A 143,229-nucleotide genomic window follows, 5' to 3' on the forward strand; every position below is an offset into this window, starting at 1 on the left:
TCGAGGGGAGCGAGGGACACCTTCTGGCTCAGGTTGATGCTGTCTGCTGCCTCATTTGGAGCCTGCAGCAGCAGGACTTGTATTAATATGGTGTTTTGCAACAGTGGTTTTATGACACCTGCTGGTGCATAAGTACAGCATTGGCAGAAGAACAAAGTTTGATTAACTCTGCTTCGTTGTCACGGTCCTCTCCGTTTTCTGTAACTTACCGCTGTTACAGGACTGGTTAGCCTAGCTGGAGCCTAGCAGACCCTGCCTCATAGTAACCTCCTGGTAACCTCAAGTGCCTAACTCTCCTAGTAACCCCCTAATAGTAGCCTCCTGCTACCCTAGGTTGCCTCCTCTCCCTCTATCCCCATCCTGATCACAACGTCTCATTCTCCTCTAAACAAAGACATAGTCACCAGACACATTTCAGATGTCTCCTTGCTTGAGGAAAACAGACAGAGGGGTAATGTTCTAACACCATCATTGCTATTCTCAACAAGACACAACCTCCTAAATGTACATATATTAAATGTGCTCATGAAAAACCTACTTGCTTATTGGATTCCATTCCAGAAGCAGCTGTCCATGTGACAGGTAGTTTATCAACAACATGCCCTCAGTCAGAGCCTGGCTGAATACTGTTGCTCTGACTCCATTACTGTAATGACTACGGAGGCTGTGTTGTGTTCTAGCCAGATAAGAGCATTAGCACACATTAATGCACTTCATCTGCCTGTTGTTCTAAATTTCCTAACTGCTGAGGTGTATTCAGGGAGCAAGCAGTGCAGTAGAGCCTTTAGTGTTGTATGCCAAATGGCACCCTATGTCCTACATAAGAGGTCGACTGATTAATCGGAATGGCCGATTTCAAGTTCACAACAATCGGAAATCTGTATTTTTGGGTGACGTGTGTGTGTGTGTTTTTTTTAAACACCTTTATTTAACTTGGCAAGTCAGTTAAGATCACATTATTATTTTCAATGACGGCCTAGAAACGTTCTGTCTCGTTCAGGGGCAGAACGACAGATTTTTACCTTGTCAGCTCGGGGGAACCAATCTTGCAACCTTACAGTTAACTAGTCCAATGCTCTAACCACCTGATTTCATTGCACTCCACGAGGAGACTGCCTGTTACGCGAATGCAGTAAGCCAAGGTAAGTTGCTAGCTAGCATTAAACTTATCTTATAAAAAACAAACAATCAACGACTGTCGTTGCACCAATGTGTACAACCATAAACATCAATGCCTTTCTTAAAATCAATACACAAGTATATATTTGTAAACCTGCATATTTAGCTAAAATAAATCCAGGTTAGCAGGTTAATAGTCAAAGGTATATGGTTTAGAGAGAAATAGTCGACGCGTTATAATTCCTGTAATAACTTGCGGTTGAACTTGAAAGGGGTTCCATCATTATTTTACCGTTCATGTCTTCCATAGAGAATGTCTTGATCTACTTCAAATAAGGTCTGTGTTTCGTTCAGGCTTAAACCGCCTCTGTTCACGTCTTCCATAGGGAATGTCTTGATCTACTTCAAATAAGGTCTGTGTTTCGTTCAGGCTTAAACCGCCTCTGTTCACGTCTTCCATAGAGAATGTCTTGATCTACTTCAAATAAGGTCTGTGTTTCGTTCAGGCTTAAACCGCCTCTGTTCACGTCTTCCATAGGGAATGTCTTGATCTACTTCAAATAAGGTCTGTGTTTCGTTCAGGCTTAAACCGCCTCTGTTCACGTCTTCCATAGGGAATGTCTTGATCTACTTCAAATAAGGTCTGTGTTTCGTGCAGGCTTAAACCGCCTCTGTTCACGTCTTCCATAGAGAATGTCTTGATCTACTTCAAATAAGGTCTGTGCTTCGTGCTTAAACCACCTCTGCGTTTTGATATCCGTGTAAACCTCACTAGGTTAAGGTAACGTTTGTCAACATATTTTCATAAATCCACTCTACATTTTTTTTTAAATCTTTGCTTATATTTAGCCAATATTGATCAGAGTTAACTTGTCCTATGGATATCTACAGTTATAAAATTAACACAGACCTTATTTTAAGTTAATCTAAAAAATATCCTACGGAATAAATGAATGAAGGAACCACTTTTCAGATTTTGCTAGGAGGTGTCATGGGAATTATGACTCGCACTCTGGTAGTCAATTCTGACCATGTCCATTATTAAAACAGGATCTCCTGCATATAGAAATTACAGTTTTTGTTTTCAACATTCATCACAGGTAAATGAAACTCTATTTATATTCAAACAGTTGAGAGTATTTGTCTCCTAAGCAGACTCTTCAGTTTCATTGTCACTTCAGAGCTGTGTGTGTGTTTTACAGATGGCAGAGAAAAGCAGAGCACCAGTGTGGGACTATTACATGGAATTGGCACCAGGGAAAGCAAGGTGTCTGATTTGTGATAAAGATGTAAGCATGGGGTCAGCAACGGCTAAATCAAAAAAATACCACCAACCTGTGGAATCACCTTAAGAACACCCATCCAAAAGCCCATAATATGTATTATATTAAGTTAAAATAAAAGTGTTCATTCAGTATTGTTGCAATTGTCATTACAAAAATGTATATATATATATATATATATATATATATATATATATATATATAGGTCAGAACAAATTCTTATTTTCAATGACGGCCTGGGAACAGTGGGTTAACTGCCTGTTCAGGGGCAGAACGACAGATTTGTACCTGCCGCCCCAGGGTAGCCTATATATAAAATACATATTATGGGCTTTTGGATGGGTGTTCTTATATTTTATAAATAAAAAAATATATTTTAAAAAATCGTCCAATAATCGGTATCGGCGTTGAAAAATCATAGTCGGTCGACCTCTATCCTACATAGAGCACTACTTGGGACCAGGTTCCATAGAGTTCTGGCCCAAGACCAGCAGGTGAAGTAGAGCGCCTTACAGCAGCAAGCAGACATTTTCACATCAGAATAGAGCAGCATTTACATCATCAGTAGTTCTGGAATAACACCAGAAATCTTGACCAATCAGAGTCATTATTGAGGCTAGAGAGCAGAATAGCTTATGTTAATCTACTACCATACTAAATGGTACACTATTCTGTATGTTGTGCACTATTTTGACCAGCATCTGGTCAACGGTAGGACACTATGAAGGAAATAGTGTTCTATTTTGGGCCAAATCCCTCATTTTAACCTTATATCCCTGCCAATGATCCCAGTGAAATGTAAGAAAACAAAGAACAACACTTGGAAATTGTCACTCTTCCTGAATCTGAACTGCTGATTAAGAATGGATGTAGGCAACCCTGTCATTCTTTTCATCCAGGGTCCATAACCTCCTGCACAAGGACATGTGTCATGGTGTGGTGGTTTGGCATTGCTTTGGTACCTTTAACATCTTTCAATGACTCAAATACACCTGGAATTGACAAAAACATCTGCCAGAGAGATGCGTTTATTACTCGATTACCATTCCTCGGGACATTCAGCCAACCCCTAGACACCTTCATATGGGCCAGTCAGAGAGCAGGACCCTATGGGCCCTGGTCAAATGTAGTGCACTATATAGGGAATAGAGTGACACTTGAGACACAGCCTCAGCAGCTCACCTGCACCCTGAGGTCTGTCATCTGGGACAGCATGTCTTGGAACAGTTGTCTGTCTTCAACAGGCAGTTCAGAGGACAGCACAACGCCCACGTAGGATCCCGCGGCAGACTCCATCATGTCCGGGAACATGAACACCCCTGTGTTACACAGCAGGACAGGGGAGTCAGTGGCCATCAGTGGGTACAGCCAATCACACACCTGGAATACATGAACAGTATAAACCATCAACAGTACAGCCAATCACACAGGACAGTATAGGGAGTTTATATGGAATGACTGTGTCTCTCTGCTGTAACACAGATCTCTGAACCTGACCCGATGGCCACTGGGGTTTTCCCACCATGACATCATAGCGAACTCCTGCCTGGGATTAGGGCCACTGAGTCACTAATCACATGATGCAGGACACAGATCATTATCTGGCTACAGTGCTTCTGATAGCCTATCCCACACACACAGGAGACCAACCCTATTCTAAACAACACACACACACACACACACACACACACACACACACACCTGTATGACAAGATGGAGTTTATGTGCTGAGGCAAAGCAAACCATTAATGATGAAATTGTGTTAGAGTGCACAACAGATAGAGAGGTCAAGGAAACAGATTCCAAGAACCCTGTGATTTCATCACGCACTGAAATGCTGAATACAATAAGTGCTGACACTATTTTAAGGTAATTGTAAAAGGCAACACGTAGACAGTGACTAGAATTCATCACCCCCCCATCCCTCTTACCTGCAGGAAGGCTGGTGGGCGGTTGGGCACTCTCTCTGACTGCTGGCTGGTGAACTTGACCATCCGCAGGTACCCTGGGTAGGAGGGAGCGCTGACCTGGCCGTCAGGTGTGACAAAGAACATCTGTACCCCGTGAGACAGGAAGAAGAGTTCCTCTCCATCCTCCCCCAGGCTCTGAGGAGAGGGGGACATGTGGCTGTAAAACTCCTCTCCTACCAGCGACATCTCTCCAGATTCTGTCCCGTAGGAGATAGTCAGGTGGCCATCAGCCGCCTGGGAGGAGTAGGCTGGGGGCAGATCGCCAAGCACCACAGGCTGTCTAGTGGGAGAAAGAGGCAGGGAGGGAGACACAATGCCTCCCACAGCTCCAGCCTGGCAATTAGTCATTAGTAGCTTGGGTGGAGATGGCTGCTCTGGTTTCTCCTTCTCCAGTTTGGGGTAAAGGTAAGAGTTAGATGCTGTCCCGGGGACTCCATTAGAGGCATCTAGAGGTGGTGGGAGCTCAGGGTCTGGGCTGGTCTCTAGGACCGCCAATCGAGTGGTGATGTTGTTCAGAGTCTCCTGCATCTTGTGCTGCATCTGGCGAGCTGACTCCCAGGAGCACCCCACACACTCGTGCCCCTGTGAGGGCACACTGATGGCCCTGAGGAGGTGCTGGCGTCCCTTTGTGTACTGGGCCAGGGCCTGGGCCTTGTGGCCAGCTTCATCCTCGGTCAGGCCTCTATTGATGCACTCAAATGCCTTCTCATAGCCATCTTTGATCACCTGCAGCCTGGCTCTGTCAAAGGCATCTTGATTGGCTTCCTCCATGTCTGTCAAGAAAACAAGAAAATACATACATTTTGACCTAGCTGGCAAAGGTTCAATGATACTAATTAATTATCAATAGCTAAATTCAAGGAAGCAATAGTTGAGAATCTTAACAACAGTTAACTATTTAGCTAACTAGCATAACTCGTTACGATACTTTTGCATAAGGAGGCTGGCAGGCAAAGGCAAACATTACCATTACTGTAACTACCTAGCGAGGTTTGTAACGAAAAAACAGTACTGTGTCTCATGAGATATCAGGCAATAACATCTAGCTCCTCTGCTTGGATAACAAGCAAGCAAATTAGTTCGTAAATTGTGTGTACTTTACTCTTGGTGTTTCGCTAGCTATCATGAAAACAAACATAAACTAGAGACATTTTGTCAATCAAAAGCCATCTAAATCTGATACATTACCCACTAACGTTAGACGACAAAACTCTTGTCTAGTGAATGAGGCGATCAACGCCTGACGTCTGTCTTTTTAGCTGTTGGAGCTGGATTTCAAGCTTTGCTGACAAGAGGCTGTCAGTGTCATGCGCCTCCTTCTTCTTCTGTGGGTTTTATGGCGGACAACAACCCAAAAAGGTGTATTGTCGCCACCAACTGGACAGTTTGAAACCATGATTTGAAACCATCATTTCTATATATATATATATATATATATATATACACAAATATACATATATATGTATATTTGTATCCATACGTAATAGTGAAACATAATTTAATCCATCCTATTAAAAAGAGTACATTGCCAAAACAAACAAAACTCCCACTTCTTCCTCCTTTTAGATCTCCATATCTCCCTTATCCGGCTCTAGGACTTGAGAGGGTGGTACGGCTTGTACCAATATTGCATAACTCCTTTACTGAGAAATCTTTCAGCCCCATGAACCGCCGCAATCACTATGATTTCTATCTTCATGGACCTTCTCTCCACCTTGGCAGTGCCATTATATACCATAACTATAAAAGTCCACCTTCCTAACCTTTAAAAAATGTTGGGCTCCTGTGTAATATGATCATTTCCACAACTTGGACAACTTGGACATCTCGGCTTATCCTTTCGGGAAACACTTGCTACATGACTAAAACCTTTACAATGATCCGAACTCAATTGGTCTTGGGATAAATGCTCTGACTATGTAGTTAATATACCCTAACTGCACTTGAGTAGGGAGAAACACCATATTAACAAACAACATAACAGATAAACTCAGTTTTCTTCATTCACCTACGATTCTTCATTCACCTACGATTCATCGGACGTGCATCAATTACTCCTGGAATATTGTTTTTTTTATCTCGTGACCATATACTTACAATATGCCAGATATAACCCCCTTGAGATGTGCCCTGTTCCTAAGAGACACACACGACACTTCAAACTTATCAAATCGGGTGAGATGCAACACACATTTTTTCTATTCCTCAGAAGCACAAAAAAATCTAAACAAACCCGCCTCTAGTGATCATCACAACCTTCCTTCACTCTTCCCAGCACTCTCTACACCAGTTTGGATATTTCAAATGGATTCCTCAAGATTGGTAATTCGTTCAGCTGTTCCTCATTTACAAACCGTACTCCTACAAGATACGAAGTGACATTCTCTTCTCTGTACTCTACTTTGCTCCCTTTTCCTTTCTTTTGGACAATATTCCAATTCTCCTTGATTCTACCCCTATTAGATTCAGAATGTGCCTCCAACAACCATGTTTGACTAATCAACAAAATAAAATATGGCGACAGCGAGATCCCCGACCCCAAAGAGTTGAACTGGTGGAACAGTTTTGTAATCTTCTCTGTTAACATATTTTCTACGAGGGACAAACAGTTCAAAGTCATCAAGTAAGTCACGATGAGCCAGAAGAGGGCTTGCCTGACAAGGGCTACAGTTCTCCCCCTTTGCCCCAGCCTGAAAAAGTGAAAGCAAAACATAATCTGATAGGGGCATAGCTGCGGGAAGTATGTGTGCCCCCTCCACTCCCCAAAATATTATATTTTAGGGGTGTATTTTGCTCCCCTCTCTGCTAAGGAGTATTTTTATCTGCTCATACATAAGTATTAAAAGCCTAGTGCACTAATTTGGTATCCTACATTTTATTTAACTAGGCAAGTCAGTTAAGAACAAATTCTTATTTTCAATGACGGCCTAGAAACAGTGGGTTAACTGCCTGTTCAGGGGCAGAACAAGAGATTTGTACCTTGTCAGCTCGGGGATTTGAACTTTAATTTTGATTTATCAATCTTTCCAGTGGCTATGCATTAATTATCGAGTCATTGTTAGTTTTATACTTAAGACATGAGTGTTGTTAGCTGTACACATAAGACATGACTATGTAGTTGTGCTGTAACATGTTTGATTTTTTTCTCTTGTATAATCAATTCTATACATTAGTTTATACTGGATTATGCATACATTTTCGGTAACTCATTTCATTAGTTAGGTTCCAACACTCCCTCCATCTTATGCCAATATCAGTTATTTTTAAGTCTTGGTTCCAATAGTTTATATACTTTTTTAAGAGACTGTCAATTGGGGAGGCTCTCTGCAATGGTTTGTATGGCTTACCTATCATATGAGTATCCTTTTCTGATTCAAATAGGATTCCCTTAACATTGCTCTAATTTCCAATAGATTTCAGGTCGAAGTTGCATGAATTTGAAAATGTCTCCATTGGTCAGTCCAAAATTGCTTTTTAATTCTGTCATGGAAGTAATATTATTTCTTATTACCAAGTAATTTACAGTTACTATGCCTTTCGTTTTCCATGTGGACCAATGTATCATTGACTTCTGTCTGACAGCTACTTTACATTAGCGGCAGGGCTCCAAACAATTTTTTCCCAGTGCCAAGCAAGACAACTGAGATGGTAGTCAAAAAGTAAGCTATTTCATCGAACATATCCAGAGAATGCATGATTGATATTTTAACGTGCAAGAATTATCAGAATGATCATCTTTGTGCATATTGGCCTAGGATATAAACTATTATTGACCATGGACCCGATTCCCACCCTGAGCTCTGTGGATAGGCCTGAGTAATCGATTATTCCATTCTTCCAGAAATCTTCCTGTAAGATCCCCCTCAAATGCCAGTTGGATGAGTTTAGTTTTCCGCGGGTGTAGCTTGCCTCTTCTGTGCTGACTGAACACGTTTGTCAACGTGTGTGTTCTTGAATGTAGCTGTGGACTCCCCAAAAGTCAGCCCATGTTCCAGCCCATGTTCCAGTGCAGTAAGCACAGTCAGGATAGCAGAGAGAGGCCCAGAGAATCATTGCAGGATATCAAGAGGGGTTCATTTGTCCTCATTGGAGCCACAGTGGGTGATTTCAGTCTGCAAAAACTGTAGTGAGACTAAACACAGCCTCCGCCAAATCTGTTAAGCTTAGATCCAGCAGGGCTTTCACCTTTTTCACATCTAAAAAGTTATGGCTCTCTGGGTCAAGTGCAAACAGGGCCTGCACCATTTAGCCCCCTTTGTGGAACCTGGCCAATATAGCCTACTATCGTACACTCTTCTCCCTATTATAATTATATGTACAGTAATCTTCCAACATTACCATGGGTTGAAGAACTGAATATGGCACTTTTCAGAATTTATCAAACCACCATTTTCTTTTGTACATAAAGACTCTCAACCCCTGTTTTTTATGAATCATAAATCATTTTCTAACCCTAAAAATCAGATTATTGTTTTATTTACCAATTGGTGCTGAAACGGAGACGAATATGCATATATTTAGATGTCTTTCTTTCATTGATCTAATATTCTGAACCCGTTCTCCCGATATATTCTATTGAGTCTGTCGACAAAATTCTAATTAAAAGGTACACAGTATTTAATGGAATGATTTAAGATAAATGTACTGAAACCCCTATTGAATGAAAACTTGAAGAGAAAATATGTTTCAGCGTACGTTTATTCACCGCGCACAAGGGAACCACGCCTGCAATGCTCATTATGCACCTTCATAAAGTAAGTCTAAATACCAACTACTGAGAAGTGCATAGGAAAGGCGTGCTTCAAAAATGTGTAATTTTCTAAGTTGTAATGGGGCCCTATCTGAGGAAGTGGGAACTCTAAACACTCAGCTATATTGCTAACTCTAAATATGATCGTGTTACTAGATGTAGCATTAGGCATACTAGTAAAGTGGTGCTATTAACTCAATATTGACATATTATAAATAAATAATATATTGATAGCCTGTGACTCTCCTCGCTGTAACTAACTAGTGCAACAGTAGTTGCTTTGAAAATTGTATTTTTCCGGCAGTTGCATTTTGACAACTGTCTGCTTGTGTTTATCAGAATGCATCTCTCTCTCCTCCCTGAGCCAGTTGGGAGAGGGAGCGAGGCTCGCTCACAGAGCAGCCTTTCATAGCAGTAATCAACATAATGCATAAGCTATTACTTTGGACCAAATAATGGTTTTAGAACAATCTACAGGAACATTAGTCAAATCACTTCGGTATAAGAGCAAAGCAATGTCGTTGTCGGTCTTTTGCGCTTTATCATTCCAGCTCTATTTGGGATACAACAAATGTAACCATAAAGGTGAAATAAAATAACAAATAAATAAAAATGCATATTGAAAAATTATTAGTTATGAGAGGAGCCTGAGAGATGAGGGGAGGGCCTTCTATTGCTCAGTTTGTAGGTTGAGCATGGTTGCCTGGCTACCCAGACTCCTTGCTCCGCCAAACGCTACATCACTCCCTTTGGATGTTAGTCTTCTTCGCAATAAGACTGGATCTGAGCATCTCCCCTACTCTTCACCGAAAGCGAACACATTTGGCGCCGTCTGATTGGTCCAGAAACCTATTGGTTGGGCCAGAGCCAGAACACATGTGGGTAAAACCAGAGAGGAAAAGGCGAAGCGAGTGGGTTTATACTCTGCCCAAAATCTCTCCAGGTTAAGAAGATCAATCAATAATTATTATGCAAGCGAAGAGTTTTTGTATGCGGGGCAATGTGAGAGAGTGTCAAATTTAGTTTAAAGTTTCTTGTTTTTGTTGTTGTTGGTATACATCGTCCAACCAAATGCTTACTTGGAGGTCATTTTCTCGACAATGTAACAACAATAAGAAATAATAAAAGCTAAGAATACGAAAATAAAGTAAATTGCTCAGTAGAATAGATTACATATTTTAGCATACGTGTAATACTGGAAGGCACAATTTACAGTTCAATATTTACACGTGGGGAAGGGGGGAAATGTATAAACTGAGGTTTAGGGTCTGGTAAAAGCAGCTGTGATATGTGTGTAGCCTGAATGTATATGTGTGTATGTATCTGTGTATGAGTGAGTGCATGTGTGCTGAGGTGTGGACAATCAGAGCAGCTGGTCAGTCCTGTTCAAAAAATGTTTTATTTAGATAGAAACTGTCTCTGAGCCTGTTGGTATCAGACCTCATGCTCTGATACCGTCTGCCCGATGGTTAGGGAGAGAAGAGGTACCATAGATGTAGAAGTAGATGTCCTGGATGGGTGGGAGCATGGTCCCTGTGATGTACTGGAGTGTCTTCACTGCCTGCTGGAGGGCCTTGCGGTCATAAACGGAGCAATTCCCATACCAGGCCGTGATGCAACCAGTCAGGACACTCTTGATTTGGAGAGGACCCGGGGCGGCATTCCGATTTTTTTCAGCCACTGGGAAGTAGAGACGCTGTTGCGCCCTCTTGAGAAGAGTGGTGATGTTGTTGGTCCTTGACAAGTCCTCTGTGATGTGGAGGCTGAAGTCCTCTGTTGATGTGGAGGCTGAGGAACTCAAAACTCGTGACTCGATCTACTGCAGTCCCATTGATGTTGATCGGGCATGCTCCTTTGTTTTGCAGACTTTTAGTCAAGATAAAAATGAATAGCTATTTTTATACGCGAGGCTTATTTTATCTAATATACGTTTTGTAATGCTTAGGTCGTTACGAGTGTACTGATATAAGTGTGATGCACGTGACATCCCGGCAACTTTGAGAAAAAACATTTTATATCAGAGTTGTCTCTGTTGATATTCGAGACGTCTATGCATATTCATGAGGCTAGCATAGCATCTCACTTCTCATTTAATACAGGCGTTTGACGTCAATACCCCTCATCGAATATTTTTTTTAAAGTATTCAAATAGAGAGATGTATCCATCAATCCAAATAGAGGAATTAGGCGGGAGCTTGACAGCCCGCCGGTCCGCTCTGTGGACAACGAATCCTATTGTTAGGGCAGAGACACAAGCGTCTTGTCACTTTATCTAGTATCTCTGGTAACACGCAGGTTTGAAAATGTGTACTTGGCTTTGATCCTCTGATTGGTTAGAGACGATTCAATCGCTGATGACTGTTTTGTACAACGCCCCTAATCACCACGCACAACTTCAATAATGGCAGTCTCAAAAGACTGTATGTAGCGAACGACAGAGCAGCAGAAGAATTTAGTGTGAATCGTCAGGCTAAGCGGATGGTGCTTGCCACGCCAGGATAGATGGTTCGATTCGTAGGAACACCCTTATGTAAAATGTATACGTTGCTTTGGATAAAAGCGTCTGCCAAGTGGCATATGTAATATACACTGAGTACACCAAACATTTAGAGCACAAAATGGCTACCCAGACTATTTGCATTGCCCCCTATCCCCTTTACACCGCTGCTACTCTCTGTTGTTATCATCTATGCATAGTCACTTTAATAACTCTACCTACATGTACATATTACCTCAACTAACCAGTCCCTGTGTATAGTCTCACTATTGCTATTTTACTGCTGCTATTTAATTACTTGTTACTTTTATTTCTTATTCTTATTCATATCTAACTGCATTGTTGGTTAGGGGCTTGTAGTAAGTAAGCATTTCACCTGTTGTATGTGTGACTAATACCATTTGATTTGACCTTCCTAATATTGAGTTGCACCACCCCCTTTTTCCCACAGAACAGCCTCAATTATTATAGTTGTTTACATCCCTGTCTACATCTCCTTTGCCAAGGTAATCCACCCACCTGACAGGTGCAGCATATCAAGAAGCTGATTAAACAGCATGATCATTACACAGGTGCACCTTGTGCTGGGGACAATAAAAGGCCACTATAAAATGTTTAGTTTTGTCACACAATGCCACAGATGTCTCAAGTTTTGAGTGAGCGTGCAATTGGCATGCTGACTGCAGGAATGTCCCCCAGAGCTGTTACCAGATAATTGAATGTTAATTTCTCTACCATAAGCCGCCTCAAATGTCATTTTAGAGAATTTGGCCAGATTATCTGAGACCAGTCACCGGGACAGTTGATGAAGTTGAGGAGTATTGCTGTCTGTAATAAAACCCTTTTGTGTGGATAAACTCATTCCGCTTGGCTGGGCATGCCCCCCCCCCCCTAGTGGATCAGCCTATGCCCTCCTAGGCGCTGTCATGGGTCCAGAGATTAGGGTCTAATGAATTTATTTAAATTGACTGATTTCCTTATATGAACTGTAACTCAGTAAAATCGTTGAAATTATTGCATGTTGCGTTTATATTTTTGTTCAGTATAGATGTTGGCAAAATACCTCCTTGCACGTTTTTACTGCAGATTAGGAGCAGTTTAGGAGGTGTGTGTCTGTGTTATTTATTTATTTAGACCACGTAGAACATCTACATGACTGACTAAAATACAGTACATTATGGTTTAGAAACTCTGTGACAGACTGACATGAGATAGATGCTTACTTGCACCCGAAAATAATGTTTTTTTTCTTATCACGGATAATTACAAAAAATACTCAGATCATAATCGTATCCAGTAAATTGCCCGTATCCGTTACAATACTCATTTTGTCCACACCCCTACCTACTACCATACCTGTTCAAAGGCACTTACAATTGCGTCGGAAGTTTACATACACTTAGGTTGGTGTCATTAAAACTTGTTTTTCAACCACTCCACAAATTTCTTGTTAACGAACTACAGTTTTGGCAAGTCGGTTAGGATATCTATATTGTGCATGACACATGTAATTTTTCCAACAATTGTTTACAGACAGATTATTTCACTTATAATTCACTGTATCACAATTCCAGTGGGTCAGAAGTTTACATACAAGTTGACTGTGCCTTTAAACAGCTTGGAAAATTGTGTCATGGCTTTATAATCTTCTCATAGACTAATTGACATAATTTTAGTCAATTGGAGGTGTACCTGTGGATGTATTTCAAGGCCTACCTTCAAACGCAGTGCCTCTTTGCTTGACATCATGGGAAAATCAAAAGAAATCAGCCAAGACCTCAGAAAAACAATTGTAGACCTCCACAAGTCTGGTTCAACCTTGGGAGCAAGTTCCAAACACCTGAAGGTACCATGTTCATCTGTACAAACAATAGTACATAAGTATGAACACCATGGAACCATGCAGCCATCATACCGCTCAGGAAGGAAATGTGTTCTGTCTCATAGAGATTAACGTACTTTGGTGTGAAAAGTGCAAATCAATCCCAGAACAACAGCAAAGGACCTTGTGAAGATGCTGGAGGAAACAGCTACGTAACCTGAACGGCTACTCAGCAAGGAAGAAGTCAGTGCTCCAAAACCGACATAAAAAAGCCAGACTACGTTTTGCAACTGCACACGGGGACAAAGATCATACTTTTTGGAGAAATGTTCTCTGGTCTGATGAAACAAAAATAGAACTGTTTGGCCATCGTTATGTTTAGAGGAAAACGGGGGAGGCTTGTAAGCCAAAGAACACAATCCCAACCGTGAAGCACGGGGTGGCAGCATGATGTTGTGGGGGTGCTTTGCTGCAGGAGGGACTGTGGTACTTCGCAAAATAGATGGCATCATAAGGGAGGAAAATTATGTGGATATATTGAAGCAACATCTCAAGACATCAGTCAGGAAGTTTAAGCTTGGTTGCAAATGGGTCTTCCAAATGGACAATGACCCAAGCATACTCCCAAAGTTGTGGCAAAATGGCGTAAGGACAAAAAAGTCACGCTTTTGGAGTGGCCATCATAAAGCCCTGACCTCAATCCTATAGAAAATGTGTGGGCAGAACTGAAAAAGCGTGTGCGAGCAAGGAGGCCTACAAACCCAACTCCGTTACACCAGCTCAGGAGGAATGGGCCAAAATTCACCCAACTTATTGTGGGAAGCTTTGTGGAAGGCTACTCGAAACAAGATTTGACTCAAGTTAAACAATTTAAAGGCAATACTACCAAATACTAATTGATTGTATGTAAACCTGACCCACTGGGAATGTGATGAAAGAAATACCATCTGAAATAAACAATTCTCTCTACTATTATTCTGACATTTCACATTCTTAAAATACACTTAAAGTACACTATAAACTCCAAGGCATTTTTTACAAAAACACCTGTAGTAACTTCAACTCAAAGTTAATGAAAAGTCATTATTACTTAAAATGTTTGTGGTATGGACTCAAAACTAAATGAGAAGTCCCACCAACTGCATTTAAAAAATATATGATATATTAACTTTTTTTCCCAACACGCTCTACTGCAGGTTGATAAAAAAAAAGTACAAAAAATAAGACCACAATAAATAAAGTATCTCCCAATCACTAACAAATACAGTCATGGGTGGTAAACTTTACAATTCAATTCAAAAGGCAAGGCACACTGGGAAGTTATTGGGGGCGGGGCTAAGCGTTACATTTAAGTATACCTTATTTCCGGAATCCTTGGGACGTCTTACATACACAGTCTACGCGACGGCCCTACCCCCTCCCAGACAGGATATACAACTCTCGCATTTAAATTGGTTCACAGCAATTGCTTTGTTGTGCACCACCAAAGATTTTACAGCACAGGTAGCTAATTTCAACCAGAAAGTGTATTTTGCTAGGTCAATTCACAGCATGTCTTGATTTGTTGTTGGGCCAAGCGTACAGTACACGTGCCACACTCATTACATTAATTTTACCCGTGGCTTAGCTGTTGTCAACATTTCAATTGTGAGTCTTTCAGTTTCAACTGCAGTGTTGTCATTTCGAGCTCGCGAGGGACGAGGGTAAACTAGTTTAGAAAAGTAAGTGGGTCGATCTCTGCAAAGTAGACAACAGAGCCAGAGATGGCTATCGCCCACGTCGCTACAGAGTATGTGTTTAGCGATTTCCTCCTGAAGGAGCCGGGTCAGTCAAGGTACCGCGCCGTGCGCACTGAGCTAGCCATGGACAAGATGGTGACGTGCGTGGCGGTGGGACTCCCTCTCCTCCTTATCTCTCTAGCCTTCGCCCAGGAGGTCTCTGTGGGTGAGTAAGGTCACGGGTGTGGGGGAAGCTACTTGTGTGTATTAATTAATCACTAAATTATAAGTTATGATGGTATCACTTGGTGATTATTCAGTGTGTGTGTTTTCTTTCTGTCTCCCAGGTGTTCAGATCAGCTGTTTCCCTCCAGCTAACTTTTCCTGGCGTCAGGCCATGTATGTAGACTCCTACTGCTGGGCAGCCCTACACACTCACACACTACCCTTATGGCTACACAAGGTACACACACACACACACACACACACAGCCATACACTTATGGCTACACAAGGACACACATAGGGAACTAACACTTAACCGTTCTCTTCTCCTTCCTCTCGCCCTTTGTCCACTCTCCTTTCTCTCTCCCTTCCCCCGCTCTCTCAGTTCTTCCCCTATATCCTGCTGCTGGTAGCAGTAATTATGTATAGTCCAGCGGTGTTCTGGCGTTTCTCTGCCTCTCCTCTGCTTCAGTCAGACCTCAGCTTCATCATAGAAGAGCTCGACCGCTGCTACAACCGTGCTGTCACTCTGGCTAAACGCATGGCCACTGCTGGGGAACACACAGACAGGTAGGCTAACTAGGTTGTATTCATTAGGCACCGAACAGAAGAAACCGACTGAATGGCTGGAATGAAATTAATGGAACGTAGTCAAACACATGGAGAACGTTTGAAGTGTTTGATACTGTTCCATTCATCCATTCCAATGGGTCTGTCCTCCACCACTGCTAACTCTCTCTGTCTCTCTCTCCAGTGGTGCGTCCGACCCTACTGAGGGCTGTTTCATGTACCCGGTGGTGGAGCAGTATCTGCTGACCAAGAGGAGGAGTGTCGTGGTGTTGTGGCGCTACCTGCTGTGTCGAGGCCTCAACCTGCTCACCTTGCTTCTGGCCTGTGTCTACCTGGGCTACTACCTCCGCCTTGCCTCCCTCACTGACCAGGTAACTAACCCTGACCCTAACTTATTGATCTTGTGCTGTGAGTTATCTGGCTAACTTATTGGTTCTACATTGTGATCCTGCCCACAGTTCGGCTGTTCCCTGCGCACCGGACTCCTGGCCAATGACACCTCAATCCCCGACCAATTACAGTGCAAGCTGGTCGCCGTGGGAGTATTCACTTTGCTAAGGTTTTTACACCATCTTTTTATCTTTTAGTCAGTCATTTTTGTTGTTCCCTTTTTAAATAAGGTTTACTGGATTGTGATTTCAGCTTTGTTAACCTGCTGGTGTACGCCATGCTGGTTCCCGTGGTGATATACTCTGCTCTGCGCCCCTTCTTTCAATCACACACCCATTTCCTGAAGTCCTACCAATCACTGCCCACCATCAGTGTTCTGCCCCTCCCGCAGGGCCAATGGGATGACCTGACGCTTTACTTCCTCTTCCTGGAAGAAAACCTCAGCGAGCTCAAGTCCTACAAGTACATGAAGGTGTGTGTATAGTGCTGTGTTGTAGGTGGTGGAGTTTCAAGTTTTTATTGTTACATGCACAAGTACAGTGAAATGCCTATCTTGCTTGATCTTTCCCAACAATGCAATAATGAATATCAGTAGTACTATAGCAAAAACTATAACAAAAACACACTAGAAATAAGAAGAACATAAGTAAGTTAGCTATATAGAAGATCAGTTCCATGGTCAGTGCCAACACCATATTTACAATGTTTAGGGATACTAGTGTGGCAGGGGTAGGAGCAGTGCATATGATTATTAATGTGAGTGCGTGTAGAGTCAGTTAAAATGTGTGTGAGAGAGCAAATTATGTCTTGGGAGTGTGTAGGGTGCATAGAGTTAGTGTGAAAATAGAATGGTCAATGTAGATAGTCTGTGTAGCCATTTTGTTAGTTACTTAACAGTGTTATGGCCTGGGGATAAGGAGGAGCCTGTTGGTGTCAGACTGGTTGCTCCAGTACTGCTGCGTGGAAGCAGAGAGAACAGTCTATGACATTGCGTGGCTGGAGACTTTGACAATTTTCCAGGCCTTCCTTTCACACCGCCTGATAGAGGTCCTGGATGGCAGGGAGCTTGGCCCCAGTGCAGTTGCCATACCAAGCAGTGTTGCAGCCAGTCAATATGCTCTCAATGGTAACTCTGTGTAACTTTAGGGGGATTTTAAGGCCCTGCCAAATCTGTTTCTCTATGTGTAACTGTGTTGTAGGTGTTGGAGTTGTTGAGGAGGAGGGGGGTGTGTGAGGGGGAGGACTTTGACGCCATGGGACTGCTTCAGATGCTATGTCTGGTGAAGACTGATGTCACGGACGGAAAGAGGAGCACCGCAGCTACCTTCAATGCTAGTGACAAAACGACCAATGCAAATGCTAGCCTTGATGCTAAAGCTAATGATAACCATATTGCTAAAGTCAGCCATATTTCTAATGCTAACCCTGCTGCTGGGGAGGCTAGTAGCAAGGCCCCAACCCCCAGCCCAGCGTCCCCAGACTCATGCCAAAGCCAGACCAGTGCCACTGAAATGACAGGTGAGTCTGAAAGGATGAGGATGGGGAGAGGAAGCAGAATTGGGATGATGGGAAATTAAATTGCAAACTGAAATTCATAATGTTCTGTTTCCCGCCAGAATTCTCTGCTTTGTTGCCAGGCAACAGTGCAATGACAGGCGGAAAGCGGAGTGACGAGGGGGCGGTCCGACAGCGAATTATCTGATCGTTGCCATGAAGCAACAGCCCCAGTGGGTTGTGGGACACTAGAAACCAGAGGTTATAATACCCAGAGATCCAACAAGCCTTTATCTAACCGACTAAGGTGAACCAGAGATGTCTTTATGTCAATGGGACAGAGTTGTATTCAAATCAATCTTTATTTTCCACATGTGCCGAATACAACAAGTGTAGACTTTATCATGAAATGCTTACTTACAGTTGAAGTCGGAAGTTTACATACACCTTAGTCAAATACATTTAAACTCAGTTTTTCACAATTCCTGACATTTAATCCTAGTAAACATTCCCTGTCATGTGTCAGTTTGCATCACCACTTTATTTTAAGAATGTGTAATGTCAGAATAATAGTAGAGAATGATTTCAGCTTTTATTTCTTTCATCACATTCCCAGTGGGTCAGAAGTTTACATCCACTCAATTGGTATTTGATGGCATTGCCTTTTAAATTGTGTATTTGGGTCAAACGTTTCGGGTAGCCTTCCACGAGCTTCGCACAATAAGTTGGGTGAATTTTGGCCCAGTCGTCCTGACGGAGCTGGTGTAACGGAGTCCGGTTTGTAGGCCTCCTTGCTCGCACACACCTTTTCAGTTCTGCCCACTCATTTTCTATAGGATTGAGGTCAGGGCTTTTTGATGGCCACTCCAATACCTTGACTTGGGTGTCCTTAAGCTAGGATGGTGTTCTTCAGCTTGCAAGCGTCCCCCTTTTCCTCCAAACAAAGTATGTTCATTATGGCAAAACAGTTATATTTTTGTTTCATCAGACCAGAGAACATTTCTCCAGAAAGTAATCTGGCTTTACGGTGGTTTTGGAGCAGTGGCTTCTTCCTTGCTGAGCGGCCTTTCAGGTTGTCGATTTATAGGACTCGTTATACTGTGGATAAAGATACTTTTGTACCCGTTTCCTCCAGCATCTTCACAAGGTCCTTTGCTGTTGTTCTGGAATTGATTTGCACTCTTCACAAGTACGTTCATCTCTAGGAGACAGAACGCATCTCCTTCCTGAGCGGTATGACGGCTGCGTGGTTCCATGGTGTTTATACTCGCATACTATTGTTTGCACAGATGAATGTGATACCTTCATGCGATAGTTAATTGCTCCCAAGGATGAGCCAGACTTGTGGAGCAAAACATTTTTTTTCTGAGGTCTTGGCTGATTTCTTGATTTATCCCATGATGTCAAGCAAAGAGGCACTGAGTTTGATGGTAGGCCTTGAAATACATCCACAGGTACACCTCTAATTGACTCAAATTATGTCAATTAGCCTAGCCAAGATGTTTAAAGGCAGTCAACTTAGTGTATGTAAACTTCTGACCCACTGGAATTGTGATTTATTTCGCTGTGTCTATAAGCAATTGTTGGAAAACGTCCTGTGTCATGGAATTGTGATAGAGTGAATTATAAGTGAATTGTGTCATGCACAAAGTAGATGTCCTGACTGATTTGCCAAAACTATAGTTTGTTAACAAGAAATTTGTGGAGTGGTTAAAAAATTAGTTATAATGACTCAACCTATGTGTATGTAAACTTCTGACTTCAACTGTATTCACATTTATTACTCTAAATACACGTGGAACTGCGTGAAAATCATGTTTGTCACACATTGGCCCCATTTATTAATTGAAAGACCCAGAACTGTTATTTTTTACACGTGGTGCATGCAGAATCGACAAGTCCTTTTTAGTCCAGAAATATGCTTTCTGAGCCCGGAAGCCAGCTTGTGATACATATGTTTTTGTGGATAAACAGAAAATATATTTGTATTATCAAATACGTTTGCAGCATCATTGTTTCCCCTTTCGACAGTGTACACATTGGCTGACATTAGTGACGTAAAGGGAGGAATCGGAACCTAAAAGCAGTATAATAGCCTTTTGGGGGAACGGGAGTGACTCACACACACACACACAACTTTAAAAGTCAACGTAGAAATGCATTTTATAAATAAAGTACATGGTTATTGGATGAACTCGGTGGGACAAACAGCCATTGCTTCAAACGTTCAGTTACAATTAACCTTAACCAGTCCACATTTTGTCATCGCCACGTTCAGCAGGAGACAACGTTGTCTTACGTTCATATAGAAATGTATGATGTAGAACAAATATACTTCTCTGGTATGTAGAATAAGTAATCACATCAGCTCATTGAATATCTATCTGCAACGTTCCACAACCGTGAGGTATCAGCTACTTACGGTCCGGAACACACCCCTTTACGAAAGTAGCACAGGCTGCCTACGAGGCAACGAACTGGTAAGGAAAAGAAGCATTCACGAATGACGGACATAAAATTAATACTTTTAAAACCATGACAAGTCGTTAGTAAATGATAGCAAAGTGACATTTCAGCGACAATTCAGTTTCGGTTCATAAATGATCGGTTTCAAACACTTGTTTGCGTGAACATGCTACAAGTTCGCCAGGGTTTGTTTACATGGTCACGTTGACAGAAATACGATCTAATAATAGTTCATAGGGATTCAACTTTAGGTACGTTTATCACTAGATATGCTTGTTTTACAATAATACTTTATTTATCCATATTCCTTGGAGCATTGATCTCAAGTTGACAACCCATCTGAGAGACACCAAGGCCCAGAATCTAGAATATGCATATAATTAATTGTCAGATTAGGATAGAACACACTCTAGTTTCCAAAACTGTCAAAATATTGTCTGCGAGTATAACAACTGATATTGCAAGTTGTTTTTCCTGAAAGAGCAACCCCTTAATGGCTAATCGGGCGCTATGTCACAAAGGCAGGATAGTATCTAGGATACTGATGCCAGCAACTCTCCGGTTCCTGGCCCACCTTTACTTTGATCACACCGACTGCTTCATTGCATTTTGGTACACCATAATTACATTAATTTCCAATGAAAAGCTGCGTTTGCCTTGTGTTTAGTTGAAAACGCTGCGTTTGTTTCCAAACGTGCCTGCAGCAGCCGAGACACATCTGACCTATGTCGTCACCAGAGATCGCTTCCCTGTCCTGGGGACACATGAAGGTGAAGGGCTGCTCCTCTTCCTATAAGGACTGTAAGGTGTGGCCCGGGGGTAGCCGCGCATGGGACTGGAGAGAGACTGGGACTGATGTAAGTTAAGATAAGACATGGACTGTGTCTCAAATTGCACCTTGTATGATGATGATGACGACGATGTGACTGACTGTGTGTAGCATCACCCTGGAGTGCAGCCTGCAGATCTGGAGGAGGTGCTTCAGAAGGGTGTGGCGACTCTGGTCATCGGGCGGGGCATGAGTGAGGCGCTGCAGGTATCCATCCCCCAGCCCCATACACACACTCTTCCCCTACTCGTTTACATGACACTTTCCCAAGACCTAACAATGGGAAAATGTTCTTAAAGATGGAAGGCAGGCAGGAGGTGAGATCAGGTGGGAATATTCTAGCCAATGAGAGGGCAGATAAGCTTGTGAACAATAGGCCATCGCGATATATAGAGGACTCCTCTTTGTATCTCCCTTTATAGCGTCTGACTCCATTTTATTTTCCTTCATTAGCTGATTTTTCCTACTCAGAGGAATCCCCACCCAGTTGACTACTTTAAAATGTTGGAAGCCTTCAATGTCCATGCTAAAATAGATTATATCCACGAGTCCTCTCTTTATGACAACAGGCACAACTCCGATATAGTCGTTTTTGGGTTGCCGAAATGCCAAGGGCGTCCACTTATTACACTGCATTCGTAACAACCTATTATGAAACTTATTTTCAATCAAATAAGAACAATTACATTTTTCAAATTCGACACTCAAACCTCCATACAACAATTCCTCACTTCGCGTTCTTATTTTGGGTGGGGTAAAACCTCTCGCTTCCTCTGTTTACCCTATCCTTCACTTTCCCTTGCCCCGACAAACATACTTTCACCGTGTACATTACCCTTCCTCAGCCCTACACTTTCCCTAGCCACTACACAATTCCCCTGATTTCTCTCTGGCCTTGTTCGAGATGCATCAAAACTGATGTACCATGGGTAAATTGTGAATGACCGATCTACAAATAATATTGAGTATTTATGATGCAAGGTGATTTGTAGATCAGTCAGTCTTGACTCTCCTTTTAAACTCCACCCAAAAACGTGTGAATTTGTTTTACCCCCTTTCTCCTCAATTTCGTGGTATCCAATTGTTAGTAATTACTATCTTGTCTCATCGCTACAACTCCCGTACTGGCTCGGGAGAGACGAAGGTCAAAAGCCATGCGTCCTCTGAAACACAACCAAGCCGCACAGCTTAACACAGCGCACATCCAACCCGGAAGCCAGCCGCACCAATGTGTCGGAGGAAACAATGTGCACCTGGGGTCTTGGTTAGCGCGACGAGACAAGGATATCCCTACCAGCCAAGCCCCCCCTAACCCGGACGACGCTAGGCCAATTGTGCGTCGCCCCACGGACCTTTCAAAACCCCGACTCATATGATGCAAATTGCATCAAATTCTGTATTTTGAAAGTTACATCTTGAAAACTTGATTGCTGACATGCAAAACATGTTGGAACTATGCTAACAATGGACTAATGAAACAAATACAAAAATATCATTTTTGGGCAGAGTTTTCCTTTAAAGATGGCTGCAATGTTTAACTCTGCGCTCTCTCTGTAAGGTCCCGTCCTCAACTGTGGACTTTGTGAGACAGAGAGGAGTGGAGCTGATAGTTCTGCAGACAGAGAAGGCCATCGCAGAATACAACAACCTGGTTGGCCAGGGAGCCAAGGTGGGTGGCATCTTCCACTCTACCTGCTGATGACATACCACAGGTGGCCAGTAGGAGAACTCTGAAAGCCTGGTGCGATTCAACATGTCATTCATTACAGCACACCATAGCAAAATGTTTTGCAATGGACACGTCCATGTAGTCCCTCCCTGTTTGGTGCCTGATGAACACAACCCTGGGGTGTATTAGCGAAGTGAAACATTCAGAACACCGTAATGAATAGCTAAAATGACTTGCTGTGAATAAAGGCTTGTTTTTGTCATCTGGTTTCATTTATTGTCATTCAAAGAAAAATGGCCCTTAACTATAGCAGGAATAGCAACACACAGATCAGACAGGTGACCTCAATGATTCTCTTGCCCAGTCTCAGGATGAAATCCCAAATAGCACCCTTTTTCCTTTAGTGGTCAAAAGTAGTGCACTATATAGGATGCATCCTCAATCTAGTTGAGCAGTCAGCCAGGAGTGGCACACAGTTACACACTAACAATATAAACATATTGTTAAGTAAATATGTATGCAGTAAGGAACAGCCAATGGCTGAGGACTAGAGGGTCAGGGGTGGGAGAGGGAGAAAACAACAGACAAGATAGAGGAGAGAGAGAAAGCGAGATGGATGCTTAGGTGTTTGGGGTCAGCGGCGGGCAGGTTTAGGCATGATGAAGACCTTGACAGGTTTGCCGAAGGGAATGGTTCCCTCAGTGGCACCCTCTGCTGGCTGGAGGCCTTCAGTGCTGCTGTCGCTCCACACCGCCTTACAGAGACGAGATGAGCTGTAGGCCAGCAGCAGCCTCACCTCGATCTGACACGCCTCTGAGAGAGAGAAAAGGGCCGGGGGTGAGTTTGTGTCCTCACCAGTCCATGCAGAATAAGACAGCTATAATGTGGGTGTGCCCCCCACTAGTCCATGTGCTGTGAGACCGGAAGTGTGTGTCCTCACCAGTCCATGCAGAGTGAGACAAGTAGACCTGTGTGATGAGGCGGTGGCGGTGTGGTCCAGGACTTCTGAAGTCTCCAGGTTTAGGCTGAATCACATGAGACTGGCCGTCTGGATACAGCACCTGGAGAGAGAGAAAGTGTGTGTGTGTAAAAGACTAAGCAAACTATTACAACTTGGACCAACACTTCATCCATCAGCAGGAGAAAGGGCACAGCTTATATACATACCGCTAGGGTCCTGGACAAAGGGTTCATTCTGATTCTCTACCCTTCACCCGGAAATGTGCAGGTGTATCCAACTTATGCATTTACATTGGATTGGTGCAATGTGTGTATAAGGTAGTAGTTTTGGAATTGTTAGGTTAGATTACTCGTTGGTTATTACTGCATTGTCGGAACTAGAAGCACAAGCATTTCGCTACACTCGCATTAACATCTGCATGTGACATTGTTTTGATTTGCATGGCTTGAGGGAGTTTCCACTATATTCTAGGTAAGGGTGAGTGTACGCTTTGGGAGAAGTTTGGAAAATCATAACCCAGCCAAGGGGTGTGTGTACCAGAGACTTTATATAACAGGGTGTGTACCTGTACTTTGACAGTGTTGTGGGGGTCTTGCACGTGCTCCAGCGTAGCATCGATGTCTAGTGCCACCACCAGGCCAGATGTGAAACGCAGCGGGTTGTCAGACTCTCCTGTCGGCTCGATGATGGTCGCCGACGCACGCTGGACCTGCCAGCCAATACAAACCACACCTGGGTCAAATACCTGTGTGTGCATGTGTGTGTCTGTGTGTCTGTGTGTCTGTGTACCTGTTTAGGTAATTGAAGGTTTAAGAAGCCACTCTGTCTCAATGTGGTCTGAAGGATCTTGACTAGTTCTCCAGGCTTGCAGGCCGACAGCTTGGGACTCAAGTCCAACAGCTTCCCCACAAAACTTTCCTGGAGGTGGGGCAGCTCCACCACAAACAGCCTGGAGGCATAGAGGTCAGGATTCATCAGAATACCAAAAGAAAAGGGTGTGCTTTCTGCAAGGTCAAAGTTGCCACCTTGTGGCGATGAATTAAAACAACAATTCAGTTCAACAATTCATTTAGGATGCACCAGTTTCTGTTTGTCTTATATAGGACAAATAGTCTGTCTTATGTTTTCAAAGATGTCAAAAGTTGATTAAATAAAACAGATTAAATAGGTAGATTAAATGATGGTTAAAAAAAGAGATAATATACCTCTGAAAGGATTCCACCTCCTGAAGGAACTTCTCACAGACACTGATGAGAGGTTCAACTCTGCAGAGAGATGAGAGGGGTTGAGCTGCTTTACAGTTATAGACATGGACGGTGGGGGTGTTTATGAGTGTACTAACCCTCGTCTGGTACGGGCAGTCAGGACTAGCTGTAAGGCCTTAGCCTGTAGTCTGACGTGGAGTATGGTGGCCACCTGTCTGTTCTCCAGACCACTATATAGGAACTCCAGTTTATATGTCTCCTCCAACATCTACAAAAACACACACATCACATTAATGTCTAGGGGTAACGCCAATGGCTGAAGACATACACTGAGTGTACAAAACATTGCTCTTTATATGACAGACTGACCAGGTGACGCTTATTGATGTCACTTGTTTTATCCACTTCAATCAGTGTAGATGAAGGGGAGGAGACGGGTTAAAGAAGGATTTTTAAGCCTTCAGACAATTGAGAAATGGATTGTGATTGTGTGCCATTTAGAAGGTGAATGGGCAAAAAGTGCCTTTGAACGGGGTATGGTAGTAGGTGCCAGCTTCACAGGTTTGTGTCAGCATCCCTATGGAATGCTTTCCATACCTTGTAGAGTCCAGGCCCCAATGAATTGAGGTGGCTCTGAAAGGTCTGCAACTCAATATTAGGAAGGTGTTCCTAATGTTTTGTACGCTCAGTGTATATGCTCAGCCACACTCAAGGTACTAAATGATATCATAACCGCCATCGATAAAAGACAGTACTGTGCAGCCGTCTTCATCGACCTCGCCAAGGCTTTCGACTCTGTCAATCACCAAATTCTTATCGGCAGACTCAACAGCCTCGGTTTTTCGGATGACTGCCTTGCCTGGTTCACCAATTACTTTGCAGACAGAGTTCAGTGTGTCAAATCAGAGGGCATGCTGTCCGGTCCTCTGGCAGTCTCTATGGGGGTGCCACAGGGTTCAATTCTCGGGCCGACTCTTTTCTCTGTATATATCAATGATGTTGCTCTTGCTGCGGGCGATTCCCTGATCCACCTCTACGCAGACGACACCATTCTATATACTTTCGGCCCGTCATTGGACACTGTGCTATCCAACCTCCAAACGAGCTTCAATGCCATACAGCACTCCTTCCGTGGCCTCCAACTGCTCTTAAACGCGAGTAAAACCAAATGCATGCTTTTCAACCGATCGCTGCCTGCACCCGCATGCCCGACTAGCATCACCACCCTGGATGGTTCCAACCTTGAATATGTGGACATCTATAAGTACCTAGGTGTCTGGCTAGACTGCAAACTCTCCTTCCAGACTCACATCAAACATCTCCAATCAAAAATCAAATCCAGAGTCGGCTTTCTATTCCGCAACAAAGCCTCCTTCACTCACGCTGCCAAGCTTACCCTAGTAAAACTGACTATCCTACCGATCCTCGACTTCGGCGATGTCATCTACAAAATGGCTTCCAACACTCTACTCAGCAAACTGGATGCAGTCTATCACAGTGCCATCCGTTTTGTCACTAAAGCACCTTATACCACCCACCACTGCGACTTGTATGCTCTAGTCGGCTGGCCCTCACTACATATTCGTCGCCAGACCCACTGGCTCCAGGTCATCTACAAGTCCATGCTAGGTAAAGCTCCGCCTTATCTCAGTTCACTGGTCACGATGGCAACACCCATCCGTAGCACGCGCTCCAGCAGGTGTATCTCACTGATCATCCCTAAAGCCAACACCTCATTTGGCCGCCTTTCGTTCCAGTACTCTGCTGCCTGTGACTGGAACGAATTGCAAAAATCGCTGAAGTTGGAGACTTTTATCTCCCTCTCCAACTTCAAACATCAGCTATCCGAGCAGCTAACCGATCGCTGCAGCTGTACATAGTCTATAGGTAAATAGCTCACCCTTTTTCACCTACCTCATTCCCATACTGTTTTTATACTGTTTTTATTTATTTACTTTTCTGCTCTTTTGCACACCAATATCTCTACCTGTACATGCCCATCTGATCATTTATCACTCCAGTGTTAATCTGCAAAATTGTATTATTCGCCTACCTCCTCATGCCTTTTGCACACATTGTATATAGACTGCCCATTTTTTTCTACTGTGTTATTGACTTGCTAATTGTTTACTCCATGTGTAACTCTGTGTTGTCTGTTCACACTGCTATGCTTTATCTTGGCCAGGTCGCAGTTGCAAATGAGAACTTGTTCTCAACTAGCCTACCTGGTTAAATAAAGGTGAAATAAAAAAATAAAAAAAATAAAAATGCTCCTCTTCCCACCGGAGATCGGGGTTCAATCCCCCCTTCAACCTGTATCTCCCATTTCAAGTGTCTAAATAAAGTGAAAAATACTATTAAAAAAGCACAATAGTTTGTGTGTGTGTACCTGTTTGGCAGCAGCAGTTGCCATGGCGTTGTGTTTAAGGCAGAGGGGGACGGCCATAGTCCACAACTTCTCCTGCAAGGCCTGTGGGAAGGACAAAAGGAGGGGAAAAAAGGGGATGAGGAAAGGCAATACGATTTGGGCATTCTGGTCAAATGTAATGCAGACAGACACCGGTCTATCCAGATGCAGAAACACACCTTGGTGAGCAGTAGTTGGCAGCGGAGGTAGGTGGCAGAGAAGTCAGCAGCTCCTGCCAGCTCTGTCTGTAGCTCCCCTAGTCTCTGTAGGTCTCTGAGAGGATACACACACACAAAATATTAGCTTCAAAAATTGTTGGAAATGTTTTGATAGTATTAGTGTCTATGTATGTATGTACCTGATAGTAAAGTTGAGCAGGTCCTGAGCCCCGGGGTCCTGTAGGTTGTGTATAGTGCTAATTCTGCTCAGACTCTGTTGGAGGAACAGTTGAGCAGACTCCACACTGCCGGAACCTTCTATACCACTCACACCTGGGGCCTGCGTCCTCCCTGGTAACTACACACACACACACACAATAAACTGGGTGGTTCAAATCCTGAATACTGATTGGCTGACAGCCGTATTCTATCAGACTGTATAGCCACGGGTAAGACAAAACATGTATTTTTACTGCTCTAATTATGTTGGTCAACCAGTTTTTAATAGCAATAAGGCACCTCAGGGGTTTGTGGTATATGGTCAATATACCATGGCTAAGGGCTGTATCCAGGCACTCCACGTTGCGTCGTGCATAAAAACATCCCTTGGTATATTGGCCATATAGCACATCCCCTCGGGCCTTATTGCTTAATTATGACACAGTGGGTCTTAACATATATTGGTGAAAGGGGTGTGTGTGTGTCTTACCCTGAGAGGAGGTACTAGGTGAGAGAGGCTGTCCCGTAGGTAGGTGTAGTGTCTAAAGGTGTGGTCTGAGAACAGAGCTGTCATGGTGGGACAAGACTGAGCCGCGTTGAACACCAGCACCAACACTGCAATATCTGTTATGCTAGGTCAGGAACACACAACACAGAGGTAGGTATAGGTGTGTGTGTGTGTTTGTGTATGTAGGATACAGGCAGGGTCGTCCATGTCTGGTTCAGGGGTGTGGAAGTAGGGGTGAGTACTGAGCAGCTCTGGAACCAGCGGTAACACCAGGGTTGGATGACGACAACCTAGAAACTTTAGACACCTAGAGAGAGAATGAGAGGGATAGAGAGAGATGATGTGTTGAGTTTTAAAAGTGTTTTTATTGAATCACTTGCAAAGTGATACACACACAGACAGAAGCTTACTTCCAGACAGAGTTGCGGTCGGTGGGGTACTTGGTGAGGTTTTTCAGCAGCTCCAGCAGGGCCAGTTGGATACACTCTTTAGTCGACACATTGGTGAAACACAGCAACTCATGTAGTGCCTCTCTGATGTCACGAGACGAATCCTACACAAGTTACACATTTCAGTTCTTATTTTTATTCTTTAAAAAAAAATGGATACAGCACCAGTCAAAAAGTTGACACACCTACTCATTCCAGGGTTTTTCTTTATTTGTACTATTTTCTACATTGTAGAGTAATAGTGAAGACAGCAAAACTATGAAATAACACATATGGAATCATGTAATAACCAAAAAAAGTGTTAAAAAAATATTTTATATTTGAGATTCTTGAAAGTAGCCACCCTTTGCCTTGATAACAGCTTTGCACTCTTGTCATTCTCTCAACCAGATTCATGAGGTGCATTTCAATTAATAGGTGTGCCTTGTTTAAAGTGAATTTGTGGAATTTCTTTCCTTCATGCGTTTGAGCCAATCAGTTGTGTTGTGACAAGGTAGGGGTGGTATACAGAAGATAGACGTATTTGGTAAAAGACCAAGTCCATATTATGGCAAGGACAGCTCAAATAAGCAAAGAGAAATGACAGTCCATTACTTTGAGACATGAAGGTCAGTCAATTCGGGAAAAAATTTCTTCAAGTGCAGTCACAAAAACCATCAGGGGCTATGATGAAACTGGCTCTCATGAGGACTACCACAGAAATGGAAGACCCAGTTACCTCTGCTGCAGAGGATAAGTTCATTAGTTACCAGCCTCAGAAACTGAAGACCAAATAAATGCTAACTAGAGTTCAAGTAACAGACACATCTCAACATCAACTGTTCAGAGGAGACTGTGAATCAGGTCTTCATGGTCGAGTTGCTGCAAAGAAGTCACTACAAAAGGACACCAATAAGAAGAAGAGACTTGCTTGGGCCAAGGAACACAAGCAATAGACATTAGACCGGTGGAAATCTGTCCTTTGGTCTGATGAGTCCAAATGTGAGATTTTGGATTCCAACCACCATGTCTTGGTCAGGCGTTGAGTAGGTGAACAGATGATCTCTACATGTGTGGTTCCCACTGTGAAGCATGGAGGAGGATGTGTGATGGTGTTGGGGTGCTTTGCTTGTGACACTGTCAGTGATTTATTTAGAATTTAAGGCATACTTCACCAGCATGGCTACCACAGCATTCTGCAACAATACGCCGTCCCATCTGGTTTGCGCTTCAATTGTTTTTCAACAGGACAGGCTGTGTAAAGGCTATTTGACCAAGATGGAGAGTGATGGAGTGCTGCATCAGATGACCTGGCCTCCACCATCACCCGATCTTAACCCAATTGAGATGGTTTCGTTTTTGCGACTGCACTTCAAGAAACTTTCAAAGTTCTTGAAAATATCCAACCTTCATGTCTTAAAGTAATGATGGACTGTCGTTTCTCTTTGCTAATTTGAGCTGTTCTTTACCAAATATGGCTATCTTCTGCACCCCTACCATGACACAACATAACCGATTGGCTCAAAGTATTAAGAAGGAAAGAAATTCCACAAATTAACAAGGCACACCAATTAATTGAAATGCATTCCAGGTGACTACCTCAGCTGGTTGAGAGAATGCCAAGAGTGTGCAAAGCTGTCAAGGCAAAGGGTGAATACTTTGAAGAATCTAAAATCTATTAACACTTTTTTGGTTACTACATGATTCCATGTATTATTTCATAGTTTGATGTCTTCACTACTTTTCAACAACATAGAAAATAGAAAAATAAAGAAAAACCATGGAATGAGTAGGTGTGTCCAAACTTTTGACTGGCACTGTATATTCTAACATTTAGAAATGTTCTTCTTTCCTTGTAATTGTGGGTGTGTGTGCATGCATGCGTGTGTGTCTTGGCACGTGCATGTGTGTGTATGCGTCTCCATATGTGTGTTGGTCTGTGTTACCTCTAGTACAGCCAGTACAGTATCCAGCTGGTCTTCTCTCAGGGTGATGTTAGTAGAGATCTGTCTCAGGACGTGGATGGACTGCAGCCTGACTTCCTCAATCTCATCATTAAACATGTCAACCAGGAAGTCCAGGCACTTCTCGGCAAAGCTGGCAGATGATTGGGCAAGAGCAGAGAGTGCATCCACAGCAGCAATACGCACCTCTACAGATAAAACACACATAGGCACATTATAATTTACACACATAAAACCCATGCGCACACAAAAACACACTCTCTCTGAGCCTCCACAGCCTTCACAGAAACAAACAAAACATAACACACACAGAGACAACCCCAAACACACTTACCGACACACACACTCTTACCGTACATCTCGTCCTCCAGTCCGTGTACGAAGGCTCCACATGCCCCCGAGGCGATCAGGTTGACAGCTGAGGTGTCCACCTTCTCCTTGGGAGCATCATCAGCCCATTTCCTCCCAGAGGAGAACTCACCTGACGCATAGAGCTCCTTGGCACGCTCATGAGCAGTACGTTTCCTCTGAGATATATATATATATATATAACATTATTATTAATATATTGTTGTGTTGTAATTTGAAATACTTGCTACACCAGAAGTGAATGGTTATATGTAGGAGGAATGTATATGGTGGGGTCAACATGGTTGGATATGAGCTAGGGGCTTGGAATATTACTGAGTAAGGGAAAAGGCGATGGGGTGTATAAATACTGGTGGAAACATGTCTGTCTTTTCAGCTGTGTGACCCAGTGGGTGAACAAACTTGGTTTGAGCTTCCCTAGTTGTCTGATGGTTTATTTAGAACCCGAGTAAAAACGAACAATATATTACACTAACATTTGAAAGTTTGGGGTCACTTAGAAATGTCCATGTTTTTGAAAGAAAAGCAAATTTTTTGTCCATTAAAATAACATCAAATTGATCAAAAATACATTGTAGACATTTGTTTTTCGTTTTCTTACCCCTTTTTTCTCTCCAATTTTGTGGTATCCAATTGGTAGTAGTTAGTCTTGTCTCATTGCTGCAACTCCCGTACGGACTCGGGAGAGGCGAAGGTCGAGAGCCATGCGTCCTCCGAAACACAACACAACCTAGCCGCATTGCTTCTTGACACAATGCATATCCAACCCGGAAGCCAGCCGCACCAACGTGTCAGAGGAAACACCGTACACCTGGTGACCTGGTCAGCGTGCACTGCGCCCAGCGACTCCTGTGGCGGGCCGGGCGCAGTGCGCGCTAACAAAGGTTGCCAGGTGCATGGTGTTTCCTCCGACACATTGGTGCGGCTGGCTTCCGGGTTGGATGCGCGCTGTGTTAAGTAGCAGTGCGGCTTGGTTGGGTTGTGTATCAGAGGACGCATGACTTTCAACCTTCGTCTCTCCCGAGCCCGTACGGGAGTTGTAGTGATGAGACAAGATAGTAGCTACTAAAACAATTTCCTACCACGAAATTGGGAAGAAAACAGGGTATAATTCACAAAAAAAAGATGAAAAAAAGAAGGCCAGCATCCCAGAGTTACCTCTTCACTGTTGACGTTGAGAATGGTGTTTTGCGGGCACTATTTAATGAAGCTGCCAGTTGAGGACTTGTGAGGCGTCTGTTTCTCAAACTAGGCACTCCAATGTACTTGTCCTCTTGCTCAGTTGTGCACCGGGGCCTCCCACTCCTCTTTCTATTATAGTTAGAGCCAGTTTGCGCTGTTCTGTGAAGGGTTTAGTACACAGCGTTGTACGAGATCTTCCGTTTCTTGGCAATTTCTCGCATGGAATAGCCTTCATTTCTCAGAACAAGAACAGACTGACAAGTTTCTGAAAAAGTTATTTGTTTCTGGCCATTTTGAGCCTGTAATCGAACCCACAAATGCTGATGCTCCTGATACTCAACTAGTCTAAAGGCCAGTTTTATTGCTTCTTTCATCAGTACAACAGTTTTCAGCTGTGCTAACATAATTGCAAAAGGGTTTTATAATGATCAATTAGACTTTTAAAATTATAAACTTGGATTAGCTATCAGAATGTGCCATTGGATCAGTGATGGTTGCTGATAATGTGGCTCTGTACATCTATGTAGATATTCCATTAAAAATCTGCCATTTTTAGCTACAATAGTCATTTACAACATTAACCATGTCTACACTGTATTTCTGAATAATTTTATGTTATTTTAAGGGATGGAAAATTAGCTTTTCTTTCAAAAACACAGAAATTTCAAAGTGACCCCAAACTTTTGAACTGTAGTATATGTACTGTATTATATTACATCTAGATGACATAGAGCTCATCGACTGCTTATGAGCCGTACATTTCCTCTGAAATATACATTATTATAACTAAATTACAAATAAAATGCTGCATGCTTCCTCTGAAGAGACATTTTACACACACACAGTGTACGTACCCTGAGGTCTGACATCAGCTTCTTGTCCAGAGTCTGCTCTAGGAAGTGAGGACTGACCTGCAACATGTTACCCTGAGGAAGAGAGGAATGAGTGGAGGGGGAGGAAAGGAGAACCACGACTATCTGAAAAGTAAGATGCCATTTTTTTGTGTGTGTGTGTGTGTGTGTGTGTGTACTCACCAGTGTTTTGGCAGCCTGCACCCTGACCACCCAGGATCCATCAGAGACCATGTGACTGATCTTCCCAAACGAGTCGTCGACCAGACGGACTTGCTCATTGGACGACGGAATCGGCACAATGCTGATTGGACAGATGCCACCTTTATTCATCAATCACACAGCAGTTTTCACCCCCCACCAGTCAGTGAGTGTGTGTTCAGTGTTGGGCTTGTTTGACATTGCAGCCGACATTGCAGGCGACTGCTGATCTACAAATCGACTTGCATCATAAATAACCACTCATTATTATTTGTAGATCACTCTGGCAGTCACAATTTACCCACAATGAATCATGGATTTGGTGATCATGAACACAGCCAGTGTGTGTGTGTGTGTGTCTGTCTTACCTCTCTGGATAGAGCTGACTCAGGACCCACACCATCTGAACGGCAGCCGAACGAACCTGCTCATAGTCATCACACAGCAGCTGACAGGCCTAGACACACAATTAAAGAGAAAAGCTCACACAAAAGAACCTAGCGGCTGGGAAAGAAACACACGCATACACACTTTACCTGATCATAAATGGTCTGTTGAATCTTCAGTCCCCTTTCATGCAGTTGCAGCTGAAAGGAAGAGCAGAACATTTAATTATCAATCAGTCAATATATAATCTATCTAGCCTGTACACATGCCAATAGTCTAGAGAGGCGTCCTATATGTTTGGAGTAGGGATCCAGCTAACTTTCACCTGTCCTGTATTTTCAGAGCAGTGCAGACTATCGAGAGGCCTCTCAATATCCACTCAATAGACTGAAGCATTGTTTTGGGCATGCATTCTAAGTGAGCATGCTAGGATGTATATTGGGACATAACAGGAGGAAGTAAGGTCATTACCATGGCTTTGATGGCCGCCGTGCGCACCCTTGGGTCCTGGTCTGCAAAGTAGTCACTGATGAGGCTCTGCGCGTCTCTCACACACACTCCACCAGACACCCCTGGAAGGAGGAGGAAGGGAGAGTGGAAAGTAGTCACTGATAGCACACTGCTGCTGCACATCCCACACACATCTCTCAGACATGATGATGTAATGAGGGGACTACTGGTTCAATTAAATTAAGTAAATAAACATGTCATGTAGTAAATGTTTATATTGTTGTTGACTCAACTACCCTGGTTAACCCAAATAAATATACACACCTGGAGCACTTCCCCCAATAACAGCTGGAACCAATCCCTGTCCATCTTTATTTAGGGGCGTGTCCACGTTTCCCAGGCAACCCAGAAGTTGTAGGCATTTATTCCTCACACCGAAATATGTGTCTGACAGGTGCTGAGAGAGAAATGAGAGGGATACGATGAAAGACGGGGATGAGAGTGATCGATGAGAGAGAGCGACATGAGAAAGAGGATGAGAGATTGATGAAAAAACTTGCAGACCACGACTGTATGCGTGTTACCTTGTAGGCCACCTCTATGAGTCTGTGTCTAACAATAAGGCTTTCTGGGAGCTGGGTGCCGATGACCAGCAGAGTGTCCAGCAGTTGAGCCAGGACCTGATGGGACTCTGGACACACACACACAGAGAAGAAAACACAGAGACAGACATGGACTAGGTCAGAGAAGATTTGGGAAAGAGTGCGTACGATGTACTAAGTGTGTGTATCAGAATGTAACTTACTCTCTGTGTTGAATGTGTTGAGGGTGTCATCTAGGATACTCTCAGGGTTGAAGTTCTGGGTCTTACTTAGCAGGCCGATCAGAGAGGCAATCTTCAGCCGCACAGAGTTATCCTGCTCCTACAGAGACATAGATACACAAACAGTTATCACTCTTCTACAGCAAGATACAGGAGCAAGGTGAGGGAAAGAAGGGATGGAAGAAGAATAGGCAGAAAGGATAGATGTAGGAGGGGAGAATGGAGGGACCATCGAAGGAGGGGCAAGGATAGCTGCTCTTAGCATCGCAAGTGTATTTACAGTGGGGCAAAAAAATATTTAGTCAGCCACCAATTGTGCAAGTTCTCCCACGTAAAAAGACGAGAGGCCTGTAATTTTCATCATAGGTACACTTCAACTATGACAGACAAAATGAGAAAAAAATATCCAGAAAATCACATTGTAGGATTTTTAATGAATTTATTTATTTATTTATTGAATTTATGGTGGAAAATAAGTATTTGGTCAATAACAAAAGTTTATCTCAATACTTTGTTATATACCCTTTGTTGGCAATGACAGAGGTCAAACGTTTTCTGTAAGTCTTCACAAGGTTTTCACACACTGTTGCTGGTATTTTGGCCCATTCCTCCATGCAGATCTCCTCCAGAGCAGTGATGTTTTGGGGCTGTTGCTGGGCAACACGGATTTTCAACTCCCTCCAAAGAATTTCTATGGGGTTGAGATCTGGAGACTGGCTAGGCCACTCCAGGACCTTGAAATGCTTCTTACGAAGCCACTCCTTTGTTGCCCGGGCGGTGTGTTTGGGATCATTGTCATGCTGAAAGACCCAGCCACATTTCATCTTCAATGCCCTTGCTGATGGTAGGCTTTGTTACTTTGGTCCCAGCTCTCTGCAGGTCATTCACTAGATCCCCCCCCCGTGTGGTTCTGGGATTTTTGCTCACCGTTCTTGTGATCATTTTGACCCCACGGGGTGAGATCTTGCGTGGCGCCCCGGATCGAGGGAGATTATCAGTGGTCTTGTATGTCTTCCATTTCCTAATAATTGCTCCCACAGTTGATTTCTTCAAACCAAGCTGCTTACCTATTGCAGATTCAGTCTTCCCAGCCTGGTGCAGGTCTACAATTTTGTTTCTGGTGTCCTTTGACAGCTCTTTGGTCTTGGCCATCGTAGAGTTTGGAGTGTGACTGTTTGAGGTTGTGTACAGGTGTCTTTTATACTGATAACAAGTTCAAACAGGTGCCATTAATACAGGTAAAGAGTGGAGGACAGAGGAGCCTCTTAAAGAAGAAGTTACAGGTCTGTGAGAGCCAGAGATCTTGCTTGTTTGTAGGTGACCAAATACTTATTTTCCACCATAATTTGCAAATAAATTAATTAAAAATCCTACAATGTGATTTTCTGGATTGTTTTTCTCTCATTTTGTCTGTCATAGTTGAAGTGTACCTATGATGAAAATTACAGGCCTCTCATCTTTTTAAGTGGGAGAACTTGCACAATTGGTGGCTGACTAAATACTTTTTTGCCCCACTGTACATACACTCCTTTCAGTTGTATTGGGTTGCACAAAAACAGTCCTCGGGAAGCCAGAAGTTAAATACAATTCCAATTCAACTTATTGTGCCGGTGGGCAGGATGGTTGGTCATTTTGACGGGTGGAATTTGTGACAAAATATCTAAAGGATCGGATTATTAAACAGAATGTCCAAACTGGTCTGTTGTAGACCCACTTCTTCTCTGCTTACCTCATGTCAAAATAAAAGTCCCCTAAAAGTTATTCATTTTTTGCCCACATATGGAGCATGTGCAGGATTTTTATTTTGACCTGAGGTAAGCAGAGAGTACATCGGCACAAATGTAATAGTATTAAACTTCTGGCTTTCCACTGACTGTTTGTGTGCAACCCAATACAATTGAAAGCAACGCTAGTGTATGTAAATACACCCGCATTGCTAAGAGCAGCTAGGGAGAAGAGGGCTGCTTTACCTTGTAATAGTGTTCCAGGAGGAGAGATGGGAGAATGATGAAGGATAGAAAAAGAAGAGCGAGGACGGAAGGAGAAGATGGAGGGAGGGATGGAAGAAGAGATGTGAGAATGGAAAGATTAAAGCCAGGGCTATCATACCTTGTAGTAGTGTTCCAGCAGTATGCGCACAACCCCTTCCACACTCTCTGCCTCCACGGAGCTGCGGGCGAAGTGCAGCAGGTACTGCAGGGCATCAGTGGGGTTGGAGGCCTTACACAGGTCAATATGCAGAGCTGCAGACTTACTCGGCTTGGTCAGACGGAGCTTCTTGGCTGGAGCCTCCTCTTGGGGAAGCTTTTGATCAACATAGACAATTTAATCAAAACATTTTAATTGTGTGTGGTGATATGGATCTGGACAGCCAAACGGCATATCTAAAGCTGTAGGGATCGAACTATAGCATGGATTTAGACAAAGCTAGCCAGGTACCAGATCCCTTTGTGCTGTTGCCTACTCTTTTGCTGTCCTTTTCATGATTTGCATAATCATAACACAAACAGACTGGTACTCAGGCTAGAACACTATTGCAAATGTACACCAGCTAGCTAACTAAAAGGAGCTACCACTGGCCATTTGTTCAGATCAATGTGACCCAATGTAGCTATATAATATCTCTAACTACATAAAGTTAATGAAATAGGATGCACTATGTTATCAAAAATTCGGATGTTATTTCTGGATGCAACACGTTAACAGTTGGTTAGCTAGCAACGAAACACTCACACAGTCTGAGTCTAACGTTAGCTAGCTGGCTTGCTAGTATTGTAAGAACATCGACAATTAAAATGTGAATATTTCGGGGTTTTTTCGTAACCATGCGTCTACCGACCTGAACAACTTTGGAGAATTCCTCGTAAACTCGCTTTTTGAGATGTGCTGCCATTTCCAACGAAATTAATTTTTTAATATTTTATGTTGTTGAAAGCGCCCAGCACAATCGTAATCAAGCGTCGACGGAACTCGCAATTATGGGTATAAATATACTTCCGGTTCCTTAACTATTTCTTTCCTGTCAGCGGCCTCAGGCAAAATGGCGGTACAAATCTCCAAGAAGAGGAAGGTTTGTTCACGTTTCTTACCAAAATGGTCTTCGTAACTGATGTATTTGTAGAAAATTGGGATGCCATGTGTTAGCAGCATGAGTACGGAGTTGATTGTCGTATTGATCGGTGTGCTCGTCCTCTAGTCTAAAGAGGATTGACAAAGATGTTACCTACCCGTACAAAGAATCCTCACTTCGCTAGAGAACGTGCAAAGGGGTGCCTTTTATACCGTACTAGCGATTTAGGTATAGCCATAATGGTACCATTCAAAAAATGTAATTGCGAGTCTGATTGTCAGTGGTGTGTAGGTGGATTGGTGGTGTGTCCAGTTGGTTAATATTAACGTTACGTAGGTGGCAGGCTACTTCATTTTAACATTGATACTACCCAGTTAGAGTAAAAGTACTCCGTAATACTCTGTAATAGTAACTTGCTGGTCAGTGATGTCACGAACAGTTGCAGGTTCGCTAGCGGCTATGTGACTACTACAACCATGTTCCCTACAACCTAGCTAACGATATACTCAATTTGTGTGCCTGGTTAGTTCGTCGCGGACGGAATCTTCAAAGCCGAGCTGAACGAGTTTCTGACGCGCGAGCTTGCGGAAGATGGGTACTCCGGGGTGGAGGTGCGTGTAACCCCGACCAGGACCGAGATCATCATCCTGGCCACAAGGTAACGTTACCGGTATGTTGGTAGTTAGGGGGTTATTCTGTCTTGAAAATGTGTATTGTTGGTACAATAATGAATTGGTGTAGGGTTGTGTGGGTATCACGATTTCCGTGGGGAGCCTGTGCCATCCGGTGATATATGGTATTACCGGTAGTGCACAAACGTTCACGTAGGATGTCTTTGTAAATAAGAATTTGTTCTTAACTTACTTGCCTAGATAAAGGTAAAAGTTTAACATTTTTTCTCCAGGCGCAAAAGTCCTCATCGTCACTTAAGAAATGCTAACAAGTGCTAAGGAATTCTCATAGCGGATGCTAGGTAAATGCTATTGAGCACATGCGAACATTTCCTACTAGGACAGACAATGAGTCTCGTGCAAGTATCTCAACGCTGTTTGCTGTTAACAAGAAGCTTGGTCTTTGTTAGACCAACGTAGTCACCTCTCAGTAAAATGCACCTGACAGTCTGCTTGGAGTTTGCTAAAAGGCACTTAATGGACTCAGACCATAAGAAACAAGATTCTCTGGTCTGATGAAACCGAGTCAACTCTTCTGCCTCAATGCCAAGGTCACGTCTGGAGGAAACCTAGCACTATCCCTATGGTGAAGCGTGGTGGTGGCAGAATCATGCTGTGGAGATATTTTTCAGAGGCAGGGACTGGGAGAGACTAGTCAGGAATGAGGGAAACATGAATGTGGCAAATTACAGAGATCCTTGATGAAAACCTGCTCCAGAGCGCTAAAATTGATTTGAATTAAATGGATCATCTTGGGTTTTAAATATGAAAACTTATTCAGTTCAACTGGAACTTTCAGGAAAACTAGATGACTAACTGATTGCATAGAGCACGTTTAGTAATAGAGTGCCATTGTTGTTTCAGGACCCAGAATGTTCTGGGAGAGAAGGGTCGTCGCATCCGTGAGCTGACCGCTGTTGTTCAGAAGAGGTTTGGCTTCCCTGAGGGCAATGTGGAGGTAAACAAACACTACAGTTGCATACATGTACTCATTAAACATACTCCCTACCCACAATAGCAGGGAGCTGAGAACTGTGGTTCAGCAGAGGTTTGGCTTCTAAGGGCAGTGTGGGGGATAGAAGAATATGATTGTGTGAAGTTTAAATGAAAACAAGTGTGAATTCCACAGATTTGTACATAGGGAAGGTTTGAAATGTGTAAAACAAACTAACCTCAAGTGTGTCTGAAGGTAGAATCTGACTGGAAAAGCTCCTTCAGTGATGATACGATGACGAGTCGGAACGGGACACAGTCAGTCTCTGGGGTCGCTGGGTCAGGGTTACGTTCTGTGTCTCTGGGTCCAGTTCCCCAGCGCAGCATGTCTCTTCAATTGAAGACATCGAGGCATTTGTCTGAGAAGGACTGAATCCAGTACAGGAAATGTGTGGATTTGTATGGTTTCTTGTTAGGTAGTCCGGTAGCTAGTTTGCTAAGATAAAGGTAGTCAGGGATGCATGAAGTTGTAAGCGTTCTAGAGACGGTTTCTATCACAATTAAGAATGTGAATTGCGAGGCTACACTTCTCTGCTGTGGTGGTTCCACAGCTCACATTGCAGCACCCGCACCAATCTGTAGGCTGTGTAGCCTCGTTGTATTTGTAGAAGGTTAACCTCCTCCACTCTCTCCCCCTCTAGCTGTACGCTGAGAAGGTTGCAACCCGTGGTCTTTGTGCCATTGCTCAGGCGGAGTCTCTGCGCTACAAGTTGCTGGGAGGTCTGGCTGTACGTAGGTAAGATTAACCCTGGCCGCTGACCTCCAACCTGTTGCACCTAGACACTGATCTAAGGTCCGTTATGCATTAACCTTCAGTGGTGCAGGTTTCACTCTTAATGGTACACGTTAGGATTTGGGAAGGGAAGCGGGTTCTAGATCTGTTCAGGAGTAAGTTGCCAGAAAACAACAGTCCCCCCACTAATTTGTGCTGTCGTCGATCACCCCAGACCATTTAAGTTAATTTGCCGTATTTAGGAATCTTGAGCAGCCACTGGCTAGCTTAGCATGCTACTATCATTGTCTCCAGGAATCTATTGAGCAGAACATGCCCCTGCTGTTAGTCCACTTTCTTAAACTTCCTTTCTCATGACATACAGTAGAGTGTCTCCCTTCAGTGATGATACGATGACGAGTCGGAATGGGACAGTCTGTCTCTGGGTACACTGGGTTGGTGTCACGTTCTGTGTGTCTGATTTCAGTTCCCCAGAGAGGCAGGTCTCTTCAGTTGAAGACATCGAGGCATTTGTCTGAGAAGGACCAGGAAAATGGCTCATAATGTCAGATGTGATCTCACAGTCCTGTATAAGTTGATGTGTATTAAACCCATTTTCTTTCTCATATCCCCCCCATTTTTGCTCCACCTTTCGTCTTCTCTCTCCCCACACACTTTTCTGCGCACTCTTCACCATCTCTTCTCCTACCTCCCCTCCACCCCCTCCCAGAGCTTGCTATGGTGTGCTGAGGTTCATCATGGAGAGTGGCTCTAAGGGTTGTGAAGTGGTGGTTTCTGGGAAGCTGAGGGGTCAGAGGGCCAAGTCCATGAAGTTTGTTGATGGCCTGATGATCCACAGTGGAGACCCAGTCAACTACTACGTAGACACCGCTGTACGCCACGTCCTGCTCCGGCAGGGTAAGTACCAAAACAACCCCTAGACACTACACTACTACTCTACCCCTAGACACTATTAATGGTTAGACAAAGTGAATACCAAATCAGCCCCTATACCCTACCCCTAGATTATTCTGATCTGTCAAGGTGAGTCTCATCAACAGCAGAATTTTGTTGCTTTTTAAAGGTGAAATATTTTCCTTCGGTGATGATACGATGACGAGTCGGAATGGGTCACGGTCGGTCTCTGGGGTCACTGTGTCAGGGTCACGTTCTGTGTCTCTGGGTTCAGTTCCCCAGAGCAGCGTGTCTCTTCAGTTGAAGACATCGAGGCATTTGTCTGAGAAGGGCAGTCATATTAGTCAAGTCATTATGATCAACCTCTTACTTGCTATATCACACATGTGCTAACCCTCATACTCTATTCCACAGTGCCTTCAGAAAGGTTCAGAGCCCTTGACTTTTTTCACATTTTGTTAGGTTACAGCCTTATTCTAAAATTGATTGGTGTTTTTCCCCCGTTAATCTACAAACAATACCCTATAATGGCAAAGCGAAAACGGTAAAACTAATTTATTACAAGTTCAAAAAATATGCATATATATTTACGTAAGTATTCAGACCCTTTACTCAGTGTTTTGTTGAAGCAGTGATTACAGCCTCAAGTCTTCTTGGGTATGACGTTACATGCTTGGCACACCTGTATTTGGAGAGTTTCTCCCATTCTCTGTGTTCTTGGGAACCTTCAATGCTGCAGAAATGTTTTGGTACCCTTCCCCAGATCTGTGCCTCGACACAATCCTTTCTCGCTGCTCTACAGACAATTCCTTTGACCTCTTGGCCTGGCTTGGTTTTTGCACTGGCAACTGTGCGACCTCATATGAACTGGTGTGGGCCTTTCCAAATCATGTCCAATCAATTGAATTTACCACAGGTGGATTCCAATCAAGTTGTAGAAACATCTCAAGGATAATCAATGGAAACAAGATGCATCTGAGCTCAATTTTGAGTCTCATAGGAAAAGGTCTGAATACTTATGGAAATGTATTATGTTTTCGCTTTGTCATTATGAGGTAGTGTGTGTGTGTGTGTGTGTGTGTGTAGATTGAGGATTTTTTAAAATAAGGCTGTAATGTAACTGTGGGAAAGTCACGGTGGCTGAATACTTTCCGAAGGTACTGAATACGTTTCACTGTTCTACGTCTAGGTACGCAGAATAACCGTTGGGTAGAGGGTCCGTGTAAGCACTGATGTGTTCATGTATGCATTTTCTTTGTCCGTCTCAGGTGTGCTAGGCATCAAGGTGAAGATCATGTTACCATGGGACCCCAGTGGTAAGATCGGCCCCAAGAAGCCTCTGCCAGACCATGTGAGCATTGTGGAGCCCAAAGACGAGACTATCCCCTCCACCCCTGTGTCGGAGCAGAAGGGTGCCAAGCCAGAAGCCCCAGCAGCCATGCCACAGACTCCTGTACCCACCGCATAGTAGACAGGTACTATAACCTAACACTAACCCAGCCACTACATGGTAGAAATGTACTGTACTATAAATTAGTGGTTCTCAGCTGGTTTTGCTTCGGAACTCAAATTTAACCAGGTTGTCTCAGCTGTGACTCCATTTGGATTGTGGGGGGAAATTAGATTGATAATGTAGTAATTGTTGAGGAGGCTTGTGGTTGTGAAAGAACTCTCCATAATAGTGTAATTTAAAATGCTGCACGAAAGTGTATCTCAGAGTGTGATGCACTTTGTTTACTTTCAGGGCGACTATTAGTTTAGTGTTAGTTTACTCTTCCCTTCAGTGATGATACGATGACGAGTCGGAACGGGACACTGCCTGTCTGGGGTCACTGGGTCAGGGTTACGTTCTGTGTCTCTGGGTTCAGTTCCCCAGAGCAGCGTGTCTCTTCAGTTGAAGACATCGAGGCATTTGTCTGAGAAGGGCTTCCTGACTTTATCAAATATATGTGTCCCAAATGGTACCCTATTCCCTTTTATATTGCACTACTTTTGACCAGGACCCATAGGGATCTGTTCAAAAGCAATACACTGTATTGGGAATCGGGTGCCATTTGAGTCTGTCAATATACCGGTGCCTGAATAAATATTTCTAGACTACGTTGAGCATGTAGCTAAGCTACTGTGTGTGTAATTCATAAACTGATTCAGGCAGGTTTAGGTCTGGTATCCTAATGTCTGTTATTCTTTTTCTTCCAGGTGTCAAACATTGTTTGTAGATGGAAGCAGGACCCTGCATTTTCTGTGCAAAAATAAAACCTGGAAAATACACCTTTTTGTTGTCTGTCTCAACTTGTGAAGTATTCCTGCTCCCAAACATGGCAATTAATTAGTTAATAATTGGTTGGTTTATGGTACTTTTGGAATTGGAGAATGGCAACGAGTCTGGGTAGACGGGTAAGGAAAAGCTACCCCAATACAAAAAAACACTAACTCTTCATAACTGTCAGTACCAACAAAGGACCTAAAACTTGTTCATAAACGGGGCCTGTTTTAGCCCATGGTCATGATCTAAAACTCGCTGTCATGCATAGTAATTTCTTTATGTGCTATAGGACATTCAACAAGTAACTATCCCCTATCTGAAGGACACTTCTGGTAATTAACCCTGATATCAAATCATATACTGGCCTTTCCACACTCGTGTTGCGGTTATTTACTTGTTGCTAGTAGCTTATTTTATACTGAACAAAAATATAAATGCAAGCTGCAACAGTTTCAAAGATTTGACTTGAGTTACAGCTCATACGAGGAAATCGGTCAATTGAAATGCATTCAGAATGCCCTAATCTATGGATTTCACGACTGGGAAAACATCGGTTGGTCAACATATGCATCGGTTGGTCATACCTTTAAAAACAAAAATGGCCTCAGCATCTCATCGTGGCATCTGCATTCACATTGCCATTGATAAAATGCAATTGTTTTCATTGTCTGTAGCTTATGCCTACTGTTACTATAAACCATGTAAGTGAGTGGATGCGTGCATATATGGTGTTGAGGTGCCGAAACGAAAGAACAAGCCACATCCAACTGTGTTTCCATGGAGAGTCTCCTTGATGTATGACAGGTGTGTTTATCCCTGTGACACACCTGAGCCCAGTTGTGTCCCATTTCACTGATGACCCACCCAGCTCTGCCCACTGTCATACATGGTCTGCTATTGTGAGGACAGTTGGATGTACTGCCAAATTTTCTAAAGCCTCCAATGTTTTTGGGAAAGAAACTAAAATTCAATTCTCTGGTGGACGTTCCTGGAGTCAGCATGCCAATTGCATGCACCTTCAATTTGCTACATCTGTGGCATTGTGTTGTGACAACTGCACATTGTTGTGGCCTTTTATTGTTCACAGCACAAGTTTCATGCTGTTTAATTTAGATTGATATGCTACACCTGTCAGGTGGGTGGATTACCTTGGCAAAATAGAAATGCTCACTAACGACTAAACAAATTTGAGAGGTATTCTTTTTCTGTGGAAAATGTTTGGGATTGTGATTTTGGTTTGCAATGGCGTACACCACTGACAATTTGAAATGGTCCACCCACAGACTGTGTGGTGAAGGTCAAATGGAGCCTTTCCAACCTCACCAGGCTGAAGAAATGTGGCTTGGTTCTAAGACCCTCAAACTTTTGCAGATGCACCATTGAGAGCATCCTGGCAGGCTGCACACCACCTGGTACTGGCAACTGCAGTGCTTTCCAGAGTGTGGTGCGGTCTGCACAATGCATCACTGTGGGGCACATTGCCTGCCCTACAGGACACCTGCAGAACCTGATGTTACAGGAAGGCCAAAGGACATCAACCAGCCAAGCCATGGCCTGTTCAAGTGCATCAAAGCCAGGACTGAGAAGCTGTTTTTCAATCTCAGGGAGACCAGACTGTTCAATAGCCGGCCTCCACCCAGTACCCTGCCCTTAGTCACTGTCATTAGCTGGCTACCACCTGGTTACTCAACCCTATGTACATAGTCATGGGATCACTGGTCACTTGAATGTTTACATACTGTTTTAGTAATTTCATGTTTATACTGTACCCTAGTCAATGCCACTCCGAAATTGATCGTCTTGATATTTGTATATTTCTTCATTATTTTACTTTGTGTATTGTTGTTAATTGTTAGATACTACTGCACTGTTGGAGCTAGGAACACAAACATATCGATACATTCGATACACATCGAACATGTTAAAAATTTGTGTGACCAATAAAATTAGCTTTGAAACATGGGATCAACGTTTATATTTGTGTCCATGGTACTTTCCCTGAAGAACTGCGCACCGTTGGGGACAAACATGTAATTCAGTACAAACCGTCACGCACACCCGCCCAGAGCCTTGCCTGGGAGATGCAGAGACCATAGAAATAGTAATGCCTGAAACTCCGTATTTTTGACCACGCCCACAGAAACATCTCGGCGCAACTGAGGTTGTTCGATTTGTTGTTCGATTACCGGGCTATAGCCCGAGACATTAACACACGTGCTTGGCATCATGCCCCTTGTGCTGTTGTCTGTGTCCAATAATGTTTGTACCATGTTTTGTGTACCATGTCATGTGTTGCTGCCATGCTATGTCGTTTTAGGTCTATCTTGTCATGATGTGTGTTTTGTCCAAAATGTGTATTTAATCCCAGCCCCCGTCACCGTAGGAGGCCTTTTGCCTTTTGGTAGGCCGTCATTGTAAATACGAATTTGTTAACTGACTTGCCTAGTTAAATAAATATCATTACGCCGGGAAACCCGGCTCATGCCCCGGAGGCAGCCTCGTTACTAAATGCAATCACTTTTCACGTGCATTAAACTCCTACATGGTGAACCGGGCCATCTTAATCGAATCCCCTCACTTGCTGTTCCTTGAGCTTGTTCGAGCTAGACGTGTTGACATCATCCAAAACATTTCCCACAACAGTCAGGAAAGAAAATGAGTCTTCCAGACTCCAGATCGCCGGGCAAACAGTCTTCTCCGGGGCTACAGGTAAGGAAAAAGTGTTCATTGTGAACTAGTCATTCAGTACAAGCATCTGGAATGTTTGGAGGAAGTTGTTTATTTGTTCACTTCTTCAGCTTTTCGATTACCTTCAGCCTGAGACGGTATAAAGTAGCCAAAATGTTCTCTCTTTCAAGGTAATGAATACAGTCTGCTTTGTCACCGATTTACGAGTTTGTTCTAAAATAGTAGCCTTATGATGACATGTGTATTCTACACTGTTACGATCTCACGCAAATCTGGGCCAGTAATTCACGAAGCGTGAAGTAGGAGTGCTGCTCCAGGAACAGTTTAGCCTTTTATATCATAATTAATATGATTATACGGTGGACCTGTTCCTGGAGTAGTACTCTTACTAGAGTAGTACTCCTACTAGAGTAGCACTCCTACTCTAAGAACTATAAGTTCTTGGCTCTCAGACTGACAAGTGTGGAGGGTGTTGCTGCTCTGCTGACCAGGCAGGTAGGCACATCCTTGAGACGACAGTATTTATCTACCGTGTAGCAGTTGGACGATTCCTTATCTCACACTGAGTCAGTCCACCTCTTGAGACAAATAGCTTAGAAATGGACCTGCTGACTGATTGCCACATTGTTATGTAGGCGGTGTCACTACCTCTTTCATCACATAATTACATATATTATTTGAAACAATGAATTGAATGTTTATTTGTGCTTCATTGATGTGAAGTGGGCCTTGACCATACTCCGTTCCTAGCCCGTTCCCTAACAGTTTCTAACCCTAACCTATATCCCTCCCTGTACCTAACCTTAGCAGTCTCCCTGTCCCCAGAGTTGTTCTGTAGTGCAGCTGAATGTGGGTGGCCATGTGTTCACCACATCTCTGTCTACGCTGCGTAAACACCCTGACTCCCAGCTGGCCTTCATGTTCAGTAGTGGTCAGCAATCCAAACTGCCCACCGACGCCAAGGGACGCTACTTCATCGACCGCGACGGGACGCACTTCGGAGCCATTCTTCAGTTCCTACGCACCCAGCGCCTGCCCACAGAGAGTGTTCTGGAGGTTCGTGACAAACACACACACTAGCCCATATGTTGTAACCCTGAACCAATGAGGTAGCCCATCATGCATTGTCATCATCCCTGAGATCTTCTGCCCCCAGTAGTTACGAAACTTCATAATATGAGAGTCCTACGTGTGGTTGTGTGTAACAGGTTTACCAGGAGGCGCTCCACTATGACGTCAGAACCCTGGTGAAACAGCTGCAGGACTCAGCCCAGCTGTTTGGAGAAACAGTGGGGAGGCAGCAGTTCATCTCCAGGGTCCCCAACTATTTGGAGAACCTGGAGGTACAATAACAATACCTAATGCCTGGGGTGATCCAGCAGCCTCAGCCGCTGTCTCTGGATTGCATGTGTTGAACTATTGTGGCGAGTATGAGTTTGAATCCGACCCAGTGCTCTAGCACTCTCTCTGCGCCCATCTACTCTATCTATCCTGTCCAGTAAACACAACAAATGTGAATGGAGTGGGACTGACCCACTCCTTAAAAAAAAATACAAAGACTGCCTCTACATCGTCCCTGTCAAATAACTGATATCAATTCATATGAGATATTATTTTTGGTCACTGTTATATGACTACCAGGTGTTGGTGAGAGTGGCCCGAGCAGAAGCCATCGCAAGCCGTCACTCTGCTGTCATCGTTTGTGTTCTGAGGACCGAGGAGGACCTGGGTCGCTATGACCATGCCGTCAACAACCTGGAGGAACAGGAAGTGGTGCGGTTCGGACCGTGGAAGGTGTGTAACTGTACTTGTGTTTCAGTGTGTGTACCTGTACTTAATAGTTTATGTATATGACTACTAGTGATGCCACAAAGGCACTTTCAACTGGAAAAGTAGGCTTTAAATGGTGCTGGGGTTTCTCTTTCAAATACTTGTTTCGTTGTCCCACGATGGGATTTGCTGGATAGGAGGATCACTACGGAAGAACCAGTCACATAACGTGTTACACGGCTAGCTATCGAGACCTGGTTAGCCCACACTGCAAAACATAAGCTAACTTGGTCAGCTCGCTGGAAAGCAAGCTGACCACACTAGCATTCATACTTGCACAGCGGCAGTGTTACTAGCTCCCTTGTTTATTTTAACCTACGTTCACTCGTTTGTTTCTTCACTGCAAATCCACCGGCCGAGGATGAGCTTCAGCTCCACACAACCCCGACGCCATTTGTGGCGAGGTTATGGATTCAGATTGTCATTGGGTCTACACTCATGTAGCCTTAATTAATTAATGCATCTTGCAGAAAATTCACTTTTTTTGTAGAAAGAAATGTTGGAACACATGAAAGCGGCTGAGATACAGGTCCAGAGACTGAAGAGGAAGCGAGACACCCCACAATTTTATTTATTTATTCTGGTTCAATGAACAAAGTAGATCATAGACACCAATGCAATAGCAACTGGCTATTGCAGACACACTCAGTTAAATAGACTGGAACAACAACAACAACAAAATGGCATGGTAAACAGCATTAGTGAACTATGCTATATATGTATGTGGAAACCCCTTCAAATTAGTGAACTATGCTATATATGTATGTGGAAACCCCTTCAAATTAGTGAACTATGCTATATATGTATGTGGAAACCCCTTCAAATTAGTGAACTATGCTATATATGTATGTGGAAACCCCTTCAAATTAGTGAACTCGGCTATTTCAGCCACACCCGTTGCTGACAGGTGTATAAAATTAGGCACACCTCCATGCAATCTCCATAGACAAACCTTGGCTGTAGAATGGCCTTACTGAAGAGCTCAGTGACTTTCAACGTGGCATCCTTAGTTTGTAAAATGCTAGAGCTGCCTGGGTCAACTGCAAGTGCTGTTATTGTGAAGTGGACACTTCTTAGTGCAACAACAGCTCAGCTATGAAGTGGTAGGACACACAATCTCTCACAACGGAACCGCCGAGTGCTGAAGCTCGTAGCACGTAAAAATAGTCTGTCCTCTGTTGCAACACTCACTACCAAGTTCCAAACTACCTCTGGAAGCAACGTCAGCACAAGGACTGTAAGTCGGAAGCTTCATGAAATGGGATTCCTGGCCGAGCAGCCGCACACAAGCCTAAGACTGCACACAAGACATTGGATTGGAGCGATTTTTATTTTACCTTTATTTAACTAGGCAAGTCCATTAAGAACAAATTCTTATTTTCAATGACGGCCTAGGAACAGTATGTTAACTGCCTGATTCAGGGGCAGAACGACAGATTTGTACCTTGTCAGCTCAGGGGTTTGAACTTGCAACCTTCCGGTTACTAGTCCAACGCTCTAACCACTAGGCTACCCTGCCGCCCCAATCACGATTCACCATCTGGCATTCCGACGGTCAAATTTGGGTTTGGCGGATGCCAAGAGAACGTTACCTGCCCCAATGCATAGTGCCAACTGTAAAGTTAGGTGGTTTGGGGCTGTTTTTCATGGTTCGGCTAGGCCCCTTAGTTCCGGTGAAGGGAAATCTTAACGCTACAGTATACAATTACATTGTAAACTATCCTGTGCTTCCTACTTTGGCAACTGTTTGGAGAAGGGCCTTTCCTGTTTCAGCACGACAATGCCCCTGTGCACAAAGCGAGGTCCGTACAGAAATGGTTTGTCGAGATCGATGTGGAAGAACTTGACTGGCCGCCACAGAGCCCTGACCTCATCCATTGAACACCCTTTGGAATGTTGACTGTGAGCCAGGCCTAATTGCCCAACCTCACTAATGCTCTTGTGGCTGAATAGAAGCAAGTCCCCGCCACAATATCCCAACATCTAGTGAAAAGCCTTCCCAGAAGATTGGAAACTCTTATAGCAGCAAACCAACTTCGTAATAATGCCCATGATTTTGGAATGAGATGTTTGACTAGCGTGCCTCAGGGAGATGATGGACCTGTGTTACTAACACCGCCGGTACCTCCCTCTCTGGAAAGGAGGGCTAATCTGCCTCCATTCTTCAGAAGACTTACAAATCCTCAGTCCGAGCACTCAACGTGACCTCTTTATTGCTAGCTTACCAGCAAAAAGTTACTGGAGGAGGTGGGGGAAAAAAATGAATTTGGACATTTTAAGGCTGTGGTTGTACCATGAGTGGTGAGAGCGAGGGTACTTTGGTTAAGCTTGTCCAGCTTGACAGACAAATAAAAAGTGGGCCTACTCGATACACCGGTAACACGCAAGGAGTGGTTTGGTCCCGCTGCCGTGTGTCAGAAGTGTAACATTTGTATGAAAGAAGGCGACGACATCTGGCAGACCTGGGCCCTGTTGCCGCCTGTTGGTTCCTGCAACTATCCTTCCCAGCCTCACAGCTGAGATGGGGCAACAAGCTGGTTTTGAAGGACCAAAGCCCCTGGCAACACAGCAGACTGCCAATACCCAGGTTCGAAACTTGAACCAGGGTAACCCTGGGGGTAAACAGTCTTTTGCCGCAGCAATGTTCCGCCCTCTTAAGGCGAGAGGGGTCGACCAACCTACTATTTTCCACATTGTAGAATAATAGTGAAGACATCAAAACTATGAAATAACACATATGGAATCATGTAGTAACCAAATAAGTAGCCACCCATTGACTTGATGAAAGTTTTGCATGCTCTTGGCATTTTCTCAACCAGCTTCATGAGTTAGTCACCTGGAATGCTTTTCTAACATTCTTGAAGGAGTTCCCACATATGCTGAGCACTTGTTGGCTGCTTTTCCTTCACTCTGCGATCCGACTCATCCCACACCGTCTCAATTTGGTTGAGCTCAGGGGATTGTGGAGGTCAGGTCATCTGATGCAGCACTCCATCACTCTAAATCTTGGTAAAATAGCCCTTACACAGCCTGGAGGTGTGTTGGGTCATTTCCCTGTTGAGAAGCAAATTAGAGTCCCACAATGCCCAAACCAGGTGGGATGGCGTATCACTGCAGAGATTGCTGTGGTAGCCCGCTGTTTAAGTGTGCTTTGAATTTTAAATAAATGTAATTTTACCTTTTTATTTAACCAGGCAAGTCAGTTAAGAACATATTCTTATTTTCAATGACGGCCTGGGAACAGTGGGTTAACTCCCTGTTCAGGGGCAGAACGACAGATTTGTACCTTGTCAGCTCGGGGGTTTGAACTCGCAACCTTCCGGTTACTAGTCCAACGCTCTAACCACTAGGCTACGCTGCCGTGTCACCTGGAAAGCATCCCATACCATAACACCACCTCCACCAGGCTTTATGATGGGAAATACAAATGCGGAGATCCGTTCACCCACTCCGCATCTCACAAAGACACGGCGGACCAGAAATCTCCAATTTGGACTCCAGACCAAAGGACAGATTTCCACTGATCTGATGTCCATTGCTCGTGTTTCTTAGCCCAAGCAAGTCATCTTATTGGTGTCCTTTAGTAGTGGTTTCTTTGCAGCAATTTAACCAAGAAGACCTGATTCACACAGTCTCCGCTGAACAGTTGATATTGAGATGTCTGTTACTTGAACTCGGTGAAGCATTTATTTGGGCTGCAATTTCTGAGGCAGGTAACTCTAATTAACTTCTCCTCTGCAGCAGAGGTAACTCTCTGTGTCTTCCAATCCTCTGGCGTCCTCATGAGATCCAGTTTCATCATAGCTCTTGATTAAATTTTCCGGATTAACTGACCTTCATGTCTTAAAGTAATAATGGACTGTTGTTTCTCTTTGCTTATTTGAGCAGTTCTTAGTCTTTTACCAAATAGGGCTATCTTCTGTATACCCCCTACCTTGTCACAACACAACTGGAAGGAAAGAAATTCCCACAAATGTAACTTTAACAAGGCACATCTGCTAATTGAAATGCATTCCAGGTGACTACCTCATGAAGCTGGTTGGGAAAATGCGAACCTGTCAAGGCAAAGGGTTTTAAGAATCTGAATTTGTTTTAACACTTTTTTTGGTTACTACTCATGTAGTATTTGTTATTTCATAGTTTTGATGTCCTCACTATTATTCTGCAATGTAGAAAAATAGTAAAAAATTAAGAAACCCTGGAATGAGTAGGTGTTCTAAATCTTTTGACCGCTAGTGTGTTTCCTTTGCAGCAGCACACGTTCATGCAGAATCTGCACTTTACCCCCAAGCGCCCTCCTCCCCTATACTCTCCCCTTTGCGCCTGTTCAGGTTCCAGCCAGGAAGTCCGCTCTCCCGGCACCCTTAGCTGTCTGGGGCTCTGTCGCCTGATATCTGGTACTCCCAAGTCCACAATGCTCAGGCTTTCTCATCATCCCTTTTTATTATTATTATTATTTTTTTAACCCTGCGCTTGGCTCACGCAGTCGGGCCACTGCCCGCTCTACCTCCTTTTACTGGAGCGAGCGGCTGAGGATACTTTTGCTGTTGTTAACCTTCCTCCCCGGAGTAGGGCCAAGACAGGTCAGACACTGCTTTACTGCAAGGGTGATATCTTTTTCTCTCTCTGTTAAGCAGAGTGATGGAACAAGGCTTATCCCTCATCTTAGAGCCTCTCGACAGCCAGGGAAGCTCTGGTTGCCAGAGATCACCCTCCTGCTTTACAACCAGCTCTGGCAGCTACCATTACCCAGTGATCTTTTGGCCCAAGCGAAAAAGATTTTCCACCCTGCCCCAGGAACCATTTCCCTCTGGGCCTGGCCCATGAGAGGATGAATCTGAATGCGACAAGCTTTCCACTCCGAGTCAATGAGACGATCCAGAGTGCCAGTGTCTCTTCTACACTATGGAACTAGTGGTGTGTTTTTGAGAAGTGGCTATCCCATTGGATAGTGGAGGCTGTTATACTGGCGACCCCACATACATTTGAGGTTTTACCGACTGCATGTCACTGCACCTTTCTTTGGCGCATACTGCCCTTAGTGTCGGATCCTGAGGATTGATCATGTCGGACCGTGATACGGGAGTTGGGCATAGCCCATAGTGAGACATCGAATTAAGTATTTGAGAGCAAACTCCAGGTTAATTGCGTAACCCCGGTTCTCTGAGAATATTGGTGCGATGTGCGAGCAGGGAAATGCAGTGAGACGAGTACAGTGAAGAAGAGGCATGCTTGAGATTCATCAGAGTATGGGGAGAGTGGCGCCTTATAAAGAGTGAGGGACACCTCATTCGCCATCTGTCACACAACCCAACGTTGTGTGATTGGTTCCCCCGTAGCGATCTGCCTATCCAGTGAATCCCATAGTGAGACATTATTCTCACTCATATTCTCAGAACCAGGGTTAGGCAGAGAACATGTGTTACGCAAGTAACCTTGAGTTATGTTTCTCTCATTGTGTGTGTTTGTGTCGCTACAGGCCCCTCCGACTGCCATTGACCTGTTGGACTGCATCAAGATGGATGTAGAGGCCAGGGGATACAAAGTGAGATACGAGCCTCACAGCTCAGACAGAGGCTTTTTGTTCAAGACCAATGATGGCTTCCTGTACAAACTCATCTTCACTTGGTGGTAACAGAATGACAAGTGTGTGGTGTAGAACATCTATGGCGGCCTTCTGATTCTCTACCCTTCTCCAGAAGTGTGCACTCCCCCTCATGCATTTAAAACCATTTGATTTGTGTTACCAAGTCTGGAAGGTCTTTCCACCATATTTATTACACCAGTCCGTTCCTTTTAAATCCACGAGGGGGACTGTATGAGTGCTCACTTCACCCTTCACGTTCCCAGACAGAGACGTGCACAGAGATCCTATTATATTAGAATCTATTTAGAAAATAATTGGATCATATTGAAGTTCTAACGTGTCATTCTATGGAGGTGTGTGTGTGTATAGATGTACGCTCCCCTATGTATTTATTTGGACAGTGAAGCTAAAACGTTTAGTTGGGATCTATACTCCAGCATTTGGATTTGAGATCAAATGTTTTATGAGGCGACAGTACAGACAGTACTGTCACCTTTTTATTTGAGGGTATTTTCATACATATTTACTGTTTTATGTATCAACCCCCCCCATTTGAAGTTGTGTAACACTGGTTAACCCTATCAATTCTGAGACCCCAGCAAAAATCAGCATGTCAAACCAAAAACAGTTTTTTTCAAAATGTTTGCTAATTTATAATACAAAATAAACTACAGCAATATCACATTTACATAAGTATTCTGACTCTTTACTCAGTACTTTTTTGAAGCACCTTTGGCAGCAATTACAGCCTTGAGTCTTATTGTGTATGACTCTACAAGCTTGGCACACCTGTATTTGGGGAGTTTCTCTCATTCTTCTCTGCAGATGCTCTCAAGCTCTGTCAGGTTGGATGGGGACTGTCGCTGCACAGCCATTTTTAGGTCTCTCCAGAGATGTTCAAGTCCAGGCTCTGGCTGGGCCACTCAAGGACATTCAGAGACTTGTCCAGAAGCCACTCCTGCGTTGTCTTGGCTGTGTGGTTAGGATTGTTGTCCTGGTGAATATTCACCCCAGTCGGATGTCCTGAATACTCTGGAGCAGGTTTTCATCAAGGATCTCTCTCTCTACTTTGCTTCGTTCATCTTGCCTCGATCCTGACTAGTCTCCCAGTCCTTGACGTTGTAAAAACCCTCCACAGCATGATGCTGCCACCACCATGCTTCACCCTAGGGATGGTCCCAGTTTCCTCCAGATGTGATGCTTGACATTTAGGCCAAAGAGCTCAATCTTGATTTCATCATACCAGAGAATCTTGTTTCTCATGGTCTGAGAGTCTATAGGGGCCTTTTGGCAAACTCCAAGAGGGCTGTCATGTGCCTTTTTTACTGTGGAGTGGCTTCCGTCTGGCCACTCTACCAGAAAGGCCTGCTTGGTGGAGTGCTGCAGAGATGGTTGTCCTTCTGGAAGGTTCTCCCGTCTCCACAGAGAAACTCTGGAGCTCTGTCAGGGTCAACCATCGGGTTGTTGGTCACCTCTCTGACCAAGGCCCTTGTCCCCGATTGCTCAGGTTTGCCGGGCGGCCAGCTCTAGGAAGAGTCTTGGTTGTTCCAAACTTCTTCCATTAAATAATAATGGAGGCCACTGTGTTCTTGGGGACCTTCAATGCTGCAGACATTTCTTGGTATCCTTTCTCAGATCTGTGCCTAGACACAATCATGTCTCGGGGCTCTACGGACAATTCCTTTGACCTCATGGCATGGTTTTTGCTCTGACATGCACTGTGATCTGTGTGACCTTTATATAGATGGGTATGTGTCTTTCCAAATCATGTCCACTCAATTGAATTTACCACAGGTTAACTCCAATCAAGTTGAATAAACATCTCAAGGATGACCAATGGAAACAGGATGCACTAATTTCGAGTCTCATAGCAAAGGGTCTGAATACTTATGTAAATACATTTAAAAATTCTTTTATACAATTGCTAAACATTTCTCAACCTGTTTTCGCTTTGTCATTATTGGTTATTGTTTGTTGCGGAGGATAATTTTTCTTAAATCCATTTTAGTCTGGAACGTAGCAAAATTTGAAAAAGTAAAGAGATCTGAATACTTTCCAAAGGCACTCTATATTTACAATGAAGTGTTTTACAATTATTAATTTTTGGGGGGACCACCAAGGTTACAAGTAGGACACAACAAAATTTGCTTTCATGAGTTTATTGACAAATGTATTTTACTGTAATTGTCACATGCCGAATACAATAGGTAGACCTTACAGTGAAATGTTTACTTACAAGCCCTTAACCAACAATGCAGTTTTCAGAAAATATCTATGGAAAAAAAAAAGATATGGAAAAAAAAAGATAAGGATAACAAATAATTAAAGAGCAACCGGTAACAGAAGAATGAATCAACCTATCATAGACCTTACATAGTAGAGCCACCATCCAATCATATTTGTTAAACAGGTCAACTTGGCCACCAGAGGTTTATTTTGTTACCTGTCTCTGTCTAAATTTCTGACCCGGCACGAGCTGTATGTACCTAATAAACTGTCCGCTGAGTGTGTATTGCATGATGCTTCCTTGACTAGGCTACTGTGACGTTACACAACATTCAAAAGGCACGTTTTTGCATCTATGATCAAATTCCACACAAATCCATATACTTTTACAGAAGAAAGTAAAGGATTATATAACATAAGTTTGGATTCATACATTGTAAAACTCAAAGGCAAATGTCTCTCGTGGTGTTATCAAATAGCGATAATTTACCACCACTGCTATCTCAGACTGATGGCTTAAGTGGTTAACTCGAAAGTGATGGGATATGAATGTGACAAAGTAGCTGATTATAAAAATGTATCTAAAACGTTCACGTCCATGTAGCCTCATATTGCATATTATATGGTAATTAGGCCCTAGCAGTGTGTTTGTAAACAAGGCTGGAGAAAGAAATAGGTCCTTTATTAAATGTATTATTATTCTTTATTTTTTTTAAAGGTTGTGGCTGCACTTCCCTTCTCAACACACTAACACAATGTCAGGAACTAGTCACTCTAAACTGTGAGCCATTTGTCCAGACCCATTTCCACACGTGATCTAGTCACTTTGATTATCAGAACGTTCCAGTGGACTTCTGGTAAGGATGCTTTGGTGAAAATGTGTTGGATCACGTCCAACTACATCACTATTTTCTAATGGGAAGATATAATTATGTGCTTTCCCGATCAGTGTCGTGGCTCCTTTTTTCCTCATTGTTATCCTTTTTCTTCTCCTTCTTTCTAGGCCTACAGTACACTTTCAGGGGATGACGGAAGGGTTGTGTCCCAAATGGCACCCTACAACTTTTTTTTCATCATTTTTACAGGATGGATGGAATACATTGACCAATGTGTATTATAAATATATCATGACCTTCACTGGATTATTTGGGTCAAACATATCTCACAGTGATCCTGGAGAAACTAGATGCCTTATCTCAAGAACGGTATCTGGCCAGTTTTGACACTAAAGCTTTTTAACGACACACAGTTCAAGCCACAGTTCAACACATTGATTGAAACTGTCTCTATGTTCTATTCTCTAAGCAGATAGCTTCTCGGGGCTTGATCTAAAATAAGTTTACATATTCTTGACCATATCATGATTTTCACTCTCAGGTCACAGGTCAAAAATGTGTGTTTATAGTTTCTCATTGTTGCATCATTCACACCAGACCAGTCTGAAGGGAGGCAATTAAGCCTAATGACACTCTGCACCTCCCTGGGACTAACCCTTCAATTGGTGTAACGAGAGACGAGACGGCGACCAAGGGCTACCTCTGTGGTTGTTTCAGCCTCTCTGGTCTCACAGGTAGGTGTTTCTAAATAGTTTTCAAGGGAATTGAGAGATGCAGTGGACTAATGACCTGTTCTCTGAAGACTGACAGACAAATTCAGTAAACATGTTTTCTTTCTCAATTGACCAACTTCTACATACTATACCCTAAGACATGAGGTTAATGGACAGGCATTCAAGTCATCTACTTAGCATCCCAATGTCTTTGGGGTTTTATGTGTTATACACTTTGTTATATCTCAAACACACAATATTACATATCATTGTTTACCATCCCTTGAAGATATAACCATAGAAATAGGGTGGCAGAATGTTACCGATTTTGAACCACTGAAACCCCAAAGGAGTTGTCTTTGTAATGACAGAAAGGTTCAGCAAGACTAAAACAAGTGGCCTTCTGTCAAGTTTCAGGTATAAGGGTATTGTGTTTCAGTCATCCCTAACCCAATATAAGTCAGGCCTGTGTACTACAGATGTAGGATCTTAAAACTATAAAAGTTTGGGCCTCCCGAGTGGCACAGTCGTCTAAGGCAGTGCTAGCTGTGCCACTAGAGATCCTGGTTTGAGTCCAGCTGGTCGCAGCCGGAGACCCATAGTGTGGCGCACAATTGGCTCAGCGTTGTCCAGGTTAGGGGAGGGTTTGGCTGGCAGGAATGTTCTTGTCCCATTGTGCACTAGCGACTCCTGTGGCGGGCCGGGTGCAATGCATGCTGACATGGTCGCCAGGTGTACGGGGTCTCCTCCGACACATTGTGTCAAGAAGCAGTGCGGCTTGGCTTGGTTGTGTTTTGGAGGATGCACGGCTCTCGACCTTCGCCTCTTCCGAGTCCGTACGGGAGTTACAGCGTTGGGACAAGGCTTTAACTACCAATTGGATACCACGAAATTGGGGAGAATTGCTGTTTTGGTGGGTTGTAAGCGAAGATATGAAAATGTTTTATGATGGTCATACCATATTTGATTTGGAATTTTAGGACCCCTTTAGGTATATTAATAAAAAAAATATTGACAAACTATTTCATACTTTAGCCCAAAGAAACACAATGAATAACATTCATGAATGGCAAAAAATACAGTAAAAAAAATATAATCACAAGGAATAAGATTTTAAAGTTGTCTGTCCCATATCTAGGAGATATAAGACAGCTCAGGAAACGTGTTTTTTTCTTTTTGGCACAAAACTACCTCCATACTTTCTTTAATTTGTATGGGTTACATTCAGATGAGTCTGTGACACTTATGAGCAAAACAGAGAACTAGTGAGAGTCATCTTTCCAAAGTGGTGTCATATTAGTTTGTAGCTCAAACGGTACAGACAGAAGTTGGCACATCAGCATTATCATCCCGTGACACTTGTGGGGACATTCATAGATAGACGTTTTACTAATCGGTACCACCTCAACATTTTCGGGGACTGTGATGCCCCTGGCTGGATCGGTTGTGTCAATCAAGACGTAAGCTGACATGAGGCCTGTAAACAGTCTGCTGATAGATGATACGGACCACTTCAATATGAACTTTATGAAGGTTATAGTACTTTGTACAAAGACCCATTTTTATACGCTCCGACAATATTTTACAGTGAATTTTGCAATTGAAATGTTTTCATTACATACCTTTTTATCATTAATTCATGCAAAAACTGGCTACTACTAGTCTAGCCCTTCTCTGATTCACTTCCTGGAGCTGAGCAGTGGTAAAAGAAATTGCACAGATTTGAGCTAAACTTTGCTGAAATCTATGCATTTTGTGGAAAGCCTTTAGAGACAAAGAAAAATGTACCCTTGTGGTCCAATTACTAAATAGGAATTTGGCCATGCTCCAAACAAGGTCTGTTCAAAATGTAGCCCAAAAAAACTTGAACTTGAACAACATTAACTTGAAAATATAAAAATTTGCACAGATGTGAGCTAAACTTTGCTGAGATCTTTGCATTTTGTGGGAAGTGTGAATATGAACTTCAACAATATTACCTTGCTACATAAACAAAATCCTATTCTATCTCATACCTCATCTCATAGTCAGTCCTTTAGACATGGTCTCATTAGGAAGGTAACCTCCAGAGTGAGCAGTGTGTGTCTGAGGGGTTCACCTGTCTGTCACTCCATACATCTCACATGTTGCTATGGCAGTTGAGATACTCAGATACTGCCCCATAAAGGAGTGGTGCGGAGAGTGGAGAAGTGTCATACCTACTGTAGGTATGATCTGGTCTGCTCAGGTGAAGGTGATCTGCTCTGGACCTCACAAGAGAGATACAGAGACCATACAAATACACAGACCATACCAATGATCATCTTCAAGGAGAACCTACTTTGAATACTTTGAAAATACTTACTCTGTTTTGATTAATCATCTAACTAATTCAGTTAAATATTGTTTAGGATTACTCTCTAACTTTGAGTTAAATTAAGTGAAGATCTGTGAAGATCATTAAAACATGTATATATAATGCTTCATGCTCACCAGAATGTGATACAGGTTGAATACTGGTCTGTGTGCTCACTGCATTGTAATGTAGGTGGCTGCTGAAGCTGGGTGGTTTTGGGTTGACTTGTTTGACATCTGAATACCAACAACATTGTTTGAAGGAGAGCTGTCATCGTTGAGAGGCTGACAGACTGCTGTATGGGTGGCAGTTACTGTTAAAATGTAATCAAATGGTTTTTTAAATAGACCAACCAACAAAACTTGGATAAACTGAACATTCTCAGGTCCTGTGTACACTAGCCATGTGTGCCTGCTGTCAATGACAATGGAGTTCAACTCCTCCCAGCAGATAGTGTTTGTGTTGCATGGACTGAACGTGACACAGATAAACAAACACATCTACTTCTCATTTACTCTCATCCTATACATCTTCACCATTTTTGTGAATCTGATACTGATCGTTACCATTTTTCTGGAGAAAATGTTGCATGAACCTATGTATTTATTTCTCTGTAATCTGTGTATTAATGGTATCTATGGTGCTTCAGCTTTCTACCCAAAGATACTTTATGACCTTTTATTTGACTCTCATGTGATAACATACCCTGGGTGCATGACCCAGATATTGGTAATCTACTCCTTTGCTTTCTGTGAATTCACCAGCTTGACAGTGATGGCATATGACAGGTATGTTGCCATCTGTAAACCGTTACAATACCACTCTATCATGACTACTCGAAAAGTGTGGACACTGCTTCTTCTTACATGGCTTTTCTCATGGCTAGAAAGTAGCATTGGGATGGGACTAACAGCTAGGTTACCCCTCTGTGGCGTCGACATCGATAAACTCTACTGCTCAAACTGGGCGGTCGTGAAGCTCTCATGCGTTGACACCACTCTGAACAACCTCTACGGCTTCATTCTCACGTTTTCTCATGTTTCTCAAACAATACTCATCCTGATATCCTACATGAACATCATCAAAGCGTCCTTGCGTTCCCGTGTGCAGAGGAAGAAGTTCATGCAGACCTGTCTGCCTCATCTGATCACCCTCACTAACTTCACCATATCCCTCACCTTCGATGTGATGTACGCTCGCTACGGCAGCAACACCAGCCTGCTGGCCCTGAGGAATATCATGGCGGTGGAGTTCCTTGTTGTGCCTCCTCTGGTGAACCCTATCATATACGGGATGAAACTCACTCAGATTCGGAATAGAGTTGCACAGATGTTCAACCGGAAAGTTGCTGCCCTAATCTAAATGTATTGTGGTGATGCGCTTGTGTGTATCAACATATCTTTCTTGTTGATCTATAAAGCTATATTGACCATTTTCATTTGTAATTTTTCATGGACATAAAGAAGGAAAAGGTGCAAATCTTGCTCACAATTAAATTCTTGGTGCTTTATTTGATCTAAATATTAAAAATAATGATGTTCTAGCAGTCAATGGCCTTCGTCAGAATTATTTTTCTTATGGAATAACTTTGCCCCTCTTATTTGTTGTCAATGACTGAGATTCAGGTGTTTGGCTTCATGGAGCCAACTTGTTACCTTGACCAAAAAAATCTAAATAGCTGTATATAGTCAACTTTATATACAGTGCACTTGGAGAGTATTCAGACCCCTTGACTTTTTCCACATTTTGTTAGGTTACAGCCTTATTCTAAAATTGATAAAATGTTTTCCCCCTCATCAATCGACACACAATAACCCCAAAATGGAAAAAAACAATGTTTTTTAGAAATTTTTGCAAATGTATAAAAAAAACAAGTATTCAATCCCTTTGCTATGAGACTCGAAATTGAGCACAGGTGCATCCTGTTTCCATTGATCATCATTGAGATGTTTCTACAACTTGATTGGAGTCTATTGATTGGACATGACTTGGAAATAATTTGGAAAGGCACAAACCTGTCCATTGGTGGAAAAAGTACCCAATTGTCATACTTGAGTAAAGGTAAAGATACCTTAACAGAGAACGACTCAAGTTAAAGTGAAAGTCATCCAGTAAAATATTACTTGAGTAAAATACTAAACGTATTTGATTTTAAATATACTTAAGTATCAAAAGTAAAAGTATAAATAATTTAAAATTCTTTATATTAGGCAAACCATTTTTGTTTTTTAAATGTACGGATAGTCAATGGCACACTACAACACTAAGACATAATTTACACATTAAGCATTTGTGTTTAGTAAGTCTGCCAAATCAGAGGCAATTGGGATGAACAGGGTTGTTCTCTTGATAAGTGCGTGCATTGGACCATTTTCCTGTCCTGTTAAGCATTCAAAATGTAGTAAATAGTACATTATTTGCTTTAGGAATGTAGTGGAGTAAATGTAGAAGTTGTCAAAAATATAAAAAGTGAAGCATAGATACCCAAAAAACGACTTAAGTAAAAATACTTCTTAATGACTCCAACCTAAGTGTATGTAAACTTCCGACTTCTGTTTGTGGGTGTCGGCTATCGCCGGTTAACGCGTGATCTGATTGAATCTAGGCCTTAATTTCACCCCATTGTTGAAGCACAGACTTTAACATTGATCTTGTGTCTCATCCTCTCACTGATAAACAGGCATTTTCATATCTGTTGAGAGTCCTTTAGGTGCCCTTTGGCAACATCCAAGCGGGCTATCATGTGCCTTTTACTGAGTAGCTTTCGTCTGGCTGCTCTACAATAAAGGCCTGATTGGTGGAGTGCTGCAGAGATGGTTGTACTTCTGGAAGGTTCTCCCATCTCCACAGAGGAACTCTAGAGCTCTGCGGAGTGACCATCGGGTTCTTGGTCACCTCCATGACCAAAGCCCTTCTCCCCCGATTGCTCAGTTTGGCCGGGTGGCCAGCTCTAGGAAGAGTCTTGGTGGTTACAAACTTCTTCCATTTCGGAATAATGGAGGCCACTGTGTTGTTGGGGACCTTCAATGCTTCAGAAATGTTTTAGAATCTGAACCTGCCTGCCTGACCATACTGCTAGCCCTGACCTCGAGCCTGCCTGCCACCCTGTACCTCCTGGACTCTGACCTTGTTATGATTCTTTGCCTGTCCATGACCGTTCTCTTGCCTGCACCTTGGATTTTAAGAAATATCAGACTCAAACCTTCTGTCTCCCTTGTCTGCATCTGGGTCTGTGCCCTTATACTTGTGTAAAGTCAGCTGAGGGAAGGATTAAGTTCACACAGACATGTGTGCCACATTTATTGACAATGGTTATTTTCATTAGTGACCCTGTTTGACATTTTGCTAGCGGGGAATAGTGATGTTAATATTACACTAAATATGCATAATGCAATGGGTGTACAATTCCTTGTTATACCACCTGTCTTAAACCCTGTCATATATGGACTTAACCTACAGATAATTCGAAGGGCAGTTTTTAGAAAGTGTAATCCACATAAAATCATTGATATTAGAGGTTTGTTACATGGTACACAACAGGGCGACTTCCTGATATCAGAAGTCAACTAAATTGAAGGTATAATCTGGCAAAACTGTTGCAAGGTTAAATGGCCCCTAATTTCTTGGTATCAATCGCACTCTTCCGGGAAAGGGATTTACAAATATTCCAAGGATAGAGTGATTGTAGCACACTTCAGAGGGTAAATGGGCAATGCACAACATTTAAATGCTTTTGAACTGGGTATGGTAGTAGGTGCCAGGCGCACAGGTGTGTGTCATGAACTGCAAAGCTGTGTTTTTTTTCACACAACAGTTTCCCATGTACAAAACCTTAGGACCACTTTCCTAATATTGAGTTGCACCCAGTTCAATTGCACTAACATTTTGTGTCTTGCCCATTCACCCTGAATGGTACACATACACAATGTATTTCTCAATTGTCTCAAGGCTTATAAATCCTCATTTTAGAATCACCTTTGCCAGCCATGACAGCCGTGAGTCTTTCTGGATGAGCCTCTAAGAGCTTTGCACACCTGGATTGGATAATATTTTTGAAATTCTGTCAAGTTCGTTGTTGATCATTGCTAGACAGCCATTTTCAAGCCTAGCCATAGATTTTCAAGACAATTTAAGTAAAAACTGTAACTAGGATACTCATAAACATTTAATGTTATCTTGGTAAGCAACTCCAGTGTATATTTGGCCTTGTGTTTTAGATTATTGTCCTGCTCAAAGGTGAATATGCTTCCCAGTTTCTGTTGGACACCAGACTGAACCAGATTCAGAATTTTGCCTCTGCTTGACAAAATTCAATTTATTTTTATCCTAAAAACTCCCTAGTCCTTGCCGATGACAAGCATACCCATAACATAATTCAGCCACCACCATGCTTGAACATATGAAGAGTAGTCATCTACATTGCACTCGGAAAGTATTCAGAAACCCTTGAATTTTCCAAATTTTGTTACGTTACAGCCTTATTATAAAATGGAGTGTCATCAGATCAGATGTTATCAGCAAGCCAAAACCATCTGTGGAAAGAACACAAGTAGAACAAAGATGTAAGTGCAAACAGAATGTATCATTCAATATAAGTTTCCAACTAAAACAATGACATGAGCTCTGTCTAAGCTCTGCTCAGCTCCCCACTTCCTCTACTTGCATCATTCTCAAAACCCATTGGAGGAGGTCTGAGGTGAGGAACCTTGGGTCGTCTCTTCCAATGGGGATATAGAAGACCACACAAACCACGTCTACACGACTGTCAGTCCTTGCATCCATAGCTCTGTCTATGAATTTGAGAGTGCTTACATTTCTCCAGCCCCATCCCTCAGCTTTTTAATGAAGCAGAGGCGGAGAGTATGCTTGCTACCGAAAGTGTATGTTTACATGACCGTTGAGAGTGGGGTGCCATACCTTTAGCTCCCAGGTGAAGCAGAGCTAACACACTAAAGAGGAAGTTTCAGCAGATGTCTTAACCACCCTCTGGCTGTTCCAGGCACTGTTTGTGGCCACGTCACCTGCACTCAGAGCCAGTGAAGATCTCCAGGTTCTTATATTGGGGCATCAGCATAATCTACAGTATAGAGAGGGAAGAACAATACAGGACATGGAATTAGATTTAGTATGGAGTCGAAGTCCCAAATCCTTCTACAATAAATAGACATTGGTAAGAAGGTTAACAAAAGTAGGGCACTGCAGTTTTAGGACGATGGAACAATACATACAGTATCAGTCAAAGCTTGGACACACCTACTCATTCCAGGGTTATTCTTTATTTGGACTATTTTATACATTGTAGAATAATAGTGAAGACATCAAAACTATGAAATAACACATAAGGAATCATGTAGTAACAAAAAAAAGTGTTAAACAAATCAAAATGTATTTTATATTTATATTCTTCAAAGTAGCTACCCTTTGCCTTGGTGACAGCTTTGCAAACTCTTGGCATTCTCTATCAAAAAAGGCAACTATGGATAATCATTTAGCCAAATAAGTGATAACACACGATTTGGGACTGAGCCGAGCTGTAGAACAATTCCACGGCACACCGTGAAAATAACACTCAGATTTTTCACTTTAAAATCTATGTCCAACAAAAAACAATCACTTCAAAGTGAAACAAACCACGTCTACTATCACGTCTACTCCAGCTCGTCTACTCCATCTCGTCCCCTCCGACGCTCGACGTCAACGGTCTACTAACCACCGGTCCTGGCAACCCTTCATTGCCCACACCTGGCAAATGTTATCGCGCACACCTGCGCCCCATCACCAGTCACACCTGGACTTCAGGTTTTCCGCCAAACCCTTCCCGATTACTATTTCACTGCCTGGCTGTACCTCAGGTGTTGTCTCTACGGCTCTAGTGGACTCTGGTGCCACAGCGAATTTCATCGACCAGGCCCTCGTCTCCTCCCTCAACATCACCGTGTACCCGCTCTTCTCTCCTTGTCCGGTCCAAGCCCTGGATAAATGACCACTGGGATCCGGCACTATTACGTACGTCACATCACCACCCTCACTGTGGAACCCAAGCACCAGGAAAGCCTTCCCATCCTCATCACTTCCTCACCTGTGCACAAATTCACACTCGGCCTCCCGTGGCTTCAACTTCACAACCCCACCATCTCCTGGTCTAAGATGAGAATTACCGCCTGGAGACCAGGATGTCGGAGGACCTGCTTTCCCACACCCTGTGGTTCCACATTGGTGGAGGGTCCTGTGAATGTCCTTCAGCCAATCAATCTGTCCTCCCGTATCATTGGCCCTGTGTTGTGGGATGGAGAGCGAATCTGGAGAGCGAATCTGTTCCTGTCACCTGCCCTCCAGAGCGTAACTACGTCCCCACGGAGGTGAGCGATTGGCTGTTGACCTGGGCGCACACAGCCCTTGTCACTGGACACCCAGGTATGACCCGCACCATCCAATCCTTTTCTGATAAATACTGGTGGCCCACTTTAGTGCAGAACTTTGCCCACTATGTCAACTCATGTACTCAATCTCCCCGGCACACTCCACCAGGGAAACTACTTCCCCTTCCTGTGCCTCAGCGGCCTTGGTCACATCTGTCCATAAACTTTGTAACGGATCTTACCCTTTCTGATGGTTTTACCAATATTCTGGTGGTTGACAGATTCTCTAAATGATTCTTCCTGCTGTTTTTATCCCTCTCTCTGGTCTACCTACTGCTCTCCAGGTTGCTGAGGCACTGTTCCAGCAGGTCTTCAGGCACTGTGGCCTTCCGGTGGACATCGTTTCTGACCTTGGCCCCCAATCCACATCATGTGTTTGGAAAGACTTCATGGAGAAGCTGGGGTCACGGTCAGCCTCACTTCCGCATACCGGACTCAATCTAACGGGCAGGTGGAGAGGATGAACCAGGAGCTGGGGAGGTTCCCGAGGAGCCACTGCCTGGACCAGCAGGGGGAGTGGGCCTGATTTCCTTCCTTGGGCAGAATACGCCCAGAATTCATTGCAACACTTCTCCACCGGGCTGACTCCTTTCCAGTGTGTTTTTTGGGTTATCAGCCAGCCCTGGCTCTGTGGACTCTGAGCCAGACAAGTGTTTCAGGCACACATAAGAGACATGGAACAATGCCGTCAGGAGCAGCAGGCGGATCGCCACCGCAGTGAGGCTCCCGTGTAACCTTTCGGTTACTGTCCCAATGCTCTAACCACTAGGCTATCTTCCCTGATTACTTACCATTTATCTAGCACTCTGTTCTTTCAGTTATCAGGTAGTTTTGTTTTCCTTTTAGACGCTGCTCTTGTTAGTTTTCATTAAACTCACACTGCACTTGCTTCCAGACTCCCTGTGTCTACGTTACACATACAACTAAACAATACAACATGCACAAGGACTACTTTTAACAATTGTTTGACATATTCACTGAAAAGATATATAAATTGCTCAGTTTAGAAGATTTTACTGTCAATTGAAATAAATTCATTAGGCCCTTTGTCTATGGATTTCACATGACTGGGAACATAGATATGCATCTGTTGGTCACAGATTCCTTTTAAAGAAAAGGTAGTGGCGTGGATCAGAACCAGTCAGTATCTGGTGTAACCACCATTTGCCTCATGCAGCGTGACACTTCATATAGAGTTGAGTTGCTCAGGCTGTTGATTGTGGAATGTTGTCCCACTTCTCCTCAAAGGCTGTGTGAAGTTTCTGTTCACAATATTGACATCAACAAACCGCTTGCCCACACGACGCCATACTGCCCGGTATAGTTGAAACAGATTAATAGGTGAGGTGCACACTTCTCCAGCGGCCATGGAAGGTGAGCCTTTGCCTACGGAAGTCAGTTAACGATGCCGAACTGCAGTCAGGTCAAGACCCTGGTGAGCTTCCCTGAGACTGATTATGACAGTGGCAAAATTATTTGGTTATGTATACACAGTTTCATCAGCTGTCTGAGTAAGCTGGTCTCAGACAATCCCGCAGGTGTAGAAACCAGTTGTTGAGGTCCTGGGCTGGCATGGCTACAAGTAGTCTGTGGTTGTGAGGTTGGTTGGATGTACTGCCAAATTCTCAAAAATGACATTGGAGGCAGCTTATGGTAGAGAAATTAACATTCAATTCTCTGGCAAAAGCTCTGGTGGACATTCCTGCAATCAGCATGCCAATTGTACGCTCACTCAAAACTTGAGACATCTGTGGCATTGTGTTGTGTGACAAAACTGCACATTTTAAAGTGGCCTTTTATTGTCCCCAGCACAAGGTACACCTGTGTAATGATCATGCTGTTTAATCAGATTCTTGAAATGCCACACATCAGGTGGATGGATTATATTGGCAAAGGAGAAATGCTCACTAACAGGGATGTAAACAAATTTGTGTACAACATTTGAGATAAATACGCTTTTTTGTGCATATCAAACATTTCTTTGATATTCGATTTCAGCTCATGAAATATGGGACAAACACTTTACATGTTGCATTTATATTTTTGTTCGGTATATTTTATCACTCTGTTATCGTGGAATTGCCCTGTACCAATCCACCATACTTGTCAGTAAGCATGGCTCAGTATTGAACAGCCTGCTGTAATTTCATGCCCAACCCACCTTGTGGAGAGCAATCCTCCAATAGGTTTTCACTTAATCTTTTACCGACACGGCCTCCCTCCCGGGTGGCGCAGTGGTTAAGGGCGCTATACTGCAGCGCCAGCTGTGCCATCAGAGTCCCTGGGTTCGCGCCCAGGCTCTGTCGTAACCGGCCGTGACCGGGAGGTCCGTGGGGCGACGCACAATTGGCCTAGCGTCGTCCCGGTTAGGGAGGGCTTGGTCGGTAGGGATGTCCTTGTCTCATCGCGCACCAGCGACTCCTGTGGCGGGCCGGGCGCAGTGAGTGCTAACCAAGTTTGCCAGGTGCACGGTGTACCCTCCGACACATTGGTGCGGCTGGCTTCCGGGTTGGATGCGCCGGTGCCTAGATTGGGCACCGGCGCAGAGGAGGGCTCCGGCCGGGAGGGCGCCGTGCCTGGACTGGGCACAGAGTAGGGCTCCGGCCCTGGAGCTGGGTCGGACTCCGTGCCTGGACTGGGCACCAGCGCAGAGGAAGGCTCCGGCCTTGGAGCGGGACTGGACGTCGTGCCTAGACTGGGCACCGGCGCAGAGGAAGGCTCCTGCCCTGGAGCGGGACTGGATTCCGTGCCTAGACTGGGCATCGGCGCAGAGGGAAGGCTCCGGCCTTGGAGCTGGACTGGACGCCGTGCCTGGACTGGCTCCGGCCTAGGAGCGGGACTGGGTAGGCGCACTGGAGGCCTGGTGCGTGGAGCCGGCACAGGTGGCTGGTGTGGGAAGCTGGCACCGGACGTACTGGGCTGGGGAGACACACTTCAGGAAGGGTACGGAGAGCTGGCACAGGACTCACCAGACTGCTGACAGGTTCTTCAGGTCGGATGCCGTGCAGAACACACCTACATAACATTTCTCTCATCTCTCTCCCAACTTCTCCATCGCCTCCCTGATAGTCTCTGGCTCTTCCCGCAGCTCAGCCGCCAGCTCCATGTGCACATAATTATTCAGACACTTTGCTATGAGACTCAAAATTGAGGTGCATCCTGTTTCCATTGATCATCCTGATGGTCCTACAACTTGATTGGAGTCCACCTGTGGTAAATTCAATTGATTGGGCATGATTTGGAAAGACATACACCTGTCTGTATAAGATTGGAGCCCACATTTGACAGTGCATGTCAGAGCAAAAACCAAGCCATGATGTCGAAGGAATTGTCTGTAGAGCTCTGAGACAGCAGTGTGTCGAGGCACAGATCTGGGGAACGATACCAAAACATTTCTGCAGAGTTGAAGGTCCTCAAGAACAGAGTGGCCTCCAACATTCTTAAATGGAAGAAGTTTGGAACCACCGAGACTGCTCTGAGAGCTGGCCGCCCGGCCAAACTGAGCAATTGGGGGAAAAGGGCATTGGTCAGGGAGGTGACTATGACAGAGCTCCAGAGTACCTCTGTGAAGATGGGAGAACCTTCTAGAAGGACGACCATCTCTGCAGCACTCAACCAGTCAGGCCTTTATGGTAGAGTGATGAGACAAAAGCCACTCCCCAGTTAACGGACTCTGAAACCATGAGAAACAAGATTCTCTGGTCTGATAAAACCAAGATTGAACTATGTGGCCTGAATGCCAAGCGTCACATCTGGAGGAAACCTGGCACCATTCCTACCGTGAAGCAAGGTGGTGGCAGCCTCATGCTGTGGGGATGTTTTTCAGTGGCAGAGACTGGGAGACTAGTCAGGATAGAGGGAATGATAAACGGATCAAAGTAGATCCTTGATGAAAACCTGCTCCAGAGCTCTCAGGATCTCAGACTTGGGCGAAGGTTCACCTTCCAACAGTAGAACGACCCTAAGACATGCAGGAGTGGCTTCGACACAAGTCTCTGAAATTCCTTGAGTGGCCTAGCCAGAGCCCGAACCCGATCGAACATCTTTGGAGAGACCTGAATTGCTTTGCTGGAATGCTCCCCATCCAACCTGACAGAGCTTGAAAGGATCTGCAGAGAAGAATGGGAGAAACTCCCCAAATACAGTTGAATATTTATTTAATTTGAACTTTAAAAAAAATTGGCAAGTCAGTTAAGAACATTTTTTTTTTCCAATGACGGCCTACCAAAAGGCCTCCTGCAGGGACGGGGCTAGGATGAAAAATACAAATGAATTAAATAAAAATGTAGGACAAAACACACATCACAACAAGCGAGACAACACAACACTACATAAAGAGAGCCCCAAGACAACAGCATGGCAGCAACACCTGACAACACAGCATGGTAGCAACACAACATGGCAGCAGCACAAACCTACAAACCTCAGATTTCCCACTTCCTGGTTGGATTTCTTCTCAGGTCTTTGCCTTCCATATGAGTTATGTTATACTCACAGACATCGTTCAAAAAGTTTTAGAAACTTCAGAGTGTTTTCTATCCAAAACTACTAATAATATGCATATCTTAGCTTCTGGGACTGAGTAGCAGGCAGTTTACTCTGGGCACCTTATTCATCCAAGCTACTCAATACTGCCCCTAGCCATAAGAAGTTAAGCTTTCTGTGCTGTTTTGACGTATCCTGAAAATGGCATCTGCTGCTTTAGACTGAAGGGTCATATCACAGTTATTGCTTTCATATCCACAAATAAGAAGCTATTTTATTAATTTTGAGTGCGAGCTGATCAAGGGGTCGAAAATGTAGACATTGCCAGATGTTCACTGTCCGAGGAACAGGCCGTGGAAGCTTTATTGCTGGCAAAAGTGTCCATAATCAGAGGTAATTAAACTGTTCTGAGTTATTTTTCTCTCTTCCTCTCTGCTTGTCTTGATGTACATGGAACCTGTCTCACATGCACAGTTTGGAGGAAGACCTGTCGAATTTTATCCACCTCTTCTGTGTGGGATATTTGTCCCTACCTTGTCTGTGGGAAGATCTGCAACATTTCACAGAGAGTTGGAATAATCACCCTTTAAGTACACAGGCAAACCTGACACCTCACCAGCTGTGGCATATCAGAATTCTCCAAACACCTATGCACATTTTTGTTTTTGCCTTAGCACTACACAGCTGATTCAAATTATCAAGTCATCATCAAACTTCAAGTGGTATTTATGTCTAATAATGACACTATCTTCTATTGTTTGTTCTCATGTGTCTGTTTTTCTGCATAAAGTTCTCTTGGGCCACTTAGTGTGGATACCAGATGAGACAACACACACACAATAACAGTCTCTCTCCTTCACTTCATCCCTCTCCCCCTTCTCCCTAAATCCTCTAGATTATATCAGCTGTGTCGGTGAACCCCTCCCGCATTTGAACTGGCTGACACAGAGGGCACAGCATGATCATAGGCGAGAGGCCAGGTCAACAGGAAGTATTATTAAAGAGATGCTTTACATTGAAATACAGGTTGGGATGTAGTAGTCCCAGAGTTAATGATCCAATGTCAGTTTTGCATTTCACCTCCTGATGATTAAACAAGGCTTAATCATGCTCTCTCTCTATCCATCTCTCTTGTCTGCAGGTATGTTTTGATGTGATAGAGGAAGCCAGTCCCGTCATCGCCACCTCACCCGCTCTTAAGATAACCTTCGGGCTACCTGGGGGCCCAAGGCTGGTTAGGAGACACCGCTAGAGACACTGTAATTGTGGTGAACTGAGATAATATTAGGGTAGCACTGTAATTCATTAATTATATGCTGTCTACCTCTGTTCTTACCTCTTCCCTTTCTGTCTTCTACACCTCTCTCCCCATCTCGTCTTTCTTCCTCGTTTTATAATGCACACCATATGTGCATTGAAGTACAGATTGAACTTGTATTTATAATATAATATTACATTTATGATAATTATAATGCATGTATTATGTATTTATAGCACCAGGAAATTAACTTCTTTAAATAGTGTTTCACATTCTCCATTGGTTGAAATTAAGTGTCTCATTGAAATGCTATCCTGCATCGTTTTTTATCTTTCTGTATATATGAATTACAAATCACCCTTTACTTAAAACCTGTTGCGACTCTAGGGGCAGTATTTTCATTTTTGGGAAAAAAAACGTTCCCGTTTTAAACGGGCTATTTTGTCAGGACAAGATGCTACAATATGCATGTAATTGACAGCTTTGGATAGAAAACACTAACGTTTCCAATTTTTTTTATTTTATATTATTTTGAAAGCGCTGCGTTCCAATGAGTCCCTATTGAGCTGTGAATGTCCTATCAACGAGTTTATGCTTTCTACGTATTCCCCAAGGTGTCTACAGCATTGTGACGTAGTTTTACGCATTTATGTTGAAGAATAGCCGTAGACGGCTACATTGCGTAAGTGGTCACCTGATGTCTCCCAGGGTGACTCTCGCGTAAAATACAGAGGTAGCCATTACTCCAATCGGTCCTACTGAAAAACGAATTGTCCCGACAGATATATTATCGAATAGATATTAGAAAAACACCTTGAGGATTGATTATAAACAATGTTTGCCATGTTTCTGTTGATATTATGGAGCTAATTTGGAATATTTTTTGCAGTTTTTGTGACTGAAATTTCCGGGCGATTTCTCAGCCAAACGTGAAGAACAAACGGAGCTATTTCGCCTACAAAAATAATATTTTGGGAAAAAAATTAACTTTGGCTATCTACCTGGGACTCTTGTGAGTGAAAACATCCGAAGTTCATCAAAGGTAAACGATTTAATTTGATTGCTTTTCTGATTTGTGACAAGGTTGGCTGCTGCTAGCAAGGCATAATGCTATGCTAGGCTATCGATAAACTTACACAAATGCTTGTCTAGCTTTGGCTGTAAAGCATATTTTGAAAATCTGAGATGACAGGGTGATTAACAAAAGGCTAAGCTGTGTCTCAATATATTTCATTTGTGATTTTCATGAATAGGAATATTTTCTAGGGATATTTATATCCGTTGCTTTATGCTAATTATTGTCAGGCGATGATTACGCTCCCGCATCCGGGATGGGGAGTCATTAGAGTTAAATCATGTTTCTAGTCTATTGCATAGGTACAATGTGTAATCATTGTTGTCCCAGGAGTAGGAGTGGTAAACACTGTTGAAGTGTATACTTGTAATACATACATGCAGACACAGCATCATTCAAAGAATGGAGTTTGATATACCTGGTATTGGATATGACGGAAAAAGAATGTCTCAGAGAATCATACCTGAACCACACCTTTATTTGCCAAGGAAGAGTATGTGATCAGTGAATATATTCACTGTACAGGCTACAATGTGGGTCTCTCGCGTGGTTATAACTACAGTACATGCATATAGGACTTGCATACTTGGCACAAAGTTATTATATTATATTCAATCCATAGACTTCATTAATGCCTTTCAGACCTGACGTTGACACAACAACTATGATAGCTAAGGTTCATAGATTGGTATGAATATTAGTTCGGAACCTAACGTTTTGGGGTGCATACACAGATCGGCTACTTACTGTAGCTAGCTACACATCCATAGGCATGCAGTTATGTGTATCCTCCACTACACAATAAGCAAGTAAATAGTTAGCTATGTTACATCAGATGCATTGCGCGGCAAGGCTAACCTACACAATTGTACATTCAATTTGCAGTAAATGCTTTAGCTAGTTAGATTCTTTACATCCACTGTTTTCCAAGACAACAGCCTGGTTTGCTAGTTTTCTCAGGAGTCCCTAAAACATTAAACAACACAAATTACAATGTCATACTGTACTCATGTCATAACACTAGCTAGATAGCTGGCTAATGTTAGCTAGTCAGTTAACTTCCTAAATTGCTATTTTTGTAAATAAACTTTATGACAAATTATATGCACAATCATTTGTCTCTACATTAACTAACATATTCCTCTCAATTGTAAATGTTTAGCTTGACTCGTTATGACATAACTACTTAAATCTGCTTCCTCTGTAATGTTCTGTCAGCCATCTTCATTGAAGAAAGCCACCAAGGACGGGTGGCTTGCGTCAAATTTGTCAGTGGAACCACTCGATATGATTGGTCATATAAAAACCTTGGGACCCAAATGCACAATGAGTGCTCCGCCTTGTGGTGGTCTTGAGCAATGAAGCCGTGACGCTTGGTCCCTGTGGTGTAAGCTCGCAACTTTTAAAGGAGGAACCACTGTATATACAGTCGTGGCCAAAAGTTTTGAGAATGACACAAATAAAAAAATTCTCGAAGTCTGCTGCCTCAGTTTGTATGATGGCAATTTGCATATACTCCAGAATGTTATGAAGAGGGATCAGATTCATTGCAAAGTCCCTCTTTGCCATGCATATGAACTGAATCCCAAAAAACATTTCCAATACATTTCAGCCCTGCGGACATCATGTCAGTGATTCTCTCGTTAACACAGGTGGGAGTGTTGATGAGGACAATGCTGGAGATCACTCTGTTATGCTGATTGAGTTTGAATAACAGACTGGAAGCTTCAAAAGGAGGGTGGTGCTTGGAATCATTGTTCTTCCTCAGTCAACACGTGCCGTCATCATTGCTTTGCACAAAAAGGGCAAGGATATTGCTGCCAGGAAGATTGCACCTAAATCAACCATTTATCGGATCATCAAGAACTTCAAGGAGAGCAGTTCAATTGTTGTGAAGAAGGCTTTAAGGTGACCTAGAAAGTCCTGCAAGCGCCAGCATCGTCTCCTAAAGTTGATTCAGCTGTGGGATCAAGGCACCACCAGTACAGAGCTTGCTCAGGAATGGCAGCAGGCAGGTGTGAGTGCATCTGCACGCACAGTGAGGCAAAGAATTTTGGAGGATGGCCTCGTGTCAAGAAGGGCAGCAAAGAAGCCACTTCTCTCCAGGAAAAACATCAGGGACAGACTGAAATTCTGCAAAAGGTAGCGGGATTGGACTGTTGAGGACTTTTGGTAAAGTCATTTTCTCTGATGAATCCCCTTTCCGATTGTTTGGGGCATCCGGAAAAAAGCTTGCCAGGAGAAGACGAGGTGAGCGCTACCATCAGTCCTGTGTCATGCCAACAGTAAAGCATCCTGAGACCATGTGTGGGGTTGCTTCTCAGCCAAGGGAGTGGGCTCACTCACAATTGTGCCTAAGAACACAGCCATGAATAAAGAATGGTACCAACACATTCTCCTAGAGCAACTTCTCCCAACCATCCGGGGACAGTTTGGTGATGAACAATGCGTTTTCCAGCATGATGGAGCACCTTGCCATAAGGCAAAAGTGATAACTAAGTGGCTCGTGGAACAAAACATTGATATTTTGGGTACATGGCCAGGAAACTCCCCAGACCTTAATCCCATTGAGAACTTGTGGTCAATCCTCAAGAGGCGGGTGGACAAACAAAAACCCACAAATTCTGACACACTCCAAGCATTGATTATGCAAGAATGGGCTGCCATCCGTCAGGATGTGGCCCAGAAGTTAGTTGACAGCATGCCAGGGCGGGTTGCAGAAGTCTTGAAAAAGGGTCAACACTGCAAATATTAACTCTTTGCATCAACTTCATGTAATTGTCAATAAAGGCCTTTGACACTTATGAATTGCTTAGAATTATACCTCAGTATTCCATAGTAACATCTGACAAAAATATCTAAAGACACTGAGGCAGCAGACTTTGTGAAAATTAATATTTGTGTCAATCTCAAAACGTTTTACTTGCTGTCTGACACACATGATATTTCCCTTCTTTATTGTTATCTCCAGATTTATGTGTTGTACACATGTGCTCTAACAGAATATAGTAATTTATCAGTTATGTCCTATGACAGGTACATCTCTATTTGTTATCCTCTATAACAATATTATGACACCTACAATCATTTCTGGCTTAATTCTACTACCCCAAGTGTATTCTTTTTTCATCATTGCCATCATTATCTCCCTGAGTTTGCGACTGCAATTTTGTGGTAATGTTCTAGACAGAGTGTATTGTGACAACTACTCAGTCGTCAAGCTTGCCTGTTCAAATACTATGCTGAATAACATATGGGGTCTTGTTGTCCCTGCGCTCTCTTCTTCTTGTACTTTATTTCCTACCATATACTCATATGTAAGAATTCTACGAATATGTTTAAAGTCTTCTAAAGAGACGAAACAGAAAGCATTTAACACCTGTACACCACATATAGCCTCTATGCTGAACTTCTCCTTTGGCTGGTTATTTGTGATTCTGCAAAGCAGATATGAAACTGCAGATCTTCCACCTATACTTCGCACTATTTTATTGGTTTATTTTCCAATATGTCCACCACTTTTCAATCCTATTATGTATGGCATTAGGATGGTTAATATCAGGCAGGCTTGTAAAGAGGTACGAGGCCGTCACACTAAAACATAACCTGGTGGTAATTTTTTGTAACATTTAATTATGTGTTTTGTTACTTATAGTTGCTATAATTGACTGTATAGATATGTGTCATTTTGGAATAATTTCTCTGTAGCCCAAATATTATTGTAAAGTTTATAATGTATTGTAACAGAATGTTTTGTGTCATATTAGCTAGTTAACTGCATAACTATAGAGCATCAAGGGGAGTGTCCCTCCCTACCTTCAAGCTGTGCTCAAATAGATGCTAAGTGGGATCCTGGGACGACCCTACACCCCAACCCGTTATGCCTCTTCTGGTCTCTTGGCCCTGGTCTCTTGGCCCACCGTACAAAAATATATCTGCAATATATATGTAACGTTTGCGTACGTTATTCTAGCAGTAATGGCTTATGACAGGTATGTCTCCATTTTTAAGCCATTTCAATATCATAGCATTATGACTCCTTAAAAAGTGAATATGTAGTTAGCCTTGGTATACTTTATTCCCATAAATCTTTTCAAATGTGTATCACTTCAAGGCTCCCTTTGTGCAGGTACAACAACTTTTTGTGATGACTAAGCAGTTGTTAAACTCTCTCGTGTTGAAAGTGCGCTGATCAACCTGTATGATATATGTATCATATCAAGTCTCGTGGTTTTACCTTTGGTGTTAGTTGTGCTCTCATATGTAAAGATATTGTTTGCTTGAAAGCCTCAATGGAGTCACGAACGAAGACTTTTAATGTGTGTTCTCCCCACTAGAACATATTCATCAACTTCTCTGCAAACCATCCTTTTTTCTGTTGTTTACAACAAGCACAGAGGTTAATGTATTAATATCAGTACAGTTTATTCTTTTCCCACCACTGGTACACCCTATCATATATGGTATTAGGACCAAGAAGATCAGGACATGTGTTACAAAAATTATAAGAAGAAAAATCAAGAAAGTTCGGAAAGATTTTCCTCATCGAAAATCTGAACCTAAACTTGGACCAATTATAACTTTAGAAAGGACAGCAGCAGGACAGGGTTGCCGGGTTGAATCCCAGGATTGACAGGAACATCTGCCAGAAGTGAATGCTTATACTTTTGTTTTGATCATCAACCTAATCACTTGTTTCTCCTTTTATATTGCATACTATTTCTGTCAATTCTTCTGAATTTCCTTTAAATGTATTTTACTGTTGTAAAGTCAAATCAGGGATACTGTTGTGTCACTGACCCTATAATGTTCTGTTAGCATGTCAGTGGACATGTACTTGTGTTTCAGGGGGGTTGGGGACAGAGTAAAAGGATATAAGGATACAATAAGTTCTGTTTCAAATGATTTCCTGTAAAATGAAAGGGATCAAGGACATCAATAAGAAGAAGAGATGCAGGAAAAGAATGGCATGGCTGACATTTTACGTGCTCCTAATGAACTGTGTTATTTTGTTTGTTTTCTTGCAATGTTTTGAACGTTTTAAAACTTATTTTGTACATAATGTTGCTGCTACCAGCTCTAAAGACCAAAAATAACTTCTGGACAGAACAGCGATTACTCACCACGAGTTGGAAGAACATTTTTCCTTTAACGTATCTGACGAGTTTATACTGCTTTCCCGGGAACAGGCCCAATTCCCCATCATTTGCTTTCTGAGAAAAAGGGGGCGGAGGTTGGGATGCCTTCTGAGAATTTGTAGGCGAGCGAGTAAACCCCCACTGCCATTCTTCCTATTGGACAAGGTGCAATCATTGGAAAATAAAATTGACGACCTACGAGCTAGATTAAACTACCAACAGGACATTCAAAACTGTATTATCTTATGTTTCCTCGAGTCGTGGCTGAATGCCAACATGAAGAACATACAGCTGGCAGGTTTTACACTGTATCGGCAGGATTGAACAACAGCCTATCGTAAGACAAGGGGTGGCGGTCTATGTCTATTTGTAAACAACAGCTGGTGCACGACATCTAAGGAAGTCTCAAGGTTTTGTTTGCCTGAGGTAGAATATCTCCTGATAAGCTGTAGACGACACTATTTACCTAAAGGGTTTTCATTCGTATTTTTCGTAGCTGTCTACAAACCATCACAGACTGATGCTGCCACTTCTAGTGGCCGGGGACTTTAATGCAGGGAAACTTAAATCTGTTTTACCTAATCTCTACCAGCATGTTAAATATGCAACCAGAGGGAAAAAAACTCTAGACCACCTTTACTCCAAACACAGAGACGCGTATAAAGCTCTCCCTTGCCCTCCATTTGGAAAATCTGACCATAATTATATCCTCCTGATTCCTGCTTATAAGCTAAAACTGAAGCAGGAAGCACCAGTGAGTCAGATGAAGCAGATACTAAGCTACAGGACTGTTTTGCTAGCAGAGACTGGAATATGTTCCGGGATTCTTCCGATGGCATTGAGGAGTACACCACATCAGTCACTGGATTCGATGATGTCGTCCCCACAGTGTTTGTATGTACAGTGGGGTAAAAAAAAGTATTTAGTCAGCCACCAATAGTGCAAGTTCTCCCACTTAAAAAGATGAGAGGCCTGTAATTTTCATCATAGTTACACTTCAACTATGACAGACAAAATTAGAGAAAAGAAATCCCCAAAATCACATTGTTGGATTTTTATATGAATTTATTTGAAAATTATGGTGGAAAACAAGTTTTTGGTCACCGACAAACAAGCAAGATTTCTGGCTCTCACAGAACTGTAACTTATTCTTTAAGAGGCTCCTCTGTCCTCCACTTGTTACCTTTATTAATGGCACCTGTTTGAACTTGTTATCAGTATAAAAGACACCTGTCCACAACCTCAAACAGTCACACTCCAAACTCCACTATGGTCAAGACCAAAGAGCTGTCAAAGGACACCAGAAACTAAATTGTAGACCTGCACCAGGCTGGGAAGACTGAATCTGCAATAGGTAAACAGCTTGGTTTGAAGAAATCAACTGTGGGAGCAATTATTAGGAAATGGAAGACATACAAGACCACTGATAATCTCCCTTGATCTGGGGCTCCACGCAAGATCTCACCCCATGGGGTCAAAATGATAACAAGAACGGTGAGCAAAAATCCCAGAACCACACGGGGGGACCTAGTGAATGACCTGCAGAGAGCTGGGACCAAAGTAACAAAGTCTACCATCAGTAAAACACTACGCTGCGAGGGACTCAAATCCTGCAGTGCCAGACGTGTCCTCCTGCTTAAGCCAGTACATGTCCAGGCCCATCTGAAGTTTGCTAGAGAGCATTTGGAGGATTCAGAAGAAGATTGGGAGAATGTCATATGGTCAGATGAAACCAGAACTTTTTGGTAAAAACTCAACTCGTTGTGTTTAGAGGACAAAGAATGCTGAGTTGCATCCAAAGAACACCATACCACTGTGAAGCATGGGGGTGGAAACATCATGCTTTGAGGCTGTTTTTCTGCAAAGGGACCCGGACGACTGATCCATGTAAAGGAAAGAATGAATGGGGCCATGTATCATGAGATTTTGAGTGAAAACCTCCTTCCATCAGCAAGGGCATTGAAGATGAAACGTGGCTGGGTAAGAAGCATTTCAAGGTCTTGGGGTGGCCTAGCCAATCTCCAGATCTCAACCCCATGGAAAATCTTTGGAGTGAGTTGAAAGTCTGTGTTGCCCAGCAACAGCCCCAAAACATCACTGCTCTAAAGGAGATCTGCATGGAGAAATGGGCCAAAATACCAGCAACAGTGTGTGAAAACCTTGTGAAGACTTACAGAAAGGTTTTGACCTCTGTCATTGCCAACAAAGGGTATATAACAAAGTATTGAGATAAACTTTTGTTATTGACCAAATACTTATTTTCCACCATAATTTGCAAATAAATTCATTAAAAATCCTACAATGTGATTTTCTGGATTTTTTTTTCTAATTCTGTCTGTCATAGTTGAAGTGTACCTATGATGAAAATTACAGGCCTCTCTCATCTTTGTAAGTGGGATAACTTGCACAATTGGTGGCTGACTAAATACTTTTTTGCCCCACTGTATATACCCCAACCAGAAGCCATGGATTACAGGCAACATCTGCCCTGAGCTAAAGGGTAGAGCTGCAGTTTTCAAGGAGCAGGACTCTAACCTGGACGACGAACCATCAAACAGGCAAAGTGTCAATACACGACTAAGATCGAACCGGCTTAGACGTTTGTCGGTTGTGGCAGGGCTTGCAAAGTATTACAGACTACAAAGGGAAGCACAGCCGAGCTCTGCCCAGTGACACAAGCCTACCAGACCAGCTAAATTACTTATATGCTCGCTTCGGGGCAAGTAACACTGAAACATGAATGAGAGCAACAGCTGTTCCGGACAAATGTGTGATCACGCTCTCTGCAGCCGATGTGAGTAAGACCTTTAAACAGGTCAACCTTCACAAGGCTGCAGGGCCAGACAGATTACCAGGACATGTACTCCGAGCATGCGCTGATCAACTGGCAAGTGTCTTCACTGACATTTTCAACCTCTCCCTGTCTGAGTCTGTAATATCAACATGTTTCAAGAAGACCACCATAGTCCCTGTGCACAAGAACACTAAGGTGACCTGCCTAAATTACTACCGACCCGTAGCATGCACTTCTATAGCCATGAAATGCTTTGAAAGACTGGTCATGGCTCACATCAACACCATTATCCTAGAAACCCTAGGCCCACCCCAATTTGCATACCGCCCTAACAGATACACAGATGATGTCATCTCTATAGCACTCCACACTGCCCTTTCACATCTGGACAAAAGGAACACCTATGTGAGAATGATATTCATTGACTACAGCTCAGCGTTTAACACCATAGTGCCCTCAAAGCTCATCACTAAGCTAAGGACCCTGGGTTTAATCACCTCCCACTGCAACTGGATCCTGGACTTCCTGACGGGCCGCCCCCATGTGGTAAGGGTAGGTAATAACACATCCGCCACTCTGATCCTCAACATGGGGTCCCTCAGGGGTGCTTGCTCAGTCCCCTTCTGTACTCCCTGTTCACTCATGACTGCACGGGCAGGCATGACTCCAACACCGTCATCAAGTTTGCCGATGACACAACGGTAGTAGGCCTGATCACCTACAATGACGAGACAGCCTATAGGGAGGAGGTCAGAGACGTGGCCGTGTGGTGCCAGGTCAACAACCTCTCTCTCAAAGTGATCAAGACAAAGGAGATATTTGTGGACTACAAGAAAAGGAAGACCGAGTATGCCCCCATTCTCATCGACAGGGCTGTAGTGGAGTAGGTTGAGAGCTTCAAGTTCTTAGGTGTCCACATCACCAACAAAGCAAGATGGTCCAAGCACACCAAGACAGTCGTGATGAGGGCATGACAAAACCTATTCCCCCTCAGGAGACTGAAAAGATTTTGCATGTGTCCTCAGATCCTCAAAAGGTTCTACAGCTGCACCATCGAGAGCATCCTGACAGGTTACATCACTGCCTGGACTCCGACCGCAAGGCACTACAAAAGGTAGTACATCACTTGGGCGAAGCTTCCTGCCATCCTGCCAACCAGGACCTTTGGATGTGGCTGTTTAACAGTCTGATGGCCTTGAGATAGAAGCTGTTTTTCAGTCTCTCGGTCCCTGCTTTGAGGCAACTGTACTGACTTCGCCTTCTGTATGATAGCGGGGTGAAAAGGCAGTGGCTCGCGTGGTTGTTGCCTTGATGACCTTTACGGCCTTCCTGTGACATCGGGCGGTGTAGGTGTCCTGGAGGGCAGGTAGTTTGCCCCCGGTGATGCGTTGTGCAGACCTCACTACCCTCTGGAGAGCCTTATGGTTGTGGGAGGAGCAGTTGCCATACCAGGCAGTGATACAGCCCGACAGGATGCTCTCGATTGTGCATCTGTAGACGTTTGTGAGTGCTTTTGGTGACAAGCCAAATTTCTTCAGCCTCCTGAGGTTGAAGAGGCGCTGCTGCGCCTTCTTCACAATGGTGTCTGTGTGGGTGGACCAATTCAGTTTGTCCGTGATGTGTACACCGAGGAACTTAAAACTTACTACCCTCTCCACTACTGTCCCGTCGATGTGGATACGGTGGTGCTCCCTCTGCTGTTTCCTGAAGTTCACAATCATCTCCTTTGTTTTGTTGACGTTAAGTGTGAGGTTATTTTCCTGACACCACACTCCGAGGGCCCTCACCTCCTCCCTGTAGGCCGTCTCGTCGCTGTTGGTAATCAAGCCTACCACTGTAGTGTCGTCCGCAAACTTGATGATTGAGTTGGAGGCGTGCATGGCCACACAGTCGTGGGTGAACAGGGAGTACAGGAGAGGGCTCAGAACACACCCTTGTGGGGTCCCAGTGTTGAGGATCAGCGGGGTGGAGATGTTGTTTCCTACCCCCACCCCCTGGGGGCGGCCCGTCAGGAAGTCCAGTACCCAGTTGCGCAGGTCCTGGTCGAGACCCAGGTTCTCGAGCTTGATGACGAGTTTGGAGGGTACTATGGTGTTAAATGCTGAGCTGTAGTCGATGAACAGCATTCTCACATAGGTATTCCTCTTGTCAAGATGGGTTCAGGCAGTGTGCAGTGTGGTTGCGATTGCGTCGTCTGTGGACCTATTGGGGCGGTAAGCAAATTGGAGTGGGTCTAGGGTGTCAGGTAGGGTGGAGGTTATATGCTCCATGACTAGTCTCTCAAAGCACTTCATGATGACGGAAGTGAGTGCTACGGGGCGGTAGTTGTTTAGCTCAGTTACCTTAGCTTTCTTGGGAACAGGAACAATGGTGGCCCTCTTGAAGCATGTGGGAACAGCAGACTGGGATAAGGATTGATTGAATATGTCCGTAAACACAGCAGCCAGCTGGTCTGCGCATGCTCTGAGGACGCGGCTGGGGATGCCGTCTGAGCCTGCAGCCTTGCGAGGGTTAACACGTTTAAATCTTTTACTCACGTCGGCTGCAGTGAAGGAGAGTCCACAGGTTTTGGTAGCGGGCCGTGTCAGTGGAACTGTATTGTCCTCAAAGGGAGCAAAGAAGTTGTTTAGTCTATCTGGGAGCAAGACATCCTGGTCCGCGACGGGGCTGGTTTTCTTTTTGTAATCCGTGATTGACTGTAGACCCTGCCACATACCTCGTGTCTGAGCTGTTGAACTGCGACTCTACTTTGTCTCTATACTGATGCTTAGCTTGTTTGATTGCCTTGCGGATGGAATAGTTACACTGTTTGTATTGAGAAAAACTAAGTGATAGGCTGAGTTATTGACAAATCAAATATCAGATTTTACGTGTTCATTTAAACCCCTGTAAATAGTTGCTTATCAACTTGAAACGTGTCATCGCTATCGTGGATGTCCTTAAGATTAACCACACTGAATTTGATATTGACATCTAAAACAAGGAAACTATTCTTTGCAGATGTAACGCTAATGCTCAAAATCAACTGCAATAATCTTCACCTCATGAAACATATGTCTGATTAACTCCAGACTGCTTTGTTATCCAACTGATCTTGTGTACTTTCTGTCATCCTGTGAATCCAGTTGAAGTTGGAAGTTTACATACACTTAGGTTGGAGTTATTAAAACTCATTTGTCACCCAATCCACACATTTCTTGTAAACAAACTATAGTTTTGGCAAGTCGGTTAGGACATCTACTTTGTGCATGACACAAGTTTTTTTCCCAACATTTGTTTACAGACAGATTATTTCACTTATAATTCACTGTATCACCATTCCAGTGCGTCAGAAGTTTACATACACTAAGTTGACTATGCCTTCAAACAACTTGGAAAATTCTAGAAAATTATTTAATGGCTTTAGAAGCTTCTGATAGGCTAATTGACACCATTTGAGTCAATTGGAGGTGTACCTGTGGATGTATGTCAAGGCCTACCTTCAAACTCAGTGCCTCTTTGCTTGACATCATGGGAAAATCTAAAGAAATCAGCCAAGACCTCAATCTTTTTTGTAGACCTCCACAAGTCTGGTTCATCCTTTGGAGCAATTTCCTGAAGGTACCATATTCATCTGTACGAACAATAGTATGCAAGTATAAACACCATGGGACCACGCAGCCGTCATACCGCTCAGGAAGGAGACGCGTTCTGTCTCCTAGAGAGGAACATACTTTGGTGCGAAAAGTGCAAATAATCCCAGAACAACAGCAAAGAACCTTGTGAAGATGCTGGAGGAAACAGGTGCAAAATTATCTATATCCACAGGACAACGAGTCCTATATCGACATAACCTGAAAGGCTGCTCAGTAAGGAAGAAGCCACTGCTCGAAAACCACCATATACTGTAAATCCCTGACTACGGTTTGCAACTGCACATGGACACAAAGATCGTACTTTTTTGAGAAATGTCCTCTGGTCTGAAGAAACCGAAATAGAACTGTTTGGCCATAATGACCATCGTTATGTTTGGAGGACAAAGGGGGAGGCTTGCAAGCCGAAGACATCATCCCAACCGTGAAGCATGGGTGTAGCTGCATCATGTTGTGGGGGTGCTTTGCTGCAGGAGGGACTGGTGCACTTCACAAAATAGATGGCATCATGAGGTAGGACAATTATGTAGATATATTGAAGCAACATCTCAAAACCTCAGTCATGAAGTTAAAGCTTGGTCACAAATGGGTCTTCCAAATGGACAATGACCCCAAGCATACTTCCAAAGTTGTGTCAAAATGGCTTAAGGACAACAAAGTCAAGGTATTGGAGTGGCCATCACAAAGCCCTAACCTCAATCTTATTGAAAATTTGTGGGCAGAACTGAAAAAGCGTGTGCGAGCAAGGAGGCCTACATACCGGACTCAGTTACACCAGCTCTGTCAGGAGGAATGGGCCAAAATTCACCCAACTTATTGTGGGAAGCTTGTGGAAGGCTACCCGAAACGTTTGACCCAAGTTAAACAATTTAAAGGCAATGCTATCAAATACTAATTGAGTGGATGTATACTTCTGACCCTACTGTTATTCTGACATTTCACATTCTTAAAATAAAGTGGTGATCCTAACTGACCAAAAACAGGGAATTCTTACTAGGATTAAATGTCATGAATAGTGAAAAACTGAGTTTAAATGTATTTGGCTAAGTTGTATGTAAACTTCCGACTTCAACTGTATATACTCCCTCTGCCATTTGTCTTTCGTCGGCCATTGTAAATGTTACTTTTTTTCCTGAGAGGAGTCTCTCCTACTATTTCCTGAGTACTTTTCACTTTGGGTTCGCCCTGTGCCTTTTTGTTAATGATGATATATTTAGAGCACAACAGCGTTTGGGTTTCATCCCGCTTTGATCTATGGTGCTAAAATAAATTCTGTAGTTCTAAACCTGTGACTGGCTACACCAGTAACACATCATTTCTCTGTATCCCAGAGATGATTTAAAACATTGCATCAAGTTTATCATGTATTGACACTGAGAATGTTTTATTTCATTTTAGGTACCCGGTCTTTATAATTCACCAAATAAAAATGGTTCTGTTCTTGGACTGTTCTAGTTTTCTACAGTTTCCATTATTTGGGGGAAAAATCATATTCTGCTGGCAGACGTTTGGATTTGTTAATACATAGAGTAAATTTAACCAAATGAGTTGCTTGTTATAAACTCATTACAGATCCATCTCTATGGAGTGGTTACATGTTGACACAAACTTCAATCCCATGTGAGCACAGACCAGGATATATTTAAAGGCTAACATGACAAGTTCTTGGAGCAGTATCCCTCTGTCAAGCAGGAAGACGTTTCATGGACCAAAGCTAATTTCTTTCATTCACGCAGATGTCTAATTTCAAGATATAAATCGGGATCTTTCATTTTTAAAAGTAAGAGTTTGAGGGAGGATGTGAATGTATTTTAAAATGATTATTTAGTCTGAGCCTACACAGAATCCAACAATTCACATGCATTCATTCACGTCAATACACACTCAAGCCTTGTAAGGACTAAGAATTGATGTTTTGACCGAAGAAAGGAAATTAACAAAAGCGATGGAGAACTCAACGCAAGTTGAGTTCTTTTATCTTTGTGGCTTACAAGAGACATTTAACAACAAATCAGTTTATTTTACCTTGTCTCTTATCACATACCTTCTCATCATCACTGGGAATCTGACTCTGATCATAACAATCATTCAGGAGAAAGGCCTCCATGAGCCCATGTACATCTTTCTGTGTAGTCTATGTGTCAATGGATTGTATGGAACTGCTGGTTTCTACCCCAAGTTCTTATTGGACCTTCAGTCAGATGTTCAGGTGATATCTTATGGTGGATGTTTGACTCAGGCCTATGTAATATACACATCTATCATGTGTGAAGTTTCAATTCTAACAGTGATGTCTTACGACAGGTATGTGGCAATATCCAGACCATTACTATACCATACCATTGTGACATCTTTAACTGTTAGAAAGTTACTCTTATTGTCTTGGTGTTATCCTTTATTTATAGCACTCATAACAGTTATTTTAACCGTCAGAGTTCCTTTGTGTGGATCTCGCATTGATAAAATATTCTGTGACAATCCGTCTATATTGAAGCATTCATGTTCACCCGTAACCATCAATCATATTTTGAGCTATTGTATAATAGTGCTTCATGTTTTACAGATACTTTTCATTGCCTTTTCTTACTGTCAGATTGTAAGGACTTGTGTAAAGTCAGCTGAGGGAAGGATTAAGTTCACACAGACATGTGTGCCACATTTATTGACAATGGTTATTTTCATCACAGTGACCCTGTTTGACATTTTGCAAGGGTGGAATAGTGATGTTAATATTACACTAAATATGCGTAATGCAATGGGTGTACAATTCCTTGTTATACCACCTGTCTTAAACCCTGTCATATATGGACTTAATCTCCAGCAGATTCGAAGTGCAGTTTTCAAAATGTGTAATACACATAAAATCATTGATATGACACATTAGTTACATGATCTTACACAACAGGGAGACTTCCTGATATCAGAAGGTAAAATCTGCCAAAACTGTTGCAAGGTTAAATGGGCCCTCATTTCTTGGTATCTATTGCCCTCTTCTGGGAAAGTGATTTACAAATATTCCAAGAATAGAGTAATTGTAGCACACTTCCTGAGCAGGAAAATGCCTCACCACTTCCCACATGACAACATTTCCTTTAGAGTGCACTACTTCTGACCAGAGACAAGGTAGTGCACTATGAAGGGAATAGGGTGCAATTGGTAGCACAAATATATTACTCCTTATGCAGTTACTCTTAAATATTTATTGTCCGCACAGTAAGAAAAAAAATGATGCCAATAGTTTCTGTGGTTACAGTTCTGTAAAAATATATATTTTAAATGTTATTGAGTTGTGATAACGCATCTATGTGCTTATAGCCAGGCCTCTTCCTCACTGCATCTCTCAAAATAAATGTATATTCACGACCGCTTTGGAAGGCAATTAATTGTTTTATTGGTGCAATAACAATAATATGCATGTAACTAGAAAGTATGGTTGAGTGTAGGCTACACATTTGGAGTGATATAAATTCCATAAACAAGAAAACTGAACAGAAATATCAAATTCTGAATTTCCATTTAATTTAAACACTACATTTGTATTTATTTTAATCCTAGTTGAACATACTGTATATTCAATACTCATATTCTGAAAAAAGGATGATTTTTACTGTCTTATGATGGTATGAATTGTTGTTTTAGTAATGACAACAAGTAGGTTATGTATAGCTTCAGGCTGTAAATCAAACAATTTACACTTGTTATTGGACAAACCTTGCATCTTGATTTGGATGACATGTTGACTAGTCAACCATTGATTGTAGCTATTATGTAGTGGTAGTGTTATGATATTTTCTATTGGGATAACAGGATGAAAAATATCCTACTATACAGAAGTCACTATTGGATCTAAAGTTTGTGCTAAATGCAAACACAGCAAAGTTTTTTTTCTCGGTCCCATAAACCAGATTTAAATGAATTTGTAATAAGTAGTTATTACTAATGGTACGGAAATTGAGTTCCTTCCTTCCTACACATATCTTGGTATCTGGCTTTATGACAAACTGTCATTTAATAAACATCTCATTGAGCTGGTGAAGAAGTTGAAGTTATTTTACAGGAACAAAGCTTGTCTGACTTTGTTAATAGGAAGGAAATTGGCCAGGCCGTGTTTATGTCTATTTTAGATTATGGGGATATTATCTATATTCAAGTGTAACAGTGCTCTTCTTGCATTGTAAACAATCAATCATTAACAAGGACTCCAGCATGTAGCACCAGTCACAGTGTCACGTTCTGTCCATCGTTCGTATGTGTTGTCCTTGTTACTGTCTCTGTGTTACTTTGCACCAGTATTAGGCTGTTTCGGTTTTCGTGGTACGTTTATTGTTTTTGTATTTGATTCGTGTTTACTTTGTTTCATTAAACATGGACTGCAATAATCACGCCGCATTTTGGTCTGACTCTACTTCACCTAAAGAGAACCGTTACAGAATCACCCACCAACCAAGGACCAAGAGGCGTGGTAAACAGAGGCAGCAGCAACAGCAGCAACAGCAGCAGCAGGAGAAGCGACAGGTGCAGCAGGAGCAACAGCAGCAGCAGCAAAGGCAGCAGCAGGAGAAGCAACAAAGGCAGTAGCAGCAGCAGCAGCAGCAGGAGAAGCAACAGAGGCAGCAGCAGCAGCAGCAGCAGCAGCAGCAGCAGTGGGAGAGAGGCTGCACTATTTGGATAAATGGACTTGGGAGGAGATCCTTGACGGAAAAGGACCCTGGGCAGAGCCAGGGGAATATTGCCGCCCCAAAGCCGAGCTGGAGGCAGCGAAAGCAGAGAGGCGGCATTATGAGGAGCTAGCACGGCAGAGCGGCTGGAAGCCCAAGAGGCACCCCCAAAAATGTCTTGGGGGGTGGCACAGGGAGAGTGTGGCAGAGTCAGGAGTCAGACCTGAGCCAACTCCCCCTGTTTACCGTAAGGAGCCATGGATCGAATTGGAGCTGTCGGCGAAGCAGAGTGCTGAGTCTGAGAGTGTGGAGGTTGTATTGGACAGAGTAGAAAGAAAGCTGTTGGTTTGGCATAGTATGCACGGCATTCGCCCTGAGGAGCGTGTTAGCTGTCCGATGTCACCCTTGTCAGTTCCTTGTACTCAGCCTGAAACGTGTGTTGGCGTTCCGGGGGATTTGATGCCGGCTATACACACCAGGTCTCCAGTACACCTTCACAACCCGGTGTGTCCTGTTCCTTGCACTCACTCGGAGGTGCGTGGCCCAGTACCACCAGTGCCAGCACCACGCATCAGGCCTACAGTGCGTCCCGCCTGTCCAGCGCTGCCGGAGCCTTCCTCCTCTCCAGCGCAGCCAGAGTCTCCCGCCTGTCCGGCGCTGTCAGAGCTACCGCCCCTCATGCCAGAGGCGCCAGAGCCCCTCATTCCAGAGGCACCAGTGCTCCTCAGTCCAGCGCTGCTAGAGACTGTTTCTCCGGTCTTGCCCAGCACCGTCTGAGCTACCCGTCTGCCCAGCGCCGTCTGAGCTACCAGTCTGTCCAGCGCCGCCAGTGCCGCCAGTCTGCCCAGCGCCGTCTGAGCTACCCGTCTGCCCAGCGCCGTCTGAGCTACCAGTCTGCCCAGCGCCGCCAGTCTGCCTAGCGTCGTCTGAGCTACCAGTCTGCCCAGCGCCGCCAGTGCCGCCAGTCTGGCCGGCGCCGCCAGTGCCGCCAGTCTGCCCAGCGCCGCCAGTGCCGCCAGTCTGCCCAGCGCCGCCAGTGCCGCCAGTCTGCCCAGCCCCGCCAGTGCCGCCAGTCAGCCAGGATCCGCCAGAGCCGCCAGTCTGCCAGGATCAGTTAGATCCGCCATTCAGCCAGGATCCGCCAGTGTGCCAGGATCCGCCAGTCAGCCAGGATCCGCCAGTCAGCCAGGATCCGCCAGTCAGCCAGGATCCGCCAGTCAGCCAGGATCCGCCAGTCTGCCAGGATCCGCCAGTCAGCCAGGATCCGCCAGTCAGCCAGGATCCGCCAGTCTGCCAGGATCCGCTAGTCAGCCAGGATCCGCCAGTCAGCCAGGATCCGCCAGAACTGCCAGTCAGCCAGGATCCGCCAGTCTGCCAGGATCCGCCAGTCAGCCAGGATCCGCCAGAACTGCCAGTCGGCCAGGATCTGCCAGTCAGCCAGGATCTGCCAGTCGGCCAGGATATGCCAGTCAGCCAGGATCCACCAGAACTGCCAGTCAGCCAGGATCCGCCAGTCTTCCAGGATCCGCCAGTCAGCCAGGATCTGCCAGAACTGCCAGTCAGCCAGGATCCGCCAGTCTGCCAGGATCAGTTAGATCCGCCATTCAGCCAGGATCCGCCAGTCTGCCAGGATCCACCACTCAGCCTGAAACGTGTGTTGGCGTTCCGGGGGATTTGATGCCGGCTATACACACCAGGTCTCCAGTACACCTTCACAACCTGGTGTGTCCTGTTCCTTGCACTCACCCGGAGGTGCGTGGCCCAGTACCACCAGTGCCAGCACCACGCATCAGGCCTACAGTGCGTCCCGCCTGTCCGGCGCTGTCAGAGCTACCGCCCCTCATGCCAGAGGCGCCAGAGCCCCTCATTCCAGAGGCACCAGTGCTCCTCAGTCCAGCGCTGCCAGAGACTGTTTCTCCGGTCTGCCCAGCACCATCTGAGCTACCCGTCTGCCCAGCGCCGTCTGAGCTACCAGTCTGTCCAGCGCCGCCAGAGCCGCCAGTCTGCCCAGCACCGTCTGAGCTACCCGTCTGCCCAGCGCCGTCTGAGCTACCAGTCTGCCCAGCGCCGCCAGTCTGCCTAGCGCCGCCAGTCTGCCTAGCGCCGTCTGAGCTACCAGTCTGACCAGCGCCGCCAGTGCCGCCAGTCTGCCCGGCGCCGCCAGTCTGCCCAGCGCCGCCAGTGCCGCCAGTCTGCCCAGCGCCGCCAGTGCCGCCAGTCTGCCCAGCCCCGCCAGTGCCGCCAGTCTGCCCAGAGCCGCCAGTGCCACCAGTCAGCCAGGATCCGCCAGTGTGCCAGGATCCGCCAGTCAGCCAGGATCCGCCAGTCAGCCAGGATCCGCCAGTCAGCCAGGATCCACCAGTCTGCCAGGATCCGCCAGTCAGCCAGGATCCGCCAGTCTGCCAGGATCCGCTAGTCAGCCAGGATCCGCCAGTCAGCCAGGATCCACCAGAACTGCCAGCCAGCCAGGATCCGCCAGTCTGCCAGGATCCACCAGAACTGCCAGTCGGCCAGGATCTGCCAGTCAGCCAGGATCCGCCAGTCGGCCAGGATATGCCAGTCAGCCAGGATCCACCAGAACTGCCAGTCAGCCAGGATCCGCCAGTCTTCCAGGATCCGCCAGTCAGCCAGGATCTGCCAGAACTGCCAGTCGGCCAGGATCCGCCAGTCAGCCAGGATCCGCCAGAACTGCCAGTCGGTCAGGATCTGCCAGTCGGCCAGGATCTACCAGTCAGCCAGGATCCGCCAGTCTGCCAGGATCAGTTAGATCCGCCATTCAGCCAGGATCCGCCAGTCTGCCAGGATCCACCAGTCAGCCAGGATCCGCCAGAAGTGCCAGTCAGCCAGGATCTGCCAGAACTGCCAGTCAGCCAGGATCTGCCAGAACTGCCAGTTGGCCAGGATCTGCCAGTCGGCCAGGATCTGCCAGTCGGCCAGGATCTGCCAGTCAGACAGGATCCGCCAGTCTGCCAGGATCAGTTAGATCCGCCATTCAGCCAGGATCCGCCAGTCTGCCAGGATCCACCAGTCAGCCAGGATCCGCCAGAAGTGCCAGTCAGCCAGGATCTGCCAGAACTGCCAGTCGGCCAGGATCCGCCAGTCAGCCAGGATCCGCCAGTCAGCCAGGATCTGCCAGTCAGCCAGGATCTGCCGGAACCACCAGCCAGCCAGGATCTGATAGATCCATCAACCTGCCTGAGCTTCCTCTCACTCCCGAGCTTCCTCTCACTCCTTTGAGCCTCTCACTCCCGAGTCCTCTCACTCCCGAGCTTCCAATCAGTCCTGAGCTTCCCTCAGTCATCCTGTACCCCCTCAGTCCTGAGCTACCTCAGTCCAGTGGGGCCCGTCCTGTTAGGTTTCCTCTCTGGCCATTTACCCCTGCCTGTCTTGAACTGCCAGTTTGGGATTATTAAACTATTGGTTATCCAGACAGCCAGGATCTGCCAGTCTGCCATATCTGCCAGATAGCCAGGATCCGCCAGTCTGCCAGATTTAGCTATGAATCCGCCAATCAGCCAGAGCTGTGTCCGCCAGTCTGCCAGGATCAGTATTAGATCCGCCAGTCAGCCAGGATCCGCATACTATATGCCAGTCAGCCAGGATCTGCCAGAACTGCCAGTCAGCCAGTATCCTTTCAGTCGGCCAGATCCACCAGTCATGGCCAGTTGATCTGCCAGAACTACCAAACAGCCAGGATCCGCCAGAATAACAAATCAGCCAGTTGTTCCGCCAGTGCCAGAGTGTGCCAGGATCCGCCAGTCAGTGCCACTGGATCCGCCAGTAGGGTTGATTTGAAAGTTCTGACCACAACGGCAGTCAAGCACCCAAGCTAACATTGGCTAGCTTGCTGCCAGATCCGCCACAAATGCCAGTCAGCCAGGATCCGAGACCACCAGTCAGCCAGGATCCGCCAGAGCTCCAGGCAGTTATGTTATCAGCCAGTTTTTGCCAGAACTGCCAGTCTGGCAACAATTTAATTACACTTTTTGCCAGTCTGACCAGGATCCGCCAGTCATTCATTATTCCGCCAGAAGTGCTCTGAAGTCGGAGTAGATCCGCCAGAACTGCCAGTCAGCCAATGTTCCGAGTCTGCCAGGACTATACCATTTAGCCAGTCATGACAGGAATAATCAAGTCCATAAACATTGCCAGTTAGCCTATAGTTTTTTTGTTGTTGAATTTCAGCCTTTTTCCGCCAGTCGGCCAAGGTAGTAGCCATCTTGTCTCATCCGCCAGAACTGCCAGCTCAGCCAGAGATCCGCCAGTCTTCCAAAGTCCGCCAGTCAGCCAGGATCACAACCCAACCAGCCCAGTCTGCTTCTTAACCAGGCCAGAACTCGCGCCATCCAGTTAATCCGCCATTCAGCCAGGATACGCCAGCCGATCCACCAGTCAGCCAGGATCCGCCAGAAGTGCCAGTCAGCCAGGATCTGCCAGAACTGCCAGTCAGCCAGGATCCGCCAGAACTGCCAGTCAGCCAGGATCTGCCAGTCAGCCAGGATCTCCCGGAACCACCAGCCAGCCAGGATCTGTAGATCCATCAACCTGCCTGAGCTTCCTCTCACTCCCGAGCTTCCTCGAACCCAGGGACTTTCTCACTCCTGAGCGCTGCTCACTGCCCTTAACCTTCCTCTCACTCCGGGAGGCCAGCTTCCAATCAGTCCTGGCAAGTTTCCCTGTATAAGCTAACCAACCATTAGGTCCTGAGCTAACATAACGATGCATACTGCTGTAATGATATGCTATGTGGTTCGTACAAATTGTCAGCCAACATAACGTGTAAAGTAACTTCTTTGAAAAGTAATTACTTTATTACAATGCTAAATATTTGTCATAATTATTTAAAGCAATGAATTTGTATCCGCTCTCGAAGTACTTCGGCTGCATATTTTACGCCATTTTCTTCAAATCTGAAAACAATGTGAAGCCACATCCATTTCCTGAATAATGCATTACCCTACAGATGACCACCCAGTGACCCTGCGTGTATACTTTATTTTACCGAATTTAGTCCGCATCTGGGGGTTTTTGTCACTCTGTCCATTGTTCGACCAATAAGCATACTATACAATCAATTCATGTCTCTGAGTACAGTTTGCACCAGTATTAGGCTGTTTGGTATTTCCCGTGTTACGTTTGTTGTTTTGGTATTTGGTTCAGGTTTACTTTGTTTCATTAAAATGAATTGCAATAATCAAATAGCAGTGTTGGGTGATTTGGAACTCCCAAAAACTGTGAGGACTAGCAAAAGAGAATAGAAGCAGGACTACGGGAAAAACGCTGGTTGACTTGAAAAACATACAAGACGAACTGGCACAGTGAGACAGGAAACACAAGGATATATACACCAGGGATAATAAGCGACACCAGGAGGGGATGGAGACAATCACAAGACAGGTGAAACAGATCAGGGTTTGACAGGTAATAAATAATATAATAATACTTATAGGAAAGGTTTTCATCTTTGTCTAACAATCTGTGGATACTATATGATTAGAAAGGTTCAAAATTAATTTAAAACATCACAGCACAATTGAAAAACATACGGCGCATGGAAACCACGAGGGTGGTCTATGGTGATAGGTGGGATGGGCTGAGAGTGGCGGGATTAAGGAGCTTATGTTCAGTAATATATTACTGTTATATGATTGCTGTATATAAAAGTACCATGTATGTCAAATCTGTATGGAAAATGTATAAGTAAAAAGCTGTACAAAAGAAATTCAAAATATATGTGTCCTCCAAGGAGGAGTGGTGGTGGATGGGTTAATACAAAATAAAAAAAGAATAACCCTGTTAATGTCATGCCCTGGCCTTAGGGATCCCTGTTTATTCTCTAGATTTTGTTTAGGTAAGGGAGTGGCTAGTGTGGGTACTCTAGTTTTTGTATATCTATGCTTTCTTTTTCTTTGTTGGCCTAGTATGATTCCCAATCAGAGGCTATCGTTGTCTCTGATTGGGGATCATACTTAGGCAGCACTTTTTCCCACCTTCAGTTGTGGGATCTTGTCTTTGTTTGGTTGCATGTATTTTTGCACAACGAAGCTTTTCGTTCATTGAGTTGTTTATTGTTTTTTTGGTGGAACATTTAAAATGAAAGAAAATGCAGGCCTACCACGTTGCACCTTGGACTACCCTTAATGACGAACGTTACAGTTACACTACTGAATTCCACTTGCTAACTAGACAGAAAATATGCAAACATACCATGAACACTCAACATACTGTATGTACAAAATTATACAGCAAAAAACATTTAGAAGAGAAGACAAAGGTAGAGATGTGTATTAAGGGTGCAGACCCTGCTTCTTAAAAAGTCACTAAATATTCCAGTCGTCAAACTATTCTCCATGATAAATTGAGTGAAAAGAGGTTGATCAGTCCCCATAGCCCTCATATGTAAACATGCCTGTCACATGTTAATAACACCCAGTGACTTGAAAGGACCTCAAATAAAAAGAAAACCACAATAAGGGACTTGAACATATCCTCGTCTCATTCTTGTCCTGTGACATCGAACCATGTCCACAGGGACGTAAAAAAACAACAACAAATATATAATATGAAAATACCTTTGACCCCATGTATGAACATATTGGCCTTTAGAAAACAAAATGCTCATGTGGAGAGATACTGCCACATAGCTATAAAAACCTTTCAGACTCTATAAAAACCTAACTCTCAATAAATCTCAACACTGGTTTAACTACACAAGGGGTGACAGTGTCGTGTGCTGTGTTGATGGTGGGTGCGTCAACACAGTCAGTGTGTAACGCGTCAGGTAAGGAATGGTCAGAGTTTGGTAGGTCAGTATGGGGATGGTCAGAAGAAGACTGGTCAGTGTGCTCACTCACTACACTGGTAAGTTCTGAGCCAGGACCTCGGCTGTGATACAGCTTGAACAGAATCAAGATATGAAATGTCCTGAGCATCCCAGGATCACACATCATCCTCCAGGCTCATGTCACCTGTTCCTTCAGAGGGCAGCTCCGACCTCTACACATTTGTTCTTTACTCAGCATCATTATCATCATCCACTGCAGGAAATCGGCAAAGCCTGTGGTCTCATAGATTGTACAGTTGTGTACATGACACTGAAACAAAAATTTCCCCATGGGGACATTAAAGTCAGTAAGTAAGTAAGTAAGCAAATTAGGGACAATATATCGGTGAGCATATCGGAATCGGACGATATTAGCTAAAAATGCCAACATCGGCATCGGCCTGATGTCTAGTTTAACACCAATGTGCACTGACGGGCATACCTATGTAACGTAGGTAGATGATGTAATGACGCCACAAAAAATACAGAGCCACACAGAACAAAAGCAGAAAAATACTAACTGCACACTTCCAACAACTAAACAAGTTCAAGTCGAGCAGTCATTTGAAAATGTTAGGAATTTTATGAATAATGACTAAACAATGTGTACATTTAAATAGAACTATAACTAATTCAACTCTAGCCTGTTTTACAATATCTGATTAATAATGTTAGTTCCTAGGAAAGAGGTTATGTAGCATGGACAAGAGGTAATTGGAAATGATAACCATTGTGGAAGAAGGAATGTATGTGTGTGTGTCTAAAGTAAGCAAAGAGGATCATTAACCTATGTTTGAACCGACCCGGCTATAACTCAGTGGGTATAAAATAAGACAGCGAGAGCCCGTCCAGGTTTTCCGTATCTGGGGGGGACTGGAACTGTCTGCTAAGTGGTAATAAACTGTGGTGAGACTTCAGGAGATAATCCAGATATATTGTGTGTCATGTATGTGCGCTAGTGAGTTGGAATGAACTTTTGAAGCTGCTTTGTCCTGGTAGGAGAGGAGGAGGGACATTTTAAATGTTCTGGTTCTCATACCGCTGCTACCATTTCAAAACATGTTTGAAACTTGAAAACATGAACACACCCCTAGCGCCGTTTGAACAACTGACTTGAGAAATAAGCTAATCAACTGCGTCTGCAGCAGACGTGATACCCTTTGTCATGGCATTGAAACACCTGCTCAACAAAACTGCTGACACAGAACATGGGGTTAAAACTTACAAAAGTACTCGAGGCTGTGAACAAGCGATTCGGTGGCATTCTCTCTGCGCCTCTTTACTGTGTTGCCACCATGCTTGATGCTAGGTACAAGGACCGCTAGTTCGATGCAGTGAAATTTTACATACACAGCTGGACAAGATGGAAACGCACACAGTGACAGTGCGCACAGAGGAAGAGAGGCCATGGACAGACAGAGCTGAAACTTCTCTGCTTGACATATATGATGAGATCCTGGTTGAGAATGAAATTACTGAACAAATGAACAACAAAACAGCAAGAAAGTGAAAGAAATAGGTTTGATTGTTTTACTGGTAATGGGGACATACGTAAATGCCAACAAAATAATGTTTTGGTCAGTGTAGTGTAGTGTGTGGTGTGTGTGTGTAACCTTTATTTAACTAGGCAAGTCAGTTAAGACCAAATTCTTATTTACAATGTCAGCCTACCCCGGCCAAACCCGGACAACGCTGGGTCAATTGTGTGCTGCCCTATGGGATCCAATCATGGCCAGATGAGATACAGCCTTGATTCCAACCAGGGACTGTAGAGACGCCTTTTTCACTGAGATGCAGTGCCTTAGACTGCTGAGTCCATGTGTTTGTGTGTGTTAACTATTTAACTGTACTAGAATGCATAAAAGGCTGCAATGTTTTCAAATATCGGTTATCAGTATCTGTTTCGGATATCGGTATAAGCCAAATGTCATATCGGCGCATCCCTAATGCAAATGTGAGAGACTTCAGAGCCTGAGGCCATCTGTGCTTTTCTCTCGTCGGCAGAGCCCAGGTTATGTTTCCCAATGTCCTATTCATCATTTCACAGGACCCATTGCCCATCAGATGGTATGGCGTGGTGTGGGACTTCTGTATGCCTGCAACACTCAATAGCTCAATAGCTCGGTATTCTCCAAGTTGTCTCCCTGATCTGAGTGTATACGACGAGGTAACCCGTAGACACAGAAGTAGTTGTTACACAACTGATGAGCCACAGACTTGGCAGACTGGTTTGGACACAAGAAGGCATGGTGAAGTGGTCAGTAACAACGAGCACATCCAGGGACTTGTTTGTGGAATCTTCTGCAGACCAAAAGTCTATGCACAATAGTTTGAGAGGCTCAGTTGTGATTATACTCTCCAGTGGAGCTTTGGCCACCGGATCAGGAGTTTTCCTCATGATGCATCTCCTGCAGCACCACACATACTCCTTGACATCCCTCTCCAGACCATGTCTTGTCAGGTACATCGTTCTCTGTTGTCCCTGGTGGCCAGCTTCATCATGGACACGCTTTAACACTATGTCTCTCATGGCGACTGGTATACAGGTATGTTTTCCTCTTTTTTATCATGTTCTTTGAAACGTGATTCAATACACCCATCTTTTTGGTGAACTTGTTCCAACTTCTGAGAAGACGCAGAATCTCGACAAACACGTGAGGACGCTCTCTCCGTGACGGTCTTCGTTCCCGCTCCACAAAGAAGATCACTCTGCTCATCACGTCATCATCACGCTGCTTACTCATCCGTTAGTCTTGTGGCAGGACATCAACATCGGACTGCTTTGATGGCATCACAGCCTGTGGACGCTGTGGCAACAGCAGTGCACGGGAACACACATCCCCCACCCAGCGCCTTTTTGAGTGAAGAACAGCAGAAACTTCCTGTCTTTATAAAGCGCCAGATGGGGTGGCAACAGCAGACTGGCAGCTAATGACTAACTCATTGGTGTTAGAGGCTTTGTCAAAGGGATGAGTGGACCAGCGAAACACATCTTGCACTAGGTCTGTGTGCACAGCATTAGCTTCGGCTAGTAATGTCTCGTACGGAAACCTCGTCAGGCGGTGGAGTGCACTGGGTCGTATGAAGTGCTCTCTGTTCAGGGAATCTGCAATGACATTTTTGGGACCAGAGATGTACTTGATGTCAAACTCGTAAGGTGCCAGCCTGGCAACCCATCTCTGCTTATAAGCAATGAGCTTTGCTTTTGTCAGGATGTGCAGGGCATTCGGAAAGTATTCAGACCCCTTCACTTTTTTGACATTTTGTTTTGTTACAGCTTTATTCTAAAATTGATAAGATTGTTTTTCCCCCTCATCAATCTACACATAATAACCCATATTGACAAAGCAAATTATTTTTTATTGACATTTTTGCAAATGTATAAAATAAATAAAAGCTGAAATATCACATTTACATAAATTGAAGCACCTTTGGCAGCGATTAGAGCCTTAAGGCTTCTTGGGTATGACACTACCAGCTTGGCACACATGTATTTGGGGAATTTCTCCCTCCAACTCTCCCACACTCACTATGCTTCTGTAACGGATGTGAAACGGCTAGCTTAGTTAGCGGTGTGCGCTAAATAGCGTTTCAATCGGTTACGTCACTTGCTCTGAGACCTTGAAGTACTAGTTCCCCTTGCTCTGCAAGGGCCGTGGCTCTTGTGGAGCGATGGGTAACAACGATGCTTCGTGGTTGACTGTTGTCGTTGTGCGCAGAAGGTCCCTGGTTCGTGCCCGGGTATGGGCGAGGGGACGGTTTAAAAAGTATACTGTTACACTTCTTTGCCTCCCACATACCGGGCTTATCTGTAGCTGGATCAACCGCATTAAGGAAACTGCCGCGAAGAGGAAGGAAAATGGATATCCAAGCTGGACTGAAAAGTGCTTTCTGATAGACGTTCGATACTGCAGCGATGCGAAAGTAATCACAAGCTCCTGCTCACCCAATCTGGAGTTTATGATGCTGAATTGCCGGCCCCACTATCTGCCGAGAGAATTCACGTTTGTTTTCATGAGTGCTGTGTACATACCGCCGACACCACGTAGCACTCAGTGAACAGTACGAGACCATTAGCCAACAAGAATCCTTACACCCCAAAGCTGCCTTTAACCAGAAAAAAACTAAAACATCCTTAAATATCACAAACATCTCCTGTCCTACAAGTGCATGGCCTACAATTAAATGTTTGGTCCACCAGCCACTGTGGCAGGTGATGGAAAAATCTACCTCTTTAAACTAGTTAAATAAAAAAAACTCAGTCACAAAAACCCTGGATGAACGGAGGAATCCGTGCAACGCTGAGCGTCCTCAGAAGCTGGTCATGGCCCACATCAAGGCCAGTAGCCAGACACACTGGACCCATTCCAATTTTACCTACCATGACAACAGATCCACGGAAGATGCCATCTCCATTGCTATTCACATGGCCTTATCACACCTTGACAAGTGGAACACCTATGTAAGAATGCTGTTCATTGACTATAATTACATTAGATTATATTTTAATCATTAAGCAGACGCTCATTCAGTATTCAACACCATTGTTCCCTCCAAGCTTGTCGAAACCACCCTCTGCAACTGGATCCTGGACTTCCTGACTTGCAGGCCACAGTTTGTGAGGATTGGCAACAACACCTCGTTCACTCTGACTCTCAACACGGGACCTCCAGGGATGTGTCCTCAGCCCACTGCTGTACTGCTTGTTCGCCTATGAATATATGGCAAAGCACCAGCTCCATCATCAAGTTTGCTGACGACAACCCTGTATAACCAGATCTCATAGTTTCACTTCGGAATATGCAGTAATTGGATGAATGTCTATTTTTTTTACTCATTAATTCCACGTGGTTACAGGGCTAATTCCGTGTGGTTACATGGTTAAAACAGAAAACTCAAAGTGTTACGTTTAGGTATTAATTCACAGTGGTTAAGGTTAAAGCTATGGTTTGGGGAAAGCATTAAATAAAAATGGCCATTTCCATTTAGTCATCAAGTAATCCCCCTGCTTGCTAGGGAATTGGGAACTGCTGTGGCATAGTGGTCTTACCAGAATGCGCTGGTTCTGGGCTTTGTGAGTTCAAGCCCAGTGTTGTGCAATTGTTTTTTGTTTTTGTTAGTGAGCCCCGAGGAAGGCATATATCGACGTCCTCAGGACCTTTTCAAATATCCAAAATCAAAGTCTGTTTCTAGTGACCAGCCTGAGTAGAAGCCCAATCACTGACAATGACGAGTCAGCCTAGAGGGAGGATGTCAGAGTTCTGGCAGTGTGGTATCAAAACAACAACCTCTCCTTCAACGTCAGCAAAACTAATTGATTTAATTGTCGACTTTAGGGAGGAGGACACACCCGATCCACATCGACGGGACTGAAGTGGAAAAAGTCAGCAGCTTCAGGTTCCTCAGCGTCCACATCACAGAGAACCTCACATGGACCTACAACACCACCGCCCTGGTCAAGAAGGTGCAACAGCGCCTCTACTTTCTCAGGTGGCTGAAGAATTTAGGCATTCCCCCTCGGGTCCTCTACAAATTCTATCGCAGCACTCACGGCCTGTTACGGAAATTGTCAGACTACTGAACTCTTGAACCGGGATTGATGGCCGGCACAACTGTTTTTTCCACTGACTCCCTGCACCTTGACACACTGACACACGTGCACTCACTCACACAAAGGCTCGCACACACACACACTCCATGACAGCTGCTACTGTATTCCTACTGTATTTATAATACTGCACAATGTCTATTTGTTATTGCACAATTCCCCTACACATGTGTAAATATCCTATTTAATTCAATTGAGTGACTTTTTGTAGATATTTTAGCTAAGTTTGTATCCTATTTTTTTTACATTGAGAATGTATTTTTCTTGTACTCTTTTATTCAGTTAATAACTACTTTTCCTATTGTTGTTGCATTGTCGAGAGGTAAACCTGCAAGTAAGCATTTTGTTGCACTGTGTACTCCATGTATATCATGTGTATATAATAAACAAACTTGAACATGAACAGATCTAATGAAAATGGGGATGCCAAACCATGGCGGGCTCTAGCCTTTTTGGGGGGATTTGATGTTGGAGAGAAAAATGCTCAGCTTTAAATGTAATATTCTGCAATTCTACACATTTTGGCATGGGGCCTAGAGAAAATATTGCAGTTTTGAAGCAAATTTTCTAAAATTCTTTACATTTTTTTGTCATGTCGGCAGAGAGAACATTTAGCAGCCACTTATGCACTTATTGCCTGAGCACTTACCCACCTGAGCACCTACCCACCTGAGCACCTACTCACCCACAGGAGGCTGAGCCACACCATGACAATTTGATTCTGGGTGTCATTAGAGTTTGAGTAAACAAACTGCTGTACACTGTTTTTTTCTTTGTTTAAAAGGTATAAAAGGTCAGTGATGTGACAGTAGTTTATGTGGAATAGTCCACTGACACACAACATACAGTATGCCTATGTCTACACCACGGCAGTCTGGAGAAAGATACCAGGTGATCTGGACTTATATCCTTTTTTAGACTTAAATCCTGTTTTGTTGTTTTAGATATATTTTTTAAAACTTTTTGTAATTCAAACAGTAAGGACATCAGAGGGGGAGACAGGCAAGTGGGAGATAGATGGACACAGGGATTGATCCATGGTCTCTGGTGGGGAGATGTATATATGACTTATGCAAGGGGGTTTTTACCACCGTATGGGTCTGAACAACTTGTCTCCTGTTTGATTCACACACTACGATTGGAGTGTTTGTCAGTGTAACAGTAAAGTAAAGTCTGGTAAGCTGAGACATTGCGTCAATTGTATTTGTTATTCAATATATTGATATTATTGAACTACACTCAGGATGAATGAAGTTTGCTGTATAGACTACTCAATGTACACTGCAGCCACAGGTAACAATGTTTTTCCATGGGAATGCCTATGGGATATAACACTTTGAAGAGGAATACCGTGGCAATAATGCAAAGAGCTTTGGTCATCGATGGCAAATCTAAGAATGAAGGATTTATGAGACATCAATAAGAGATTGATAGTTTCACCTGATAGACAAATATATCTACAAATATTTCAATGTACTATTAGGAAAATGGAAAACTCAACACAATTCACGTCATTTATGCTAGCTGGATATAGTGACAGTGGACACTTAAAGTACTTCTATTTGATTATATTAACTGTGTTATACATCTCCATAGTCTTTGCGAACATTGTGCTTATCATGGTTATATGTATGGAGAGGAGCCTTCATGAACCCATGTATCTGTTTCTGTGCAGTTTGTTTGTGAATGAGTTGTATGGTAGCACTGCTTTGTTTCCTGCTCTTATGATTAATTTGGTTTCAGATGCGCATTCAGTTTCCACTGTGTACTGTTACCTCCAGATGTTTAGTATATACACATATGGATCTATTGAATTCAGCAATTTAGCAGTCATGTCCTATGACAGGTACCTTGCTATATGTTATCCACTACAGTATAATGTCGTCATGACACCCAACAGGGTGTGTATTTTAGTTTGTGTAATATGGTTGTACTCTTTTGTAAAATTCATCATAACACTGTCTTTAACTATTCGTTTGAAATTGTGTGGGAACGTTATAGACAAAGTGTACTGTGACAACTACCTGCTGGTGAAACTTGCTTGTTCAACTTCAGACGCAACAGTTAATAACATCTATGGACTCTACGGTGTTGTTTTGTCTGTTGTTGTCCCTTTAATTACTATTTTGTTTTCTTATATTAAGATTCTGACAATTTGTTTGAAATCTTCCATTGAGACCAGACAGAAAGCTTTCAGCACCTGTACTCCTCACCTGGCCTCGCTGCTCAACTTCTCTTTCGGCTGTTTCTTAAATCTGCTCCAGAGTAGATTTGATAGCCCTATGAGAAATGTTCCAACTGTACTTCACACTATTTTATCAGTGTACTTTCTGATGTGCCAGCCACTTTTTAATCCTGTTGTGTATGGAGTTAGGATGACTAAAATCAGACAGGCTTGTAAATACATACTACCTGTAGGTCTGTACCTTAAAACATAAGCTAAACAGTAGTGTGACCTTTTCTGTCCTGATTGTTAGATTTTTGTGAGGTTGACTTGTGTGTTTTGTTACTTATAGTTACCATAATGAATGGAGGTGAGGATGGTGAAAATCAGACATGTAAAACATTTGCTAATTTGTGAAATATTGTCATTTACCTTTTATTCACTTTATAAATAAATGGAATCGGACTCGTCTGCCTGTCAGGCCTACTGTCCCCCTATGAACCTCCATTAAGTTAAAGCCACGCCAAACAGCTCCATACCACCAGGACCTGGATACCCACAACAGAGGACAGTTTCTTTTGCTCCCAAGCACCATGCCTTTGGGACTCCCTTCCTGACAATCGCAAGGCTGCTCAGACTGTTGGGGCCTTCAAAGTAGGCCTTATGACTCATCTCCACGAGCCTTCCCTTCCTTCTAGAATCTCAAAGTGCATCAAATAAAAGATAAACAAAAAAAGCGAACAAAATATATATATAGAACCAAACCTTGAAAGCAACCATCCTTGCTTTCAAGGTTTGGTTCTATATATATATTTTGTTCGCTTTTTTTTGTTTATCTTTTATTTGATGCACTTTGAGATTATTCTTGTGTAATGAAAAGCACCTAAAAAATGTAATGTATTAATGTAATACATTAATATTATTACATATTACATAACCAAAAAAAACAGAAGTTCATTACTTTGAATTCTTACTTATGTTGACAGCTGTATCTAAGTATGTAACAGCGGATAAACTGATGTACAGTAAATGTGGAAAAACGTGGGTTTACCTGGCACCATTACATCCATCCTAACAGAAAATAGGCCCTGTACAGTACATACAAGCTTGGGGATTGTTTGACATTTTGAGAGAGAAATTAAGGGAAATACTGTAGCATGAAAACCAACTGTATTCTGCCTAAGATCTGGATGCCTGTCATGTTTTCTGAGGGCCAACTGTTCAATGTAACATGATATATGTGTGCCAGCTATCTGACAGATGACTAGCTTTGGTATTCTTCATACCAGAAAGGCAACTACCTGGGACACAAGAGTAACATGTTGCCTAATTTGGATAGCTTATTCTGTCCTCACAAAATCCAGATAATTCATTCATAATGATAAATATACTGTATATACTGTATTTTGTTTTATTTATAAATTGGAGGACCAGATTTACATTTATGTCATTTAGCAGACGCTTGTGTCCATAGCAACTTACAGTTAGTGCATTCACCTTAAGATAGCTAGGTGGGACAACCACATACCCATCTTGTTTTTCCAGGGTTACTGTAAAATATGTTTGACCCACAGAATAAAAGAAAACAGCAAGGGTAATGATGATGGATTGCATGTATGAAACACATTTGTCATGTACTCTATCCATCCTGTAAAAAGCTGTCAAAAGTTTTGGAGTTCTGTCAATGAAAATTATGTATGAAACACCAGTAATTTGTTTTACTCCATCCATACTTCACCATGGGGACAGTAGAAGCCAATACCAAGAGCATAATAAACATGTTTATCGAGTCATTAGGTGCCAGGTCATTAGTCCACTATATTGCCTTGTTCCCTAGGAACCAATTAATGCAGCTATTAACCTGTAGAGACCTGAGGGGCTCCAGGAGAGGAACGGCTGGTCTTGATTGCATCCCAAATTGTACTCTATTCTCTCTATATATTCCCTATTCCCTATATTGATCAGAGGCCTCTGGTCAAAGGTAGTGCACTATATAGAGAATAGAGTGACATTTGGGACACAGCTTCTGTCATCGCCTCTGGGTTGATAGGCTCTGAAAGTGTACTGTAGGCCTAGGGAAGCCCAGAGTGTCAATAACGGTCCTAATTGTTACCTAAGCAGGAAAGGCTCTGGGCCTAGGTTTTAGACTATAGCTAGGACTCAGAGTCCTGCGTTATTCCCTGTTTTCCCTGGTTAGATCATATGGTCAGGAAAAACTATAGTGCCCTAATACGTATATAGCCCGGGTACCGGTATGTTTGTGCTAACATTCCACCCCTTGTCATTTCATACATGACAAGGAGTTGGAATGATAAAACAAATAGATCTGGGGCCAGGCTACCAACGATTACATCTCCTCAGACTGTTGTGTTGCCTCCCTCATTCAAACTGAAGCTGACAAGGTAGTCCCTCAACAATACCAAGATACCTGCCAGTGGTTGGGAACAAGAATAATGGACAGATTCTCCATGAAAGTGTATTTTAGTCCAGGACTATACTTAATCTGGGTCCAGGAAACCGTCCATTGAAATGGCCTGTCCTTGGTGTATTTTTTCATCAACGCCATCATTATCTCCCTGAGATTGCGACTGCAATTTTGTGGTAATGTTATAGACAGAGTGTATTGTGACAACTACTTGCCTGTGCCTTTAGCTATTTCCTCTAAATATGTTAAGTCTTCTAAAGAGACGAAACAGAAAGCATTTAACACCTGTACACCACATATAGCCTCTATGCTGAACTTCTTATTTGGCTGGTTATTTGTGATTCTACAAAGCAGATATGAAACTGCAGATCTTCCAGCTATACTTCACACTATTTTATTAGTTTATTTTCTGGGATGTCCACCACTTTTCAATCCTTTTATGTATGGCATTAGGATGGTTAATATCAGGCAGGTGCGAGGCCTTAACCCCAAAACATAACATGATTGTTTATTTTTGTAATATTGAATTATGTTTTTCTTAAGTTGCTATAATTGACTATACAAATAAATATGTGGCCCAAAGATAATAAAACAAATCATAAAGTTTGTAATATATTGTCACTGAGAATGTTTTATGTCATATTAGGTATCTGATCTTTATAATTCACCAATTAAGTATGGTGTTCCTCAAGGCTCTCTTCTAGGAAAGTTCTGGTTTTCTACAGTTTTCAGAATTGGGCTGAAAAATCATATCCTGCTGGCAAAATGTGTCATTAGGACGTTCCCTGAACATCAACAAATGGTTGCGTGAAGTGGTCAGGACGTTGTGTCATCGTCACCTGGAGGTTTTAGTTCCCACCTTGTTCCAATCCCATCAATTATATGTTGTGTATTTAACCCTCTGTTTCCCCTCATGTCCTTGTATGTTTGTGCAAGTTATGTGTTGGTGCGCGACAGGTTTTGTACCCACTTTATTTTTATATACAGTATTTAGTCAGCCACCAATTAATTGTGCATGTTCTCCCACTTAAAATATGAGAGAGGCCTGTAATTTTCATCATAGGTACACTTCAACTATGACAGACAAAATGACAAAACAAAATCCAGAAAATCACATTGTAGGATTTTTTATGAATTTATTTGCAAATTATGGTGGAAAATAAGTATTTGGTCACCTACAAACAAGCAAGATTTCTGGCTCTCACAGACCTGTAACTTCTTCTTTAAGAGGCTCCTCTGTCCTCCACTCGTTACCTGTATTAATGGCACCTGTTTGAAGTTGTTATCAGTATAAAAGACACCTGTACACAACCTCAAACAGTCACACTCCAAACTCCACTATGGCCAAAACCAAAGAGCTGTCAAAGGACACCAGAGACAAAATTGTAGACCTGCACCAGGCTGGTGAGACTGAATCTGCAATAGGTAAGCAGCTTGGTTTGAAAAAAATCAACTGTGTGAGCAATTATTAGGAAATGGAAGACATACAAGACCACTGATAATCTCCCTCGATCTGGGGCTCCACGCAAGATCTCACCCCGTGGGGTCAAAATGATCACAAGAATGTTGAGCAAAAATCCCAGAACCACACGGGGGGACCTAGTGAATGACCTGCAGAGAGCTGGGACCAAAGTAACAAAGCCTACCATCAGTAACACACTACGCCGCTAGGGACTCAAATCCTGCAGTGCCAGACGTGACCCCCTGCTTAAGCCAGTACATGTCCAGGCCCGTCTGAAGTTTGCTAGAGAGCATTTGGATGATCTAGAAGAAGATTGGGAGAATGTCATAGGGTCAGATGAAACCAAAATATAACTTTTTGGTAAAAACTCAACTCGTCGTGTTTGGAGGACAAAGAATGCTGAGTTGCATCCAAAGAACACCATACCTACTGTGAAGCATGGGGGTGGAAACATCATGCTTTGGGGCTGTTTTTCTGCAAAGGGACCAGGACGACTGATCCGTGTAAACAAAAGAATGAATGGGGCCATGTATTGTGAGATTTTGAGTGAAAACCTCCTTCCATCAGCAAGGGCATTGAAGATGAAACGTGGCTGGGTCTTTCAGCATGACAATGATCCAAAACACACACCCCGGGCAACGAAGGAATGGCTTCGTAAGAAGCATTTCAAGGTCCTGGAGTGGCCTAGCCAGTCTCCAGATCTCAACCCCATAGAAAATCTTTGGAGGGAGTTGAAAGTCTGTGTTGCCCAACAACAGCCCCAAAACTTCACTGCTCTAGAGGTGATCTGCATGGAGGAATGGGCCAAAATACCAGCAACAGTGTGTGAAAACCTTGTGAAGACTTACAGAAAACGTTTGACCTCTGTCATTGCCAACAAAGGCTATATAACAAAGTATTGAGATAAACTTTTGTCATTGACCAAATAATTATTTTACACCATAATTTGCAAATAAATTCATTAAAAATCCTACAATGTGATTTTCTGGATTTTTTCTCTCTCATTTTGTCTGTCATAGTTGAAGTGTACCTATGATGAAAATTACAGGCCTCTCTCATCTTTTTAAGTGGGAGAACTTGCACAATTGGTGGCTGACTAAATACTTTTTTGCCAACTGTATATATATTTTTAATAGTTTTGTTAACCTTTATTAAACGACTCCGTTTATACCAAGTTCGTTCTCCTGCGCCTCCCTGCTACCAACATGCACCCAACACGAATCAACAAACCTTCTATGGAGTCAGCCGGAGAAGGTACCCCGGACATAGAGGTGGAGGAGCGCGTCCAGGAGCATGCAGTAATACTTTACCATCTTGGTGCCGCCATGGACCGTGTTGTCCAGACAATGGACCGCTGGGAGAGACAGGGAGTTCTTCTAGCGCCTCCACCAGCACAACCGGGGTCTCCACTGAGCGCACCTTTCCCGCCTGAACCCAGTGGCATCCGTCTCTCCTTGCCACAGGAGTACGACGGGAGTGATGCCAACTGCCAGGGGTTCCTCCTTCAATTAAACATCTATCTAGCCACAGTCCACCCAGCTCCATCGGACCATAAGAGGGTGTCCGGCCTCGTCTCATACCTCACCGGGAAAGGCCTGGAGTGGGCCAACGCCATATGGAGAGAGGGAGATGCGGCCTTGGACCAGTTTGAGGAATTCACCACCGTTTCCGGGCAGTCTTCGACCACCCACCCGAGGGTAGAGCGGCAGGTGACCGCTTCCACATCAGGGGTGGAGATGGGTATCGCATTTCTACGTCAGGGTTGGAGATGGAGAGTGACCGCATTGCAGCCGTGCGTAATTGGTCGACTCCCACCACGGTAAAGAAGGTGCAGCGATTCTTAGGATTTGCCAACTACTATCGGGGGTTTATCCGGGGTTTTGGTCAGGTAGCAGCTCCCATTACTTCAGTGCTGAAGGGGGGCCCGGTGAACTTGCAGTGGACAGCTAAGGTGGACAGGGATTTTAGTCACCTGAGGGCTTTGTTAACCTCGGCTCCCGTGCTGGCCCATCCGGATCCCTCTTTGGCGTTCATAGTGGAGGTGGACGCGTCCGAGGCTGGGATAGGAGCTGTGCTCTCTCAGTGCTCGGGTACGCCACCAAAGCTCCACCGTTGTGCCTTCTTCTCAAAGAAGCTCAGCCCGGTGGAGCGAAACTATGACGTGGGGAACCGGGAGTTGTTGGCTGTTGTCAAGGCCTTGAAGATGTGGAGACATTGGCTTGAGGGGACTAGACACCCTTTTCTCATCTGAACTGACCACCGCAATCTGGAGTGCATCCAGGCGGCGAGGAGACTGAACCCTCACCAGGCAAGGTGGGCCATGTTTTTCACCCATTTTGTGTTGACCCTTTCTTACAGACCAGGCTCCCAGAATGTTAAGGCAGACGCATTGTCCCGGCTGTATGACACAAAGGAGCGGCCCATGGATCCCACTCCCATAATCCCCGCCTCTTGCTTGGTGGCGCCGGTAGTGTGGGAGCTGGAACCGGACATTGAGCGGGCGTCACGTGCAGAGCCTGCTCCCCTCAGTCTCCAGAGCTGGGCGTCTGTACATTCCGTCTGCTGTCCGCAACTGGCTGATCTATTGGGCCCACAAGTCACCCTCCTCTGCTCATCCTGGGATCGGCTTGACGGTGCGCTGTCTTAGTGGGAAGAACTGGCGGCCCACTTTGGCTAAGGATGTGAGGATTTATGTTTCCTCTTGCTCGGTGTGCCCCCAGTGTAAGGCTCCTAGGCACCTGCCCAGAGGTAAGCTACAACCCTCACCCGTTCCACAACGGCCGTGGTCGCACCTGTCGGTGGATTTCATAACCAATCTTCTACCTTCACAGGGTAACACCACGATCCTGGTCGTTGTGGATCGTTTTTCTAAGTCCTGACGTCTCCTCCCTTTGCCTGGTCTCCCTATGGCCCTACAGATTGCGGAGGCCCTGTTTTACTCACCTCTTCAGGCACTACGGGGTGCCTGAGGATATAATGTCTGATCGGGGTCCTCAGTTCATGTCGAGGGTCTGGGTCAGCCTTACCTCAGGTTTTCACCCCGAGAATAACGGGCAGGTGGAGAGAGTTAACCAGGATGTGGGTAGGTTTCTGAGGTCTTATTGCCAGGACCGGCCGGGAGAGTGGGCAGCATTTGTTCTCTGGGCAGAGATGGCCCAGAACTCGCTCCGCCAGTCCTCAACTAACCTCTCCCCCTTCCAGTGTGTATTGGCGTATTAGCCGGTTCTGGCTCCTTAGCATCAGAGTCAGACCGAGGCTCCTGCGGTGGATGACTGGTTCCTGCGCGCGGAGGAGACATGGGATGCCGCCGTTGTCCACCATCAGCATGCCGTGCTGCACCGTGCTGTGCCAGAAAGTTGGCGCAAACCGCCACCGCAGTGAGGCCCCGGCGTTCGCCCCGTGGGACCGGGTCTGGCTCTCGACCCGAAACCTGATGCTGGGTTCCGGTGGAGGACGTGTTGGATCCCTCTATGCTGCGAGAGTTCCACGGTCTCCATCCGGTTCACCCTGCGCCTTGTCCTCCGGTCGTCCCCGAGGTCGGTGTCAACGCGCAGCTGGGGGTACTGTCACGACTTCCGCCGAAGTCGGCCCCTCTCCTTGTTCGAGCGATGATCGGTGGTTGACGTCACCGATCTTCTAGCCATCACTGATCCATTTTCCATTGGTTTTGTCTTGTCTTCCATCACACCTGGTTCCAATCCCATGTTGTGTATTTAACCCTCTGTTTCATCCCTCATGTCCTTGTCGGTGATTGTTTGATTGTATGTTTGTGCAAGTTATGTGTTGGTGCGCGACGGGTTTTGTACCCACTTTGATTATTTTTATATATATATTTTTTGGGGTGTTTTGTTAACTTTTATTAAAACGACCAATTTCATTCTCCTGCGCCTGACTTCCCTGCGACCTGCCAACTAAAATAACAGTGCAGATGGCACTATTTTGCTAAGTGCAGAGATGTATTATAAGTAATGAACATGTATGGGACTTCAGAAATACGACATATTGTGGTGCAGCAAAAAAAAAATCTATATACCTTGAAATCCAGAGGTTGTGAGTTCATATCCCAGGTATGAAATAATGAAATTTCAGTTCGAAGTGATCATGTCAAATGCGATCATATTTTAGCAAATGAAACATGGGACCAACACTACATGTTGCGTTTATATTTTTGTTTTGTGTACTTAGTTTAGTGTAATAATGAATGGGGGTGAGGATGGTGAAAATCATACATGTAAAACATTTGCTAATTTGTGAAATATTGTCATACCTTTTATTCACATGCTGATCTCCATTGGCTACCTGTCCCTCAAAGGAATTTGTTTAAAATTCTCCTTGTTTTACGAGGCTCTAAATGTGATCGGATCAGCCTACCTGTCAGACCTACTCTCCCCTATGAACCTCCACGCACCCTAAATTCCAGAAATGCCAAACTGCTCCATGCCCACAGGACCTGGCTCCTAACAGCAGTTGGGATCAAGACTAAGGGCTGGAATACAGGACCCAGATTAAGACTGGTGCTAGAATAGAACATATTCTCAATGGAGAATCTCCATTGACAGTGTGGTTTAGTTCAGGAGTAGACTCTGGGTCCAGGTAACCGTCCCTTTGTCAGAGACTTGGATTGGTTTCACGGAACTATTTATTTATTGTACATGGTGCACAATACATAGCAAACAAAATTGTAGAGAGTGTCAGTAACCAAAAGGTTGCTGGTTTGAATCCCTGAGCCAACTAGGTGACAATTCTGTCGATGTTCCCTTAGGCACTTAATCCTGATTACTCTGGATAAGAGTGTCTGCTAAATTACTAAAATGTGAAAATTATGTCACATACTTCTACAGTGTAGAGTACCAGGCTACATTGTTTTAACAAAAGCCACAGCCCTTGCAGAGCAAGGGAAACAACTACTTCTTGGTCTCAGAGAGGGTAACGTCTCCGATTGAACGTGAGTGTGAAACGCACACTAGCTAGCCACTTCACATCGGCTAGACATGCCCTGTTTAATATACTATTCTTTATGAATTACTGTATTAAGTAATTTAGCAGATGCTCCTATCCAGAGTGAGCAATTAGGATTAAGTGCCTTGCTGAAGGGCACATCAACAGATTTTCACCCAACTGGTTTAGGGATTAAAACCAGTAACCTTTCCTTTACTGGCCTTAAGCTTTTAACCACTAGGCTACCGGCCCCATGGAGGGCATGTGTTACAAAATGGTATCTGTTTTTCTCTATATGGTTTCCTTGACAGAGAATATCAAATTTTCCCCAGGTATTGGGGAATATTTGCATATCACACCATGTCAGGCACTTTTTTCATCTCACAAATATAAGAATCAAGTGAGGAGCTGAGTTTCAGGAGTTCATCATGGATTAGAAATGAGCTGTCTAAACAGTACATGAATTTTATCAATATATTTTGCATTTTAATGCAATAAATAATGAGTGCAGAATAGAAAGTATAATATTGTTTGATTTAGGTTATGAATTATGTTATCCGGAGAATGAAAAGCCATCCACATTGGTGAGTACAGCAATGGGAAAATTTATCACGATAACATGAACAGGTCAAGGTTATCAATTTAGGTCGTCTGGTCTTTGTGATTTCATTGTTTTAACTTATATTGAAGTTACAGTACTATAGAGGATTTGCTCCTCTTCTTCAAACATTGACAGCACATATTTAACAACTCCCAGGACCATGGAAAACTCTACTCACTACGAGGTCTTTAGGCTTGCTGCATACGGTGATATCGGACAATTGAAATATTTCTACTTTACTGTAGTGACTGTTTTATATCTTGTCATCATTCTTGCCAATACTTTACTTATTGGAGTTATCTGCATTGAAAGAAGCCTTCATGAACCCATGTATCTGTTTCTATGTGCTTTGTTTGTTAATCAGTTGTATGGGAGCACTGGTTTGTTTCCTGCTCTCATGTTTTACTTGCTGTCTGACACACATGATATTTCCCTTCTCTATTGTTATCTCCAGATTTATGTGTTGTACACATATGCTATAACAGAATTTAGTAATTTATCAGTTATGTCCTATGACAGGTACATCTCTATTTGTTATCCTCTACAGTATAACAATATTATGACACCTAAAACCATTTGTGGCTTAATTCTACTGCCCCAAGTGTATTCTTTTTTCCTCAACGCCATCGTTATCTCCCTGAGTTTGCGACTGCAATTTTGTGGTAACATTCTAGACAGAGTGTATTGTGACAACTACTCAGTCGTCAAGCTTGCCTGTTCAAATACTACGCTGAATAACATATGGGGTCTTGTTGGCACTGCGCTTTCTTTTTCTTGTACTATATTTCCTACCATATACTCATATGTAAGAATTATACAGATATGTTTAAAGTCTTCTAAAGAGACGAAACAGAAAGCATTTAACACCTGTACACCACATATAGCCTCTTTGCTGAACTTCTTATTTGGCTGTTTATTTTTGATTCTACAAGGCAGATATGATACTGCAGATCTTCCACCTATACTTCGCACTATTTTATTAGTTTATTTTCCAATATGTCCACCCCTTTTCAATCCTATTATGTATGGCATTAGGATGGTTAATATCAGGCAGGCTTGTAAAAAGTTACTAGGCAGTTACCTTAAAACATAACCTGGTTGTAATTTTTTTGTAACTTTTAATTATGTGTTTTATTACTTATAATTGCTATTATTGACGGTATAGATATGTGTCATTTTGGAATAATTTCTCTGTAGCCCAAATATTATTGTAAAGTTTAAAATGTATTGTAACAGAATGTTGTGTCATATTAGCTAGTTATCTGCATAACTATAGAGCATCAAGGGGAGTGTCCCTCCCTACCTTCAAGCTGTGCTCAAATAGATGCTAAGTGGGATCCTTGGGATGACCCTACACCCCAACCCGTTATGCCTCTTCTGGTCTCTTGGCCCTGGTCTCTTAGCTCTGGTCTCTTGGCCCACCGTACATAAACATTTCTGCAATATATATGTAACGTTTGCGTACGTTATTCTAGCAGTAATGGCTTATGAGAGGTATGTCTCCATTTTTAAGCCATTTCAATATCAAAGCATTATGACTCCTTCTAAAGTGAATATGTAGTTAGCCTTGGTATACTTTATTCCCATAAATCTTTTCAAATGTGTATCACTTCAAGGCTCCCTTTGTGCAGGAAAAGCAGATTTTTTTGCGATGAATAAGCAGTTGTTAAACTCTCTCGTGTTGAAAGTGCGCTGATCAACCTGTATGATATATGTATCATATCAAGTCTAGTGGTTTTACCTTTGGTGTTAGTTGTGCTCTCATATGTAAAGATATTGTTTGCTTGAAAGCCTCAAAGGAGTCACGAACGAAGGCTTTTAATACGTTCTCCCCACTAGAACATATTCATCAACTTCTCCGTAAGCCATCCTTTTTTCTGTTGTTTACAACAGGCACAGAGGTTAATGTATTAATATCAGTACAGTTTATTATTTTCCCACCACTGGTACACCCTATCATATATGGTATTAGGACCAAGAAGATCAGGACATGTGTTACAAAAATTATAAGAAGAAAAATCTTTCCGAACTCTTGATTTTCCTCATCGAAAATCTGAACCTAAACTGGTACCAATTATGACTTTAGATATTACAGCAGCAGGGCAGGGTTGATGGTTTGAATCCCAGGTCTGACAGGATCATCTGCCAGAACTGAATGCTTATACATTTGTTTTGATCATCAACCTAATCTCTTGTTTCTCCTTTGTATTGCATACTATTTCTGTCAATTCTTCTGAATTTCTTTTAAATGTATTTTACTGTTGTAAAGTCAAATGAGTGATGCTGCTAGAAGAACAATGTTCTTTTAGCATGTCAGTGGACATGTACGTGTGTTTCAGGGGGGTTGGGGACAGAGTAAAAGGATAAAAGGATACAATAAGTTCTGTTTCCACAAATGGGCAAGAAAGTATTCTTCTAGACATGACGGATTTAGCAGATATTCTGAAGAAATGTGAATTACAAGTGAAAAACACAAATAATATCCTGTAAAATATTAAGGATGAATCCATTTTCTTGATCAAACAGTTGCATTTTTTCTTGCTAATGATTCCAAAGCATTTTTGAAAGAGCTTCATGCACAATGAGGAAGATCAGCCCAATCCCCCACTCAGCTACACTTAATCTAAAGACACCTCAATCTGTCCCAGTAGAGTACCACATAAAACCAATGAAACCCAGCAGTCAAATAGGGAAATGGTTCCATAGGAATTTTTTTTGAAACAATTGGAACCATTTCTCTGTTTGATGGCTTGGTTTTATGGGTATTATGACACCTCCACTGTGGGTCTCTATATGGAGTCTGTAAGATCACTGGAAGTTAAATTGAGGCCATCTCCAGTTTGAAGTAGTCCATTTTCTTCTACTACTTCTATGAGTTTTCAAACATACTGGAAGGGTGCATACTGCCACCTAGAGAGTGTTGTTTGAACAGGTATGAAGCCAATGTTGGCGATTTACTGACACCGGCAGTTATGGAATGTTTGCTCACAAGTATAATTCATTAGCTGATCCCTCATTGTGCCCTTTATGGAATTATGTGATCCTTCCTTAAACCATGTGAAGTCCCACCCAGTTACTACTCTAGTGCCTTTTGGCCATGCGAGTCCTCCATCTATCTCTACGCTTGCAACTTTTTAGAATGGCCACTGAGCTAAAGGAATGACCCATCTGGCATTTGCCCTAATTACTGGGCCAGTCTGATAAAGCTTAATTCTTAAAAATACAGTTCCAGTCAAAAGTTTGGACACACCTACTCATTCCAGGGTTTTTCTTTATTTGTTCTATTTTCTACATTGTATAATAATTGTGAAGACATCAAAACTATGAAATAATACATATGGAATCATGTGTTATCCAAAAAAAGTGTTAAACAAGTCAGAATATATTTTATATTTGAGATTCTTCTAAGTAGCCACCCTTTTCTTTGAAAACAGCTTTGCACACACGTGGCATTCTCTCAACCAGATTCATGAGGTAGTCACCTGGAATGCATCTCAATTAACAGGTGTGCCTTGTTAATTTGTGAAATGTCTTTCCTTCTTAATGCATTTGAGCCAATCAGTTGTGACAAGTTAGGGGTGGTATACAGAAGATTACCCTATTTGAGTAAAGACCAAGTCAATCCTGAAAAATGTCAAGAACTTTGAAAGTTTATTCAAGTGCTGTGGAAAAAACCATCAAGCGATTGAAACTGGCTCTCATTTGGACCGCCACTCAAAAGGAAGACCAAGAGTTACCGCTACTGGAGAAGATAAGTTCATTAGAGTTACCAGCCTTAGAAATTGCAGCCCAAATAACTGCTTCACAGAGTTCAAGTAACAGACACATTTCAACATCAACTGTTCAGAGGAGACTTGCGAGAATCAGGGCTTCATTGTTGAGTTGCTGCAAAGAAACCACAACTAAAGGACACCAATAAGAAGAAGAGATGCCGGAGAAGAATGGCAGCGGAGAGGATGGCTGACATTTTAAATGCTCTTAACCAACTGTGATATTTTGTTTGTTTTTTCTTGCGTTGTTTTGAACTTTTTTTAAAACTTATTTTGTACATAACATTCCTGCTATTGGCTCTAATGACCAAAAATAACATCTGGACATCAGAACAGTGATTACTCACCACGAGTTGGAAGAAACTTTTTCCTATTTTGACAGTTTTGGAAACTTTAGAGTGTTTTCTATCCTAATCTAACAATTATATGCATATTCTAGATTCTGGGCCTGAGAAATAGGCCGTTTCATTTGGGTACGTTTTTTATCCAAACATCAAAATACTGCCCCCTACACTCAGCAGGTTAATGCAGGGAAACTTAAATCTGTTTTACCAAATCTCTACCAGCATGTTAAGTGTGCAAACACAGGGAAAAAAAACTCTAGACCACCTTTACTCCACACACAGAGACATGTATAAAGCTCTCCCTCACCCTCCATTTGGCAAATCTGACCATAATTATATCCTCCCGATTCCTGCTTACAAGCAAAAATTAAAGCAGGAAGCACCAGTGACTCGGTCAATAAAAAAAATGGTCAGATGAAACAGATGCTAAGCTACAGGACAATTTTGCTAGCAGAGACTATATGTTCCAGGATTCTTCCGATGGCTTTGAGGAGTACACCACATCAGTCACTGGCTTCATCAATAAATGCATCGATGACGTTGTCCCCACAGTGACTGTACGTACATACCCCAACCAGAAGCCATGGATTACAGGCAACATCCGCACTGAGCTAAAGGGTAGAGCGGTAGCTTTCAAGGAGTGGGACTCTAACCCAGAAGCTTATAAGAAATCCCGCAATGCCCTCCGACGAACCATCAAACAGGCAAAGCGTCAATACAAGATCGAATCGTACTATGCTGACTCTGATGTTCGCCGGATGTGGCAGGGCTTGCAAACTATTACAGACTATAAAGGGAAGCACAGCCGAGAGCTACCCAGTGACACAAGCCTTGAAAATAAAAGAGAGCCGCACACTCTAGGAGCTTAGATGCAAAAATGTATATATACCCAAAAAGGGTATAATCACAAACACTGCAGGATGACTCGTTTATGTAGTGTCAAAAGACACAGGAGTCTGTAATCATGGCCAAGAGTAGCCTAATATCATTGGTTAATTATCAAATATTAAAATGTCATACAAAAAACAGCATACAATCAACAAATGGATAGCATACGATCATAGATTAATTTGCGTCACGAGTCCGACCGAGGGTGTTTCCCCTTCCCGGGCGGGTGGAGCTCGGCGGTTGTCGTCAGCGGCCTATTAGCTGCCACTGATTGTTTTTCCTCCCCCTCCTTGTATGTTTAGTGGTAGCACCTGTTCATGTTAATTAGTTTGTCTTTATTAGACAGCCGGCCCGCCTGGTTGTTGTGCGGGATTATTTCAATGTAACCTTCGGCTCTGTTGTAAAGGTACGTGTTAGTGCCTGGTTGTAATTTTTTCCATTGTATTTTTTGATTCCCTGTGTTTGGGAACGTAACTTTTGTGAGCACCCTGTGGTGCGTTGGTGCTATTAAAAGACGCACAGCATTGAACCCTGTCTCCTGCATTTGACTCCACACCCACGACACCCGGAGCATTACAGAATCCCGCACCACCAAATTGAATGGAGTCAGCAGGAGCAGCAGCCAACCCTCTCCCATCGATGGAGGAACGGGTTCTCCACCACACCACCGTCCTCCATCGGATCGGATCCGCGATGGATCAAGTGATGGAGAGAATGGACAGATGGGAGAGGGATGGTCTCCTCTCTCCTCCTTCGGCACCCACGGTTCCGGACTCCCCATCTCCCGACTCCAGCACCCTCCGTCTGACGCTGCCGAGGGCTTATGATGGAGCGCCGGCGGGTTGCCAGGGGTTTCTGCTTCAGCTGGAGCTATACCTGGCCACCATCAGACCCACTCCCTCAGGAGCAGAGAGGGTGAGTGTCCTCATCTCCTGCCTCACGGGTCGTGCTCTGGAGTGGGCGAACGCAGTCTGGAATGGCCCAGACTCAGAGCGGGAGCACTACACAGAGTTTTCCTGCCGCTTCCGTGCCGTGTTTGATCACCCTCTAGACGGCCGAGCGGTGGGAGAACGACTATTTCATCTCAGGCAGGAGAAGAGGAGCGCCCAGGATTACGCGCTGGAATTCCGGACCTTGGCAGCCGGATCTGGGTGGAACGACAGGGCCCTTATGGACCACTACAGGTGTAGTCTCCGAGAGGACGTCCGCCGGGAGCTAGCGTGTCGGGACACCACTCTGTCACTGGATCAGCTGATTGACATGTCCATTCGACTGGATAATCTGCTGGCTGCCCGCGGGCGTTCAGATAGGGTTCTGTGCGTTCCACCACCCAGCCCCTCCGCTCCCATTCCAATGGAGTTGGGAGGGGCTGCGCCGAGGGGTACCGGAGGAGGAGGCCTTCCCTGCACCAACTGTGGTCGGAGAGGACACACGTCTGATCAGTGCTGGGGGGGTCCGTCTGGGAGTAGAGATGGCAGGCGGAACGCTTCTCGGTCACCCCAGGTGAGTCAGCATCAAACTCACCCAGAACCCCTTGTTGGCCACATGTTTGTCTTAACCTTTTTCCTTCACTTTTTTCCCTCTTCCCAGCATAGGGCGCTAGTCGATTCAGGCGCAGCTGGGAACTTTATGGATCGCGGACTCGCCCTTAAATTAGGGGTTCCGCTGGTGCCGATAGATTCTCCTTTCCCCGTGCACTCCCTAGATAGCCGGCCATTAGGGTTAGGGATGGTCAGGGAGACCACGGTCCCACTGGACATGGTGACGCAGGGGAATCATAGGGAGCGTATCAGTTTCTTTATTATTGATTCGCCTGCGTTTCCAGTGGTGCTGGGGACTAAAATTTCGTGGAGACAGGGGTTCTCCAGGGGTGGTCAGAGGAGTGTTCTGGAAGGTGTTTGGGAGTTTCCATCGGTGCCAAGTCGGTGGAGAGTCCAGACCAGGGTTCCACGGTGTGCATTCCCCCGAGTATGCCGATTTGGCAATCGCTTTCAGTAAAGTGAAAGCGACTAAATTACCACCTTATCGACCGGGAAGGGATTGTAAGATAGATCTCCAGGTAGACGCTGCGCTTCCCAAGAGTCACGTGTACCCGCTGTCCCAGGAGGAGACGTTGGCAATGGAGACATATGTCACAGAGTCGCTGGGACAGGGGTACATTCGGCCCTCCAATTCACCCGTCTCCTCGAGTTTATTTTTTGTGAGGAAAAAGGAGGGAGGTTTGCGTCCGTGTATCGATTATAGAGGTCTAAACTCCATCACAGTGGGGTATAGTTACCCTCTACCTCTCATCGCTACGGCGTGGATCTCAGGAGCGCGTATAGTCTGGTGCGTATTCGGAAGGGAGACGAGTGGATAACCGCATTACATCCGGCCACTATGAGTACCTCGTCATGCCGTATGGGTTAAAAAATGCTCCAGATGTTTTTCAATCTTTTGTAGACGAGATTCTCAGGGACCTGTGCGGGCAGGGAGTGGTTGTTTATATCGATGACATTCTGATCTACTCCGCCACTCACACCGCGCATGTGTCTTTGGTGCGCAAGGTGCTTGGTAGACTGCTGGAGCATGACCTATACGTCAAGCATTAAATGAGCCGTCTCTTTTCTGGGATATCGCATTTCCACCTAGGGGGTAGTGATGGAGGGTGACCGCATTAGGGCCGTGCGTAATTGGCCGACTCCGACCACGGTAAAGGAGGTGCAGCGGTTTTTGGGTTTTGCCAACTACTACCGGAGGTTTATCCGAGGTTTTGGCCAGATAGCGGCTCCCATTACCTCACTCCTGAAGGGGGGCCCGGTGCGGTTGCAGTGGTCAGCAGAGGCGGACGGAGCATTCAACAAGTTGAAGGCGCTGTTCACTGATGCGCCCGTGTTGGCGCATCCGGACCCCGGCTCGGGTACGCCACCAAAACTCCGCCCCTGCGCTTTCTTCTCAAGGACGCTAAGCCCAGCGGAGCGTGACTATGATGTGGGGGACCGGGAGTTGCTAGCGGTGGTTAGAGCTCTGAAGGTGTGGAGACACTGGCTTGAGGGGGCTAAGCACCCTTTTCTCATCTGGACTGGCCACCAGAATCTGGAGTATATTCGGGCAGCTCGGAGACTTAACCCACGTCAGGCAAGGTGGGCCATGTTCTTCACCCGTTTCCGGTTTACTTTGTCTTATAGACCGGGCTCCCAGAACGTGAAGGCTGACGCACTGTCCCGCCTTTACGACACGGAGGATGGGTCCACCGAACCTACTCCCATCCTTCCCGCCTCAAAGCTGGTAGCCCCAGTGGTATGGGAGGTGGACTCGGACATCGAGCGGGCGTTACAGGCTGAACCCGCGCCTCCTCAGTGTCCAGCGGGGCGGAGGTACGTGCCGCTTGGTGTTCGGGACAAACTGATTCGGTGGGCTCACATCCTACCCTCCTCGGGTCACCCTGGGGTGACGAGGACAGTGGGGAGCCTTCAGGGGAGGTATTGGTGGCCGACGTTGGCTAAGGACGTTAAGGGTTATGTCTCCTCCTGTTCAGTGTGCGCTCAGAGTAAGGCTCCTAGGCACCTTCCTAGAGGGAAGCTACAACCCCTCCCCGTTCCACAGCGGCCATGGTCACATCTGTCCATAGATTTCCTGACCGATCTTCCGCCGTCTCAGGGGAACACCACGGTTCTAGTGATTGTGGATCGGTTCTCTAAGTCCTGCCGTCTCCTCCCGTTGCCCGGTATCCCAACAGACTGAGGAGGCATTATTCACCCATGTCTTTCGGCACTACGGGGTGCCGGAGGACATAGTTTCTGATCGGGGCCCCCAATTCACGTCTCGGGTATGGAAAGCGTTCATGGAATGCTTGGGGGTCTCTGTCAGCCTGACCTCCGGTTATCACCCCGAGAGTAATGGGCAGGTGGAGAGAATGAACCAGGAGGTGGGTAGGTTTCTGCGGTCGTATTGCCAGGATCGGCCAGGGGAGTGGGCACGATACATTCCCTGGGCTGAAATGGCTCAGAACTCACTACACCACTCCTCTACTAACGTGTCCCCTTTTCAGTGTGTGTTGGGGTACCAGCCGGTCCTGGCACCATGGCATCCGAGCCAGACGGAGGCTCCTGCGGTGGAGGAATGGGTACAGCGCTCCAAGGAGACCTGGAGGGCCGTCCAGGAATCTCTACGATAAGCGAGTGGACGGCAGAAGAGGAGTGCTGACCGCCACCGCAGTGAGGCCCCCGTGTTTGTACCGGGGGACAGGGTCTGGCTCTCGACCCGAAACCTACCTCTCCGCTTGCCCTGCCGGAAGCTGGGTCCGCAGTGTGTAGGGCCCTTTAAAGTCCTGAGGAGAATAAACAAGGTGTGTTATCGATTACAACTCCCTTCCTATTATCGTATTAACCCCTCGTTTCATGTGTCTCTCCTCAGGCCGGTGGTAGCTGGTCCCCTGCAGGACAGTGAGGTGCCGGAGGTCCCCCCCCCTCTGGACATCGAGGGGTCCCCGGGGTACACGATCCGGGCCATTCTGGACTCAAGACGCTGGGTGAGGGGCCTGCAGTACCTCGTGGACTGGGAGGGGTACGGTCCGGAGGAGAGGTGCTGGGTACCGGTGGGGGACATCTTGGATCCATCCATGTTGAGGGATTTCCATCGCCTCCATCCGGATCGCCCTGCACCTCGTCCTCCGGGGCGACCTCGAGGCCAGTGTCGGCGCGCTGCGGAAGCCGCGCGTCAGGGGGGTACTGTCACGAGTCCGACCCCCGGGTGGGTGGAGCTCGGCGGTCTTCGTCACCGGCCTATTAGCTGCCACTGATTGTTTTTCCTCCCGCTCCTTGTATGTTTAGTGGTAGCACCTGTTCATGTTTGTCTTTATTAGACAGCCTGGTTGTTGTGCGGGATTATTTCAATGTAACCATCGGCTCTGTTGTAAAGGTACGTGTTTGTGCCTGGTCGTGATTTTTTCCATTGTATTTTTGATTCCCTGTGTTTGGGAACATAACTTTTGTGAGCACCCTGTGGTGCGTTGGTGCTATTAAAAGACGCACGGCATTGAACTCTGTCTCCTGCATTTGACTCCCCACCCACGACACCCGGAGCATTACAATTTGACTACACAAGCTTACAAACAATTACAATGGCAAAGTCACAACAATCACAAGAATGGCTTCAGATCAAAGTCTATGTTGAGACCGAAGGGCGCAAGGGTCTTTAAGTTAAAGATCCAGGCAGCCTCCCTCTCGATTTAACAATAAATTATCAAGGTCACCCCTCTCCTAGGGAGGGTGACATGTTCGATGCCAATCCGCAACTGGATAAGTAAAGTTTTTACACCTAATGGTGCTACAATGCTCTGAGATACGTACTTTTAATTTGCGCTTTGTTTTACCTACATAATTTTTACCACAAGGACAAGTTATAAGATAAATAACTGCCTTAGTGGAGCACGTAATAACACCTTTGATTGGGATCGATTTCCCTGTTTGAAGGTGTTTGAAGGATCTACATGTAAAAGTGCCATTGCATTGAGCCCCGCCATTACATTTGTAATTTCCATTCAGTAGGGGAGCAAATAGACGTTGTTCAGGAATAGTTAGAACACAAGAATGCGTCTTTTTGCGAGACTGACCTTGAAAAAGGTCATGTCTCATTTTGTTTTGAATTTTCTCAATGGCAATATTAATCTGATCATTCTTGTAGCCACTCTCCTTGAACTTTCTTTGCGTCTCAGCCATATTTCTGTCGAAATCTGATTGTTTTTGCAAATTCTTTTGATTCGACAGAATTGGCTGTAGGGCAAACAATTTTTCAAGGGAAGTGGGTGACAACTATCAGCCCTCAACAAACTTTCACGATCAGTAGGCTTCCTGTAAAGATCAGTGTATAGAGCATTATCTTCACACAAGATCAGAAGATCAAGAAAACTGATTTGACATGTGTCAGATTGCATAGTAAATCTCAAATGATCAGAACAGGAGTTAAGAAAAGCATGGAATGCCTGTAGCTGTTTTGCATCACCCCTCCATAGAACAAAAATATCATTAATATACTGTTTACAAATAATGTGAGGCAAGAAAACATTTTTGAGAGGATTGAAAATAGACTGTTTCTCCATGTAATCCACATACAAATTAGCATAGTTAGGATCCATGGGGGATCCCATAGCAGTTTTTTTTGTCTGAATAAAGAAATCATTTAGAAACATGAAATAGTTATGCGTGAGTACTATTTCAGCCACTGTTCATTAGGGTCACGTTGCAGAAGAAAATGTTCCATAGCTTCAATACCGCCCTCGTGTGGAATATTTGTGTATAACGACTCAACATTAAAAGTAACGAACAAGGTATTCTCAGGGAGAGGATCAAGAGATTCAATGATAGAGATCATACTGCTGGTGTCCTTTACAAAGGAGGGGAGCTGTTCTGCGAGTGGTCTAATAAAAAAGTCAACAAAAGTAGATAGAGGGGCCGTTACTGCATCAATGCCCGCTACAATAGGGCGCCCTGGAGGTTGTGTAACATTCTTGTGTAATTTCGGCAAAGTATAGAAAGTGGTAATTTTAGGGTGTTGAATAGCCAAAAAATCATATTATTTTTTGGTTATCTGACCAGAACTTAAATACCCATCTTGGACAGTAAAGATAGTATTCTGAAATTGGGAAGTGGGGTCATTTCTGAGTTTCTTGTGTAAGGTGTTGTCAAGCAGCTGTCTATGACACTCATGTACATAAACCGCCCTATCCATGAGTACAACCGACCCACCCTTATCGGCAGGACGAATAAGGACTGGCGTATCGGATTGTAAATCAAGCAAAGCTTGTTTTTCATCCTTAGGTAAATTATGGAAAGATTTGGACCCCTGTTTATTCTTAAGGAGAACAAGTCTGCAATATGTCTCGATAGAGTGATTGCGATTGGCTGGAGGTATAAAATAACTCTTGCTTCTAAAAGGAGTGCAGGAGAGCAACCTTCTGGTTCAATAGAAGTGTCAGAATTAGGGGAGCTAAAGTATTCCCTTAAACGGATATTTCTAAAAAACTTAAACATGTCTACCTTAACATCAAAATCGTTGCACTGGGTTGTAGGCCCAAAAGATAACCCTTTATTAAGCAAAGAGACATGGGCAGGGCTCAATATCTTACTTGATAAATTAAAGACACTCAGTCCCGTGAGTTCTGGGACCGTGTGAACGGTCTCCTCTGCCTCTGATAGACGTTTCTTCTTACCCCGTCGGGTGCGGCATCTCGTCGATGCGCGTGCCTGTGGCCACTTCCGCCTTTCCGTCCGTCCAGTCTCTCATTGAATAAAAAACTACCACTGGAAGCCGATGAGGCGCTGGTTGTAGAACGATGATCAGACAAGGGTGGATAGAAGTAAGTGGCATCCCTCCTGCGTCTGTCATGGAGAGGAGGAGCAGGACCTCTTTTGTCAGGGTTTCTCCAGAAGTATACTTTACCATCGGCCTTGTCTTTCTTGTCTTGGTTGAATTTCTTGATTTTAAGTTCCTTTATTTCTGTAGACAACTTGTCCTGGAGCGCTGTGACATGAGCCTACCAGACCAGCTAAATTACTTCTATGCTCACTTTCAGGCAAGTAGCACTGAAACATGCATGAGAGCATCCGCTGTTCTGGACGACTGTGTGATCATGTTCTCCACAGCCAATGTGAGTAAGACCTTTAAACAGGTCCACATTCACAGGGCAGTAGGGCCAGATGAATTATCAGGACGTGTACTCTGAGCATGCGCTGACCAACTGGCAAGTGTCTACACTGACATTTTCAACCTCCCTGTAATTCCAACATGTCTCAAGCAGACCACCATAGTCCCTGTGCAAAGAACACTAAGCTAACCTGCCTAAATGACTACCGACCTGTAGTACTCATCTCTGAAGCCATGAAATGCTTTGAAAGGCTGGTCATGCCTCACAACAACACCATTATCCCAGAAACCCTAGGCCCACTCCAATTTTTATACCACCCTAACAGATACACAGATGATATAATCTCTATTGCACTCCACACTGCCCTTTCCCATCTGGACAAAAGGAACACCTATGTAAGAATGCTGTTCATTGACTACAGCTCAACATTCAACACCATAGTGCCCTCAAAGCTCATCACTAAGCTAAGGACTCTGTGACGAAACAATTCCATCTGCAACTGGATCTTCCTGACGGACCGCCCCCAGGTGTTAAGGGTAGGTAACAACACATCCGCCACTCTGATCCTCAACACGGGCAACCCTCAGGGGTGCTTGCTCAGTCACTTCCTGTATTCCCTGTTCACTCATGACTGCACGGTCAGGAACGACTCCAACACCGTCATCAAGTCTGCCGATACCGGTAGTAGGCCTGATCACCGACAACGATGAAGCAGCATATAGGTAGGAGGTCAGAGACCTGGACGTGTGGTGCCAGGACAACAACCTCTCCCTCAACGTGATCAAGACAAAGGAGATGATGATTGTGGACTACAAGAAAAGGAGGACCGAACATGCCCCCATTCTCATCGACAGGGCTGTAGTGGAGAAGGTTGAGAGCTTCAAGTACCTTGGTGTCCACATCACCAACAAACTAACATGGTCCAAGCACACCAAGACACCCGTGAATAGGGCACGACAAAACCTATTCCCCCTCAGGAGACTGAAAAGATTTGGCATGTGTCCTCAGATCCTCAAAAGGATCTACAACTGCACCATCGAGAGCATCCTGACTGGTTACATCACTGCTGTTATGGCAACTGCTCGGCTTCCGACCGCAAGGCACTACAAAGGGTAGTGTGTATAGCCCAGTACATAACTTGGGCCAAGCTTCCTGCCATCAAGGACCTCTATACCAGGCAGTGTCAGAGGAAGGCCTAAAATTTGTCCTCCAGGCACCCTAGTCATAGACTGTTCTCTCTGCTACCGCACTGCAAGCGGTAGCGGAGCGCCAAGTCCAGGACCAAAAGGCTTCTTCACTGCTTCTTCCCCCAAGCCATAATACTCCTGAACAACTTATCAAAGGGCTACCCAGACCCCTCTTTTACGCTGCTGCTACCCTGTTTATTACCTATGCATAGTCAATGTAACTCTACCTACATGTACATTTTACCTCAATTACCTCGACCAATCGGTCCCCCGCAAATTGACTCTGTAACAGCTAGATATGCCCTGTTTAATATACTATTCTCTATGAATTGTTGTATTTCTATAGAATTTAAGAAAGGATTTGAACCCCTTGGAAGGCTTGTGTTACAAAATTGTATCTGTTTTTCTCAATATGGTTTCCTTGACTCTGAAATGATCAAATTTTCCCCAGGTATTGGTGCTTATTTGCATATCACACCATGACACCCCCCACACACACAAGTATAATAATCAAGTGAGGAGCTGGGTTTAAGCAGTTCAACATGGATTAGAAATGGTCGGTATAAATTTAGGACTTGGCATACATTAAATGTAATCAATTTATTTAGCATTTTAATGTAATAAGTAATACGAGTGCAAGATACAAAGTATAATATTGTTTGATTTAGGCTATGAATTATGTTATCAGGAGAATGAAAAAGCATCTATATTGGTGAGTATAGACGTGGGAAAATCTATCACAGTAAGAATAACAGGTCAATGAATGTTTCATTTAGGTTGTCTGGTCCTTGTGATTTCATTGTTTCAATTTATATTTAAGCTACAGTACTATAGAGGATTATCTACTCTTCATCTAAATTTGACAACACACCTTTACGATCTACCAGGACCATGGAAAACTCTACTCACTTTAAGGTCTTTAGGCTTGCTGCATACCGTGATATCGGACAAATGAAGTATTTCTACTTTGCTGTAGTAACTGTTTTATATTTTGCCATCATTCTTGTCAATACTTTACTTATTGGAGTTATCTGCATTGAAAGAAGCCTTCATGAACCCATGTATCTGTTTCTATGTGCTTTGTTTGTTAATCAGTTGTATGGGAGCACTGGTTTGTTTCCTGCTCTCATGTTTTACTTGCTGTCTGACACACAAGATATTTCCCTTCTCTATTGTTATCTCCAGATTTATGTGTTGTACACATACGGTTTAACGGAATTTTGCAATTTATCAGTTATGTCATATGACAGGTACATTTGTATTTGTTATCCTCTACAGTATAACAATATTATGACACCTAAAATAGTTTTGGGCTTAATTCTACTGCCCTGGGTGTATTCTTTTTCATCAACGCCATCGTTATCTCCCTGAGTTTGCGACTGCAATTTTTGTGGTAATGTTCTAGACAGAGTGTATTGTGACAACTACTCGATAGTCAAGCTTGCCTGTTCAAATACTACACTGAATAACATATGGGGTCTTGTTGGCACTGCGCTTTCTTTTTCTTGTACTATATTTCCTACCATATACTCATATGTAAGAATTCTACAAATTTGTTTAAAGTCTTCAAAAGAGACAAAACAGAAAGCATTTAACACCTGTTTGCCACATATAGCCTCTATGCTGAACTTCTCCTTTGGCTGGTTATTTGTGATTCTGCAAGGCAGATATGATACTGCACATCTTCCACCTATACTTCGCACTATTTTATTAGTTTATTTTCTAATATGTCCACCACTTTTCAATCCTATTATGTATGGCATTAGGATGACTAAAATCAGGCAGGCTTGTAAAAAGGTATTGAGGCTTTGACCTAAAACATAATCTGATTGTTATTTTTTTGGTAATAATTAATTGTGTGTTGCTGCTTCTTTTTACTTCTTTAGACTGTACAAATACATTGTATTTTTGGCAAATTATTTAAGAAATCGTATATCTTTTATAATTTATTTTTACCTAGAGTGTTGTCATTTTAGGTATCTGATATTTTATAATTAACCAATTAAATATGTGACCCCCAAGCCTCTGTTTTAAAACGTGTCTGGTTTTCTACATTTTTCAATATTAGGGCGAAAATGTATTTTCTGCTGGCAGATGTTTGGGTTTGTTAATAAATAGTGAATGTTTATCAACTCACATTTGATTTGTCACATACACGTGTTTATCAGATGTTATTGGGGGTGTAGTGAAATGCTTGTGCTTCTAGTTCCGGCAGTGCAGCAATATCTAACCAGTAACATCTAACAATTTCACAACAAATGCCTAATACACACAAATGTAAGTAAAGTACTGGAAATAAGAATATATAAATATATGGACAAGCAATGTCAGAGCGGCATAGACTGAGATATAGTAGATAGTACAGAATACAGTATACACATCTGAGATGAGTAATGCAAGATATGTAAACATTGTTAAAGTGACATTATTAAAGTGACTAGTGTTCCGTTTATTAAAGTGGCCAATGATTTCAAGTCTGTGTATGTAGGCTGCAGCCTCTCTGTGCTAGTGATGGCTATTTAACTGTCTGATGTCCTTGAGATAGAATCTGTTTTTCAGTCTCTCGGTCCCAGCTTTGAAGCACCTGTACCGACTTTGCCTTCAGGATGATAGCTGGGTGAACAGGCAGTGGCTTGGGTGGTTGTTGTCCTTGATGATGTTTTTTGGCATTCATGTGACATTGGGTGCTGTAGGTGTCCTGGAGGGCAGGTAGTTTGCCCCCGGTTATACATTGTGTAGACCGCACCACCCTCTGGAGAGCCCTGCGGTTGTGGGCAGTGCAGTTGCCAAACCAGGCAGGGATGCAGGCCGACAGGATGCTCTTAATTGTGCATCTATAAAGGTTTGTGAGGGTTTTAGGTGACCGGCCAAATTTCTTCAGCCTCTTGAGGTTGCGCCTTCTTCGCCAAACTGTCTGTGTGGGTGGACCATTTCAGTTTGTCGGTGATGTGTACGCAGAGGAACTTAAAATGTTCCACCTTCTCCACTGGTGTCCCGTCAATGTAGATCGGGGGGTGCTCCCTCTGCTGTTTCCTGAAGTCCACGACCATCTCCTTTGTTTTGTTGATGTTGAGTGAGAGGTTATTTTCTTGACACCACACTCCCAGAGGCCTCGCCTCCTCGCTGTAGGCTAACTCATCGTTGTTGGTAATCAAGCCTACTACTGTTGTGTCGTCTACAATTTTGATTGAGTTGGAGGCGTGCATCTCCAGGCAGTCATGGGTGAACAGGGAGTACAGGAGGGGACTGAGCCCTTGTGGGGCCCCAGTGTTGAGGATCAGCGAAGTGGAAGTGTTGTTTCCTATCTTCACCACCTGGGGGGGCGGCCCGTCGGGAAGTCGAGGACCCAATTGCACGGGGCAGGGTTCAGACCCAGGGCTTCAAGCTTAATGATTAGCTTGGAGGTTACTATGGTGTTGAATGCTGAGCTATAGTCAATGAACAGCATTCTTACATATGTAGATATTCCTCTTGTCCAGATTGGATAGGGCAGAATGTAAGCAAATTGGAGTAGGTCTAGGGTGACAGGTAAGGTGGAGGTGATATGATCCTTGACGAGTCTCTCAAAGCACTTCATGATGACAGGAGTGAGTGATACGGGTCGATAGTCATTTAGTTCAGTTACCTTTACATTTTTAGGAACAGGGACAATGGTGGCCATCTTGAAGCATGTGGGGAGAGCAGACTGGGATAGGGAGAGAGCACCCTTAAACAGTTTTCACATTTTGCTGCCTTAAATTTCAATCGAGATTTTCGCACACTTATCTACACAACCTAATCCACATTTTCAAGTGAAAAACACGATACATTTTCTGAAATTAATAAAAAAACAGAAAACAAAGAAGTCTTTATACCTCTTGTAAGTTCAGGAGCAAATACTAATAATAAGTTTGAATCAGCCATATTACCATTATGGTCACCTTATTGCATGGATCAAAAACATTATATAGATACACATTACATACACTACCAGTCAAAAGTTTGGACACACCTACTCATTCAAGGGTTTTTCTTTATGTTCACTATGTTCTACATTGTAGAATAATGTTGGTTATCTGGGGTTAGGGTTAGGGATAATGTTGGTTATCTGGGGTTAGGGTTAGGGATAATGTTGGTTATCTGAAAGGCATTTACTGATATTGGATAACTCTGATCTCTTTCACTGAAGTTTTGTTCTTATGGGACACGAGTGGATCAGAATCATCAGCATAGAAAAACGATTTACATTTGTTGAATGAGGTCCTTGTGCTTGCAAAAATAGCGGTTCTCATGATTTAAAAATATCTCCCCGTGTCTGTCAGAACCCTCAGTTGGAAAGTACATTTCAAACAATGATTAAACCTCAGAACCAGCTTTATGAGCATTTCTGGGACAATTTAAAGATGGACATGAACTGAACAAAAATATAAACGCAACATGCAACAATTTCAAAGATTTTACTGAGTTACAGTTCGTGTAAAGTTACAGTTCAGTCAATTTAAGTTCAGTCAATTTAAATAAATTCATTTGACCCTCATCTATGGATTTCACATGACTGGGAATACAGATATGCATCTGTTGGTCAAAGATACCTTAAGAAAAGGTAGGGGAATGAATCAGAAAGCCAGTCAGTATCTGGTGTGAACACCATTTGCATCGTGTAGTGCGACACATCTCCTTCATATAGAGTTGATCAGACAGTGGAATGTTGTCCCACTCATCTTCAATGGCTGTGTGAAGTTGCTGGATATTGGCATGAACTGGAACATGCTGTCATACACGTTGATCAAGAGCACCCCAAGCATGCTCAATGGTTTACATGTCTGATGAGTATGGAAGAACTGGGACATTTTCAGCACCCAGGACTTGTACAGCGCATTTAGAAAGTATTCAGACCTCTTGACTTTTTCCACATTTTGTTGCGTTACAGCCTTATGCATGGGGCCATACATTATCATGCTGAAACAGGAGGTGATGTCGGCAGATGAATGGCACAACAATGGGCTTCAGGATCTTGTCAAGGTATATCTATGCATTCAAATTGCCATCGATAAAATGCAATTGTGTATGTTGTCCGTAGCTTATGCGTGCCCATACGCACTGCACAATGCGTCACTCCCTGTTGAACACGGAATGAGGGGGAACTCAGTTTGTTGTTTTGTAAAATTTTGAAAGTCTATTGAAAAAGTTTAGTTACTAGATTAGTTACCATTTGAGTTTAGATCCCGCGACGCGGTTGGCATCAGTTGCTGGGACCACTACTATCTGTCTTGGTGTAGCAGCTAGCCTAGCTGCCTATCAAGCTAGCGTGGTTTTGTTGAGGCGCGTCACCTGAGTGGGTTGATTCACTGATGTGGTCATCCTGTCTGGGTTGGCGCCCCCCCTTGAGTTGTGCCATGGTGGAGATCTTGGTGGGCTATACTCAGCCTTGTCTCAGGATGGTAAGTTGGTGGTTGAAGATATCCCTCTAGTGGTGTGGGGGCTGTGCTTTGGCAAAGTGGGTGGGGTTATATCCTTCCTGTTTGGCCCTGTCCGGGGGTGTCCTCGGATGGGGCCACAGTGTCTCCTGACCCCTCCTGTCTCAGCCTCCAGTATTTATGCTGCAGTAGTTTATGTGTCAGGGGGCTAGGGTCAGTTTGTTATATCTGGAGTACTTCTCCTGTCCTATTCGGTGTCCTGTGTGAATCTAAGTGTGCGTTCTCTAATTCTCTCCTTCTCTCTTTCTTTCTCTCTCTCAGAGGACCTGAGCCCTAGGACCATGCCCCAGGACTACCTGACATGATGACTCCTTGCTGTCCCCAGTCCACCTGGCCGTGCTGCTGCTCCAGTTTCAACTGTTCTTATTATTATTCGACCATGCTGGTCATTTATGAACATTTGAACATCTTGGCCATGTTCTGTTATAATCTCCACCCGGCACAGCCAGAAGAGGACTGGCCACCCCACATAGCCTGGTTCCTCTATAGGTTTCTTCCTAGGTTTTGGCCTTTCTAGGGAGTTTTTCCTACCCACCGTGCTTCTACACCTGCTTTGCTTGCTGTTTGGGGTTTTAGGCTGGGTTTCTGTACAGCACTTTGAGATATCAGCTGATGTACGAAGGGCTATATAAATAAATTTGATTTGATTTTTATTTAGTTTAAACAGAAGGCGCTCTGAAATATGTGACAGTTGGCTTCTAAACGTGTTGGACAAAGTGGGTTTGGTGTCAGTATGTATCAGTTTGGTGTCAGAATGATATCGTATTGACTGATGGATGCTAACTTGATGGCTTACTTTTGTCCATTTGCAATAAGTTTAAACAGTGATGAACCATCGCCAAATGCACAGGCTGAAATCAACACCAACAAGCGATGGAGAGGAACCACTGCACGGCCATCCCAAGTTCAACAGGCCAGTCAATTGGGCATTTCTGCAGTATATTAGACCATGTCTAATTCGTGATAATAATAATAATAATAATAATATATGCCATTTAGCGGACGCTTTTATCCAAAGCGACTTACAGTCATGTGTGCATACATTCTACGTATGGGTGGTCCTGGGAATTGAACCCACTACCCTGGCGTTATAAGCGCCATGCTCTACCAACTGAGCTACAGAAGGACCACTATGTTAAATGCCCATTGTAAAACATTGCAAATGGACAGTACATTTCCAACGTTTTTAATGAGGGATTTACCATCACCAAATGGACAGGCTGAAATCAACACCAACGGGCGATGGAGAGGAACCACAATCACTGCTCATCCGTCCTGAGTTCAACAAGCCAGTCAATTGGGCATTTCTGCTGCATATTAAACCGTGTCCAATTCGTGACGGTAAATGCCCATTGTAAGACATTGCAAATGGACAGCCGTGCACCTGGTAATCTGAACGGGTTACCAGGAGCATTTAAAAAAATGTTTTTTAATGCCTTTAGGAGGGTGCAAGGGGTCCATGGCTGGGTAGGAAGCACCCCCCACCCGTGCCCATCCAATAGTGGACGCCCCTTGTCATTTTGGACATTTAAAAAAAATCCCACTTCTCTCTCATTGCACGAGCGATGGAGACAAACCACTGTCACTGCTCTTCCATCCCGAGTTCAATGAGTCAGTCAATTGGGCATTTCTGCAGTATATTAAACCATGTCCAATCCGTGATGGCAAATGCCCATTGACTGGGCACCCCTGGTCATTTTTCAAAGTCCCACTTCTCTCTCATTGCACCAACTTCTTACTTCTATAACTTCCTATGATCAAACATGACAAATATACCTTCTAGGTTGATTCAGGGCTTAACATAGTGATATATATATAATTTGGTCAGTGTAAATGCCATTTGGATATTTCTTATGCCATTTGGACATGGTTCACTGACTTTTGGGTTCAGAAGCCAACTTCCTATGATCATATATTGCAAATGGACGTAACATCCTGATTTGGTACTTTCAATACTTATGTATGGCATTTGGACATTTCTTATGCCATTTGGCCATGGTTCACAGACTTTTGGGTTTGGAAGCCAACTTCCTATGATCATATATTGCAAATGGACAAACTCAATAAAATAAGACAAATCTATGTTCATACGGTTATTACATATGTATAATTGACCAAAACAAATCTACGGTGGAGCGCAGTTGCCATCTTTGGGATTTTTGGGGTATGACACTTGGCATTTGCTATGTTCCACTTTCCATATGGTTTGGATGAACTGCCGACCATTTGAGTGGTATTTGCGATTGTGTATATGGAACACCAAATGGCAATAAGTTGCCATTCATTTTTCTCCATTTCATGGGGCTCTTCCCTTATCTGCGACTTGCACTGCGACTTGGAACTGCGATGAGTAACAGCGTAACCTATGATTCTACCATGACAAAGACCAAATCCGGCGGGTGTACCATTGAGGACAGTGGTGTCTCTCTATCACAGGTGAAGGATCTTTTAAATGAACAAACAAACAGAGTTCTATAAGCAGTTGTTACAACAATAAGACATTTTCTTCAAGTGTTGTGTCCAAATACTAGTGGAGTTAACTAATAAAATAATGTACGACCTGACCAGAGAGTTCCAAGACTTGAAGAACAATTTGCGATTCTCCCAGAGTCAGCTTGATAAGTTTAAACAGGAGAACGGCAAGATGACAGCAATATGTATGTGAATCCATGATAACAATGACAGAGAAATCTCGAGGGACAATCAAGGCGGAACAATACGGTCATGGACGGAATTGCAGAATCTCCACATGAGACCTGGATGGATTTTGAGGACAAAGTGAGGGAAATTATCTCGTAGAAACTGAAGATGGACCACAGGAAAATTGAAGTGGAGCGCACCCACAGAACTGGAAAATCCACCACCGGCCCAGATGAAAAGCCTAGGCCGATAGTGGTCAAGCTCCTGTGTTTCAAGGACGAGGTAGCTGTTCTGGAAAGAGCCAAGAACTTGAGAGGAACGTACATCCTCCTCAATGAGGACTACCCTGAAGCTGTGCGCCAGAAGAGGAAAGAACTTATCCAAGCCATGAAGGCTGCCTGAGCGCGTGGGGACATTGCTTACATCTGCTATGACAGGCTCATTGTCCACCCTCCCTTCCAAAAGCCTGGGAAGGATGGGATGAGAGAGACAAGCCTATGGGTTTGTAGCTTCAACCCCGCAGCACACACACCAACTGATTAATGGACTGCTGAATGTATATGTTTTTCTATTGCTTTGTTTGCTATTTTCCACATCATGTCTATGTCTGATAAGCTACCCAGGAAAGGGCTGAAAATAGCCCGTATTAATATATGTAGCATTAGAAATAAGGTTCATGCGAACATCAGATAACATTCATATATTAGCCATTTCGGAGACTTACTCAGATAATGAATTTGATGATACAGAAGTAGCAATACAAGGATATAACATATATAGAAGAGACAGGAATGCTTATGGGGGCGGTGTTGCTATAAACATTCAGAGCCATATCCCTGTAATGCTCAGAGAAGATTTTATGTCAAGTGTTATTGAAGTGTTGTGGTTGCAGCTTCACCTGGCACATCTAAAGCCTTTTCTTTTGGGTGTTGCTATATGCCACCAAGTGCTAAAGTAACATTCAGTGTCTAAATAATATGTGTGAAATATTTGATAGTGTATTGATAGGTCTACTTTCTTGGGATCTGAATATTGACTGGTTTCATCAAGCTGTCAACTCAAGCGGAAGCTTCTCACTGTAACCAGTGCCTTTAATCTGGTTCAGGTTATTCATCAACCTACCAAGGTGTTTACAAACACTACAGGAACAAGATCATCCACATGTTTGATCACATTCTTACTAATACTGTAAAACTTTGTTCTAAAGCTGTATCCGTACCTATTGGATGCAATGATCACAATATGGTATATCCAAGAAAGCCGAAATTCCAAAATCTGGGCCTAAAATTGTGTATAAGAGATCATACAAATGATTTTGCTGCAACTCTTCTGAGGATGAAGTTAAAAAATATTTGTTTGTCTTATGTAATTAATAAGGAGCATCCAGATGCTGAACTTGATGAATTTATGAAATTGCTCCATCTAATTATTGATAGACATGCACCTGTTATGTAACTGACTGTTAGAACTTTTAAGGCTCCATGGATTGATGAGGAATTTAAAAACTGTATGGTTGAAAGAGATGGGGGGGGGAGAAGTGGCTATTAAGTCTGGATGTACACAACCGTTCAAAAGTTTGGGGTCACTTAGAAATGTTCTTGTTTTTTAAAAAGCACATTTTTGTGCATTAAAATAACATCAAATTGATCAGAAATACAGTGTAGACATTGTTAATATTGTAAATGACTATTGTAGCTGGAAACGACTGATATTGAATGAAATATCTACATAGGCGTACAGAGGGCCATTATCAGCAACCATCACTCCTGTGTTCCAATGGCATGTTGTGTCAGCTAATACAAGTTTATAATTTTTAAAGGCTAATTGGTCATTAGAAATCCCTTTAGCAATTATGTTAGCACAGCTGAAAACGGTTGTCCTGATTAAATAAGCAATAAAACCGGCCTTATTTAGACTAGTTGAGTATCTGGAGCATCAGAATTTGTGGGTTTGAATACAGGCTCAAAATGGCCAGAAACAAAGAACTTTCTTCTGAAACTCGTCAGTCTATTCTTGTCCTGAGAAATGAAGGCTATTCCATGCGAGAAATTGCCAAGAAACTGAAGGTCTTGTATAAAGTTGTGTACTACTCCCTTCACAGAACAGAGCAAACTGACTAACCAGAATGGAAAAAGGAGTGGAAGGCCCCGGTTCCCAAATGAGCAAGAGGACGAGTACAGTCTCTAGTTTGAGAAACAGATTCCTCACAAGTCCTCCACTGGCAGCCTCATTAAATAGTACCTTCAAAACAAGTCTCAAGTCTCAACATCAACAGTGAAGAGGCGACTCCGGGATGCTGGCCTTTTAGGCAGAAATCCTCTGTCCAGTGTCTGTGTTCTTTTGCCCATCTTAATCTTGACTTTTCATTGGCCAGTCTGAGTTATGGATTTTTTTTGCAACTCTGGTAAATATTTTCTTAAACCTTCTGGAACTGCTGTAACGGTTTTCTTGAGGTGAAGGAGAGGCGGACCAAAATGCAGCGTGGTTTCTATTCATGTTTTTTAATAAGACAACTAAACATGAACATAATACAAAACAACAAACGTGAAAAACCAAAACAGCCCTATCTGGTGCAAACACAGAGACAGGAACAGTCACCCACAAAACCCAACACCAAACAGGCTACCTAAATATGGTTCCCAATCAGAGACAATGATTGAGAACAATATCAGGCCAAACATAGAAATAGACAAACTAGACATGTAACATAGAATGCCCACTCAGATCACACCCTGACCAAACAAAACATAGAAACATACAAAGCAAACTATGGTCAGGGTGTGACAGTACCCCCTCCCCAAGGTGCGGACTCCGGCCGCAAAACCTGAACCTATTGGGGAGGGTCTGGGTGGGCATCTGTCCGCGGTGGCGGCTCTGGTGCTGGACGTGGCCCCCACTTCACCATAGTCTTAGTCCGCCCCATTGTCCGCTTCCGTACTCTGTGTTGACCATTTATCAACCATATGAATGATCATTGATTATTTTCAAGGGGAACTTACTTTGAATACTTGGAAATTAGTTACTTTGTTTTGATTAATAACGCATTCAGTTGAATATTTTTAAGGTTCCTCCCTAACTTTGAGTTTAATGATTTGTGAAATGTAATGTTTGATGCAGAATGTGATTCATGTTGAGTACTGTACTCTACTGTAGGTGGGTGCTGTTGCTGGTGGTTTTGGGTTGTCCTGCAATCAAAATAATGTTCAACCGACATTTGAATATAATAACACTGTTTGAATGAGTGCTACAAAGTGCTACTGTACAGTTACAGTCAGATTGTCATCAAACAATTTATAAATAGACCAACCAACAAAACTTGGATAAACTGAATGTTCTCAAGTCCTGTGTGAATTAGCCATGTGTGCCTGGTGTCAATGACAATGGAGTTCAACTACTCCTAGAATATAGTGTTTGTGCAGCACGGACTGAACGAGACACAGAAAAACAAACAGATCTACAAAAATACTTTATAACCTTATTTGACCATCATGTGATAATGTACATTGAGTGCATGACCCAAATATTTGTCATCTACTCCTATGCTTTCTGTGAATTCAACAGCTTGACAGTGATGGCATATGACAGGTGGTGGCCATCTGTAAGCCATTACAATACCACTATATCATGACAACTCAAAGTGTGGACACTGCTTTATCGGACGTGGCTTTTCTCATTGCCAGAAAGTAGCATTGAGATGGGACTAACAGCTAGGTTGCCCCCTGTGGCTTCTACATCGATAAACTCTACTGCTTAAACTAGGAGTTCTTGAAACTGTCATGTGTTGACGCCACTCTGAACAACCTCTATTGCTTCATTCTCACCTTTTCTCACGCCTCTCAAACAATAATCCTGATTTCCTATGTGGACATCATCAAAGCGTCTTTGCGTTTCAGGGAGAAGAGGAAGAATTTAATACAGACCTGTCTGCCTCATCTGATCACCCTGACTAACTTCATCATATCCGTCACCTTCGATGTGATGTTTGCTCGCTATGGCAGCAACACCAGCCTGCTGGCCCTGAGGAATATCATGGCGGTGGAGTTCTTAGTTGTGCCTCATTTGGTGAACCCTATAATGTATGTGATGAAACTTGCTGCCCTAAGTTAAATGCATTGGAGTGATGCACTTGTGTTAAATGACGTGGAAACCGGAGTTAATGCCTTAACTTGACCTTAAACACTTTGGAATTTAACATTTGGAACAACTTTGAAATTTGAGAAACATGGATGAATGTCTTGTTCTGACGTGAGACTATGAGAGCTGGTAGTACCATACACTGTTCAAAGGCAATTCAATATGTTGTCTTGCCCATTCACCCTCTGAATGGCACACATATATAATCCATGTCTCAATTGTCTCGAGGCTTAAAAATCCTTTAACCTGTCTCCTCCCCTTCATCTAAACTGCTTGAAGTGAATTTAACAAGTGACATCAATAAGGGATCTTTCACCTGGATTCACCTGGTCATTCTGTCATGCTTTGTAAACTCAGTGTATGTCATAGAAAGAGCAAGTGTTACTAATGTTTAGTACATTCAGTGTTTATTCCCACACTATGAGGTTGGAATAATGCTGTGAAATTGTAAAAATGATGAATATGCCCTTTTAGTGTCAAAGCAATTTTTTAAAGACTGCCTAAAATTTCAGCCAGTTTTGGTTGGATGGAGTTTTGGCCTACAGGCTATTTTGGTGGGATGGAGTTTTATTCCATCTGCTGACAACACCAGGCAGTAAATTAGAAAATAGACTAATCATTTTAAAAAGGGTTCCAAATCTCTCTGCCAGTAACAGCTAGTTTTCAGTTTTCCTCTCCCCATTCAGACCACACCCAGACAGTCCAAGTAAAATTCTTTATGGAGAAATTGCCCACTTGCTAAGAAGCAATTTGTGTTTGTTTTCAAATTAGGTGGTCAAACATAATCACAGTAACGTACTTAAATTATTATCCAAAAATCATACGATATTGAGATAAAAATGGCTGCATTTGACCTTTAAGTGAAAATAGCTGTTCATAGGCCTACTGTATACTGTATACTGCTCTTATACAGTCGGGAGAACAGGTATTTGATACACTGCCGATTTTGCAGGTTTTTCTACTTACAAAGCATGTAGAGGTCTGTAATTTCTATCATAGGTACACTTCAACTGTGAGAGACGGAATCTAAAACAAAAATCTAGAAAATCAATTGTATGATTTTTAACTAATTAATTAGCATTTATTGCATGACATAAGTATTTGATCACCTACCAACCAGTAAGAATTCCGGCTCTTACAGACCTTTTAGTTTTTCTTTAAGAAGCCCTCCTGTTCTCCACTCATTACCTGTATTAACTACACCTGTTTGAAAGACACCTCTCCACACACTCAATCAAACAGACTCCAACCTCTCCACAATGGCCAAGACCAGAGAGCTGTGTAAGGACATCAGGGATAAAATTGTAGACCTGCACAAGGCTGGGATGGGCTACAGGACAATAGGCAAGCAGCTTGGTGAGAACAACTGTTGGCGCAACAACTGTTGGCAACAACTGTTGGCGCAATTATTAGAAAATGGAAGAAGTTCAATATGACGGACAATCACCCTCAGTCTGGGGCTCCATGCAACATCTCACCTCGTGGGGCATCAATGATCATGAGGAAGGTGAGGGATCAGCCCAGAACTACATGGCAGGACCTGGTCAATGACCTGAAGAGAGCTGGGACCACAGTCTCAAAGAAAACCATTAGTAACACACTACGCCGTCATGGATTAAAGTCCTGCAGCGCACGCAAGGTCCCCCTGCTCAAGCCAGCACATGTCCAGGCCCGTCTGAAGTTTGCCAATGACCATCTGGATGATCCAGAGGAGGAATGGAAGAAGGTCATGTGGTCTGATGAGACAACATTTTTGTTTTGTTTTTTTTGGTCTAAACTCCACTCGCCGTGTTTGGAGGAAGAAGAAGGATGAATACAACCCCAAGAACCCCATCCCAAACGTGAAGCATGGAGGTGGAAACATCATTCTTTGGGGAAGCTTTTCTGCAAAGGGGACAAGACGACTGGACCGTATTGAGGGGAGGATGGATGGGGCCATGTATCGTGAGATCTTGGCCAACAATCTCCTTCCCTCAGTAAGAGCATTGAAGATGGGTCGTGGCTGGGTCTTCCAGCAGGTTGAAAATGTCAGTGAAGACACTTGCCAGTTGGTCAGCGCATGCTCAGAGTACACGTCCTGGTAGTTTGTCTTGTGAATGTTGACCTGTTTAAAGATCTTACTCACATCGGCTGTGGAGAGCGTGATCACCCATTCATCTGGAACAGCTGATGCTCTCATGCATGTTTCAGTGTTACTTTCCTCGAAGCGAGCATAGAAGTAACTTAGCAGGCTCTTAACTTGGCAGGCTCGTGTCACTGGGCCGCTCTCAGCTGTGCTTCCCTTTGTAGCCTGTAATTGTTTGCAAGCCCTACCACATCCGATGAGCATCGGAGCCGGTGTAGTATGATTCGTTCTTGGTCCTGTATTGATGCTTTGCCTGTTTGATGGTTCGTCGGAGGGCATATTGGAATTTCTTATAAGTTTCCAGATTAGAGTCCTGCTCCTTGAAAGGTGCAGCTCTATGCAAATGTTGCCTGTTGCCAATACATGGCTTATGGTTGGGGTATGTACGTACAGTCACTGTGGGGACGACGTCATCGATGCACTTATTGATGAAGCCAGTGACTGATGTGGTGTACACCTCAATTCCATCGGAAGAATCTTGATGCATTGATGAATACACCATTCTAGCAAAACTGTCCTTTAGCTTAGCATATGCTTCATCTGACCACTTTTTTATTGACCGGGTCACTGGTACTTCCTTATTTAAATTTTTGCATGTAAACAGGAATTAGGAGGATATAATTATGGTCAGATTTGCCAAATGGAGGGCGAGGGAGAGCTTTGTACGTGTCTCTTTGTTTGGAGTAAAGGTGGTCTAGAGTTTTTTCCCTCTGGTTGCACATTTCACATGCTAGTAGAAATTTGGTAAAAAGGATTTAAGTTTCCCTGCATTAAAGTCCCCGGACAGTAGGGGCGCCGCCTGTGGATGAGTGTTTTCCTGTTTCCTTATGGCGGTATACAGCTCATTGACTGCGGTCTTAGTGCCAGCATCTGTCTGTGGTGGTATGTGGACAGATACGAAAATACAGATGAAAACTCTCTAGGTAGATAGTGTGGTCTACAGCTTATGACATACTTTACCTCAGGCGAGCAAAACCTTGAGACTTCCTTATCGTGCACCAGCTGTTGTTTACAAATATACATAGACCGCCACCCCTTGTCTTACCATAGGTTGCTGTTCTATCCTGCCGATATAGTGTAAAACCTGCCAGCTCTATGTTCTTCATGTCGTCGTTCAGCCACGACTTGGTAAAACATATGATATTACAGTTTTTGTTGGACTCGTTAAAGGAAAAAGCCTCTTCCAGTAGTAATCGCTGTTCTGAGGTCCAGAAGTTATTTTTGTTCATAAGAGACGGTAGCAGCAACATTATGTACAAAATAAGTTACAAACAACGCAAAAGAATTAATCAAATAACCCAGTTGGTTAGGAGCACGTAAAACGTCAACCATCCTCTCCAGCGCCATTCTGCTAATATCTGGGGAGATATTTAAGAATAAAGCAGAAACAGGTGGACCAGGTAGTTAGGGCAAATTCCAGACTGGCTGGTCCTTCCTTAGCTCAGTTACCGGTCTAAGAAGTTTGTAACCATAGAGGTAGATAGAGGACTCTCGTGCCCAAAAGCCAATTTTAGCATGGGCTGCGCCATTGATGACTTTCACCATTTTTAAGTAGTAACTGTGTGTGACTTCCTATGTTAAGGAAGGATCACATAATTCCATACAAGTAGGAAGTAGGTGTGCTGATGGTGCTGCAGCACCCTGTAAAAAAATCTGAATTCATATAAAGAATCATATTTTTGTGAGAAATGCTTTTCTCTCACAAAAGTAGGGCACTGTTATAGCCTTCTATATCCCGGGCATAGTGTTTTCCTCCGTGGCTATGGAACACAGTAAACTGTAATACATTAACCTCTCTGGATACTTTGCTGTGCCTGTTGTAAAT

The 143,229-nt window shown here is 43.8% G+C and overlaps 9 protein-coding genes, 4 non-coding genes and 4 pseudogenes across 16 annotated transcripts in view; 15 read left to right on the forward strand and 2 right to left on the reverse strand.

Annotated features, from left to right (window-relative positions):
* LOC118373011 (spartin-like) overlaps positions 1-5,716 on the reverse strand; it is a 9,885-nt gene extending 4,169 nt beyond the window's left edge. Inside the window, exons 1-4 of one of the 3 annotated variants that reach the window (XM_035759070.2) lie at positions 5,561-5,716; positions 4,334-5,145; positions 3,585-3,782; positions 1-62 (exon numbers count right to left, since the gene is read on the reverse strand). The exon at positions 1-62 is cut by the window's left edge and continues 80 nt beyond it. In XM_035759070.2, coding sequence (XP_035614963.1) covers positions 1-62; positions 3,585-3,782; positions 4,334-5,143 — 1,070 coding nt within the window. In that variant the 5' untranslated portion in view covers positions 5,144-5,145; positions 5,561-5,716. The remainder of the gene's footprint in view (positions 63-3,584; positions 3,783-4,333; positions 5,146-5,560) is intronic. The other 2 variants (XM_035759071.2, XM_035759072.2) reach the window with 2 other exon arrangements.
* Positions 5,717-14,793: 9,077 nt separating this feature from the next.
* LOC118373021 (pannexin-1-like) lies at positions 14,794-19,652 on the forward strand. Its single transcript, XM_035759086.2, has 8 exons — positions 14,794-15,385; positions 15,507-15,622; positions 15,769-15,953; positions 16,138-16,324; positions 16,412-16,512; positions 16,596-16,815; positions 17,543-17,861; positions 17,960-19,652. The coding sequence occupies exons 1-8, from the start codon at positions 15,205-15,207 to the stop codon at positions 18,043-18,045; spliced, it is 1,395 nt and encodes a 464-aa protein (XP_035614979.1). The 5' UTR covers positions 14,794-15,204; the 3' UTR covers positions 18,046-19,652.
* A 319-nt stretch (positions 19,653-19,971) lies between these two features.
* On the forward strand, positions 19,972-23,063 carry aamdc (adipogenesis associated, Mth938 domain containing). Of its 2 annotated transcripts, none has more exons than XM_035759076.1 (4): positions 19,972-20,317; positions 20,971-21,160; positions 21,244-21,339; positions 22,691-23,063. In XM_035759076.1, the coding sequence occupies exons 2-4, from the start codon at positions 21,029-21,031 to the stop codon at positions 22,829-22,831; spliced, it is 369 nt and encodes a 122-aa protein (XP_035614969.1). In that variant the 5' UTR covers positions 19,972-20,317; positions 20,971-21,028; the 3' UTR covers positions 22,832-23,063. The 2 variants fall into 2 exon arrangements, with proteins under 2 accessions (XP_035614969.1, XP_035614968.1); XM_035759075.2 differs by having other exon boundaries at positions 20,145-20,317; positions 21,008-21,160.
* On the reverse strand, positions 23,052-37,890 carry ints4 (integrator complex subunit 4). The gene is made up of 24 exons (XM_035759073.1): positions 37,754-37,890; positions 37,024-37,218; positions 34,897-35,014; positions 34,676-34,782; positions 34,416-34,548; positions 34,113-34,213; positions 33,791-33,841; positions 33,623-33,711; positions 33,237-33,357; positions 33,057-33,128; positions 31,004-31,178; positions 30,634-30,839; positions 28,670-28,812; positions 28,451-28,566; positions 28,242-28,375; positions 27,733-27,890; positions 27,554-27,647; positions 27,357-27,437; positions 25,105-25,235; positions 24,968-25,027; positions 24,552-24,711; positions 24,328-24,471; positions 23,742-23,862; positions 23,052-23,614 (listed from the first exon to the last, which is right to left on the reverse strand). The coding sequence occupies exons 1-24, from the start codon at positions 37,805-37,807 to the stop codon at positions 23,436-23,438; spliced, it is 2,943 nt and encodes a 980-aa protein (XP_035614966.1). The 5' UTR covers positions 37,808-37,890; the 3' UTR covers positions 23,052-23,435.
* Positions 37,877-43,546, forward strand: LOC118373013 (40S ribosomal protein S3). Its single transcript, XM_035759074.2, has 7 exons — positions 37,877-37,984; positions 38,512-38,642; positions 39,520-39,613; positions 40,290-40,384; positions 41,091-41,278; positions 42,544-42,750; positions 43,475-43,546. Exons 1-6 carry the CDS (start codon positions 37,955-37,957, stop codon positions 42,741-42,743), a joined length of 738 nt encoding a protein of 245 aa, XP_035614967.1. The 5' UTR covers positions 37,877-37,954; the 3' UTR covers positions 42,744-42,750; positions 43,475-43,546.
* LOC118373027 (small nucleolar RNA SNORD15) lies at positions 39,868-40,016 on the forward strand. Its single transcript, XR_004823345.1, has one exon. It is a non-coding gene; the product is annotated as a small nucleolar RNA SNORD15 (small nucleolar RNA).
* On the forward strand, positions 40,758-40,904 carry LOC118373026 (small nucleolar RNA SNORD15). Its single transcript, XR_004823344.1, has one exon. It is a non-coding gene; the product is annotated as a small nucleolar RNA SNORD15 (small nucleolar RNA).
* On the forward strand, positions 41,458-41,606 carry LOC118373028 (small nucleolar RNA SNORD15). Its single transcript, XR_004823346.1, has one exon. It is a non-coding gene; the product is annotated as a small nucleolar RNA SNORD15 (small nucleolar RNA).
* Positions 43,054-43,200, forward strand: LOC118373025 (small nucleolar RNA SNORD15). The gene has a single exon (XR_004823343.1). It is a non-coding gene; the product is annotated as a small nucleolar RNA SNORD15 (small nucleolar RNA).
* Positions 43,547-45,912: 2,366 nt separating the features above from the next.
* Positions 45,913-56,156, forward strand: kctd14 (potassium channel tetramerization domain containing 14). Its single transcript, XM_035759084.2, has 5 exons — positions 45,913-46,250; positions 47,055-47,285; positions 47,438-47,572; positions 47,871-48,023; positions 53,539-56,156. The coding sequence occupies exons 1-5, from the start codon at positions 46,197-46,199 to the stop codon at positions 53,692-53,694; spliced, it is 729 nt and encodes a 242-aa protein (XP_035614977.1). The 5' UTR covers positions 45,913-46,196; the 3' UTR covers positions 53,695-56,156.
* Positions 56,157-56,289: 133 nt separating this feature from the next.
* LOC118373024 (olfactory receptor 8I2-like) lies at positions 56,290-61,294 on the forward strand. The gene has a single exon (XM_035759088.2). The coding sequence runs from the start codon at positions 60,177-60,179 to the stop codon at positions 61,116-61,118; it is 942 nt and encodes a 313-aa protein (XP_035614981.2). The 5' UTR covers positions 56,290-60,176; the 3' UTR covers positions 61,119-61,294.
* A 14,619-nt stretch (positions 61,295-75,913) lies between these two features.
* LOC118373015 (olfactory receptor 52N4-like) lies at positions 75,914-76,598 on the forward strand (annotated as a pseudogene).
* A 9,652-nt stretch (positions 76,599-86,250) lies between these two features.
* On the forward strand, positions 86,251-87,920 carry LOC118373017 (olfactory receptor 1D2-like). The gene has a single exon (XM_035759080.1). The coding sequence runs from the start codon at positions 86,503-86,505 to the stop codon at positions 87,439-87,441; it is 939 nt and encodes a 312-aa protein (XP_035614973.1). The 5' UTR covers positions 86,251-86,502; the 3' UTR covers positions 87,442-87,920.
* A 14,560-nt stretch (positions 87,921-102,480) lies between these two features.
* On the forward strand, positions 102,481-104,533 carry LOC118373016 (olfactory receptor 11A1-like). The gene has a single exon (XM_035759079.2). The coding sequence runs from the start codon at positions 103,134-103,136 to the stop codon at positions 104,082-104,084; it is 951 nt and encodes a 316-aa protein (XP_035614972.2). The 5' UTR covers positions 102,481-103,133; the 3' UTR covers positions 104,085-104,533.
* A 9,397-nt stretch (positions 104,534-113,930) lies between these two features.
* Positions 113,931-115,863, forward strand: LOC127931114 (olfactory receptor 52K1-like; annotated as a pseudogene).
* Positions 115,864-127,577: 11,714 nt separating this feature from the next.
* On the forward strand, positions 127,578-129,500 carry LOC118373018 (olfactory receptor 11A1-like; annotated as a pseudogene).
* A 9,141-nt stretch (positions 129,501-138,641) lies between these two features.
* LOC127929998 (olfactory receptor 4S1-like) lies at positions 138,642-139,252 on the forward strand (annotated as a pseudogene).
* Positions 139,253-143,229: the final 3,977 nt, after the last annotated feature.

This window comes from Oncorhynchus keta, chromosome 1, assembly GCF_023373465.1.
Source record: "Oncorhynchus keta strain PuntledgeMale-10-30-2019 chromosome 1, Oket_V2, whole genome shotgun sequence".
Taxonomy (NCBI): Eukaryota; Metazoa; Chordata; class Actinopteri; order Salmoniformes; family Salmonidae; genus Oncorhynchus; species Oncorhynchus keta.

Coding starts and splice junctions, on each gene's coding strand:
- kctd14 (XM_035759084.2), top strand. CDS start 46,197: ATGAGTCTTCCAGACTCCAGATCGCCGGGCAAACAGTCTTCTCCGGGG. Junction 46,251..47,054: donor AGTCTTCTCCGGGGCTACAG/GTAAGGAAAAAG, acceptor CCCTGTCCCCAG/AGTTGTTCTGTAGTGCAGCT. Junction 47,286..47,437: donor CCACAGAGAGTGTTCTGGAG/GTTCGTGACAAA, acceptor TGTGTGTAACAG/GTTTACCAGGAGGCGCTCCA.
- LOC118373017 (XM_035759080.1), top strand. CDS start 86,503: ATGGAGAACTCAACGCAAGTTGAGTTCTTTTATCTTTGTGGCTTACAA.
- aamdc (XM_035759076.1), top strand. CDS start 21,029: ATGTCGTCACCAGAGATCGCTTCCCTGTCCTGGGGACACATGAAGGTG. Junction 21,161..21,243: donor GGAGAGAGACTGGGACTGAT/GTAAGTTAAGAT, acceptor GACTGTGTGTAG/CATCACCCTGGAGTGCAGCC. Junction 21,340..22,690: donor GCATGAGTGAGGCGCTGCAG/GTATCCATCCCC, acceptor TCTCTCTGTAAG/GTCCCGTCCTCAACTGTGGA.
- LOC118373021 (XM_035759086.2), top strand. CDS start 15,205: ATGGCTATCGCCCACGTCGCTACAGAGTATGTGTTTAGCGATTTCCTC. Junction 16,513..16,595: donor GGAGTATTCACTTTGCTAAG/GTTTTTACACCA, acceptor TTGTGATTTCAG/CTTTGTTAACCTGCTGGTGT. Junction 17,862..17,959: donor CAGTGCCACTGAAATGACAG/GTGAGTCTGAAA, acceptor GTTTCCCGCCAG/AATTCTCTGCTTTGTTGCCA.
- LOC118373013 (XM_035759074.2), top strand. CDS start 37,955: ATGGCGGTACAAATCTCCAAGAAGAGGAAG. Junction 37,985..38,511: donor AAATCTCCAAGAAGAGGAAG/GTTTGTTCACGT, acceptor GTGCCTGGTTAG/TTCGTCGCGGACGGAATCTT. Junction 40,385..41,090: donor GGAGGTCTGGCTGTACGTAG/GTAAGATTAACC, acceptor ACCCCCTCCCAG/AGCTTGCTATGGTGTGCTGA.
- LOC118373016 (XM_035759079.2), top strand. CDS start 103,134: ATGGAAAACTCAACACAATTCACGTCATTTATGCTAGCTGGATATAGT.
- LOC118373024 (XM_035759088.2), top strand. CDS start 60,177: ATGACAATGGAGTTCAACTCCTCCCAGCAGATAGTGTTTGTGTTGCAT.
- ints4 (XM_035759073.1), bottom strand. CDS start 37,807: ATGGCAGCACATCTCAAAAAGCGAGTTTACGAGGAATTCTCCAAAGTT. Junction 25,236..27,356: donor CAACTGCTGCTGCCAAACAG/GTACACACACAC, acceptor GTGTTTTTGTAG/ATGTTGGAGGAGACATATAA. Junction 23,863..24,327: donor ACAACACTGTCAAAGTACAG/GTACACACCCTG, acceptor CTCTCTCTCCAG/GTGCTGTATCCAGACGGCCA.